A 120,075-nucleotide genomic window follows, 5' to 3' on the forward strand; every position below is an offset into this window, starting at 1 on the left:
CACAAAACTTTCACACGTATCAGATTCCTGGTCGCTGACACTGTAAAGCCCAGCTACAGCAACATTTACATTACTCCTATAGTCTCAAGTTAAAAAGTCCATTAAGATTTCCCCTCCTGGCAGTCTGTAGGTCCTGTGTTAGATATGTTAACACCAACCAACTTACTGCTACTGCTAGCCGCATGGCAAACTGAGCTAGCTAGCTAAAATCAGCTGCACTTAGCACAACAGTGTCTTTAGCAGTGCTGTCTTCCCGTCAGAAACCATTTCTCCATGATATACGATCATGTTTCATCAAAATTAAAGTCATTTTTGCATTCATTTGGTGTGAGGGATTTTAACTTTGTATTGTTTCTGTATTTGAAGCATGTTAATGGTTTTCTTTAGGCTTTTAGAAGCACGTTTCTGTTGTGCTGGTTTTGGATTATGGTTTGTGTTTTTGAATTTTCATGGTGACTGAATTTGCACCACTCTACTTGAATGTAAATCTTTTGGGACATTGTAACGTGTTTGCCTTTGGTGACCGCTGTATTGATAGTCTAGGCTACATCGATAAGCATTTAGAGCCCAATATTTAAACTCTTATTTACACATACACTTAACAGCAGGTAGGCCTACATGGAAAGTTTCCTATAGCCTATATATATATATCTATATATATATAGATACATATATATATGTATATGGAAATGGGTGAAGCAAGACTATGGCTCTTATTATGCTCTCTTTCTAATAGGCTACACAAATATGAAAACACACACACACACAAAGTGCATCTATCTTTAGCAGTATAAATAGGCGTGTAATTAATGTTTGGATGTTTGAGTGATTACGTGGAAAACATCAACATTTAAACTGCTATTATGTTCTCATCAGGAGCTAGGAGACATAGAGGGTGAAAAGGGGGACACATGGAGGGAGTGAGACAGAGGAAAAGGAAAAGAAAGGGGGAATGATTAATGTGGCACCAGAGATGGATGATATTAGATTGTGTTTGTTATGTACAGAAGAAAAATAGTGAAGAAAACTCCTTTTTACTGTTGATAAGGTTAACAACAAAACAAAAACGGTAATATATGCTTAATCATGGAAGAGATTGACTTGGTAATCATTTAAATAATACTTCCTTTATTACTGAACACCATGTTTACTTGCGACCCTCTACACCTGTAGGGCCATAATTGGTGTATAAACACCAAACTCATTGTTTTTGATTGTTTCAATCACAATATTTATCTCAGTGAGACGTCATCTTTTCAGAAGTCTCAAGGGCCAAGTGTGATTCCTTCAGAGTGTCAAACAGCTGGTTCTCACCATAGTTGTATAAATGAGTGCAGCAAGCTTTCATGTATTGTGCCCATGTTAATTTACGTCCCATGACTAGTCTATTTATACATATCTGATCACCTCATTTAACCCAATGAAACACTTGCTCACCTTTCAACGACTCAGCATTATAACAATTACTACAAGACTCTGATTAAATATTTGTAACTTTTTATATCAATCATGTTGATGCACTTATTGATTTGTTTATGCCTTAAGCCACAAACTTCATGAGGGTAAAATAAAGTCACTTGGTTAACAGAAACTATGCTAGTTTAGGTTTAAGGAACATTTCCATAGCATGAGTCCCATCTTACAGTTATTTTTCTAGAAAGCTATGACAAAAAACATCAATAAAACATTGGGAAGGACAGGGGTTCCCAATGTCAGGGTTGGGATATCCTGCAAGGTCACAAGGTTAATCTTTTTGGTTATAACAAAGAGGACATGAAACAAATAATTTTCCTTTTGTAATGATTTTTTGGGAGGATTTTTCTTTTTTTTTGGGGGGGGGGGGGGGGGGGTTCTCTGCAAAAGAGGAGTGAAAAGTTTTGCCTATCCTGGCCTGAAATTATTTAGGCTAATTGACAAACTATATTAGTGTCTCCTATATTGTCTTGTCTCGACGTTTCTTTTATAGTTTATCTTTGATCCTTTTCTCATGCATTTATGTCTCTTTTTATTCACTTATATCAGCTGACATAAATTACTGTACAAAAGTAAGCCGAATGTCTTAATCCTTCATACTGATACAAATAACACCTCATGAATATGATGTCCCTTTAACTACCATGCTGTATCATTATTACACTGAGGTTGCATGTGGAGATAAAATGATTGAGGATAGGTAAATAAGGTCAAATAGTGCCCCTTATCTGTAGTTCATAGACATGCTTTTAATTCAGTGAAGAGTAAGAACGAGACCTCTATGACCTCTCATAGTTCTTCGCACTCCGGTACCCACCCCCTGTGTCTCCCACCTCCACCCCTCCAGTCATTTCTCCACCCCTCTCCTCCTCCTTTATATCGGTGTTGTCCCATCGCTCCACCGGGGCGCTCAAAAGCGAGGGCGCAGACAGGGCAGGGTGATACAAGAGAGCTGGACGTGCAGAAGGAAGGGGACCAGGGAAAGCTCTTTGCACTGGCACGCAGCGGACGCAGTAAAACAATCGAGAAAAGCTCTGCATCAGAGCCCGGTAAAAGTAGAGGAGAGGAGCAGCAGAAACACGGAGCGCCTGTTCATCTCCACGCTTCAGCTCCGCAGGGAGGAGACACGCAGAGGAGGAAAGATTCCCCTAAACATAGTGAGAGCGTCGGATGAGGAGAAGAGGAGAGCGGAGGGCATCGGATAGGCTCAAAAAGGAGTAAGTTCTCACACACAGAGGAAACTTACATTTCTTTGGCTTGTGAAGGAACTAGCTTTAACGTTGTAGGCTCATGCATGTAATGTAAGGTAGTCTTTTCTAATACAATATGAAAAGCAAATCCTTAATAGCCTACTAATACCTTATATATCTTATGAAAGTTCCATTTGTTTTACTTAATTTAAACAGGAGGGAGAGATCATTGTGAGTGTTTATCTTTGACTCATGCGCAGCTCTGCAACCTGCACAGCTGCAATGTCTGCATGTTTGTTTTCATCATTAAATATTTATCTAGCTGAAGTATATCAACTTAAAGATAACCCACACAAATCTTTCCAAAAGGCCGCCAAACAGCTGGAGTTCCATCTGCTACATGCACTTACTCCTTTTCTTCTTACTTTAAAGATAAAATCATATTAAACTCAGTGATTTGCAGTATACAGACTGAATCACCAGGACCCTGATAAAAGATGATTTCATCTTTGTTTACAGTGCATAATGCATCTCTTTTGGTCCAAACTGATTGTGCAAATATACAATCATCTTGAGTAATTTAAAACTAGCATTTTTTGTTTAAAAATGCGCTATTAAAATGTTTTGCATTTAGACAGAATCCTTTAAAAAGAAATAAGGCACAAATCACTGCATATTATAATTCAACTCAGCTTGCGAAAACTGTATAATGTCCCCTGTAGAATATCCTAAGTTAAAAAGTAAGCATACTTCAAATTAGCTACCAGAAACACAATTATTTGGTTGAAGTCATCATATTTTTTCTCATTTTCAAAGTACTGAATTTGTATCAGTAACATTTGGAGTAATATGAATTCATTATTTCTGCTGATGGATGCTTTGTTATTTGTGGTTAAGAATTACTGTTAGTTCATAATTTGAAATCAATGATATCATTGCTGTGTATAAATACAATGTATAGGTATTTTCAAGCTAAAATATATTTGACTTTCCTTTTATCTCTCCACTTGTAATGTGTGGCTTATTTATAATAAACAAGCATTATATGAAAGGTACAAATAAACAATTTTCCCAAAACAATTAGGTAGATACACAGGGTACAGTAAGTAAACTGGAAAGCTCTGGTATTTTCCTCAGTTTGGTGAGCCTACAAAAGTATACCTGACCTTGTAAGAACCTCATTCACAAACTACAAAGACTGCAGCAGCTCAAATTGTTCTACCCCCTAAATTAAAGATACACAAGACTCACGTGCCCCTCTTTCTCTCTCCTCCTGTTTTTAGCTTAGCTTTTATTTTCAACGATTTTCTGTATCCTGTAAAAGCACACACACATAAAAAAAACCCTGGTGTTGCAGTATGACTAGAAAAGAAGCCTGAGGACTAAATGCTCGTGCCTGATTCATGCTTTCACCAGTGTTTGGATATAAAGGCCATTTAAAGTCCTGGTTGGTGATTTATTTATAAGAAGTTCTAAAATTAACAGCTAAGTGTGTTTGACTGGAGTAAGAGAGAACAGACGGGGAGGAGGGAGGAAAGGGAGGAGGGGAAAAGTGTGTAAGAAAAAAAATTCACTGCCATTTTCTCATGTCTCCTGACAGTGGCAGCTCCAGACTTATTGGACCCTAAATCCGCCACTCACAACACCAAGCCCCGCCTCTCCTTCTCCACAAAGCCAATCACAATGACTCCCCGTGAGGAGAGCGAGGTAAAAAAAAGTCCAGCTTTTGAAAGTACTTTGTATGTATTTGTTATTTTCACAAGGTGCTCATTCCACCCTGGTAAAAAAAAAATTACCCTTACACTCCTCTTTGCAAAAGGTTTTTCCAGGAGGCCTACCATATGAAAATGTGTTTATTGATCAGTTTATGTGTTGTAGGTGGTTACCACGGTGATGAAATGGAAGACAGTTACAGCCATCTTTTTTTTGGTGGTTCTGTACCTGGTGATGGGAGCAGCTGTCTTCAGGTCCCTGGAGCAGCCTCATGAGAGGTATGTAAGTAATATATACTGCCCACCTGTCCATCCGCCCACCAACAAAAAATCCATCCAACCTTTCACCCATTTTCTATTCATGTGTCCATCCTTTTACCCATCATACTCCTGTCATTGACATTCTGTCTTCTCTCTATGATGTTTAGTTTCTATCTGTTGTGGAAAACTGCTGATTTTGAACTTTATCAAAATAACTTTTCCCCAGAAATATTGAAAATGTGGTCTTCATATAGATCAACAAGTCCCAACTAGGGGTACCTGTACTACTGGTACAAAAGCTCTCCTGGTCATACACAAAAAACCGGCTGAACACAAAAACTGCATATTTGCCAAACTTACAACCAACTGGTAGTAATGAATCTAAATAGAAAAATATGGAAATGGAGTTCCTCTGGGTCCAATACGAGGGCCTCTTAAATTAAGTCTTTAATGGTCCTAAGATAAAAACCCTGCAGGGCATACTACTTTATCCAGTTTCTGCTTACTTGAGAGTTCAAAGAAAACATGGATGACTACGGATGAAGACAATTAGAAAACAGGTAAGTGCAGTATAGATAGAGCTAGATAGAACTGAAATCCTCAGTAAGTAAACAGAGTTCAAAGAGCTGTTGATAATTTCACTTATATGTGTAGGAGCCAAAATATGGAGAACCCAAATGCTCGCCTTTTACACAGTAACTGTATAAACACAATCACCACAAAGATTGAAGAACATTCAGTGCAGTCATCAAATAGAGACGGTACCCGTTATCCCACAGACCAAACTGAAGTAAGAATTTAATTTAAAGAGTGGACCTTGTATGTGAATTCTTAGGCCATGTTAAAAAAAAAACATCCGTCATATTCAATTACTGTCTTGTGTTGTCTCTCCTAGTGCCCAGCGTTTGGCCATCCTGACCCAGAAGTTGGAGTTCCTGTCCAATCATCCCTGTGTCAACCACAGTCAGCTGGAGGAGCTGGTGAAGGTGAGACTGACCTAACCAAATGGTTATTATATAAGTAATGGATGTATTATATACAGATGTAATGTAGCAGAACTGCAGTGGTTTCAGCACCATAGACAGCTCCTAAACTGGAGTAGGATGAGAAAATGTTTATATCTGGTTTTGTCATTTGTTTCTACCAGAATTTTAAAGTCATATAGGTATCTTTTAACATTTGATTTGAAACAACAAATTGAACAGGGAACTTTTTCTTCACTTACAGCAAGTTGTGTCTGCGATCCGTTCAGGAGTTAATCCTGCAGGAACACTAACCAATCACAGCAGCCTGTGGGACCTGGGCTCTGCCTTCTTTTTTGCTGGGACTGTGATCACAACCATTGGTAGGACACACACACACACACACACTCACACACTCACACACTCACACACTCACACACACACACACACACACACACACACACACACACACACACACACACACACACACACACACACACTCACACACTCACACACTCACACTCACACACACACACACACACACACACACACACACACACACACACACACACTCACACACTCACACACATGGCTTCTTTGGTCAGTTATATATTTTCACACATCACCCTTTTTTGTGAAGTGAAGGGTTCACTGATTATATATCTGTGTCCTTGATATTATCTGTCATTATCTGTCTGTAACTCAGTGCTGTTTTCATGGCCATACGTGTGTAAGTGTGTGTGCGTGCAATTGTTTCTAATGTCTCTCTTCACTACATTTTCCACTGTTCTGTTTGGTACATGTGGTATTTTCACTTTTTAATATACAGCTGCACTCCATATTGGATATAAGTAAATGTTGACATATACTCTCATTCTGTTTTTTTGTCTGTCCTCTTTGCAGGTTTTGGGAATATTTCTCCCCACACAGAAGGTGGACGGATCTTTTGCATCATCTATGCGTTGTTAGGGATTCCTCTTTTTGGCTTCCTATTGGCTGGTGTAGGAGACCAGCTTGGCACCATATTCGGCAAAGGCATCACTAGAGTGGAGAAGATGTTTGTGGTGAGTCTGGAGGAACATCTACAAACACATGATGTGTGCATTATGCACAACTCAAAAATGTCCTTTTAAAAGGCAATTTATATAAAAATGTAAGTGTTGATTATTATAAATAAAATGTGAATCTGTCAGCACAGCAGCAGCAGCAGCCATAACTTGTAAGGCTCTGCTAAAAATATAACCATATACAAACACATAAACTGACCTTTGCCCTGTATGGCTGCATCATCACAGAAGGAGAAGTAAGACGTTTATGTGTCAGATTTACACTTTTTACAAATTTAGAATTTTTCTATATTTGATGAAAGTACCAGATTGTGGCTGTCATGGGGACTAATTTGGATATCAGGATGCATTTTGAATATGTCTGCTCTGTGCTGTATTTCAAAGAAGGGTGCACACAGTTTTTGGGTCTGCAAGGGGAAAGTCTGAAGAGGTTAGTCTGAATAATTTACAGCAAAGCACTCTCTACAATATCTCTACCAACAGCAGCCCTTTTAGATCATATTAACAAAAGCAGACTTCTGATTTAACTGGATGAACAGATTGATGTGTTGAATATAGTATTAATTCATTCATCTTTGACAAATAGTTACTTTGGTATGAGTTTCCTAAGTGGGAAATAAACCTTGATGGTATAATATTCAGGAACAAGGTGAGCTTGTTTTTCCCCACTGTGTCATCGAGCTATTGAATTCATGGCCCTCAATCAGTAATCAATCAAATCATCTGCAGACTGAAATGATTCAGAAACCATGACAAAAATAAATGGAAATCAGGAAGTTACATTGTAAATGCCGCTTTAGGCTTACAGTTTGTATGTGTGCAAACTTCAGGAGCTGTGTGAACAAAGACTTTAAATGAAAGTTTTTTGGATAAATATTTCTTCAGCTGCATTTCATAACTGAGAGAATAACTGTGCCTAAGAGCTTGACACAACCCCTACACTGAGCTGGGTTAGAAATAAGATTAAAGGGCTCACACAGTTTATGTTCAGGTTTGTGTTGGTGTTTTGAATAATTATTTTTCTGTTCTTGAATGAAATTCTAAATCCAGAATGAATGACTTAGAATGGTTGGCTCCTTCTGCCTCTCAGGGCACCTGAGGGACTCTGTATTTAATGTTAGGCTGAGGGCAGAGGGCAAATGTTCATTGTATACGAATGTGTTTGTGTATGTATTTTTGTTATGTGGCCAGGTTGTTTTTTTATTCTCCTTGATGTGTATTGTGAATGGGTTTTCCTACTTCAGCACCCAGGGGGCCAATTTGGAGGAGAATAATTAAATTACTGTTTTCAGCTTCTGGCTGTTTTACCATTTAACTAAAATGTGTGTGGCCCTGACAGAAATATGGTTTTTAACTTAATGTTTGTACACCTTCATTTGAACTCTATGTCTAAATTTTTAGCAAATACTTAGGTGTATGACCTTTCAAATGAAGGCATCCCAATAAGATCAAACTATGCTTCGTTAATATTGCTAATTAGCTAATTCTAGCAAGCTTACACACCAAACTAGGATAGTTATGTTTTACATTACACTCTATGTACAACATTCCTCTATTCACTTTGGTTTGTTAGCATTTTCAATTAACAATTGATCTTAGCTGTGCCTGTTCTTGATCAAGGTCCAGCTAGGGTTAAATGTGTTGTACTTTTAAGAGAGAGTGGCGATAACATGCACTAAAGGGCTTAGAGCTTGAGTCAAATCCATGGTGAGGAATTTGTACATGTTGTGCACACTTTAACATGGTAATGTTTCTGAAAGAAAGCATTGCTAAGCTTCAGAAAACTCTTGAAAAAAATGACGGAATAATTTCTACTTAATCTTATTAAGGATCAAAATGAGTAATGTTGGACCATTTTCCCCACATCTTAAAAAAGCCTTTTCTTAAATACCAGCTTCAACAAAACATCTTGAAACGTTCTATGATGTGAACATCAATTTAGGAGTTTTTCACAATTGGAAAATGTATTTAAGATTAAAATATCGGAAATTAATCTGAATTCTAAATTCTCCTTTTCATGCACAGTGCAATAAAAGGTTTGAATGGAGAAGCAAGAAAAGTTGAGGTTTCATGGTACAGTTTCCTCACCTCATATACCCCTCACACAAGATAAGAAATGTTGAGGGCCAGAGCTTTCAGTTTGTTTCATCACAAACAACAATGGTGAAATTCACCATTTTGCCCATTTCATTTTGACTTCCTTCCCCTCTGCAGCACTGGGACATCAGTCAGACAAAGATCCGTGTGATCTCCACCCTGCTGTTTGTGTTGTTTGGCTGCCTGCTGTTCGTAACGCTCCCGGCAGCCATCTTTAAACACATCGAGGGCTGGTCTGCGCTGGAGTCCCTTTACTTTGTGGTCATCACCCTGACAACTATAGGATTTGGTGACTTTGTGGCAGGTAAAGACATACCTAGTGATTGAATAAGCATGCAGACAAACCTCTGTGTCTGTATCACATTTCATTCAATCAACAACTGCTGCCATTGTCTCTCTGCTGCTCTGTTTCTACGTCTAGGTGGTTCAGAGATAGAGTACTTGGATTACTACAAACCAGTTGTATGGTTCTGGATTCTGGTGGGACTAGCTTACTTTGCTGCCATCCTCAGCATGATTGGAGACTGGTTCAGAGTCATCTCCAAGAGGACGAAAGAAGAGGTACAAGACTCCTTTATTTATTTATTGTACCTTTTTTTACTTTTGTGATTATTTTATATATCATATCTGACTTGTGTGTTTCCATCCTCTTCATTTCTCTTCTCCTCTGCCTCTCTTTAAACACTGTGACAAATACATTATTGGCACTGCTTGATTACATTGCCATGTGCCCTCCTCAACTTTTGCCCTCTGCTTAACATGATTTCAATGATAAGATAGTTTTGTAATCCAATCTTGTGTCTGCGATGCAAACACATTCACAGTCGTAGTCTATTACTGTGAGCATCTGCAGAGAGGGATGAAGGACAATGTGTAATGATGTCCTTATCAGGAAACGTATCTGGAAACATCTGTGCTCTAAATATAACACAGGTTATTCTAATAAATGCTTCCAAAGTTCCAGTATTTGGATTCCGCTGAGTTTCAGTGACAGGTGACTGACACACTTAAATCCCAATAGAAAAGTTTAAAACAGAAAACTTTACCTTTGACCATAACATGATATCATGTGTGGTGGACCTGTTAGTTTGACATAATTAGTTGAATAATTCTGGTTTTCAACTGCAGCCTAAAAAGTGTTGATGCATGAGACATTGTAGGTGTTTGTGGGTTGTGTTCACTAATGCTCCCCATGGGTTCTCATGCTGAAGTCCTGCTGTGACACACCATCAGCCTCTGTTACAAGTGTGTGTTATTACCACGAGACATGTTAATATAGATGAAAAAATAAGTCATGATGAAAAAGTCTATTTAAACAGCACATTTCCTAAAGTGGAATAGTTCAGTGTAAAAACAATAAAATATCTAAAAGATGAAACAAAGGACTGACATTAAGCTACATCAATGATGTGTCAACACACATTTACAAATTGTAGTTTAGAAGTTGTCACATGTAGCATCTTGTTCAGTTAGTAGATCTCCAGCTCCTGCAGCCATCTGTCAATGTGTCCTTGGGCAAGACATTTAACCCCACGTTGCCACCGCTGTATGAATGTGTATGAATGGGATTAGTTACTTCTGATCGCCACTTTATATAATTTAAATCGCACCTTTAATGTTTGCACTGACTGTTATTTAATGTCTGTTTTTCATAATTTTATTCTTTTTAAACATTGCTCAAAAATGTTGATTCATCTAGGGGTATTCTTAAATATTTCTTTCGGGTTAATATATATGTATGGGAGGGGGCTGTCGTTTTTTTGTGGTTAATTTGTTTCATGTCATGTACGTCTTTGTAACCTGCTACTGGATGCTTTGAATTTCCCTCGGGATCAATTAAGTATCTATCTATCTATCTATCTATCTTATATAGCAGCCTACCATCAGTGTGTGAATAGGTAGGTGTGACATGCGGTGTAAAAGGGATTTGAGTAGTCAGAAGACTGAAAAAGCACAATACAAGCTCAAGTCCATTGACCATTTATCAGTTTAGTGTTGGGCGGGCAGACATAAAGTTTTTGTGAAAAGTAGAAAAAAAGGCTGTGCTGCATATTTTCTTATTTGTGTGAGAGGTAGATCTAAGATGGCGAAGGATTGATAATATTAAACCATAAGAGCCTTAAAGCTGAGTAAGCTTTAAATCAATCCTAAAAGAACTTTGAAATCTGCACTGGCGAGCTAAAGCTGGGATGATCCACTCTCTGTTTCTTGTTCCAGTTTATAGTCTTGCAGCAGAGCTCAAGATTACATTTGTATCAATGTTTTGGGAGACCAGTGAAAATAGCATTGCAGCAGTCAAGCGTATTTGAAATAAATCCTGAACGAGTGTTCTGGCATCTTGTTGGGAGAGAAACAGCCAAACTTTTGCAATATTTCTTGTGTATATAGAAAGCCGAGTTGTTCTCGTTCTTTGTGTGAGAAGTCTAAGTCTAGAACAATACCAAGACCTGTGACTCGACCTGTGAAGTTGATGCACACTTCAAAGACAACTGCTTCTCTTGGTTGTTTGTGGACTATCTAATTAATGCTGCCTTCACAAAGATATATAGAGTTGTTTTTGTGAGAAGTGATATAAAATGGGTCGATGGATTGGTGAGAGTTTACGACGCAAGGGAAGCGTTTAAGCACCCTTGCTTCCTTTATTTCTTTTGTGTGTCAGTCTACCTCATCCATTTTGCCAATGCATGTCTGTCAGTGTTTTATCAATACTTAGACTAGAGAATTAGATCAAACAGAAGCAGGACTGGAAGAGTGACAGTCAGGATGCTGTGTTAATGCAGATCATGAAGTTTTTTTTTAACTGTCAAGACTTTACTCTGTTGTTACTTGTGTTGTTAAATGTTTCTGTCAGAGACACTAACACGCTCATCAAGCAAGACCTTGAAGTTTTTGATTTGGCATCTAATACACAGAGCTGTCTCCAGACTAACAAAAGGTTGAACAGTGTGTCGCCATTTGTTGGCCTCCTATCACGGTGTGTGTATTAAGATGTATGATGTTGTTTTCTGAAATGTTTAGTTAATGTCAATGAGTTGCACAGAGTTGAATGAAAGGCTCTGCTTTCTTAAGTGGATTTGTTTCCATTAATTGAATCAGAATTAGTCACAGTGTGACTCTGATAACTCCGGTGGAATAATGGTATATACACACACCATGCTGTTCCACCACAATTGTACATATTATACTGCTATTTTGTCTTTTAATGGTGAACTCCCCAGTGTGTGTGTGTGTGTCAAATTTTCCATGGCTGAATGATCTGACACTGTGCAGTTCTGCGTAGTTGCAGATACATTGTGTTAATCTAATTGAGTTGACATCCTGGTCTGTGACACCGTCACTCTTTGAAAGACTTCAGCTCAGTGCTTCTGACACACACCGTCTCTACATGAAATTGTTCAAGGCCTAGATCTTTCCAGGAACAAGCCGTGTATGTGTGTGTGTGTACATGTCATACATTACAACCACAGAGTTCATCAGATTGTGAGAAAAGCATACACATTATCACACAAGACAAAACAATTAAAAGGAGGCGAACTTGGGTATGACTAATTGGATAATGTTGTGTGGTGATCAAATGGAAGGCTTGTCTGCTGAGTGTCTTAGCATTCACAAACAGGTGACGTTTAAGTGAAAGCTGTCAACACATGGAGCTTATGAACAGTGACATTGTGAAACAGAGTAATTTAAACTAAGCTTCAGTATGTTCTAGTTGGTTTTCAAACTGTGCTGAACTTATGTTACCCATCCAAAGCTTTAAAACTGTTTCCAGAATGAAACCACCAGCCATCTTTATGACTCTCTGCGCTATCCACTCATTCCTCTCTCTCCTTCTCTCTGCAGGTCGGAGAGATCCGAGCACATGCTGCCGAGTGGACGGCTAACGTCTCAGCAGAGTTCAAAGAAACCCGGCGTCGTGTAAGCGTTGAGATTTATGACAAATTCCAGCGTGCTGCTTCAATTAAACGCAAACTGTCCTCAGAGCTTGGATTCAGCCCCACTCCTGAGTTCACTCTGCCAAAGAGAACTGCGTCGGTCAATTTCAACGATGAACGGGACAAAAACGAGAAGGAGGCCGGGCAGCAGGGCTTTACAACACCTCTAGCTAGAAATGGAGGTGCTTTCATGAATGGTTTGGACCCAGAGAGGGGAGAATTCATTGAACATGTGAAGTAGAAAGTGGACAATCAACAAGCTTTCAAGGTCTCTCCAAGTCTCCTATCTAGTTGATGACATCACAGCTGAGAGAACTAACCAAACCAAATGAAGTATTTTTGAATCCCAAACTAAATTTTAAAAAATCCAGGAGCTACGTCTTCACAACTCCACATGAATGGAAAAACTTTACAGTGGATTTAAAAATATATATATTTTTCCATCCCACTTTCATCACATCATCAAAACAAAGAAAAGGAAGAAGAACACACCAGAGAGATTAATCTTGTTAAAAACTTGAGAATGCGGGGGTGTCCATCAACCAAATCTCTTATGAATGGAAAAAAAGCAAAGCTGGTAATTTTGTCTCAACAGGTTACTCATGTAGAAAATATTTAATTTCTTACGTACTGTAAGCATAAATGCACACTTTGGTGACCCTGTATCTTAAGGTCAGATATATGTCATGGCCTCTATGTCTGCAGCATTTCATTACTTTAAACTATAAAGAATTTAGTTTATAATTTTACTGCACAGCTTTACAACTTCTGGATTATTAAACATTTTCTTTCTTTATTGGACAGTTGATAGTATGGAGCTAGACAGGAGGTCCCAGGAGGTCCATGTGACATGAACAGTGCAGTTACTGTAGGCTAGATGGCAGAATAGATACAGTATACAGTATACAACTACATATGTGGTTAAGTCAAGTGTCTTTATCTGCCATATTTTTTAAAAAGGTTGCTATTGACAATCTTAGTCAGGTGTTTACTCAATAACAAAGAATGCTAGTAAAACATGTCGGACAGTGATGAGATCAGAACTGTAAAGACACAGAAAATGACGTCTGAACTACAAAGATGGCTGACTGTGATGGGGAGAAGTTGATTTTGTGCCAAAAACCTGAGGAATGTAAAGATGTTAAGATTGTGAGAGAGTATGAAAACTGAACTACAGATGAGAAGGAGCAGTTTGTTGTATTGAACTACAAAATGTCAGGACTATGATGTTGATCAAGCTGCAATAGCTGTTCATCTCCTTTGATGATTTAAAGGTGCTCATTTCGTAGAAGAGTTAAGTGTAAAATTGGTTGCAGGGTAGGAACCTGTTTTTATTATCCGTTGTTGTTAAACAGTCCGTTTTTTAAGAATTCTAATCATTGCCTTGAGTAATACTGAAAAGCAGCACTGTTACACAGATATGCTTGTGTTTATTTTGGGCCTTTTTTTTACACTTTTTGTTACGTTAAACTATAGTAGACGGGGTCAAAAGTGGTCTTAGAGTGTCTCTGATTTAGTTTTGAATGACACCATCAGAGCACTGACTCTCTGTATGAGGACATTCGTCAGACCATTGCTGTGCCTTAAACTCTTTACTTTGCCAAACCCAGGGCAGGCGTAATACTCTGTGGGGTGGACAACTGATTCAAAAACTGACATGTGTGCTTTACTCTGTGACCATTTTGTTCGCTTCACCTGATGAAATAAGGTGTTTTTATTTTTCTCTAAATGCAGTCCTAAACAGTTGTTCACACACATGATGTCCTGCTGGCCTGGATCCAAAGTTTGTGTTTACTCTGTAATGATATAATGATGTAAATGATGTGGGTAAAGTGAGTAGACTGTTAAAGGCTTGACTGTTTTATTAAATGTTCTGGGTAACTGTAGCAGAACGACACAGGAATGAACCACAGAAATATTCATTTAAATGAAGATTGAACTCATATTTTCTTATACTCCGTGCCACACTATCATGTTGGCCTATGGTCCAATTTGTCATTCCAAGTTTACTCTGACTGACCCAAAGCTGCTTTCACTCTACATAGCTGAGTCATGCTACCGAACATGTAAAAATATTTCTTGTTATCAACTCTTAAATGACTGTTTAAGAAGAAAACTCAAAAATCTCTTAACTTGTGTTGTTTACAATATTGATTTGAGTTTGTATTCCGACAGGAGTATTGACATACAGTATTTGCACATTGACAGGACAAGAACGTTTCATTGTGACAGAACTCAATACATTCAGTTTAAATGCCCAGCTTTCATGCACACACACTCAATGGGTGTTGTTTTTAAGTGTGTGCGCCTGCCATTGAAAATGCACTTTGATTTAACAGCCTTTGAACATAACAACATGCAATAGCTTCCACAGCTAACCAGTCCATCCAATCAGAAGGCTTCTAATTTTGCTGTTATGTGGCATTAATAACAACTACACAATTAAACACACAAACTTTTCTCTGTAAGAATCCATGCATGGGAATTTAAGACTCAGATTATTACCCACATGCCCAAAGAGAATAAAAAAGATTTGATATGATCTGACAGCTGATGAAGGTTGACAAGAGGTTTACTCTGAGGGTTTGGTACGAACCTGATGAATGTAAAGACAAAGAACTACGTCTGTTCTGTTTGAAGATAAATATGGTACCAACAAACAAGCAGTACACTGAAAAGCCGATCAAAAGTCTGAAAACGGACATTAGGAATAAGGATGACAGTTATCGAATCACTTTCATTCTTCATCATATTGAAATGTAAAAAAAAATGTTTTTGATTTATTTCATTGCTCCAACAAGTCCTCAAGGATCCTAGGTGACATGCTGAGTAGACTGATAGAACGATGTGGTACAGATGATTTGATGTTTACTTTAACAGACTGTATGTTTCAGTACTAGCACTGAATGGAAACAGTAGTGGTGTTACACTGTCTAGTGGCTGGTTAGTCTGCCCTTGCCTTCTCTATTTGCCATTCAGTTTGTTTGCTATCATGTTATGACATTGTTACCGCATCAAAATGAACAAACTAACCTTTCACTGTCTTCTAATCTGTTCGGTACGTTACTACTTTTTATGAAGAGGATGATGAGAGTGTATTTTTCTAAACTGTATGTTTGTACTTGTAGACTGTTTCTACACTGATGTGAGAGTGGGAGAACACATTGTAATAACTATGTCTGTAGGGCGTATCTAAACCAAACTTAACAAAGATTTTTGTACACTATATGACTTGAAAATAAACCAGATTTTAATTCTTACTTGGTTTGCTGTGTAAGTGAGAGTGCCCAAGCTTTGCCATTGGATCTGTATATCCAGAAGAATAATGTGTCTTATAAGTAACCTCTACCGCCCTCAGAGATAACCAAACAACAGAAGAAGATAGAGCGATATTTCATCTAAATTGAAAAGAACATACACATCTGCTGTATATATCAAACTTTCGTTTCCACTAAAATACTTCTGCATGAACAATGTAAATCAGCGGAGTGATTACCTTTTGATGAAGTGTTTGCTATTTTGATTGAAATCATTGCAAATACTTGTTAAACACCAGGCTGAAAAGCAGTGATTGTTACCTTTTCTGGTAAAGGTTTAAAACCCGTGGGAACTCTGACCCAAATGGAGCGGTACTGATACAGCAAGTGTGGTCAGAAGTTTGGTGTTTGCTGTTACTCCTGCATGTACACTCATCAGTGGTGGTCAAAGTACACCGACACATTCTGGAGTTTACCTCCACTTATTGAAGCTAATTAAGAAGTTTAACCGATGGAGGTTACGAGAAAAAAAGAAAGATTTGTGTCTTGGTTATCTAAACATTATGGCCAGAATTTCTTAATCGCCCTGTTGCCTCTCTCTCAAGGCATAAATCCTTGTCAGATTATAGCTGATGGGTTCCAATATTGCTCTCAGTTAAATCTGATAAGAACACAGCATTCCTAAAGGGCATATAATCTTATGAGTGTTAGATTGCAAAAATCAAGTGTAAATTAAGAATTTAATTTTAATCTTAACTCTACATGCTCCCTTATAGTCATTGATAAAGGTTGTTAGAATTAAGCTACTTTTAATGGTGTATGTGTATGTATGTGTGTGTGTGTGTGTGTGTGTGTGTGTGTGTGTGTGTGTGTGTGTGTGTGTGTGTGTGTGTGTGTGTGTGTGTGTGTGTTCAAATGACCAACTCCATTGAATCCCTAAGAAAAAAAAACTCTTCTTTGTTAAATAATTGTAGGCACATTAACCAGAATGTTCTCCTCCCACACAGTTCACAGCTGGTGAATCATTTTAAGAGTTTTCACTTCCTGACTGACAGAATAGTCTGATGAGCGTGACTGGCCGGCAGCAGCAGGTCTTATGATGCGTGAGGTGAAGTTATCAAAGCAGGAAGTACAGACTAGAATCAACAGCGCTGTCAGACAGTTACAGTACACTGGCTCATGAGCTCATATCACCAGCCAAGGCTGAGAGGACCAGGAGTGATGCATGAAGCACAGATCTGGATATGGATTAAACAAAATCAGTTTTACCAAAGAAGAATGGTGGCTTGTAAAGCACTATCATCATTGAAAGCCATATCCAGTCAAAAACATGTTGTTGCTATTGAAACTTCACTTGTTTGCGCTTCACTGTTCAGAATAATGTCAGGTCAGAGTTCAACATAGGGTGGTTCAACATTCATCAGATTAAAGCTCTCCTTTCATTTTATGTTCAAGACATTAATATAAGAGCACGGTTTTAGCATTTTATTGGGCATTGGTTGTAAAGTTCTATTTCTCATATAGTGTGGTGAGTTTATGAAGGTTATGTGACAAAGGACATAACCTGATTGTTCCCAGCATCACACAGCCTCAGGTGAAAATGCCAATCCTTAACCCAAAAGGGCCTTTATCACTCTTTTTTACTCTAAAGTTTTATGTGAGCAAGTTTGAGAGGTGCTTATAACAAGTTTTTCTTTTACTTGAACAGGGCCAAGTTAGCGGTTTCCCTCTGTTTGCACTCTGCATGTCAAGCTAAGCTAAGCTAAGCTAACTAGCTGCTGGTTGTAGCTTCACGGTGAGTAAACACATGATAGAGGTGTTGATCTCATCTAACTCTCATCACAGAAATACAATAATGATTTATCCTATTCTGAAAGATATGTTGCAAAATGTCATCTGAGTTTGAGTCCCAGCTGCCACGATTTTAAAATGCAGCAATAAAACCAATATCATGAAACCATTAGTGGGTACTTGGGTGAATTGTCCCCTGAGGCCCCTGATGACAACAAACAACAGCTAGAGGAAGCAGTCTCACTCAGTTAGAAGTGTATATTTAAATTGTTCTATATATTTTTAAATAGTTGTAGTATAAGTTACTTTAACCTCTAGCATATGCATTATATTAATGATGCTGTGAGTTGATGGAGTCTTTTTGAGGTTAGGTTATTGAACAGGCTGATATTTCCTCTTTTTCACTAAATGCTACTTACTTCAGATTTCACAGAGGACATGAGCAGCCTCATGAGCAGAGGGCTCTGGTTTTGTGTTTTCACTGTGCTTCCGTCCTTGTTCCACATGCGTCTTTGAAAGTAGTTCCCCTGAGGGAGGTTAATGTTTCAAAACATTGTAACTACAGAAGTGAAGCGTCCAGCGGCTTTTATGTTCAGTTTTTTCCTAATGGTTCGTATTTTTAGCTCCATGCATGTGAAGGCAATTCAGAAAGGTACTGTAGAAAAAAAGCCCAGGGACACGGACGGGTTACTATTAATAGTTCATTCTCTTTGTAATTGATCATAATATCTCCATCCAAGAGGACAGTGGTGAGGGCAGAGACAATCCTGTGACAGAATGACACATATCTAGGTTTGCTAAATTGTTTCAGCAACAAATGTTCGGCATCACAGAGGATTCAAACACTTTGACATGTTGGTAAGACACCCCTGACAGCAGTCAGACACAAAATGAACAGTGCAATCTTCATTCCCAACAGGATATGAGCTTCATTAAATCTGCTGCAGGTACCAGATCTTGGTGTGGCTTGTAAGCATTCCAACCAATCACAAGCACACACACACGCACGCTCATGCACACACAGATTCTGTTTGGCTTGAATGAGATAAATACTTTGATGACATGTAATCATTATTTAGTTAATTATACAAAAAAAGTACTTCTTAGCCCAATGTGTGTATTTCATAACCCCCGGGGGTTCCTAAGGTGTCCACAGGCCAGGTAGATCATATCTTCTCTCCAGTGGGCTCTGGGTCTCCTCCAAGTAGGAAGTTCCTGGAAACCTCCAAATATGGTGTCCACCAAAAGGTTGCAGCAACAATAAACACCGATGGCCCTCTGGCCACAACTCCTATCAACTGCTTCGAAATAAGAGGCTTTGAACACGGATTCAATGCACGAGTAATCCTTCCGGAGTGGGAGTGAAGACCTAACAGATAATGGCCTCCACTAGATGTTCCAGGTCACTCTGACTACACGAGTGTCCAAGACGTACAGCTGAATCTAATGATAAGACAACAAAGTCAATCATTGATCTTCAGCACAGGATGTTCTGCCTGTCCCTGGGGCTGTCTGCAGACTGCAGTTGTGTGGCTCTTTCAAGTTATGCGCAGACAGGCTCTGGGCAAAGCCTGGTCCCCATACACTCAAAGGCAAGCTCCCCCAGCACTTGCTTCAGCGTGTAGCCCTTAAGTTCCTGTTCTGTGCAAGGTGACTCTGCCCTGTTGCGGTTGATCCATAGAGCCGGATTGAATCCCTCTTGGCTTGCACCCTCCTCCGGGACCAATTTACAAAGGGGGTACTGCCTCTGACAACCCAGGAATATGCAGACCCCTCCACCACATTAAGGTGGCAATAATTGTTGGAGGGATCAAGTGACTTCATACCAGTTATCTACTTCAGGCTTTAGGCTGTGAAAGTTTTGGAGCTTTAGTCAAAATGAGAACTGATAGGCCTATCTGTCTCTCCAGCTTTATTGTAATGCTATAAAAAAAAGAGCTTCAGATACCCCAGAGCAAACGGTGGCAGGAATATAAACATTTTTTTTTGCTTTTAATCTGTAGTTAACACTTTAATAAATGTTAAACTATCAGTAGAGTCCTTAAAAGACTGACTGAGGTTTTTGGCAACCTGGCAATCCAGGTTTCATATGAATGGATAGGTCATCCATTAAAGTATTTATTAACCACTAATTAAGCCTTTAGTTACAATATATGAGCTCTATATGACCGATGTCAAGTTGCTACTCATATTGTGCACTTCATTGGCCCCTCTATTGTTGTAGATTAAATAATTAAGTGAAGAAGATAAATGGATGACCCTCTGTATCTGTCCTGTTCACATAAACTGGCCGATACTTCCTGTCAGTGACTCTCCTCTGGCCCACAGACCCGCTGCTTACACAGTTTGGCCGGTGAAGAATGGGACAAATCATGCATACAGCAGGGGGATCCACGGTCAGTCAGTCTGTCAGTTTTTAAAGACAGACACACACACATTCACACACAGATGCATACACAAACACACACCCACAGTCTGAGAGCCAGTAATAACATCACTCAGTGGACCCGTCTCCCTGTTTCCCGTGTCCTCTTCCACAGTTGGTTCTGGCACTGCAGCTTCCGCTCACAGCTCGAGCCAGAGACATCAGAGCAGGATCACTCTGAGGTGTGTGACTGTGCTGCCTCCTCTCTGTTCCCATATCCCAGCATGCCTCGGGCCCGTCACCCACTGCCAGGCAGGGAGAAAAAGAACATGTGAGAGAGAAAGCACATACCCTGTCCTCACAAGACCTCAGAAGAACAAGAGGTCAAAGGGTCGGCACACATCAATACCTCTAATCCCAACGTTTATACTGCAGAGGAGACGATCAATGATATGGATCTAAATAAGTGTTCCTTAGACACATCGTAAAGCTTCACCTAGAGAATTACAACTAATCTTTTCTGACATTTTACAGCAGCCACCAATCCCATGTGTTTCTATTGTTACAATAAGTCAGCATGAAGGACACACTAACTGTTGGATACATGGACGGTTCTAGGCAGGGGCCAACAGGGGCAAGTGCCCCTGTAACTCTGAGCTTGGTCCCCCCTGTGGCCACCCCTTCAAAAGGAAGAGCCCCCCTAATAACACAAACACAGTATTTGACTCAACAAGCGGACTCACAATCTAGTACTCAATACTGTTACTGAAACAAATATAAATCATGGTATTCAATGTTGTGGTATTTAATATATTATTTGGCATAGTACATATATATATATTCACCTGGGTTTAATGTTCCCCTCTGACAAATCAACTGGCCCCAGTTTGGCCCCCTCAGTAAAAGTGGTCTAGAATTGTCACTGGTTGGATACTGATGTGTAGAAGCGACACAAGGTCGGGTCAATTTACTGTGTTGTTCTTGTGAAGAAGATATCCTTTATTAATCCCCCGAGGGGAAATTCAATTTTACACTCTTGAAACTGGCTACAAACACAGGCTGAAATACACACACACACACACACACACTAATGGAGAGATGCCAGAGTGAGGGGCTGCACATGAAAGAATGCTGGAGCATTGGGGGTCCAGTGCCTTGCTCAAGGCATCTCAGCAGTTCTCGGGAAGTGAATTAGCACCTCTCTAGCTACCAGACCAACAGACTGAGCTACTGCAGCCCCAGCATGTGATATAGGAACATAATCTTTATAATTTAATAAGTTAAAAAGTCACATGAAGAGGTGTAAAATACATTCATCAAATGGGTGTCCAATAAACAGATGGCTCTGTTTAGGAAAAAAAGAACAGAAATGATGCCATTATGTTAATATCTATGTGCTGCTACTTCTCTGTTCGGTTCAGTGTTCTGTTTATCAAATGTCGAAGTTGAAGTGACTGATCTTAACCTAAGTACAGCCATCGTCATGGTCAATAATGGGCCTTCACAGATTTACAGATGAAGAGACATGGTTTCAGCGATGGGCCTTTTGTTAAGAGTCAACATATCTGCATTCAGAAAATGTACCTCCTTTAAGTTGGTATCATTTGCAACATCAAAAATCTAATAACTGCTGCCTCCTCACTCTCAGTGTCTTGTAAAACAATGTAATATTTGCTTGTGCTGTGAGAGACCACATTCTATTGAGATGTACTTTCAATTTTGTTTTTATGCATTTTTAAAAAGGTGCAGTCACTAGTGTAACCTCACAATCACCACATTTTGCCTTTGCCAGATTTGACTTGTCTTTAATACAGATGGTTCCTAATATCAGCCTGCTCTGATTTGTTGTTTACTCATGTTTTTTTTGTTTTTTTTATATCTGCCTGATGTCACTCTTTGTGGCCATGTTTCTTAATTCTGTAGCTCTTTGAGATTTAAAAAGAAAAGTCTGTTAATGAAATCTATCACTATTTACCAGATTTAGGGTGGATCAAAAAGGTTTATTGCAGTCTATTCTTCAGGGAATTAAATGACAGAACATCTTCAGTTCGCACTTCAGTAAGGGATACATCATGACAGTGGATCAACAAACATGGACATGAAATTGCATGGCTCCCAAAGAAGAATATTTTTTTCAAACTCTTGTGATTAACTATTAGCTTAATTAGAGTGTAGTAAACATCAACTTTTTGATGGACCAAACCTGTTTCCCAGATAAAAGGCATATTAAACGTCAGATGGCTTTCTGAAAGATGTTCTGATCAAAACAAATGATTGTTTGTGTATAACATACATGGTGATTAAGTGTCCACATTTCTTACAGTGTTTTCTACCCTTTTTTAAAATGTCTAGAAAAACTCTCATTCAAAGTTTTATTTCTTCCATTGACAGATAATGCAGACCACTGTAGGTCACACTCTCAAACCATGGCTCAAGTGTTCCACCCTGTGGAGGCAGAGGGTAATGTGCACTTTATCCTTGTCTAACACGCGAGAACAAACTCTTCTCCACATGCTACGGGATAACTTTTCAGGAGTTATATTCAAAAGAATTGTATTGTGAATGTAAGTTTCAAATCCATGAGTGTGTGAAAAAGACACAAAGACAGCATCCAGGTTATAAAGTAGTTAAAAATGTTTAGTTAAAAAAAGAAAAAAAAGATGACATTTAGCCTCAGAAAATATTTACAATGATAAATGACACGGAGCTATTGCTACATAAAACAAACATCAAAATGCCGACTGCTAGTGGCATTTGTTGCCAAGCTAAATGAGAGAGAAGCTCAAGAAAAAAAAAAGTAAAAGCTAAAATACTTTTTCACTGTGCTGGTTTTCTCGACATTGACAAAAACTCTAGAAAACATAGAACAAAGACGGAGACGAAATTCTACAAAAGATTTAGCTGCCATTAGCAATCAGGTGATATGTCATCATGTGGCTAACAAGAGAAGAAGAGCTGTATAAATCATCTACTATGTACAAAGTTCAGGACTTTTCTGACAGCAGTAACAGGAGGACAGTGCTACAGAGTAGAAGCAGAGGAACTAATACACCTGGCTGCTTTACATTCAGAGGCATTGCAAAACAATGGTGAAGCAGAGGGTTAGATAAATGAAGAGGGGAAAAGGAGCTACTGTATGAAGGAAGTGTACACTTTGACATGGTTAGCCAGTGACCCTGCCTTGTCAGTTAGTGATTCATTTTGGTTGTCATGACTATAAACTACAGAACATAAGCACTGAAGAAGTCTATCTCTTGCAATTGTGCAGGAAAGAGACTTGAGAGGAAATACAATCAATTTACAACAAACACAAGCACACAGTAAGAAATAAAGTTGTGATTTAAACATGACGGTGTTAGCCTGACTCTTACTTTTAAAATAAATGTCTTTACATAAAGTGAAATGTTTGTTTCTTTAATAGTGGAGTGATAATCTTTTTGCATCCATGAGTGTGTATACGTGTATATTTCTACAAATAAATCACAAGTGCAAAAGTGTAAGTGTGTGCCTATGTGTGTGTGTTCATTGATCTACTGAATGTGACAGTTGTCTCCTTGTTGGTTCTCGTTCTGCTCGGTTGTCAAAGAACAACGTGGAAGTTTCTCCTCTCCACTCGGGGAAATACACTTCCTGTTTGAGCTGTCTACGGAGGGACTCTGGAAGTCGATGGGCCCCAAAACCTACAGAGGAAGAGCATGACAAAGAAGAAGTTAAAGAGAGTAGAAGGCAATCTAAGCTGTGAGCCTTTTGAGAATTAAAGAAAGTCGGTTCATCTCGCAGCATCAGTTGAATGTAAATGAACTGAGACATTTCTGGGAGACATTCTTTCCTCTTGACCTCTCTGACCTGAAACTCTTACATCCTCCAAATCACCACAGGTTCACTTCAGCTGACCTGATGCCATTAGAAGCTGACCTGGACTAAGTGAAAAGTGACAGGGCTCCAGATATCCTGGAAGACGTATTAGAGGCCCAGCGACCTAACGGAGCGAATGCAGCTTGACCCAGTTAACTTCTTTGAATGTAGTTATCCATTTCCAACAGTTCTCTAAGATAACATGTGGCCTTTTTGGAACCAGCAGGTCTGGCTGCAGGCAATATGTCTCTTTTTGTGAACCTGAAATACCAATCATTTCTCAGAAAAGGTGATGTAACAGAGTGCTAAAGATGACCCTGTCCCAAACATATCTGCATCAGATTCAAATTGGGCAGATCATTTTCCAAATGAACTAAATGTCCACGTTTTAACATTTGTGCTATTTTCAAATAAATATGGGCTTTCATTGTTTTTCAAATAATCACAGCTTTGATTTACACTTTACAAAATATAACAATATTTAAGGCAATGGGTTTTAAGTTTTTTGACTGGTGAAGCTGACAATAAATATTGGAAGGCTCAGAAACACACCCCCCACAGCAAACATTACCATCTTACAATCTCTGCTCTCCTTTCCTGCCCAGTGCTTGAAATCAGACCTCTTTGTTCACAACATTTTCCTGCTTAATGAATATTTCTCTGATTTGTAGCTACAGAGTTCACTGCTTTGAAGATGACATGCAAGGGTACCTAATACAGTGTGTGTGTGTGTGTGTGAGAAAGGGAGATGGTTGCAGCTGCTCACCTTGCTGTCAGATGCAGACATAGGAACACTCTGTTTGGCAGCTAGTCGAGGACTGCAGCGCTTCACTGTGGTTCTCCTCATGATGAAGGGACTCGCCTCCCCCAGAGGGATATCAGCAAACCCTGGGAGCACAAATGAAGACTTCATTCTTTCTTTACTTTAATTTAAAGTAAAAATGTAGTGTTTTGTTGTGGAAACGATTTATTCCAGCATGTGTTTTATAATTGTCTGGGTGATTTTAAATGTGTCAACATGGTTACATTTTGAAGTCCATGGAGGTCTGTTGATGACTAAGAACAAACGGCTGAAAGATTTACTGTCGAACTTTCAAGCTCAACAAAATGAGTCTAGACTTAGACTAGAAAAGAGCCTGTTGAGAGACTTTCTTAGTTCTGCCTGAACTTACTTGTTTAATTCTGACTCTTATTACTCCGCCTTCTTACTTTTATGCTCATGTGTCATTATTCTTCTGCCTGCTCTTACTTGGCTTTATACTCGTGTCCTTTCTTGCTTTTTGTATTCATGATGCTGTTTTCTTGACTCTGTAGCACTTTGAGATTTGTTTTAAAAAGTGTGACTGAGTAACAAATCAAATGTGTTATTATTTGAACAGGCTGCACATACCTCTCTGCACCAGCTCAGGAAGTCCCTCTGGTCTGAACTCCTCATCTTCATGCTCCGTTTTGGGTTTGGGTGTCGTCACAGCGTTGGCTTTGATCTTCTTGGTCAGGTTGTGCAGCGCCTCCTGCGCGCCGTCTTTACCGCTGACATCATGGTGACCTCGTTTCCCTGCGCCCCGAGGAGACCTCTGAGGAGTTGAAGGAGCCGTGTTCTCAGTGTTCTCATCTAGATTTGCTTCCTGATGTTTGGAAGAAGACTTCCTCCCTGAGCGTCTGGGGTGAGTACTTTTAGTGCTGCCAGAGCTGGTGTTAGCATGTTTGTTAGCTGTGAGCTGCTCCAGCCGTGTGGTCAGCGCATCATTGGTCTCTTCCAGTTTGTGGACTTCAACCATCAGTCGGCAGTATTTATCCATACTCTCATCTGCCTCCTTGCTCTTCTCCTCCACGAGGGTGTTAAGTTCATCCAGGTCGCTCTTCATCTCCTCCAGCTCTCTGTTTTTTTCCTCTAATTCCTTTTTCCTTCCCTCAAGAGCAGCCTTCAGTTCTTCAAGCTCCTTAGTGTTTTCAGCTGTCTCCTGCCTGTTCTGCTGCAAGGCCGTCTTCATGTCTTCTACCTCTTTCTCTCTCTCTTTAGCCTCCATCTTCAGCTGGTTCACCTCAGACTGCACCTCCCCGCTGCTCCTACTGTCACCTGAAACAAGAATGTTCAGAAACTATTCAGCTGCCCTTTCCAGAGAATAAATGTTTTCGAAAGCACAAAAAAGTTCCCGTCATCTCTACTTGATAACAATAATAATGGAAGTAATATAGGTAGCGCCTTTCAAGGGACCCAAGGAGACTTTACATGATGGAGTAATGAAAGGCAATCAAGGTTCTTGTATAGGAAATGTCCCTCTTAAAGTCATCTGATACCTGACCAAGTTTAGCTTGAGTTAACATGTGTTCCTGTTTTCAAAATCTTAAATATACATTTGACCTCTCACTAAATGTGAATCCTAATAAATTCAGCAAATACAAAGTTATTTTGAGAAATGGGCTGCAGCACACTAGCACTGACAATAAAGTTATCAAAGCCTCCTATATCAAATTGAAGGAACATCTTATGATAAATCCAGCATTTTCTTCTCATCATTTTGCCTTTTTTTTTTTAAGAGTGAATTCAAATCGATCTAAAACCCAACCCGAGCTGTGTTCAGACTTAAAATGTAACATCTCAAGTCAACATCGCTTTTTTTTTTAAACTGCAACTGTTTCTCAAATGTGTTTCATACCTGAGCTGTTCAACATCACTTCCTTCTCCTGCTCCAGCTGTTTGCAGGTCTTCATCCAAAGACTTATCTTGCTCAGAGCAGAGTCTCTCTCTTTAGTCAGACGAGCAACGCAAGACGTTAACTCGGACGTCTGTGAAAGGTTGACAGAAAACGGTTAGATTAAGACATGTGGGGAGGTGGCGCATCACTTACATCTATGTACCATAGGGACTAAATCTGGAAAACGATTTAAGCATTTCTATCATTTTTAAACCTACATAATCTGTGTGTGTGTGTGTACCTGTTCATTGAGCTGTGCAACAGACAACTTGTGTGTCTCAAGCTCCTTTTCCAAAGAGGCTAATGATGCCTGAAGACTCTCTTGTTCTTCTGTGAGCTTCTTACTCTCTTCCTCTGCTCTTTGCTTCTCTTGTTCCAGTGAACATAGAGATAGAGACAGCTGCCGTCTCTCGGCTTCAGTCAAAGCTAAAGAGGACTGCAAATCTTGTTCTTCAGCTTCCAGTTTCTCCTTCTCCTTTTCTACGGTTTCCTTCTCTTGCTTTAATAAAGTCAGAGATTGTTGCATGTCATGTTTTTCTTTCTCTGCTGAGGTGAGACTAGTTTGAAGCCGCTCTTTCTCCACAGCGAACATCTCCTTCTCTTGCGCCATTCGTCCATTCTCTTCTTCTACCAAGCCCAGAGCAGACTGCAGGTTTTCTCTCTCTTGTTCCACTGATGACAGGGTAGAAAGCAGTTTCTCTTTCTCTTCTGCCAGCTGACTGTTGACTTCTTCTAACTTCTCTTTCTCCTCCATAAGAGTTGAGATGTCGTCTCTCTGATCTGCCTCCTCCTTTTCCGACACTACTCGCTCCTCTTCTTTTGCCTTTATGATTGTTTTAAGCTCCTTTATTTCTTCTCCCAGAACGTCAATGTTGCTCCTCAGGTTGTTTCTCTCTTTCTCCCACTCCCCTCCCTGAGAGCGCAGCCTCTCTCCTTCTCTCTGCCACTCCTCCAGAGAAGACTCCAGAGAGGTTTTCTCTTTCTCCATCTCTAGCAGCAGAGACTGCATCCTCTCTCTTTCTCCTTCGGTTTCAGCCCTGTTTTGTTCAAGAGAGATCTCTCTCTGCCTCGAGGCCTCCAGCTGAGCCTGAAGGTCAACCATTTGTCTGGTTTGCTTCTCTGCTTCCTCTCTCATTCCTTTCTCCAGCTCTTCCACCCTGTTTTCCTGCCTTTCCTTCTCCTCTTTCCGTTCTACCTCTGCCTTCTCTATACTTCTCTCCAGCTCCTCCTTAGCGGCCTTCAGTTCTTCTATCTCACTGTTTTTGGTTTCCAGCTCCCTCTCCATGCGGTCTTTCACAGATCTCAGATTGTCCAAGGTGGCAGAGAGCTCCAAGAGTTTCTCACTGAGGTCTCTCTTCTCCTCCTCCACCTGAGGGTCAGGAGGTGGTGAGTGTTGAGGATAGATAGAAACAGAAAAGAAAGCAAAGGGCAGGGGGGGAATGAAACAGAATGGACAGAAGGGAAGGAAAGGAGAGAAAAATTGAGTTGATACATCTTAAGGATTAACAGCTATTACATAGCAATATATGAACATCAAGCAAAATCTCAGATAAGGAGCAAAGGGCATCAGATAGCAGGAAAGAAAATATGAATATGAATGTACCTTTGTCCTTTCCTCCTCCAGCTCAGCTTTAGCGGTTTCAGCCTGTGTACGAGAATATCATCATCCTTTTAACACACTGTGCTGACCTTTTATCAAACATCTTTGCTTATGTGAAAGTTATCCAGGCAAAAATATATCCATGCCTATGTCAGAATACCTGAAGTACAGCATCCTCCAGACTTTGCTCCATATCCTCCTTCTCTCGCTGCAGGGCATCGATGCGATCCTGCAGTGAGTCAGACTTTCTCTGCGCAGCTAGAAAGGTAAAAGAGTCACATTTAAAACCGACGCAGACTCACCACACACATCCAGAGTTTATGCAATGTCAATGGATGATCACCTTTGAGGAGCTCCCCCATCTTCTTTTTCTTCCTTTCGTCTGACTCGATGCGGACCTGAAGCTTTTCGATCCCGGTCCTCATCTGCCGGACCTCATCCTGTGTGGAGTTCAGACGAGAGGCGATCTCCCCCTTTTCCAGCAGAGAGGACTCCAGCGACTGCGAGAGACGACACACTTCTCCTTCTAAAGCCTGGAGGAGAAAAGGAGAGGTTTAGAATAAATAATGTTCTGCCATTCAAGAATGAAAGGATTATAACTATTTACTTTTCTCATCAGAAAAACACAGAATCAGGTTGTGACGCTTGTTGCTGATACAAAACAGATGATACTAAAGTGCATCTGAACTATGCAAGGCCAATATCCTCTATAATCAAAGTATGCTAACTGCTAACATTGTTCTTTTTTTGCTAACTTAAAAGACCAAACTCTTTCTGTTTTGTTTCACTAACAATATAAACAGTAAGCATAATTAAAGGAACAAGATCTCAGAGAAAACCTTTTCTTACCTGTATCTTGCCAACCATGGATTCTGTGTTTTGATTGGCCGAAGTGTGGTCTTCTTTGATCCTGCCAAGCTGTCCAATGAGCTCCTCTCTTTCTCCGCTCTGTTGGGAAATCGCCTGCTCCAGCGCCTTGATCTGCTCCATCAGCTGTAATTAAAGAAAAGGGATGAGGGTTATACTTGTAATGTCATTAAAACGTGTAAGAAAAAGGATATCAATATATCAAACCACACAAACAAGAATGCTTTGCCAACTCTGTAAAGATCCTTGTGTCCCCTTTTGGATACAGGCTAACAAAGGTGCAGCAGGTGAAGACACTCATGACAGAGGTGCTTTTCACTCACTCTCACCTCTCTTGAATATCTTATGCACGTACCTGTTGCCTCTCTGAGTTCAGTTTCTCCATGCTGCTTTGCAGAGCCTCATACTCCTTCCTCCCTGCTCTGATGTCATCCTCCAGAATGGAAATGAGGTTTCTGGTGTCACAGTTAGTCTTCTCCAGATTGTGAGCTTTCTCTCTCCACTGGCCCAAAGACTGGTTCAGGTCATCTCGCTCCTCAGTGCAGGACACCAGTTCAGATCTCAGCTGGGTTGTCTAAACAAACAGTTGGATTAATTATAATGATGCCACATTGTTAATTGTGGAAGCTCTTTTTCTATAATAAATCTAATTAAAGCACAGTGACTTTCCCTTTAATATTCAATATTTTGATTGTGTATCTCACAATGGGAGTGCTCACCTCTGACGTAAGTGTCTCCACCTGCTGCTCTATGCCTGAACAAATCCTTCTCTGGGTCTCCATCTCCTCCTTCAGTTTGGTCCTCTCCTCGTGCAGGATCTCCAGATCAGACTCCATGCCCAGGATGTGCTGTTCCAAGTTGGCTTTCTCTGAGCGGACTCTCTTCAGCTCACTCTCCTGTTGAAGGAATTTCTCATCCCAACCACCTACAAGGGAAATATGGAATCAGTATAATCTGACAACACATACACAAAAACCTCAAAGCATGTGTGTGTGTGTGTGCGACTTTACAAATCTGTTGTGCCATCATCATCATCATCACAGACTGATCACTAGATCTTACATGAAGAATAGAATCCCTTGTATCCAGTAAAATAATTTACCTTTTGTCATCTCCAGTCCTTCCAACATCTCCATCACATCAGCCAGCTGACATTTAGCAGTTTGCAGCTGCAGAGTTAATGTCTCTCTCTCCTCTGACAGCTGGGACAACTAAAAATCAACACAGTATTTTAGCTGTGGTTAAACTTAAATGGCAGGAAAACAGTCGCACTATTAAAGACAAATGTTGCATTCTGCAATGTCTTCCCCTCACCTGGTCAGCAGCACCTTTCTTCTCCTCCAATATGATTTTCAGCTTTTGTCCTGAACTGTGGGCCTGCTCCTCTGCTGCATGAACTCTCTTTTCCAAGCTTTGAACTTGGACCTCCAGGTCAGAGTTTAACTCCATCCTCAGCGTGAGGTCAGATTTCAGTAGGTCAAACTCTGAGCGCAGGGACTCAAGTTCATGTTCTCGTTTTGTGAGAACATTCTTAAAGTGGTTCGAGTCACCTTGCTCCAGGGACGACTCTGTTGAATAAATACAAGTTAGTGAAACATCACTGATCAGATGTATAGACACAATCCAGCATGTCAATCAGAACGTCATGATAAACTCCTTTATTGGCTATAACAGGCTGTTGGTGGTTTTATTGGTCAAAGCAAAGGTCGGCTGCTTCAATTCTTATGTTTAAAAATTTTGGTTTAACAATTCATTAGTCTTTTGGATTTAAATAAAGTAAATCATGAAGTACTTTGGCAGAAAATATTGATATTATGAGTATAAAGTCAAAGACCAGCATAAAAAAGTTAGAAAGAAAAATGAAACAAACAAAGAGACATAGAATATATTGTATTACTCACCAGTGGATGTTAACCCTCTGCTCACACAGAGAGAAGGGGATGGCAGAGAAAGCTCACAGGTTGAATTTTCAAGGGCCTCTTTAGGACTACTGATGTCTGCAGGAACCTGCAGAAATAAAGAAAAAATGCTAAACAAAGGCAAAGAAAAAGCTCAATAATAAATTTTACCTGCCACAATACAACCTTTAATGAAACAAAACAGTGAATAATAAGGAATATCCTGAAATGTCAGTTAAAACTCATAAATTTAAAATGATAAATTAAGTATTTCCAACTATTTTCTACCTGGTCAAAGGATTCCTGCTGCTGCTCCTCGTTCCCCCTCACGGCCTCGTCATCAACCATACAAGCTGCCAGCTCCTCATCAGACTGTTCGTGTGTCACCTCTGTTTCAGGGGTGTTCTCTTTGAAGACCAGCTCTGTCTCACTAAATGGAAAAAGGGAGATACGATGTGTCTCTTTGAAGTGTTGTGTAATAAAACACACAAAGACACTGATAAGGGGGAGGTGAACGTGTATGTGTGTACCTGGAGGCTTCTCCGGCGTGGATGGAAAGTTCACCCACTTCAGAAATATTAATATCTGAACTGACGCTTGCAACATTTGGTTCTGCGTCAATGTTTGCTGCTGATTCTCCTGAGAAAAGGTGTATAGAAGAGTCAATATTCAATTTCAAGAAGCTGCAGTGTCCTACGGGAAATTTAATCTTGTTATTGGTTAACACTCACCAGCAGTTTCTTTCTCATCAGACTCCATGACACTGATTTGGTCTTCTTGGTTCTGGGGTCCCTGTGAGTCTGAGAGCAGCAGTATGAGGCTTTTTTGTTGGTCCACTTGCTCCAGCAGTGAACTGTGCTTCTGCTCCGACACAACCAGGTCCTTCTGTAAGGCGCCCAACTGTTGATGCAGATCTGCTAAGTCTTCCTCAGACTGTCGGCTCCTGTTATGCAAGTTATACAACATGAAAGTCCAGCTATTGTAATAACAGCTAATCTAAGTAATAAGTACCAAAACATAGATATAGAAAAGACCAAGGAAACAAGAACTTAGTAACTCATGAGACTACAGAGAGTGAGGCCGATAAAAAAAAGGACAGTACCTCTCCCTGATCTCCTCCTCAGACCTCGTGTGTCTCATCTCCAGCTGCTCCTGCAGCCTCTGGTGCTCCTGCTGTGAATTCAGCAGGGACAGCTGGATGCCCTCCTTCTCCATTTTGAGTGAAGTCATCTCATTTTCATACAGCTCGATGCTTTCTTGTAACTGCAGCTTCTCTTCAGTTACTTGATTCAGGCGACTTAGTAGATTGGTGTTCTCCTCCGTCAGCTGGTTGAAGTTAACTTCCAGCTCAAGCTTTTCTTCAAGTATTCTCTTCAGGTTACTGCTCTCAGACGTTAGTTCACACAGCTTTAGCTCAAGCTGGATCTTTTCCTCATTTATTAAACTTAAGGAAACATCTAACTTTGCTCTCTCCTCGATAACCTGTCTAAGAGTAGACTCAGCTTCTTGTTTCTCTTCAGTGAAGTCCATGATGCTGGTCTGCAGTTGTTTGTTCTGCTCACTCAGCTCGTCTACACTGATCTGCAGCTCTTTCTTCTCTGCATTTACTTGAATCATTTCAGCGTCTGCTCGCAGTTTGTCATCTGTTAACTGTTTCAAAGTAGTCTCAAGATTGTTTTTCTCTTGCAGTAACTGGTTCAGATCGTTGTCTTTGTCCTCGATGATTTGCCTGTGAGTTGACTCTAGTTGTATATTATCCTCTTTGGCCTGACAAAGGTTAGCCTCTAGAGTGGCAACGCTCTCCTCCAGCTGGCTTCTTTTGACAGCGTCCTCCTCCATGCGACTTATTTCACAGCTTCTCTCCATTAACTCTTCCCTCGCTGTGACGTACTGACTCTCCAGCATCGAGTTCTGAGACTGAACCTCTTCTAACCGGGTTTCCAAAACAGACACCTGCAAAGATGAGAGTTTATAATGTATACAGTGGTGGATTTTCAAAAGGCCAAAAAGTCTCTGGTAATAAAAGATGAGGAAACTTAGCTGCCTACATTTTTAAACCACTAAATAAATCAGGGATGTATTATACAGTCTATGATAAACCTCCAGTGTCAAATCTTAAATTTGAAATTAAAATATATTAGTCAGTGTGAAGATTCCTTGTCATCATTCTTTTGACTATTATTTGAGGCAGAATATACCTGTGCTTTGCTGTCCTCCAGTCTTGCTTCCATGTCAGACATCTGAATTTGGTTTTGAGCCAGCTGAGCCTCCTGGGTCTCGATGGTTCCCTTCAGCTCCTCAACCTGACCATCAAAAGAGTTCATGACCGTCTCGTTGTCCTCCAGGTCCATTTGCAGCATCTCCATTTGTACCTGAAAGTGAAAAGTGAAATGACTCATTGCACTTTAAACGTTTCACCTCTATATAAGAAGTTGTTAGGATACTGTGAGCCCTTCAAGATTAAAACAACATAGCACCATCATAACTCAGTGAGAGAAGGTTGTGGACATGTAAATAATATCCATGGACATATTTATAACTAACCTTGATTTTGTTCATGGCAACCACCTTCTCCTTGAGTTGCTCTGAGGTTTTGGCCTGCTCCGCCTCGGCTTTATTCAGCTTCTCTTTCAGACTTTTGACCGAGTTGTCTCTCTCCTCTAAACCGCTTGAAGCAGCAGACAGAGTCGCCTTCATGGTCCTGATCTCGTCCCGCCGAGAGCTCGATTCCGCTTTATAAGCAGTTGCTGATTTCTTAGCGGCTTCAAGCTTCTCTTTGAGGAATTTCTCTTTGGTGAGGGCATTTTCAATCTCCAAAGCGTGATTCTCCGACTCTTTGCTCATCTTCTCAGTGAGATCTTTGACCTCTGTCTCCAAACTGGAGATCAGATTGTTCTTCTCTGTCAGGGTGTTCTCCAAGTTGGACTTGATTTCAACAGTGGAGGAGTGACTTGTCTCAAGAGCTTCTAGCTGTTTTTGAAGGTCAGCATAGGATTTGTTGATCACGTCCAGTTCATTCTTTAAAACAAGGAGCTCCTCTGCTGCAGCTTTGCTCACAGATATCTCCTCTTCTAAGGACGAGATCTGCTCCTGGAGGTTGTTGGTCTTCTCAGTCTGACACTGTTGGATGTTCTTCAAAAGTAATAAGTTAAAGTTAATATTTGATTGTAGTACAGTCCATTGAAAATGTGAGAAAATAAGTAAAACTCAACATAACAAATACAATGTTTTACCTCAGCCTCTTTCTTCATCTCCTGAAGTGAATTTTCCAGCTCATCCTTTAGTTTCTCCAGAGAAGAAATCTGAGCTTCAGCATCTCTCAGCTGCTTCTCCCTCTCTTCCGTTTGGCTCTGCAGATCCCTCAGCTCCTCCTCTAACTGCTTGATCTCTTCTGATTTTTTCTCGTTCATGTTCTTGTGTTCCTCTACATTTTGGGACAGTGTCTTAATCTGTTTCTGCAGCTCAGCTCCAAGCTGCTCCTGGACCTTCATGAACTGATCCATAGAACTGACCTGAAATGTAAACAGAGTTTTAAATGATGGCTTTTATTGGCTCAGACAAAGGCTTATTATGTTTTAATGTCACCAGAGTAGATTAAAACAACTACAAACAAAATGATGAAATATGAAAACATAATGTTACTTCTACTATTAAATTAAAGAAGTATTTTTCAATCTGTTTGAAGGGATTCTAAGCAGTCCAGTTGAAAAGACCTGATTTTTGGTGAGTTGTAGATCTTGCTGAGTCTCCTCCAACTTCAGTCTGAGCTGCTCGGCCTCCTCCATCCTTGCTGAAACATTTTCCTCACACTGCTTCATCAGGGCTGCCTTCTCCTTGGTCAACCTGGAGAGATTCAACAGCAATGGCAGAGGAAATTTACTTTCCTCTTCAACCCTGCAGTCTCATGTTGCACAATAACGAAGGGTGGAATCAACATCTCTCATACACAGCGTGAAATAAACTTAACGTTATAAAGTATAGGTAGGACTTATTGCAGGGCTGTTCAACTGGGGAGAAAAACAAGTTCCTTAAAATGAATAAAACTTCACCTGGTGTTTTGCTCCTCCTGCTGTGCGGTGGTTTGAGTCAGGCTCTCTCTCAGCTGGCTGATCTCTGCTTGGCCCAGTTCGAGCAGCTGGTCTTTGGAGCGAGCCAGGTCACAGGCTGCCTGGTGCTCGTCCTGCAGCTCCTTGTTTGTCTGCTCAGCCTGCTCTACTCGAGTCGTTTCTTTTTGCAAACGTGACTCCAGATCTTTGACCTGCTCAGATAACAGAGACGACATTAAGCCAAACAAGAATTAAATATAAACATCAGCTAACAATCATATTTCTTTAGGTTCAGTCAGATACTAAAATGTTATCCTGCACTGTTAGTGAGACTAAGATCAGAATGTAAATGTCCAAAACAATTCAAAGAGACAGGTTTCCTCTTTTTACATTCAACAATTTAACATTTTGAATCCTCTAAGACCTTGATATACATCAACTCTCCCGTTGTTAGTTTTTGCCACGAGGGCATTATGGACTATTAAACTGAAATATTTTAGTTCATAAAATCTAATTTAATCCCCAACACAAGTGACACAGGAAACACATCAAATAGGTCACCTGAGCTTCAAGCTGAGTCACTTGCACACCAACATTCTCCAGATCTTTGCTGTGTTTATTTCCAGCCTCTGATAATTTCGACTGGAGCTCCTGGTACTGATGCTCCCTCTCCTCCAGCTCTGTGCTCTTGTTGAGGAGTTCTCCCTTCAAAGAGTCGATGTGATCGGACAGACGGGCCTTGTCTCCCTCCACACTCGTGACCTGCTTCTACAATAGTAAGAGGTGTATTTTAGGTGAGGGTTCAAGTAATGTAAAGATGAAAGAAACACGAGAAGAAAGTCAAACACATTAAACATGAAAAAAAATGTTTGGCATCCAACCAAAAGAAGGGAAACAATGAGATTAAAACACATCATGGAACATCTGGACAAAAAGATCCAATAGAAAATCAATTATTTGTTGTCTATGTAATCATTATTAAAGTTGACCTCAAATCTTAAAGGGTTAAGGTTAGGAGCTTTTAAGCATGCGTGCCCCTGTGTTAATGTAACAGACATCATTTCATATTGATTTAAATAAGAAGAGTTTCATGTCTTTCCTAATGCATAACTTCCGCCTTACCTTAAGTCCATCATTAGCCTCATTCAGCAAGGTGACACTGTTCTCCAAGTTTCCAATTTTGTCGGTGAAGTCTTTCTGCACAGCTTCAGTTTCATTAATCAACGTCTCCTTTTCCTTCTTCCACTCAAGCAGACTTTGATGTTCTAGCTTCAGGTCCTTACACTCACTCTGACTCGCAGTGAGGTTCGATTTTAGATCTTGAGTTTCCTTCTCGAGGACAGTCAATTTGTTGGTAAGCCTCTCTGTCTCCGTCTTCTGTTTCTGCAGTTCGTTCTGAGACCTACGATAAAAATACAAGGAATGTTTACAATAATTAAAGAGCAAGTTAATTACCACATATATAAGATTCCTTACTCTCTTCACACAAGGTGTGACTGAACATTTTTTCAGTCTACTGTAGAAACTCTTTTTACCTGTCATGTTTGGTCTCTGCATCAGAGAGCGTCTTCTTCAGGTTTTCCAGGTCCCTGACTGAGGCCTGGGTCTGCTGCTCCAGTTTGGTCTGAAGTTTCTTCAGCTCCTCTGCCTGTCCTTCTGATTTTGCTGAAGATAAAAAGACAAACTAATTATATATTTTTTTTTAAAGTAAACTGGGATCACATCAGATCGTTGTGATCCATCTTGTGCTATTATTGTAATAATTGTAATAATTTACCTTTGAGGTCATCCAGCAACCCCTGGGTGCGTTTGAAGCTCTGGTCTACGCTCTTCTTCTCGTCCTCCAGCTGACTCAGACGCCTGCTGCTCTGGTCCAACTGGACAGTCAAACTGTTCTTCTCTTTCTGCAGCTCCTAGATAGAGAAAAGACACACACGAGTGAGACCATGTAGAGAAAAGAGTGCTATGGAATGTATATAAAATTAACAAAAGGTTGAATGGGGAAGATATGCTCCCAATGTTGAGATTATAAACATAGTTTGTTTTTATTTTATACTTAATTAAATATATTTTCACTAAAATCAACTGACCTCCATTTTCTTGCGGAGGTCCTGCTCTTTGGTCTGGCTGGCCTGGAGGCTTTGCTCTGACCTCAGAAGTTTCTGTTTCTGCTCCTCCACTGCCCTCTCCATCTGACTCCTCTGGAAGTTCATCTGGGGAGGAGCAAGAGGAGAAAAGAGTTATGAAGAGAAGAAAGATGCACAAACGAAGACAGACATTTTTGGAACAAATTTTACAAACAAAAGCGGCCATTGACCCAGTTAGAGAAAGGTGATGCAGACAGCTGGATTTTACTCCTGAACTGCAACACTCAATCATCAATCAAACAACATCTACCAGATAAATATCAGTGTTTTAAACATTGCGAGCAGTTTACCATTTCATGCAAACTGAAAAGTGGTCATAGTGCACAAGAAAACACGGTAAAGGCATCAAGCTGGCAACCATGTCTTGCGGTATATTCCATCCACCTGACATTGAAAAGCCAGCCTCTGATCAATATGTCCATTTACAGTAACAGTAGCATCAAGGTACAGATAACAGAAACGCATTAAAAAACTAAAAACAATGAAAATTGAACACAAGGCGAGCTAGTTGATATAAAAGAGAAGTAAGTACATGAGGCTGAGCAATAAAGAGTTTGACTGAGATGTTTTAAAGTTACCTTCTCCATGTCTGCCTGCACCACGTTGTGTTCTTTTTTGGACTGTTGGAGCTCTTGTGTCAGCTTGGTTCTGGTCTGGTTCAGCTGCTGGTCCAAAGCCTGGTGAGAACTCTGCAGCTGGGCAAGCTCCTACACAAGGCACAACATCTTTTTGATTAAAATGGCATTTTATTTACAATGTTTGATAAAAGTAAGAATAAAGGTCCAGCAAGTGAGACCTTTTGACTGTCTCTCTCTTGGTCCTTGAGTTTCTGCTCCAGGGCTCGTCTGCAGCTCTCAGCGTTGTGTCTCTGACAGTTCATCTCCTCCGTCACTTGTTTCAGCTTCTGCTCAACGGACGAACACTGAGGACAAAATGAAGACTCTTTGTCAGACATTGTCGTGATTTCTACTTTTCTTTGTGCTAGTTTTTTGGTAGTATAAAATCAGTTAACAGGCAGAATAGACACACGGCAGCCTACCTTGGAAACAGCCTGCTGGTGTCTGTCTGTAGCCTGACTCAGCTCATGGCTGGACTTGGCCAGGTCTCGGTCCCGCTCGGTCAGCTCCTTGCGGGCCTGGTTCAGTTGTGTCTGTAGTTCCTGCAGCTTGGAGGCTTGGTTACGAATTTCCTTTTCCTGAGTGGACAGATTCCTCTCCAGCTCCGTCACACGGCCCCGCAGCTCTGATGAAGGCACAGTACAAACTAAAGCCCTGCTGCTGGACATGTTCAGGATGTCTCATTCAACTGGAGCCTAACAATAGTATAAGACACTATGAACATATACAAAGCAGTTCACCTTGGTTTATGGTCCTCAGCTGCTCTGTCTGATGGGAGGAGCCACTGGGACTTTGTGCCACCATTGAAGAGCTCATCTGCTGGCTACTTTTAATGGGTGTCTCCTCGTGAGTGTCCCACATGGAGGCCCCCCGCCTTTTTAGAGGTGTTTCAATAAAATCCAGAGCCAGGCGACCATGGCCCTGATCCTTTTGTTGCCATGGGAATATGGAAGACCCAGCTTGGCGAGCAGCGATGTCCTTGTGGCCAACACTGACTGAGGACTGATTCAACAGCTAGAAGAGAAGTAGAGACAAGTTAAGATCGTCAACCAGGAAGAAACAATCACAGGTAAGACATTTATATAAAAAAGGATGTACTCACTTTGACCTGTAGAACTTTCAGCTCGGTCTCTAGTCTTTGCCTTTCTTCCACCTCCTGGCTGTATTTCTGCTGAAGCTCCTCTAGTCTGTTGTCTAAGGAAGAAAAACACCTTTTTAGGGTGAAGGGTCACAACCACCCGGTCCCTTTGATACATAATATTGTTGGCTCCCCCAGGAATTGCTCCTGGGCAACAGAAGCCCTAACATTGACAATATGCAAGACTGACAGCTAAGTATGTAGCTGCAAATCCAAAACACAGAGGTGACGAAACATGATAAGAGGTCAACTCCACTCACATAAATTGATCAAATAAATGCAGTACAAGACAATGATGGTTAAAAAAAGAGCTGAAATACCCTGCTGTCTATAGGCCGGGACAGGAGCGGGGGTAGTAAAACTTTTCTGTGGAGTGGTGTAAGACTGAATGTCAGAGGAGGATGATGACAAGGAGGAAGAGCCAGCAGAACGATCCAGTTCACTTTTGTATCTGAGCAGCAAAAACAGCAAAGACAACGTCAACAATCCATCCTCTCTACTCGCTTAAATATGTATAAACAGACAGTGAACTCACTTCTTCAGCTCCTGCTCCAGTCGTTCAATAGTCTTCCTGCAGGAGTTTAGCTGACCGTCTAGGTAGCTCACCTAGGTTTAGGAAATAGTTTAGTCAAGGTCAAAGAAAAAGTAAAAAAAACGTCCCCAAATAGGAAAATCTTTCTTTTTTCTTGTTGGATTGGTTGATTATGTAGCGGAAACTTGTTTGTTGGTCCATAAAAACAGCTCAAAGTATGTGACACAGAGATGCTCTGCAATTATTGTGAAACATAACACCTATTATAACCCATAGATACAAAAATGGCTGAGAGATACTTTACAGTATATTTTGTCTGACACATAAATATCTGCTGTAGATTATCTGTGATTGATTATTTTTACCCTGGTTGGATGTTCATTTCACATTTAATAGCAGCAGATATTTCATTTGATCTCCAATAAACTAACCTGCTGTTCTTTGACTCCCAGGTCATGGCATGCCTTCTGACGAGCTTTCTCCACAGAGTCACAGGACTCTAGGAGTGACTGGTTCTCTCTTTTCAAAGCAGAGGTTTCGCTGCGTTCATTGTCCGACTGGGGAAAAAAACAAACAAATGATTAACAGGTGGATTTCTACAACTTGTTTTGCCAACATGTGGCTTCTCCCCAAGAGAGTAAATACAGGTTTGTTTATCTGAATCATTAAATATTCTAGACAAATAGACACCAACCTTTTGTTTCTGCTTTTGCAGGGCGGCCTCTAAAGAGTCCATCTGAAACTGTTTCTGTGACCTTTCCTTCTTTAGTTTGTCCAGCTGGACCTCCATCTCCTGGATCTTCTGCAGGGCTTTCCCTGGAAGTCCATCTTTCCACTCCTCCACCGCCCAGCTCATGGTTACAACCTGCCTGAACAAAAACATCCACTGAATCAGGGGCAAAGTAGTCTGAACCCAAAAGCTCAATATTACACTAAGTAATCGGGGCACCAATTCAATGAAACATAATGATATCTACGTAGTAAAAACAAATGTTTACTTTTCAAATAAACCAAAACAGTGAAGAGAAAAAGAGAAATTGAAGCTTCAATGAACTTCTCTCCTAACCTAAGTATATGGAGAACATTTCACAGACAAGGAAGCAACTGTATGCAACAATAAAACCACAATTAAACCAGTTTTCTCACTTGTTATGACGTCAAAGCATCACATAGTTTATAGAGTCGTAAACAAGGAGAGGTTTTCTTCTTTACTAACAAACGAGCATGTTGAAGTTAACAAACACAGGAAGCTACGTAGCTAACATAACGTAAACCAATGTTAATGTTTCCAGTTTCTTTAGCGAATTAACTCTTAATAAACAAACAATTTAGATATAAATGCTGGTTACATGTTGATTAAAACAAGTAAAACTTAAATGTCATGTTAGCGTTGAAAGTTTACATGGAAATAACGTGACAACATTGTTACAGAGCAAAACGTTAATATCGATTTAACGTTGAAATCAATGAAGCTCATCGGCTGGAAAGGACTAAATGTAAATTAAGACGACCATTTTTACCACTGTTTACTTACAGCTTGGATGAAAGTACAATAAGTAAGGACTTAATTAAATATCTTACTTTGGGCGCGATGCTCCTTTATCTCTGTTTGGGTTGAGCTCCTTCAAAATTCAAACTCAAACGGAGGAAACCGCAATCCGCTCAACCGCACGCCCATTGGCTGGTTCTGGTTGACGTCAGTCATGCAGCGTTCCTGATTGGTCTATTTCTACCCCTGTCTCAGTATTGCCACCATGTGGTGGGATTGTTGAAGTTCTCACCCGAAACTGTCAAGACTGTATTCTATAGATAGATAGATAGATAGATACATAGATAGATAGATAGATACTTTATTGATCCAGAGGGAAATTCAAAGCATCCAGTAGCAGGTTACAAAGACATACATGACATGAAACATTTGTTACAAATTAAACCACAAAAACCGACGCCCCCCCCCCCCCCCCCATACATATATATTAACCTGAAAAAAGATTTAAAGAATACCCCTAAATGAAACAAACTAAAACTGTGCAATTAAAAATATACTTATACAAGAAATGTACATAACCCGTGCAGGGATAAAAATATATGTGCAATTTAAACAAGAACCTATAAACAGTTGAGGAAAAAATCTCTAATTAGACCTGAATATAAAAAGTAAGAATAAAACCTTGACCTTCTGAAGTAGTGTTGACCACAAGCTGTCAGATTCCTCCAAACTCTTTACTCTTATCTTTAAAATGCCGGTTTTACTTCTTCATCTAACAGGTGTGCAACTCTACATTGGAACTGAACATTTTAATACTTAAGTCATGTTTAAGATTTTCAAAGCTATTCTTTTCTTCTTAAGAATATTTTCTTTCTGGTGTGATGACACAACACTTGTAAGGCAGTGATACTCAACCTGAGGCTCTTGAGCCACATGTGGCTCATTTGGGACTAGTTGGAGAAAAAAAGTAAGTAATTACCGGTATTTAAATGAGGTAAACATTGTCAGCAGAACTTATTCTTCGCAAGTCATGTCACTGTGTTTCCCACACACATTTCAGGAAAGAAAGAGGTTTTTTGATTGTGGCTCTTGAATAAATATTTTTTGGTTAATGTGGCTCTAACAAGTCTGAGTACCACTGGTCTGAAGTCAGTATAACAGTTAAAATGTCCTATTGATGCACGGATTGGCTGAAGAGGGGTAAACGTTGATAATAATATCCAATGACTGTGTTTACAGTAGTACTTTCAAATTTGACTAAAGAATATACTGGAGGAAAAAACAAACACATTTAAGGACAGAGACACTTGGCATTTTAGCAGACAGTTGCTGAGGTCACAATGTTTCTGGTCCCTGTCGGAAAAAAACAGAGAAGTTTTAATGGGTCCATTTTAATGCTCTCTTTATGTTGTCAGGAGATTTCTTGGTTAAATAAAAAAAAAAGGGAAGATTAAACAAAACAAGAGTCATGTTGAAATTTATTGAGTTCAGGGGCTCAGATTTCCATTCCACATTCCAAAAGAATAACGTTCATGCCTGATAAAGTAACAGTAAATTACAAAAAGGGCAAAAAACATCAAATGGTTTGCCTTTAGTCTTGTATTAAACGTGCAAAATGAGAAAGATCTTTTCAGTTTATCCCTTGTGCCACATATTATATTTTCAATGACATCAAAAAAGAAAACATACCATATACATGCTCTACAGTCAAGCCATACAGTTAAGTGAAGAGCTTGAGCTGGTTCACAGAGGTTTGGATGTCCTTTTGTGTTGCTTGTTTTTTCCCTCTTTGCTTATTCAATCCTCTGTTTTCAATCTGTTTCAAATAAACATGTCCAAGAATAAACATTTCGACCAGAGTTGTTGCTCACACATACTGCAGCCGCCCTCTTGATGCATATGTGCAGGGGAAATAAAGAGTTATAAAGCAGGAGTCGCTACAAAGATGACCACTGGTCATTATTAACAATGGGCTTTTTCTAACCCTCAGTAACTCAGAATAACTTGGTTCATATTGTTGCATCCATAATAAAAGAGAAAAAGCTACAGGCATCAAAGTAAAGGAATTAGACCCGTGCCTTTTGTTCTTCCGACGGTGCATTGCATGATATCTGAAGGCAGGCCAACTGTCCAGTGACAGATAGATCTAAATGAAATCAAATGTGCTTACAGGTCAGACATTTTGACATCATCTTTATCATAAAAACTGTACAAAATTTGAGTGCAGTATAAACTCCCTAGTGATGAACTTGGCATTCCCTTCACTTTACTGTGTTACTCATCTTTCACACACTGTGACTCAGTCTACAGATGTGAAAGTGTAACAACAGATATTAGTGTACCATTTCTTCTATGATTAAATCTGCAGGAGGGAGACACAACCGATTGCTGGAGCTGTAACTGAGTATCCTGCTCATGATTTAAGGATCGAGTTAATCAAAAAAACATGCTCGTATTTTTACCCAACCCACCTTATTAATCAAACAACCTACTGTATCACTGATACTGCCTGTCCCTTTTTGGGCACCGTTTACAGTTTATTTTGTGGATTTTATGCCTTTATGTAGAGATAGGACAGAGAACAGAGTCAGAAATCGGGGAGAGAGAGGGGGAATGACATGCGGGAAAGGAGCCGCAGGTCGGTACTTTCATTCTTGCTTAAGTCAATGCATGCATAAAATGCCATGTTGGTAAAACTTAATATCATCTCACAATTTAATTTGGAAGAGTCCAACAAGATCTTTGCACTTAAAAATGAAAGAGATGCAGTTCTTTCTTCTTAAGAAATATTTCATTCACTCTTCTTGAGAAATTTGAAATGTATGATGAGGATAATTAACAAGTAAATAATCTTCCCACTGCTGCCAAAGTGGAGTCTTTGCTGAGCAAAAACAACCTGGACTCAGGAGTCTGCAGAGAACGCACTGCAAAGGTTTATGAAGCAGCTCTTGACCAAAAGCAATGAAAGCTACAGAATTGCCCTTTTTTTTTCCTGAGAGCAAAAAATTCCATCAGGTCGTAGCACCAACGTCTTTACCGTGACTTGAAATACAAACTGGTCTCAGAAGGGCTCCCCTGGTGAAGGATACACTCTCAAGAGAGTTTAGTAGCTGGTTCCTTGTTAAGCCTGTGGCCCTTTTGGTCAACAAGCCTCATGGAAAAACAAAGACAACATAAACAAAAACACATTGTAACAATTCTTCTTATTCTTTGACAACAAGCAAAACATAGTGTAAGACAAGCTAAGCAGTGCTTATTCATTGAGGAATAGTTGTTTGCATGTTCTTGCTACAGAGTACCTGATGCATGGTCAGTCAATTCTTTTTCACAGTTTAACCAATAATCAATGAAGCTAGAAGCTCTGTTGCTAATTTTTTGGTAGAGTTCAAATGCATTAGCAGTGGATAAGTAGTAATGCCCTCTCTAACAACCACTCACCAGTTTTTATAGAAGTAAAAACAACAAACTGCTGCTGCTGTGGAGCACAGGTGCAGTTAACACAGCTGCCAAAGACAAACAGTGGTACAACACGATGTCTCGATGGGTATACAGAACACGGACAGAGGGGAAGGAACGCTTGGCAAAGTGTGAACACAGAGGTCGTGTAAGCTGCTGTCACATGAAAACTTTGTTTCATCTGAAGGGCAGTTTTAAAGGCAGAATTAAACTTTTCTGTTTCACACTGATGTGACCCTTTTTTTGGATTTACAGCATGAGTGTTGATTGACCTTCATTCCAAACATTATCTTCAGGTTTGACAGGATGTCATCGGCTGCAGATAGAAACAAGGTTTTCCTCAGCCAGAATATGTTGATGTTGGACATAAAACAAAAGACACTGCCTAAAAAAAACAACAACAGAATGGGTGACAAGAAACAGAGAGGTATAGGATGCATGGCATGCAGTTGTGACGTGTTTTTGTTGTTGCTTTTTTTTTTGCTCCTCCTGCTGCTCTTCCGTTACTTCTGCTCCTCGATCTCTCGTTTGACTTCAGCTACATAATGGTGATCTTTACCATGAGCCACCTCCATGATAGCAAGTGCCTGAGTACATAAAAACAGAGTTTTGACAGACAATTAATAGACACATTCAAGTTCAGCGTAGGACACATCAACTTCTAAAATAAATATCTCTACATTTCACATTATTCTGAAATAGCCTTTTATAGATCAATTATCTTCCACTACATTGTTATTCCTCATTGTTCCCACATCTTCAGATCCCCCAATGTTTCAACTTTTAGTGTATCATCTGGAAAGATACAGATTGAGCAGCATACCTTCTTCAGAGCTTTCACTCCGTGCGTCTTCTTCTCCAGACCCAAATACAGACGTCCCAGTTTCAGATACATAGACGCCACATTCAGAGAGTAAGCTGGGTAGTGAACACTGGAGAAAAAAATCATTTATAAATAACACAACAAAGTAAGCCATTAATGCAACTAAAACAAAAGCAAATGCAGAATTAACATCATATCAACAAATCATGTTACATGTGCACAAGGTTCACAGTTTAGCATCATCAGGGTTGAAATTTCAATACAAGAGCTAAATATGAATGTTTTTTTCTTTGTTTATACTCTACTGTAGGTAGAAAATATATCCACTTATTTGGATACAATTCAATCTGTCTTTTGTCAAATTTGAAAAGCAATAAACATTTTACAAACAGGATGTAATCACTTAAAATGAATCAAATTCCAGATTATTAGAAGAACTTTGCCTTGAAAAACGGTCTCGACCATATCTAATAACAAAACAGGTGTGACATCAAAACCATGCGTCCGTGCCTAGTCCACTAGTTTACTCTTCAAGATCGCGCTAGTTCACTGAGCGATAAGTGAACGGCTCTCTACAGATCAGTTTACCTGTATGGGTGAACGATCTTCTCTCCGTAGCTCATAGCCCCGTCCCAGTCCTGCATGTAGAGGCAGACACCCATGGACTGATACATCATGTGCAGCATGTAGACATTGGTGTCTGCAAATATAGATCCCATCTTCTCCTGGCTGAGCTCACACATCTCCAGCAGCTCACTGGGGGGTGCCACAGAGTCAAGGAATAAATACACAAACAACACAGAGAAAGAGAAGGACGGACCGAGCAGGAGAAGACCTCCAATCAGACACAACAAGTAGTACAGAGAGAAAGGATATTTTTGTAGTGTTTGGCTCTCCTGAACTCCTCAATGACATTTTTGGCATAACGGACCATGGATCGGATTTCCTCCGGCTCCGGTAGAGAACTCAGCTTCCTGATTTCCATTTTTTCATTGTCCTTTAAAAGAGATGGGGAGAAATGACAAAGGAATCAGTTGAACTATTACATAAACTGCAAAAGAAATGAAGGAGTTATAAAAAGTCACATCCCATCTTCACACATTTATTCTAACCAGCATGCGGCATACTCTCACTGGAATATTTACAACATCAAACATACTCAAAGACACCGGAAAACATGTCAAAATAAATCGACTCAATTTTGATAAAAACTTTTTTACCCTCTACGCAGTGCACAATGAGAATAAAGCCAGAAACAAACATCTACTGACACATATTATAGTAAGTTAAAATATAAAACAAATGATGCTCTCATACACAAATAAAAATCATCAACTGAGCTATATCAAACATCATCAATGTAAACACAGAGTATTCTACATTAATCTGTCAAATAAAACACATCGGGATGTCTGTAGGACTATGGTTCATTGAAATAGGAATACAGTTGATTTAAAATACAATAAAAGTCCTCAAAAATTCAGTCATGCACAAATAGAAAATGTGCAAAAAAATTTGGTGTACAAAATACTATCTGATGTTTTCAACACAAAGCACAAACAATAAAAAAGTTAAACCACACAATAATCTCACAATTAAAATACGTAATCTAAGAAAAGGTCCTGAAGATGGCTAAACTTTTAAGAGACATGGTGTGGTACCTTAGACTTGGTGGTGCACTCGGTACACTGGCATGAGAAGAAGTAGGAATCTAACAACCTTTCTCTCCTGTCCTCTGTCGGATAGAGCAGATCTATGTAACTGTTAAACACCTGCAGAGAGGGACAGAGAGAGGGAGCTCAATTCATGTCAAAAAAACTATGAAAGTCATCAAATTCTTGATGACAATGAAAAGCATCTTTGTTGATAAATGAGTCTGGTGTGTACTTACCTCGTCTCCGGGGTTTATCTCTTGAACAGCTCTGACCTCAGCCACTGTGCCTTTATAAGTCACTATAACGTTAGGACTACAGCTGTGGTTCATCAGTGCTACACTGGACGGAGGAAAGGAGGGAAACAACAATGCTTCAGAAAAATATTCATGTTGGGACTTCATGAAGGCTTATGTATAATAGGGATGGGATATATTTACAAATCTTTCAGTCGCCCTCAACCAAACTATTGCCTTTACATATATGCACAGTCGGTGGCTAACTGTTGGACTGATATGCAGGTGTGCGTGTTGTGCACATTGAGGGCAGGATAATCCATACTAGCAGCCCAAAGGAATAAATTTGCCAGAAAAAAAATGATGTGCGTCCCTGCCTGCAACCTCAAACAAATGGTTTGAATTTATATCATTGTACTTTTAATTGGTGGAGAAGATCAACTGCATTCAGAACTTTTTGTCTAGCTCTTATATGAAGACTTGTGAACTGATGTTGCTTTAACGCACAGATTGATCAGGCAGTAAACCACCACAGACGACCCAATTGTCATTTTGCAATTGCCTTATCGCAAACAATTTCTAATGGTTAGGAATCAGTGCAAGAAGAAAATGCATATTATGGCTTTACTCCAGCTGCCTGTTCCTCTTCCTACACACTAACCATAATGGTGCCTAACAGGTTAATCATTAGCGAGTTAAAACATCTAGGGTGGCAAACACTCAAATAAAGGTTGTTATAATAGTGATGCCAGTATGCCTCTGATATAACCATCAATATGGAATCAACTCCTTTTCACTGCTCAAAAACAGAAGCATAACCAGCAGGTTGAACTGGGCTGAAACCAGACGCAGCTTAGAGTTTTGCTTCCATCATGAATTACTTATGGCTGCCACTTCCCACTACTGCTTAAGAGCAGCCAAGAGGAACAGATTTTAGGTTATTCATCTTGTGACAACAGTAAACAACAACATTTTAGTGCTAGAGGAAAATCTAACTTTTGCCAGAGTTATCAAATTGTTAGTTATACTAAGAAAAACCCCACCAATTAAAAAACAAGAGAAGAAAATGTGCTTTAGGTGTTTCCATACAACACCTAAAGCACATTGAGCTTCCCTGTAATGAAATGTGCTTTATAAATAAACTTCTATTCTATACAGGGTTTGTAATATTGACCCCAGCTGTTAAAGTACAATTTGTATTTTAGTTGTTTAATCACACTGGAAAAAGGTGATTTGTGAGATACATAGGGGAAGGGATCTGAATCAGTGAGAAAATAATTATCATGGGGATGTTATTTTCCAAATTTACAAGAAACATTTGTGATAATAAAGGAAAGATAACGCCTTAAATTATTATCTGAATTGAATGCAGTTATGTAAAAAAAAAAAAAGCGTAACAAATGAGTGTCTTTTCCAATATTGACGCAGAGTTTAAAACTCTGATAAATAAACGGACTGTTGCTTGATGATGAGTTGACATGGACTACTTACTCAGGAAAAACAGCTGATCCGAGATGTGAGAGCTCCTCATCCTCTATGGTAAAACCATTACAGTTAACCTGGAGGGGGAAAGGGAGGGGCAGAGCAACCCAAAAAAGGAAGGGAAGACACACAATCAGAGAGAGGGAGGCACAGAGAACAGCAGGGGGAGTCATATGCTCATTTAGATTGCATTACACCCTCACTCACCTGTGTAGTAACACTCTGCAGCACTGACAGACTGATCAGATTAAAGAGCTAAACACTGGAGTAACACAAACAGGACAGGTGGGTGTGTGTGATACAGATCCTGTAGTATGCAGAGCAGCTGGAGACAGGAGTTGAAAAGTACTACATTTGCACATGATGCATCTAAATATTTTCTGTTTTTTATGAATGTTGCAACCTCTAGCTAGCATGTCGTTACACACATCCTAAAAGGTCAACACCTGTCTGTGTGTAAGCCAAACATCTGATGCTTTCCTATCTAATCATATGACAGTTAATGAACACACCCTACCAAAGATCCTGGTAGAGACAGAGTCAGAAACTATAACATCGTTTATCATGTGACTGAGAAGGGCATGTCATGTATGGTCCCCTGTTTGTACTCTCGACTACATATTCATATGAAAAAAAGTCTTCAGCAATTTTCAGTGCTCAAGAAAAAGCGGTCCACACCATTTAGGCGCATGCAGAGCCACAAAGTTAAGGTTTGTAAGTAGCCTTGTTCTCCTAGTGGAGAAGTTTTAATGCCTGTAGTCAAAACAGAGATGATCCATGTGGTTTTGATGAGCGGGGATCCCACACAGTACAGACTACTCTGATGACTCTACAAATTAAACCTGGAGATCCTATGATCAGATTCAACTCTGGTAAATTAGTATTAGTGTGTATACCTGTGCAAAGAGCTCAGTGAGAGCCTGGTCGTCAGGGATCTTGCTAATGTGTCTGGAGTAGAAGTGATGCAGCGCTGCTATGTCGGCCTGGTTCATCTCGTCCTTCTCACTGTCCATCTTATCTAAATCTGGAAGCCGGAGGAGAATAGTGGGGACAAAAAAAAGAAAGATAATCAAAAATAAATGGAGAGAAGGTCAATAATATCAACTAGACACTCATTAAAAGACCATCAGGATTCAGTTTGGGTTTGAAGCATCATTATAGTGGTAGTTACGGGGCAGTCCTAATGACCTGAGGATACACTTTAAGTGTGACTTCCTCTTCTGTGACCAATTAACAAATCTCAAAATCAAAAGGTCAGACATGTCAGAAGGATTACTGAATAAAGTCACACTCCAAAGGAGATAACATTTAGAGTGTTTCACTTCTCGAACACAGGACTAACTTGACTCTAACTGTGAGACAAAAATGCATTTGTCTTCAGTTTTCATTTTTGTTTAGGCCGGCACTTTCCACTCAGTTATTAGCCCTGGAGGGAAAGGTTAGAAAGCACTACATCATCATGTATCAACAGGGCTTCAAGAAACAGATAAATAGAATGTGATAGGGGATTAATTTACTGTAAATGGTTCAAATATGGAGTTAAACTTGTGCTTATGTAGCACTTTTCAAGTTTTCTGACCACTCAAAGCACTTTTACACTACATGTCACATTCACACACGGACGGCAGAGGATTCTGAGGAACCATTAACCAGTCCCTTCCACACACAGTCACACGACCATGTTGATGCCACCAAGAATTATTTGCTCAAGGATACTTGGACATGTGGTCTACAGAAGGTGAGATTTAAACGCCAACCATCCAACTAAAGAATGACCACTGAGCCACAGCAGCCAAAAAATATCTGTTTAGGTTTTATTTATGTCCTACAAGATTTCTTTTTAATAATTTGTCACAGGGCTTCCCAGTAGAAGACTTTAGAGTCCCCATGGGGAAATTCCTTTTCACAGCACTGTTTCTGTCGAGTAGTCAGTATTAGGAAAGTGTATGCATTAAGCCATGTGTTGTGGTCAATCACACTAACACACACACGAGGCACCATGCAGCAGCTGGCTACTGAGTTGCTTTGTGTGCATGAGAGACAGGTGTGAAGGTTAATTCTGTGTCAATCCTCTGATGACACATCTGAGCCTGCAACAACAGCTCAGACTAAATGATATTACCACGTGGAGCACAAAAAAACAGTTTGAAGTCCCAGTTTGTTGTTTTGGACCAATACATCACAGTCATTATGAAAGTGTGTGGTCAGGATTTCTGTGAGTAGCTTCATCCTATACAAATGACTTCATGAAATAACAACATGAACACCAAAGTTGAGTTTGATATCATCTAAAACCAACACAGAAGCAAAACAGAGGACACTACAAGGTTGTAATTAAACATGAGGAGAACATCTGCTGAAACCTTATAGCTTCCCAGTACAATCACAAAAAAGAGAGCGAAGGTTTTGTTTTTTCAAGAGCACAATGGAAGTGTTTTTTTAAACGAAGGAGGAGATGATGAAATTACAGCACACAGAAGCTTGGGATTTAGGTCCCAGCACACTGCACATTTGGAGTGAATGAAAAGAGACAGAACCAGGACTGGAGGCTACAGCTGAGGATATTAATAGACACACTGCTACGACACCACACACACACACTCTCTTCTTGGATGTAACTAACATTGCTCACAGATGTAACTACCTACACACAATCGTGTATTCTTACATGCGCACACACACACTCACAGACTTCTGCTTACGTGATTCAAACTCTTTGAGCAGGAGCAGCCTCTCTGAAGGGTCGCGTTCTGTTGTGACTCTCTGCAGGATGAAACACAGTACAGACCTATGAGATTATTTTTGTGCAAAAAGTAAATCATGCAAAAACAAACTAAATATAAAAATCTTTTTTTCCTTTTCCAATACATTAGTTATCCAAGCAGATGGTTAAGTTTCAGACTTTCTGGCTAATAACAAAGTCAGTTTCACACAATAACGAGTCAAAAGCAGCAGAGGATGACGATATAATGGCAGTTCTTGCTTTAGCTACTTTAATTTGAAGAGTGAGGAAAAATGAGAACACAACATGCTTATTTAACAGCTCAGAAGTACAGTATGCTATGATTTGAATGTTTGTGTTCAATGAGAAATGACATTATTCTCAATAACTAACCGTTCAGAAGTACAATAGATAAAAGAAAAAAGCAGGACAACCTTCTTCTTAAGTTCTCACACAGAGGTCTAGAATTAAAACTGATATCACTTGAGTTGTCTTACTGCAGCTGCGACAGCTCACAGTCGGTCTATGACATAAGTATCATGTAGCTCACAAAATACATCTTTATCTTGTTTTAACTGTATTTAAACTTTCTTAAATTGGCATCCTCACATGGCTCCTTTCATCCATGAGCTCTCAAGTATAGTCTTGTCTTTTGAGTTTCCCTTCAACTCGTAATGGCAGGCCTAGCTAGAATCATTACTGATTCCTGAAGTCTCTGTAGAAGTGTCAGTGAGGCAGAGATACCTGGAATCAGCACATCTTAGTAAAGTGAAACACTTAATGTTAATACTTACACCTGATCAGAAAGAATATTGAATTTATATTTACAGACTGTGATTTCTTTTTTTAATGTCAGTTAGTGTCACACAAGTTTAAATATAAAGTCATATTTATTTTCCTAGTTGTGTCAGAAGCCTTCTCTTAGTGCTTTTTCAGGTTTCTTATGATATGAAGACAATCTGTGATGTGATCTCAATTATAACTCCATGTTTATGTTCAAATCCACAATGCTCCAAATTAGGAGGACACTTCTGAACATTGAAACATATCAACTGGGACTACTTAGAACATTTTACCTGTTTCATAATAATCCTGGCCACCAGTCTGACAGTCTCTGATGGGCACCAGTTATCTCCATAGGCAACCATAGCTACACACTCCAGCTTATGCATGGGCCAATCACTTCTCTGTTCATTCCCAGAGAGAGAAAGGAAGACAGAAATAACATCAATTAGTTAGTTACCCTCCATCACATTTAACAGCATGAAAAAAAAAGAATGAAAGGCCCCAATAACATAGAAAGTGAAAGAGCTCGACTTTGTGACAAAAACATATTAATAACTATTTTATTTTCAAACAGCAAATGATCCATAAATGATTCCCTGAGGCATTTAAATCCCAGTTTCTCTCCTCACACACAAATCAACTCCTCAGTTTTACTGCTGAGCACTGAGTTTATGTTTTTGCTCCACAAAAGTGTAACTCGACATAGGACAAGGGAGGAAGGGCTAGATTGTCATAGCAACAGCAGTGCGAGCGAGTCCTCTTTCTGTTTCTTGTGCACTGCCGTGGTGGTCCAAGGACAAAGGGTGGATTATGGGTGCAGTGTACCCCTGAAACATGCCTCTCTCGTTGCATGTGTTCACACAAAAGGCTAAAACAAATGTGGAGGAGAGATATTTTTGGACCACACATTCAGTCAGTTCCTTACCCACAGAAACGATGCGCCCTCCAAGAAAAAACTAAAAAGGGAAGCAGGAAGCAGTCTCACCTGACAGTCCACGTTGCAGTAGTGCGCCAATTTACATTTCCCGCATTTAGAAAGGTCTTCTCGCCTGTAATGCATAAAACAAATCACTTCATTCCACTACTGCTGTGTTAAGTGACATTTTGTTTGCAGGATTCAACGTAACATGTGCATGAAATAAAACATTGTGCGGCTTCTTCTAAAATGATCTCCTTACCTGATGCATTGTAGAATTAAATTAAATCTTTTTACTAACCACATGTTGGTACTTCATCATGATTAAATGCATACTGACTGAGGTTTTAAAGCAGGTTTGATATAGACATGTGACAAAAAAGGTGCTATGCAAACACATCAGCTACAAAACCAACAGAAGTTTGTTTCACTCATATTGTTTCATTAGATGCATTAAATGTTTTTTCAATTAAATTCAAAATAAATTGCACATACAACTTAAGTCAAATTTTATTCAAGGGTGATTTTGTAAAACACAGGCAATTAAAGAAAACTATTAGAGCAAGGGAAACTAACATAAAGTAGTTTCTCTTACTAATTTTTTTACAACTTTATGAAGACACACACACGCACACACACGCTCCTCCTCTCTTGGGACAAATGGGCAACTATATTTAGCACCTTAACCTTTAACTGCTCTACAAACCTGAGGGGCAGCTTTGCCAGGACATGGAAATGATTGGGTAACAGAGACAGACTAAGAGTTAAATTGACTTTAATAGGTTTCTCAAAGAGTGTGCCATTTGTGGCATCAGACATTTCAACATGACATGACAAGTAAGTTACAGGGCTAAGTCACATTTTTAACACCCATTTTAAACTTCCTGCAAGTTTTCGACACAGCATGCCCACACACACCCACACATGTCAATACTCTATGAATGTACCAGGCAGATCTTTCAAACCACTCCACATCCTACACACCCTTACTGGGAAAGAAATAGATCTTATTCATGTCTTAATACTGAGGAAAAGAATGGGCATAACGCGTATATGTAGGGTGTTCAGATAGATCGAGGCTTCCTTTAAGGAACAGAGAGTCACATGCAGAAATGTCTCACTATAACATAAAGAAAGGGTCAAGTTGTCATTTAAAGCTGCATGTAAACATGCTTATACAATAAACTTACATAAGGATCTTTAACCTTAATGTAGGCAATGATGTTAAGACTCCCCTAAATCTGCATTGCTACTAATAAATGCTGCAGTGTCAGTCAGGTGAGCTGCCTCTCCGCACTGACCCATAAAGCCAGCAGCAGCTAGGAGCGTGTCCAGAGGTTTACAGGCTAACATAGCTAGGTAGAGAAGTTAGCACACATTGAACTGAACGGACCCACACTTTGGTTTTAGCTGCATATGCAAATAATAAGATGACAGTTGTCGCAGGTTATCTGTTTCGCACAGGTAGGTGAGCTGTTACCTGGTGAAGCAATGCTCACAGTGGGCTCCTCTCTCATTCACTGTCAACACGTAGGAGTAAGCAGGGCAGGCGAACACCAGCTCCCCCACCGCGAAGTGCCTCACCGCCCGCAGGCCTCTGCCTTTGTCCGGGCTCAGGAACCTCTCCGACCCCTCGATACCTTCGTTCTTCATGGTTTCTTCTGGTTCTTCAGTCGGTCACCACCACCTGGGTCTGCTCGGTGCTGTAATCAGCTTCTGCCTGCCAGAGCTCCGTCTTCCTCTGCAGTCCTCTGTTTGAGGTGTGTGGCTTTTATCGCCCCCTGCTGGACGGGCGACAACAAAACACATGCAATACAGTGCATTGCTACGGTGGCTGGGAAGTGTAAAGCAAGATTACAAAGTGTTAAACACTTTTATAAAATGTGAGACAAATTTACATTTTGAAAAAAACATTTTTACATTTTATGAAACAAAATTACAAAACCAAAAACACTTACCAAGGACAAAACAAATTTACAAGATGTGAAACACTTTTACAATCGCTGAGACAAATTTACAAGAGGCAGAACACTTTTACCAGTCCCCAAACAAATTTACAAACGACAGAATCTTGACAGAAAGGGAATGTACAAAACAAAACAAACAAAATGACCCCTCACTCGATCACTTCCGGGTCACTTCCGACATTTGGTACATTCCCATTTTGTCAAGATTCTGTCGTTTGTAAATTTGTTTGGAGATTGTAAAAGTGTTTCACATAAATGTGTTTTTTCCTTGGTATAAGTGTTTTGGTTTTGTAATTTTGTTTTCTAAAAATGTAAAAAGGTTTTTCAAAATGTAAATTTGTCTCACATTTGTAATTTTGCTTTGCACTTATCAGCCACCGTACATTACAAATGGTATTAAAGGTAAATATGACTGAAGGAAAGATGCTGCACCACACTGTTAAGTGTTGCATTAAAAACTTGACTAAAGCAAAATATTTATATCAGTAAAGCTACTAGTTATACAGAATGACACTTTTCCGAACCATTCATTTATATGGTTTAATATGTATTCATGCATGGTAAAGGTGCAGCTATTTCTTATTTACCATATATATACGATATGGAGCCGTTTATTTACCTGTGAGTGGTCAAAAAAGCTTTAACTTATCTTAAAAGTATGCTGTTATTGTAAAATAAAATTGTTTGTTCTATTTAGGGATGAAAAGTAAACAAATACAATTACTTAAGTACTACACTTAAGTATGATTTTGAATTGATTTTGAAGAAAAGGCCCATTATGTAGCGTCTACTATCTAGGTACAGGGTCTACTGTATTTCCAATTTCTGCTTCTCCATATTTCAGCTGATAAAGGGGTGAACAGCTTTATTGTAAGTTAAATAAATGTAGAAAATAATTAACACTAATATGCACAAATAAATGCATCATGTATTACATTTAATTATGCAACACCTAATGGGTCATTCTGCATTATGGACACTTGAATTTACTTTAATAGTGGCATATACTCTACTACAGATAACGGCAACAAAAAACCCCACTAAATTGTAGACAATGTTTTTGTTAATTATTTCTATACAGTTTTCTGACTAACCTGCTTACACATCAGTGTCAATAGTTATTCTTGATTACATTTGATTAGCTTAACATAGCATTTACTGCATATGATTTGAAGGCGCATTATGTATTTTTAGTAGGCAAACTGACATAGATGTAAATAAATAGATATGCAGGCTCCAGCAGCAATATCAGCATAATGCCCTTCTGTACAATACATTTAGTTATACATAGTCTAAAGGCTGTTTTAGTGGTTTAGGTTAAACTCTTAGGTCCAACTAAAAGAAAGTCTTACCCTTTATGGCATATAAGGACAATTCAGAAAATGATAAACTTCCACACAATGCTCATGTGTGGAAAAGTCAGAGGAAAGTCCTCCAAATGTGAAGCCAAGCCTATTAAGAAATGAATTTAGACTTCTCCAAAACCTTTGGGACGAGAGTGGCTGTAGCTCAGTGGTAGAATTGGTCATCTCTCAATCTGTAGGTTAGTTCATGGAAATGTCAAAGAGTCCATGAGCAAGACACTGACCTCAAATTGACCCGTGACACAGCCAGCGCTACATGGATGAGTTAATACTGAAGGGCATCCTCTTCCATCAGTGTATGAATGTGTATATGAATGGGTGAGTGTGACATGGAGTTTAAAAGCACTCTGAGTGGTCAGAGGACTAGAAAACTGCTCTATAAGTAAAGTCTGTTTACATATGCTTGACAAGTGATTGTGGACCCGGGCCCTTTCACCCAACATCAGGACGAGACTTCAAAGTAATTCCTACATAGAGGAGTAAATCTCTGCAGCCAGCTTCTAAAGAAAACTTCCTCAAAAATTTTTAGCATTCATGATTTGAGAATTTGGTCTAACACAGGGATGGGCAACTTTGTTCACAGCAAGAGCCACATTCATTTAATTCTGACTGCCAGAGGGCCAAATTGTAGCATACAAAAAACGGTTACAGTCAATTATGTCTCAAATTTAACTCAACATATACCAGTGATCAAATATTACTATGGACATATTTCTGGTTTTCATGATTTCATGGCAGATTTTGCCATGTTTTCTTCATGTTTCCAATTAATTGATATGTAAAAATTGACCTGAGGGCCACATTGAGGGTTGATGGGGGCCGCCAGTTGCCCACCCCTGGCCTAACACATACAGAAGTGTGAATAGTTTTGTTTTTCATGTTGTGGATTTAGAGAAGAAATTACTTCAACAGTATTGACCAAATGTTGTGCTTAGTCCAAAATGTAATTTTGGAAAAAAAGGAATTGCCTCAGTTTGCTGCCCATGTAATACACAGCCAGCTCTCTGAAAGTGTCACTTCATTAACCATATTGTGTTTGCCCCAGTACCCTGTCTCAGCTGGGGGAGATTTGATCCATCTGCATTGTTCTGATACTGGAGGCTTAGTTCATATCGAGGCAGCTCTCAGGCCTGCAAAAACTGGAAATAGTCTTTCCAGACAACCTTATTGTTTTTATGTATTATGTTGTTATGACAACCAGATGTCACCATGTATAAACCAATATCTAGAGGGAAGTTTGTTTAGTATTGCCTAAAATGCTTTCTCATAACACAGCATATGTGTGGTTTGAGGTGTGGCTGCAGTTCTACAAATATAGGATTAAATACAGGTACAACATTTGACTGACAGATAGAAACCCCCCTTTTTACATATTAAAGTTTCACAAGATGTAAAATTCACGTTTGGCTTCAATATTGTCTTGTACAAAGGAGGCTGTTGCAGATCCTTCACTGTCCATCTGTGGAAACTGCAGAAACATCAAGATATTCTCGAAAGGGGCATGCTCTGTTAGATTGTACAGACAAACATGGAGGCAGACAAACTTACTCAACAAGGTTAAATTTATATATATAAATGCATTTATTTAAGTTAATCATTTCTCCTCATTCAAAGTTGAATTTTCTGCAGTATCTATAAAACAGGGAACAGTTAGAAGCGCTGTACAGTCAGACAACAAAACTAGGAACTGCAGCTGAGTACACTGTGTATATATGTACATACTGTACACACACTGATGTAGGTATATACAAAAATATACACTTTTACATGTGTGACTGCCTCGTGCCATTTCACCCACCACCGACATTCAATGATCCACATTCCTGTTAGAAAACACATTATTACCTCATTAATTCATGCTCAACCCTTTTGATTACCGTTTGTGTTTTACCAGTCGTTACTGGTTGATGAGACTCGTACAGTATAGTGTCTTAAGTGCATGTTAAGCCCCTCGTGAGACACTGCTGCTGCCACTCTGAGCAAAAGATGGAGAAGCTTAAGCAGTCCTGAGCTGTATGTCTCGACGGGGCTTCTCACGTTATGAGAAAGGGCTGTTCTTGTCCTCCTTCATCCTCAGGCGGGATGTGAGGTGGGCTGCAGGGAAAAGACATCCCCCTGGTTAGCATGAATCATGACATAAGTGAAAAAGCAGAAAAACTTCACCTTCACTTATCCTCTCAGATTAAACACCATCCTTTAATTGTTGCCCTCCAACTCAGAGGGAGTATGAATGAAGTCCTGCAGGCTCAGAGGGGAGGACAGTCTTGTTGGCTGACTGGTGTTCAGTCATATGCCCTCTTTTGATGCTTATACAGGTGATACATTTCCTCTCTTTGAATGATTGTTTTGATCCGTTTCAAAAGTTCAAAATACCCACAAACTGAAATCCTCAATGAAGGGAAACCTTTGTTCCCCACATCGATGATAAAACTGACAGTAGATCAGCAGCTCAAAGGGCTCCTTCCCTCTGGCATGTCCTACAGGTGGAAGTGAGACTAGAAAGAATGGCCTACAAAACATACCAGAGGCAATATTTGTCAGACAGTGAATGAGTTCACTGTGACTCATTTCCAAAGAATTTTTCTTCCATCTCATTCTTCCTCATAAAGAGAAAATAGGGAGGAACTTTGGCACAATGTGCTAAGGATGTAAACATTTAATCAATCAAAGTGAGACACATGACTACTAAATGAATAGTCATTTTCCTTTGTGTATGTACTAAAATAATAATAAACAATAACATAAAAATCATTTTATCTTCACTAGAGTAAGACTCCATTTAAAAAAGAAAAGGCTTGAAACAACACATCTGCAATCGCTGTAGCAGACACTGTTGCCATGGTCACTCAGGTGTGTGCAGTTTGCCGGTTCAGTTTCTACTGCCTGACTATTTTCATAGGCTTAACAACAACAGGAAATTCAAAGAACGTCTGAATCTCTCCGGTACTGCATTGTGCGTCTGAAGTTTACTACCTTGAGTCTCTAGAGTCCCTTTTTCTTTCCTTCCTGGTTGTCATCTCTACACTCATCAGCGGTGTGACATCAGAGGGAGCTATGACCACCCAAAATGTCACTAAAGGTCATAATTTGATTAAACATTTTGATGACACTAAATATTTTGCAGAAATATCCAAATCAGGAGGTTAAAACATTTGCATATCAACTCCATTATAAGATCGGCCCTGACTTGCTTTGATCATACATGTCAGGCTTAAAAAATGATCGTACCTGCAGAAAACTCAAACTTCAGACCCACCCTGCATTATACCCACAAGCAAAAACACTACTTGTGGAAAGACGCATCTTAAATGCATTAAGAAGGTCTTAATGCCCTGTAGGCTACTGTATGGACAGCAAATACTGTTTTTGATTATGAAGATTTATCAAATTAATATTCCAATCAGCCCTTCAGCAAATCAACAATTTGATTTGCAACTTTCTTTTAACAGATCCCTAAAATAAAACCTTTTAAATCAGTAAATCCCACTCCTGACAAGCATGTAATCTAGCTGGATCCCGAGATCAGATTTAGGCTCTAGAGTCTGGTAACCATGGAAACACAACACTGAACACTTATCTAAGTGTGCCCCTTGGGTTCCACCTCACACCCCCCCGCAGGTCGTCCTGCAGCCTGGCATCACAATGCAGCAACCTGTCAAGTCACAGGATAGGCTTCTTTTGACGCAGCTGCAGTTTCAGCTGACCTTCTCAGTCATCCGCTCTGCGAACAGTTGGGATGAATGTTTAAGACAAGGCAAACATCGAGGACAAGATGAAAGGAAGTAAAGAAAATAAACAGATAATTCCACCACACATGGAACAAAGGAAGAATCAGACAACACAGAAAACACAAGCAGCTGTCTTTGTCAAACTTGAATACTCAGGAATAGAAAAAAAAGAACCTATAAAGCATTCCAGAATGTGTGTGTGAGGGAAACATGTGTATGAATGGAGATATATGGAGATCAGGACATGTGATTCTATAGGTCATTGCTGCTGTACAGTGTTTCTGTTCAAAGATGCCTCATGCTGATGTATGAAGGTTCAGAGGAGTTTAAGATGAACCCTGATTATAAACCAGAAGAGCAGATACACAACAGGCATCAGGTCTGACTCATATACTGCAAATGGCATTAGTAAGACTATCAGGTAACCAAAGTGGCATCATTCTGTTTGGTGACAATGAAATATTGTTTTGCAGAAAGAAGCAGATCGCTAAATTAAACACGATGAGTTCTCATTTGCATTTCTCATCAGCAGACCTGCGTGTGCAATCAAAAAAAATCTGCTCACCTCCTGCAAAAATGAAAACAAACAGTGAAACCTTGTTTATCACAGCTTCAAACTCCTGAGCAGATGGCTCATCCAAACTGCACAACGAAGAAAACAAAATGTGTTGATGGAAAACACTAGTGACTGAGTGGAACTGTTGGAGTTGGTGGGTGTCACATGCAGCTTCCCAAGACACGTGTGTATGCACAATTTATACTGTAGCACTGCAGCCATGACTTTGTAAACCCTTTTCTTTTTGAATCTGTTCTGAGGGCTGCAATAAACAAGGTTTTGTGTTGTCAGCAGAAAAAAGGAGTTCTCTGAAGTCTAGTGCATAATGTTGTAAGACGCTCGCAAGCACTTGTGTTTTCTTCTAAGGTCGTGCAAGAGCAGGGAGGGCTATGAGAGTAAAGCAACAAATATCTAAATCATGTCCCTGCTGGAGGATCGTTTAAGTTTGATCCTGTTGCAGTGAACACCTGTTTGCACCAGAGAGAAAAAGCTGCATCATAAGATCCAGTTTGAGCGATATTTTTAAGACAGTAACATTCCTACATTTCTAAGAAAGTCGCATGAAAAGGAAACGATTTGTGCAGAAAAGAAGGAACTGATCGGCTCCACAGAGAGCTGTAGAGAGCAGCGAGAATAAGTGAAGAGAAACTGTTTAATCGCTCCCCTGAATTCCTTGAACACAAAACATCCATTTTAAATTTGGTTCCATTTTTTTTTTTTTTTTTTTTTACAAAAGCAAATAAAATAAGACGGATAGAAGGTTGTTATTTTGTTCCTTCAGAGACATAATGGAGTAAGTGAAGATGCTGCAGCAGCCAGTGCAACAGCCTGAAGACAAACCTGAGACGGAGGGTTCAAGACTTCCTGATTTCAGGAAATGCACTTCTGTGCCCTAAACGGTGTCAGGCCCCCATCCACAGCGGGGAAAACTCCCCCCCTGAACCCCTGTCCCCTCCACAACACACACAACCCAAAGTATCAGACACAGCATTCATTTCTCCTTCTCACCTCTTTTTTTTTCTCTGTTGATCCTGTAAACCAAAAAGAGTAAACTGAAGGAAAAGCTCGGAGAATCGAGTCCATTTCCTCCCTTCAAACTGCTCTACAGCCAAGAACCAAACCAGAAGCCTCCGTCAATCCATTACAGGCTCGAGCTCCATGTGGTTAAAACAAGGAGAGCAACAACACCAACATCATCTTCTCTTTGAGAACAAGAAAAGAAAACAACACCTCCTGTTTACCTCCATGGAGATAAACAGCAAGAAGTAAAAAATACTTAAAAATAAAATAAAATAATTAGAAAGTAAAAACATCAATGAGTTCCTTTTCACCAGCATTTAAGAAACAAAAACAAAACAAAAGATTCACTCGTCATTTGTCTCTGGAGCCATCAATGGAAAGAAAACACTGAGGTATGTTGTTTGGATGGAAAGCCCCTTCATCACTTTTCTCCTCAGCATGATCATCACTGTCATCATCCATCCACCAAACACAGGAAGTTTTCAGTTTACTCCTCTACTGTCTACAAGCCCCTCCCCCAGGGGGTGTGGCTCTGTGTTTTTTGAGGGCTGAGTTGGGGGAGAGGTGTATAGACATGACTGGCTGCACCTCTGAGGAGGAGGAGGAGCGAGAGGGATCCATTAATCCATCGAGTTTGTCTTTCTCCTCGAGTTCATTTCCATCTCTTCATCCGTGTCCCAGAGTCTGTTAGTGTCTCTACATGATGTCCGGTCTTCCGAGGGTCTCTAGCGCCCCCTATGATTGTAAATTAAGGGTGAACTTCCACTGTTGGTTGAGGCTCGGGTTGCAGACCTCCACGGTGAGTCCGCCCATCCTGGCACTGCGGCTGTCCAGACAGAGGTTACTGCCCACGTGACGGAGCTTCGAGTTGGACTCTATTTGCTCCCATTTCTGCCAAGACACAACATCATCATGACATAAACACAACATTTAGTGTGCAGAAATGTTTACAAATGTGTACTGATGTTTTGTTGTCATGAAGCTGTCCCTGTGTGCATTACCTGTCTGCTGTCATTCTCTCGACAACCTTGTAGTTTGATGAGAGAGCCGGCCGTTCTGTCCACCACCGTCAGACACAAGTCCATGTGTTTGACTGACTTATCCTTCGTCAGGGCCCACTCCTTTACAGAAATAGATACAACATGTTGAATAATGCACAGATATTTAAAAAAAAGTCCTTTCACTAATCTATCATAACTCCAAAAATATGCTATTCAGCAAAGATTAATGACCAATAAAAGATAATCACCAATACATAAAAGTAAGGGCTAAAATGTTTCCCTGGAATGAGCTGATGTGGAAACTTTTTTTTACAGCACATATAACGCTGAAAACAAAGTTTGGGGCTGATTTATAAATAGTCATCACATAGTTGTCCTGAAGAGTGAGAGCTACTCCAGTGTTTACAACACTCACAGCACTGTCCTGAGCCCATGAGGCAGAGCATCAGAGCACCAGAGCTGAGCAGACAGGCGTCAGCAGCAGAATCTGTTGTCAGTTTACAACAATGTTTAATAATACAAGTAACATTTGTTTTAATTTTGGCAATCCCAATGGACAAAGCAGCAGCTTTTATCTCGTTGCTGAGCTTGTTCTGTAAATGTGTGTGAAGTGTTTTCTGATGAAAAATCTCATCTTGCATGTTCTTCTGGCAGCGTGCTGTGAATAGTTTTGAGCACACCGGCACAGCCACCTGGCAGCAGTGTTAACAGGTTAACAAATTCATGTTTAATGTTGATTACGAGTATTGAGAGACAATATCTGAATAACTTACACCCTCAGGAATAATGATTAGTGTTAAACACGCCCCCTCTAAACAAACCTACAGAGCTTTATTGTGATTTACATATCCTATTAAAGTATGTCCATTTCTTAATCATGACATAAACCAAGTTAGACGAGTGAATATGGCTTTCAAATGAAAACAGGTTGCGTAGCAGAGTTTGTAATGTTGTAAAATGATTTGGGGGGTAAACAGGTGCACAAAGCAGATGGTGTCTGAAACTCTTAGTGTCACCAGTGTTCCCAGTAAGATCTGCACACACCTGTCATTCTATTCAAGGAATACACTTGTTGAAACCCTTCCCTTCAACGTAAATGTCACAGAGGCATGATGGTGTCGCGGAGTCATTCAGCAGCTGAACAGTCAGCTCACAAAGTAACAGGGGCATAATGACATCAGTGTAAAACATCGGAGCTGCCAGGGCTGAACAGCAGTGTGTGTGTGTGTGTGTGTGTGTGTGTGTGTGTATATGTAAGGCCCTGCTGTTTAATTACATTGTGTTTCCACAACACCATAACAGTATGTTGAATCACACACTAGGACACCAAAATGACACAGTGTCAGATTCAATGTGTAGTACACAGGTACAAAGTACAAAGTGTCTTTCATACACACTGCACATTCAAAGTGCTCTATTGTCATGTACAGAGTCTTTATGCAAGCAGTCTTTATTGACTTGCATGTATAGATTATCTTTTTTTAAATTATAATTTCTGGGCTTTTATCTGAGAGACAGGACAGTGGGTAGAGTTAGAGATTGGGGCAAAAGACACTTGGAAATGACATGCGACATGGAAAGGAGCCTCAGGTTAAATTTGAACCCAGGCGGCACGCTTCCAGGACAGCCTTTGTGCATGGGTCACGCAAACTACACATCGGCCACCAGCACCTCGTACATGTTCTTTTACAAGCTCTATCGCCTCATAGACTTCATTCTATTATTCATTCACTTCACATCAATAACATTTGTACTTTTCATCACTTTAGATTTCTCAAGAGATTTCAAACCAGTTGAATCCTTTCACATACTCCCTGCTCTCACCACACGTGCCACCACTTTCTACCCAGGTGTCTTTAGACCATGGTTTGACAAGCTGACCTGTGTGTGTCGTCGTTGTAACGCTACCTGGTTTCCCCCAGCATTGTGACATTCATAGACGCCCACCACCCCGTCAGCGAAATGTCCCAGGGTGTCAAGACAGTTTCCTCCCTGCTGCAGGGCTCCAAAAGCTATGTCCTGGTGATCGGGGACTCTGAACAAACAAACAAACAAACACAGATTTGTTAAATTGTAGATTCCTGCTTTTATCAAGTCTATAAAATGTGATTTGGAAACATTAGAGTCTAGCACACAGTATTCATACTGCTTCTCCTCACAGATCTGTGGTCTTGTAATGCTGCAACTATAGTCCATGTGGGAGTTGTGTGTAATTAAAGTTAATTACATAACATCATTGTGTTATACCATGTTCCCTATAATATAATATAATATAATATTTAAATTACACATATTTTCTCACCGCAGTTCAGGGTAGACGTTCTCCAGGTACCATTTGAACGGATGACAGCCTAACCTCTTCTTCATCTCCAAACGACTCTGGATGCTGAGAGAGAGAGAGAGAGAGAGAGAGAGAGAGAGATGTTGGAGTACCAGAGGGATCAAAGGTCGAATTTAAAAAAGGTTGAATCAAAAAAACAGATCCAGACATTGATTGAATTATAGCCCTCCTACTCTTCACAGTCTGTGAGGGCAGATAGTAGAGACCTAGGGCACGTCTGAGGCCGCATCCTTTGGGGGAAAATAACTGCTTAGGCTGTCACTGGGGGGAGATGCCAGCAGTGTTCCCACAAGGTCACATAATAAGCACTTTGTTGAGCTACACAGAAGGAATCTGTAAGAGCCTATTGCTGTGTGGACAGTTCTGAGGATAGTGGGAATGTGTGAAAACAAGCAAAGAGCTGCACTCACATTGTGTGACTTAGTTTAAAAAAAGAAAAAGAGAAAAGAAGAATTAAAGGTCACCAGGGATATGGAACTTTTCATCAAATAATCTCCATTTATAAACACGACTGAGCAGCCAAGCTAACAGCTCTGAGTGAATGCATTATGTACACTAAGGCTTTGAGCTGCTAATATAAGGGTTACAGTTTTTGTTTAGCCGGCAAGCATGCAAACATCTGTCAATTAGCACTCAAAACAAACTAAAGCTGAGGCTTACTGTAGGCCTAATTTGATTTATTCTTGAAATAACTTGGTAATTTAACAACAACATTAAATGAAGAGCGTATTGACCTGTATCTTAAATGGTAAATATTTTTAACAACTAGCCTGTTTTATTAACATTTCCTCCTGTATTATCAGCAGTTGCCATCTGATCCTTCCTCTCCTCTTTTCAAATGACATTTCTGTCCATCATGTTCTTCTACTTTGGCTCATGCTTTCATAATCTAACCCTAATCCCTTCAGCATGTCAAATATTATGGCAGCCTTTAGATCAATGCAAATCAGGCCCCCGGCTTTTTGCCCTTTTCTTAAGCCACATTAACCGCCTCATGACACATCCATAAAACGGGTAACTGACTTCTTCACAGCTTACATACTGCTAATTGGAGATCCAATTAATACACCCATTTACACGGCTGCCTTTGTAATTTGAATGTTATGGTTGTGTAATGTTGTAAAACTCAGCACAGCTTCACTGTACTCACTTTCCATAGGGGACATTTCTTGCTGAGGGTACAGCAGCATAGTAGAAGTTTTTAAACTCGTCCATCCACACCTCCGCTGCTCTCCTTGTGTTCCTGAGAGAGGGGTGAGAGGAAGACAAGTTAGGGAAGGTTGGAGGAAAGAGAGAGATTTTAAAGGGGTGGGGTTCGATGGAACACAGAAAGAGGAGATGTAAATCCGGTTAAAAGACAAAACATGAAACAAGAGCAGTTAAGCAAAGGATGAAGCAGGAAATACAAGCAGAGAGCGAGTGACAAACGAAGAAAGTGACACACAGAGAGACACAGAGATGGAGGGAAAGGAGACAGTGATACATTTGTAAACTGTAACAATGTGTGTGTGTGTGTGTGTGTGTGTGTGTGTGTGTGTGTGTGTCTGTGTCTGTGTGTGCGCGCTTTCAGGTGTGTTAGCAAAGACATGTCACAAAAGACACACTGTCCTCCTCCAACTTCAGTTTTTCTGTTCTGCCATAGGGGGGCAGAGTTCTTCAGGTTAAACAGGTTAGCGTGACTGTTTAATTTTTCCAGCTACTACTACATTTGTGTGTGTGTGTGTGTGTGTGTGTGTGTGTGTGTGTGTGTGTGTGTGTGTGTGAGTGAGTGAGTGAGTGTTTGCAGATGTAATGTCCAGTGACATTTTGTAAAATTTCCATTTTGTCTGATGATGTGTCAGCAGGATTCAGACCAAACATTGGCCCGCTCATCTCTACTTTCTACCTTTATAGCCTCAATAAGTTGTGTGTCACAACATCCTCTCCTGCAGGTGTTGACACACATGCGCACACACACACACACACACACACACACACACACACACACACACACACACACACACACGAACACACGCATGCAGGCTCACACACTATTAAGAGGGCTGAATCAACAGCAGACTACAGCATGCAGCTCTTCTTGAAAATCATCCACAAAACTTAAATCTGTGTAAGTGCCAAAAACTACAGTTCCCCAAAAAGTGAGTCAATCACTGTTGGGCCTAAAACGTCACAGAAGATTTGAACATGTTCACAGTTGTGTCTCTCTCCAGCTTATTTGATTAGTTCTGACAATAAATAACTCCAGCTTTGTTTAAGAGTACATTTCAATATAATTTCTAATTTTCTAACAGTATACAGTATATATACTCTAACAGGTATTGGTGCTTGGGCTTACCATACCTGGCTTGTTAGTTTCTTCAGTATTTCTCATTTATGGATTTATTTGTGGTGGTCTTTGATTGGAATCAGGATGGTTGTTGGTTCTTCCCTGCAGAGAACAATGCTTGCAGTATGAAGAGAAGACTCTTTTTGATGTTAGCTGGAATATATTGATGATGAGTCCCTGCTTGCTCTACCAGCAGAGATGTATACCAGCAGGCAAGTAGTCTGCAATATACCACAACCTCTGTTAGCTTTTTTAGCCTAATGAATTACGAACAGTCATCTACTGCCACAAAAGAATCTCATTCTGTGTGAAATGCTGTATCTAACAAGCTAATTAGCCAGCTAATGAATTAGCAATTAGCACATACTGGAACATTGAGTAATTATAATGATGGGGCTGGAGATTAACCCCATTGTTTATCTCCAGCTTCACCCTCATGTCAAAATATGGCAGTTTTTTTAGCTCCAACAATAACACAAGGACGACTGTAAAACCAATCTTGAGGCTTTAAAATGGACGTTTGCAATCAATGGGTGATGTCACAGTGGGATATGTCCACCTTCTATAGTTGGAGGGGGGACAAAATGCACTCACAATGCATAGTCTTTTATTGCTTTTGTCTGGACAGATCACTGACCTCAGTATTAGATTTAGTCTCTTAAAATAAACATTCTTACAAACATGCCACATCAAGTACAGGGAGGGTCTCAGTTTTACACCATGAAAAGCAGTTTATCCCAAAATCAAGTATCCACAGATGTGTACAAACGCAACATCTACTGCCTGAACTGAACACCCCAAAAACCATCAACACCGAAGACCAGTAAACTTAAAAATCAAGATTTTGGAGGCCACCCAAGAAGCAGTTGCAGTATTTGAATCATTTTAACTGTGACTATATTTTCAACGTGCAGGGAGCAGAAAACTCTGATTCATCCAAAGTGACCTGCAGCCCAGCAACAGGGACAATGCCCTCTAGGCAGCTACAAATGTGGTTCAAAGGGGCTTCTTAACATTGATTGTCCTGTTTCGACACAGCCAATATACACAACTTGGATATTTGGGAAATGCTACTCCCAGAACAATTAAGAAGCCATCCACGTAGACAAAAACAGGCGCTGTCTCGTTTCTCCCAAAGGTCACAGGCAGCAGGCTTAGAGAGGGTATCTGGGACTTTATTCACGCTGATGGGTAAGAAGATGTCCCGAGCTGAACCGCAAAGCACAGATGAAGCTGTTCTGCATTGTCAGTCTCCATATTCGAAGCTGACACGTAAGAACACTTGTACAGCCATCAAATTAATAAATGATATCTTAAATTGTAGGAGAGGATTATGCAACTACTTTTGAGACTGTGTGTAATTCTTTATGTAACTGACCGACACAACCTGCACACCATATTCCCGTTGTGCTTCTGGGTTGAAATGAGTCCCCTCTAAAGCCAGCATATTATCATGACATCTAAAATGTCATACATTTCAGTAAGCCTTTTTTTTTAGATCCCAGGAGGTTTGATCCTCTTTTGTTGCTGATGTCCCGTTTGGTCTGAGACTACAGGGAACATTTAGTCTTTGTTTATCTGCAGCTGGCAGTCTAGATTTAGCTTCTAAAGAGGCTTCACAAATATCACTCAACAACTCTGACTGACTGTCTCAGACAATAACCTATAAAAATACAATATGTTGTTCATTCCAAAGATACTCTAAAGGATGCCCCATCATGCCCTTAAGTGTCCTTTTTTTTTCAGCGCTTTGTCCAGAGAAACCACAGCCTCTTCAAATTCCCTGTGATGTGTTTGTTGAAGTTGTTAATCAGGGCTGCGAGGGTTTGCTGGGCTCTTTTCCAGGGTGAGATACTTGTGGTTGGAGATGGATTCAAAGCAGAGATCCATATCTCTTCATGCATCATGTTTCCTACTGTTGATGCTCATTCAGTAATTATGTGGTTATACGTATCAGTAAACAGATGTCCTCTATATGAGAAGTGTTCTTTCCAAATGTGAAGCCAATTTCCCCCCCTATGATTAATACTTTATTGTCTTTTAATTGTCAGCACTTGGTTTTTAATTATGCAATGGTGGTGTAATCTCTGAGCTGTAGTTAAACTCAATTATGTATATTCCTTCCACTAAACTTAATACAGAGTCAGAAATGATGTAAATATAACAATAAGTCTGAGGAGTGTTATAAGGAGAGGCAGTAATCAACTGAAATGAAAAATATTACCAAAGAACATCATAACAAAAAGTCCCGAAGAATCAGGAGTCATTGTAAAGCTGAATAATATATGAACACATTGATATTAGATGAGATGTCTGCTGGGGTTATGGTAATTGGTTTATGATATATTTAGGTGATTTACATGGACATAAAGACCTGGGGATCAAACCACCAATTCTGTGGTTAGCAGAATAACATCCTTACTATCTCTTGATCAAGCCATCCAGCTTTCCACACTAATGCAAAAGATACTTGATAGCGTTATCAACCCATTACTGCCAGAGAACCTTTCAAACAGGAAGTTAATGTAGTGAAACGCTCACGGTTTGGTTATGTTTAATTTAATTACTTGATTACACGTCGGTTTAGAAAACGCTTTCAGTTTGGGTCATAATAACTGAGGCAGTTAAAAGTGTCAGTATTTGTAGACCTTGGTGTGAAGTCTGTGATTACCTACAGTACACAGAGGGGTCATCATGACTTAAAGGACCCTCAGGATATGCAGGATAGTCAACACAGTAGATGGAAGTTAACAAGTGACAACGAGAAATTAGTTAATCAGAAATGAAAGACATGAATCTGATGGTGTGGTGCCTAGATACTTTAAGAGTGTTCAAGTGTGTGTGTGTGTGTGAGTGTGTTACCTTGCAAACACTGTCCCACTGCCCCCAGGGAAGGTATAGGGGTGTTGTTTTCTGAAGACGTGGCCAACTCTACTGCAGGGGATGATCTCCAGACTGCCACCACACTGCCACACACGAAATGAGATCTCTGAAACACACACACACACACACACACACACACACACACACACACACACACACACACACACACACACACACACACACACACACACACACACACACACACACACACACACACACCACACACCACACACCACACACACACACACACACACACACACACACACACACACACACACACACACACACACACACACACACACAGAGAGGTCAGGTCTAACAAAAAGAAAATGGTATAAATATTACAGTTGTTTATAATAAGCAGACTGTAAGACGGGTAACTAAACACACCATCCAGCATCGTCTGTACTTCAATAAGCGTTTTCAAAATGAGAGCTCATATAAATGTGAGCTGTTGATCCAGCTGTGAATCACTACACTGTCTCCACAGAGACATGAATCATACTGTTTATTCTCAAAAGATTTCCCAAATGAATTCAGACAAAGCAACAGGAGGACAAAGCAGTTATTATATCACGGTACAGTTGACAAATGATCTCTATTGTGTACACTTAGGTTTTCTTCACTCAATCATTATCACATTATCACTGTCATTTTCTAAGATCAACTTTCATCTGCAAGACTCTTTCATTCTGATATGACCACCAGAGCATTTTTGGTTCTTGGCACTTCAGCCCTGAATGAGCTCATAAGCTGCTGACAGCGTGAGACACATCATCGGTGCTCTCCTTGTACAAAATCTCCAGAGAGACTAACACTTTCTAAGAGAGTAGAAATGTGTTGTAAATACAGCACAGTCAAGATAAAAACAGGACATTATAAAAGTTAACAGGTTAAAGACCATACAGCTTGTATAAGAAGTGCATATGTCCAGTTGTTTTAAAAGTCAATGCAGAGGTGCCTAAAAACCTTCATTATTTCTAATGGCCAGCAGGGGGCGACTCTAATGGTTACAAAAAGACATCCAATTGCATCAAACCAGATGAGAAGATGGCCCCACTTCTCAGCTTTTTTTATCAACTCAGTTAACATTTTCCTAATAAGTTTATGGTATGAATAATAGTTTTAAGTCTACTTCAATACAGCCTGATGCTGTTTTTTTAAATGATGATCCCATGAGATTAAAATAAACAATGATGCAGGGTAGGATTTGGCTAGTCAGATAAAAAGAGAGAACTTAAGTTTATGAAGGTAGAATTTAATTTATTTTTTACTTTCTTTCATCCACCAAAAGGGCTTTCACAGTTGCAGATTACGCTTAAAAAAAAACTCCTGCTATTTACTTTGTGCAAGTAATTACACTGCTGCATTCAGTTCTGTTAGCCAGTACATTCTTCTCCACAAGTTGGTTGATGTTGTTATGTCAAACTACATGTAGTATTGATATAAAGGCAAATCTTCTCATTATAGCGCTGTATAGCAGACTCAGTTGCTTCGTACACCACTTCCACATCATTCTTTTTACGTCATGTCTTGCCTCAGGAGACCCCCCCCACCCCCCGCCCTTCCTCCCGTCTGACAGAGATAGTCTCCTGCTGTATGTTTCATATGTGAACAGCCAGGTGAGGAGAATAAACAGGAGCAGTCCTCCTGAAACTGTCTAGATATTTTCAGGAGTGCATATGAGAAAACAGCTCAAGGTTATTAATTCCTCAGACATCCATCACTGGATAAAACTCTTATCCTCCTAAACATCATTTTGACCCTTGGCTCCACTGTGACTCCACTGTACTCACCGAGGTTCTCTCCACCCCAGACATCCATCATCATGTCGTACTTCCCTAGCAGCTCAAAGTACTCCTTATCCATGACGAACAGACCTCCTGCTATCATCGGAGTCCTGCAGAGGGCACGGAAACAAAGAGTTAGATTAGTAGTTGGAGGCAAACCAAAGTGTCGGACATGTTTGATCACTTCAGTAGATGCTTGGGTTAATCCGTCTCACTTTATGGGGGCGATAGGATTGCCTTGTCTGGCTCGTCTCTGGTCCAAGGTCATGTAGTCCCATTTAAAAACCAGATTCCAGTCAAAACCTGCCGAAATAAACACACAGAGGACGAAATGACAACACCATCAGGACCATCATTTGGGATTAAGTAGCAGACTGGTTATGTAATTAGATTTGGCAGGTTCACATTAGGTGTCTGGAAACATCAGCAGCTGTCTGATTTCACTTGTCTGTGTTCAGAAAGAGGTCAACCTCCAAACCTGGCATTGCATATGTAGTGCCAATTTACACAACATGCTAACCATATGAACTGCATAGAATGTGAGGGTATACGATATTCATCTCAGAGGAAATAGTTTTTGACAAAAACACTCAGAATACACATAAAATGAGTGCATCAATGATATGAATATTATCTGAATTGGTTTGAAAACTATCTCAATCAATCTAGATATTAGAATATGCACACATATATACATGTATGTAAAATAAAGGGAGGGACAAAGTATCAATTTGCTGCAATGCATAAATGAAAGTGCAGAGGACTGAAGAGCTGAATTAAGGTTGAAAATGACCGGCAGATGCAGAAGTTCTGTCAAGAGAGCTGCATTTCACACTCTGTTGCCGTGAAGCGTTTATACAGCACTCTCAGATGTGAAAAGAAAGGACACTAAATGTGTGAAAAGATGCCAATCAAACCACACAACAAACATTCAATTACAGTATACTTTGTATCTTGACATGTTTGTACTCAATATATCAGTATGGATGCACTTCATCCACTTAGAATTATAATGTGTGAACAAGGCAACGTTAAGAGTCTACCTTAGTTCATAGACTGTATAAAAAGACAACACAACGGCTCTATGAAAGTGAAGACAAGCGCCTTAGATGCATCTCTACTTGTGCACCGTACCTCCTTTCAGGTCGGCCGAGGCTCCGACGTACTGAAAGTTGTCCATGTTGATGACATCAATGATGGGGGAAACGACTCGGGTTTTGTCCTGAGAAAGGAGAGAGAAAATAATGAAAACAACGTTTTTTAAGCTCTCGACAAGCCAAGAATGAGACAAACAGGACATCTTTAAGAACATCACACTTGGGGTCGTGGTCTGGCTCCCCGATTCTTTTTTTTTCTTCTCTTTTTGAATTGTTTTTCTTCAGTAAATTTAACAGTACAATATAAAAAAACATTTCTTATACTTTACCATCCCAAATCACGTGTGTTCAGAGGCAAAATAAATCAAGCAAGTAAACAAATGTGTCATGATTCTTTCCTTAAACTATACTGCTAAGAAGATTTGAATGCTGCCCCTCTGCTGTGTTACTTTATAAAGCTAAAAAAATATATATCATTTAGACACCTTCCAATACAATAACTTGGGATATCGGGCCTTGATGTAACAAAGTTGCTTTCAGAGAAAATCCCTGTTTTATTCTGCGTGATTCTTGTCTGACAAAGTTGAGTGTTTTAAGCACGATCTTAAGCAATTTTAAAAATATCTGAAGATGATTTTGTTCCAAATGATAAATGACTAAGAGTTAGTAAGTGTGTGTAATCTGACACCCAGAGACACAGAGTCTGACCCCGACTGTGCTTATCACCAAACATTGAAAACTCCGGGGGAAAACTTTTAGAAAGGAGTGTTTTCTGTTTGTAACACAGAACTCAGCGTACGCAGCTCAGTAATGCAGTAGATTGACTCTATGTGACGCTGTCTGTTTGTTTAGCTTACTGTTTGACATCAGAGTGTGTCTGGAAAGGACGTCATAAGGGGTGGGCTCATTCTGGAAATGTATTTCTCAATCGGCTGAAGAGGACAATATAACACGTAAAAGATGTTCATACTCATGTAAAAGTAGTTTGTGCCTTTCTTTGGGAGCTAGAGGCGGTCGTATTGAAACACTGCCAGTGATTCTTGTTTTGTTTACTTTCATAGTGTTTATAGAGCAGAACTGAAAGTAAAGCGCCACACGGTCGTTTAGAGAGAGAGGATTACTCCAGTGGCCAGTATGACAATAACTGAAACAAACCCCCCCCCCGGCTAGGTACCAGCTGAGTTTATTTGTTTTGCGACAGGACAACTTGATATGAAACATGAGCTTTTACCCACACAGATTGCATTTCGCTTTCTCTTTTAGGAATTGTATATTTATTAGAAATGTTATTTATTTGTAGAAATGTTCAAAGTAAAAAAGGCTGAGTCATTAACTGTGACAGCAAAATGTTTCAGATTTGGCTCCAGGCATTTATTAAATCGAGAGCGACAAAACGCCACGTTTGGGAGGATCAAATGCAGAATCAAACTCGGATAAATATTTAAAGAACGACCTCCATTTTTCAGACTTCAGACTGACACAGAGTTTGATCAAGAAGTTCCCTCTACAGTCAACACGGAGAAAGACGACACTGCAAATATCAACACACTGTTAATCTGAGATGGACTTTAGTTTGTGTTTGAGGATCTTTCTTTTACAGCTTGTTGTGGCTAGAAAAGAGGGAAACAAAACTCGGAGAGGTAATCCTCTTCATAGCAAATAAACTCTGTGATGGAAGTGGGAATAAAAACCCGACAGTCATTGCCCAGAGTAAATACTTTAAGATGACTAATAATAATAATCAACAATCATTTGATTCTGACCATCTTTAAAACAGTGTTACTGTTGTGTTGATGACATTTCCAGTTTAAACGTTTAAACCTATTGAAAGCACACTTACAACTGAGTTCAGCTTCTTTGATTTTTCACCTATAACATGTAGAAAGACCTTGGAGTTATTGTTGAATAGTTCAACTGCACATGTTGCATGTCTTCGTGTCTCGAGTACCTGGTGACAGATCTGATTTACCTGCAGGTTCATTTTGAGATGTTTTATTTTAGTTTTGTTTTATTAAAATAAAAAGAATAAACTGATGCTTTGCGTCAAAACAAAAACATTGGAGATCAATTGAAGTATTTTGTTCACTGTCACTTTTCAGCCAGTCAACTTGATCACACACTTTTTGAGGTCAAAGCAGAGTGACTTCACTGAGCTGCTCGACAGAGTGTGTGTAAACCGTGTTTCCAAACGTCACAACAGAAAAAAGCTATTGGTCCTTTCATAGCTTCTCTGGTTGGACTTTCTCACATTTTACCTGCTTTCTATGTACACTATACTGTGTGCATATATAGATGATGTGAATCTGTATTAATAAACATGTGTGTGTGTGTGGGTCTACCTCGGCCACTCTCTCCAGTAGCGGCTCCAGCCAATGGTCGTTACATTCACAGTGAGAGTCCAAAAAGGTAAGGACGGGTGCTGTGGCCGCATCTGCCCCTCGAACCCTGGAACGCATCAGTCCTTAAAGAAGAAGCAAAAATAAAAAATAAAACTCAAGCTAAAATACAGACGGATTGAAAACAGCACAATCTTTTTGGATATACATGTGTGTAAAAGTACCTTCTCTGCGGTCGTTTCTCAACACACGCACTTTTTCAATCTTTCCCAGCAGCGCTCCATCCTCCGCTGAAACACACACACACACACGCACACGCACACGCACACGCACACGCACACACACACACACGTGTCAAACAGATAAAACACACACAGTTCATATGTAATCATATCGTATGTTTTTATTCAATGCTTACGGTTATCACTGTAGTCGTCCACCAGAATGATCTCTTTGACCAAGTGAGAAGGACTTTTCTTCAGGACACTAAACAGTTGAAAAGAGGGCAATTATCATGAGTAAAGAATATAGAGCTTTATAAACAACAAATCAAATTGGAAAGATTTTTAAGCAGACAGCACACACCATTCACCTACCTGACCACAGTCCTCAGCAGAGCAGAGCGAGCCTCGTTGTGGAAGGTGATGACAACGCTGGAGGCGGGCAGCTCAGTCTTCCACTGTTTATGTCTACAACTACACAAACAAAGGAAAAAAAGAAAAATTAGGAATAAAAAAAAGCAGCAAGTAGACAAAAACAACAAAATTAAAATGCCTCCATGTGTACAAATGCAGACACGCACAGAAACAACTACACACATAAGTGCACAGCTGAATGTGTGCACAAAGCTGAGAGCTGGAACCGCTCTCTGAACAGAATATGAATACATAAACACAATAAATTACAATTTCACACACACACACACACACACACACACACACACACACACACACACACACACACACACACACACACACACACACACACACACACACACACACACACACACACACACACACACACACACACACACACACACACACACACACACACACACACACACACACACACACACACACACACGGGATTGACGGTGGGTTTTTAAGACCACCAGGCCAACACACCCAGGAGGTTGTGTTCATGTGTGTGTGCTCAAGACAGTCAAAACGTGATCCCCCTTCCAAAGTGAGGAACACACATGAGGGGAAACTACATGCTGAGGATGTGTAAGAGAAAATGAGACGTTAACCACTGAGAGACGGCCACTTTCCACTTTGGTACCATTACATTTAGACTCTTCTTGTTTCTGATTCACTATAAAAGCACCTCGCATGAACAGATGTGGGTTTATAAATACACTGCCTGTACATATGAGGGCGCGTGTGTTCAAGTTATTTTAGGAAACGTTCCCCTATAATTAAAAGCCGCCAAAAGAAGCTTGAGTAAAGAACAAATGTTCAGCATGTTAAATATGTCCATCATGTATCGAATGTACAGAACATATTGTCACTGAACCGTCTTTGTGGTGGTGTGTTCGGTCCCTTTGTGCCCGCTCCGTGTGTGTCAGAGCAGCATCACTTGGAAACAGTCAATATGCAGCTGGATCAATCTAGAACTGACATCTCTTTGAACATTTCTATTTCTAAAGTTTTCATGTGTTTTTAAAGCTGTACAAGTTCTTTTGAGGAAAAAGCACAGATGAGAGAGTCCTGCCTGAACCCCCCCCCCCCAAAAAAAAAAAACAGACTCTTCTTTTCTGGACCACCTTTTCAATCAGTCCTGTTGCCTGCTGTGCAAATGACACATCACTAGCAGATCAATAGGAGGACACATCCCTGGCTCTTTTAGTAGGCTAATGGCTCTAGCTGTTAAGTAAGGTCAATATATCAGGGAAGCCAGACCGCTGCCTTTATAAAAATAGTCTTTGGATCCCACAGCTACTGTAGGAATAAACAGCTCACTGACGCTCTATGACGTACTTTTGCAAGATGACGGTGTTTCACGAGTCACACACACTAAAAGGTACAAATCATGGGACCTCAGGCCAGAACTTTTAGCAGTAACTCATCGGAATTCTACAATTCATTTAGCAGATGTTGTAGTCCTTAGTGTCACATATCAGAGATCATATACATCTTGTTGTTTGCTCGGAGGAATGCTATATAGAATATATCGCTCATTTTAGAATAAGGAGTTTTCTTTTCCTTAAGTTCCTTAGGAGGAGCGTGTTTATGAGATTTATCATTAACTTCAACAGATTTGTCTTCTAGCTTTCTTTCTCACTCAAGTTTAAATGAGGTTGATTCACAATAATCTCAAAGGGGAAGCAACAGAATCCGCTATGCGTCACTATAATTAGAATATTTGCCTTTACATCAGCGCTATGTGTAGTTCAACAGAGTCACAATATCAACAGAAGAGCGGAGAACAACATCCCAACATACAAAAACAAAATGTAGCAGTTAAATTACATGCACAGAGATCGTACCGGTTGTGTGCTTACAGTCTATGGTTGTGCATACTACAAGAGATAAATGTCCTCTAACCCTCTTAAGGTGAATTCTCCTGATTCAATCCTGCTGCTTTTTCACATCAGCTCACTCAGACTTCAGGTGGAAAAAAATACTACAGTGCTGGCAGAGACTGTAACTAATAAGTATCAAGCTCACGTCATCATAATATCTTAGAAGGTGTCTGATTTATTTTCGTCTCCTCATCAATTATACAGGCAGAACAATCGTCAGTGTTATGAAAGGCGCAGACAGTGAACAGTGCCTGTTCACTCTGCTGCCCCTTTCCTGCTTTCATCTGATAGACCACAATAGAGGGAGTTTCCAAGAGATCTTATCCAGCTAGTACCAATTAGTCACATAGACACACAGCAAAAAACAGAATGTACACATTCACTCGCAGTTACACATGCAAAGATTTTGGTTTTGAGGGACAAAATGTGGTCATGTGTGTGTTTTTTTTGCGTGTGTTTGCACATACTGGTCGTGTCTTGTATCAGGCACAGCTCGGTCCATACGTAGTTTGTCACTCTCCACCTGGTTGAACTTGTTTCTGGCATACGGATCCTGTCCAGGTCTTACAACTGTGGCTCCGACGTACAGATCCTGGTCGAAATCCTGCCAGCGCACTTTCCCTGGGAAAAAAACACAGACACTAATATTAAGCACATAACCACTAAACCCCAAGAGAGGTTGAAGGGATTCACACCGTTTGTTATGACTTGTTTGAATTAGTCACAGTATTTGGAATGTGTGTGCAAATACGGAGGGAAAGGCTTTGAAAATGTAAACAAAAAACAGATATTTCAAAATGTTAAATAAATTCTGGCTGTCATGAGAACATCATGATAATGTAGGAAAGGAAAGCCGGTTGTCGGGCAAACAAAAACCCACAGCTGGGACAGAGACATGTTGAATGTTATCTCTCTTTTATCCTGTATAGTTAAACATGGGCAGGCTAGAAGGGTTATTTTCTTGTAAGGATTCTTACTTTGACACACAAAAAAAATTAACCACACAACAGAAATAGTTTATCCAGATTGCAAAGAGCAACACATAACTCTCTAGTGAAATGAGGTTGAAATAAACATAGGGTTTGTCCAAATAAAAGCTGCCACAGAAGATAAAGTTTAAACCTTGAGAATGGGTGAAATGTGTCTCAGGAATGAATGGGATTAATCCTCAGTGAGAATGTGAAATGTATGCAGCAGCCGGGCTGATTCAAGAATCCTTCACGAGTGACAGGAAGGAAACCTCGCTGCTTGACAAGGCAGCAACACGGCACAGAGGAAAGTTGACATGAGATTTATGCTGCAGCATGTATGAGAAAATATGCAGAGCAGAATAAAGCGGACAAGGCCAGAATATTTTAGTAAAGCCAGAAAGCACACAGGAGCATTTATTATTCACTGCACGGTGTAAGAAAAGAACAATCAAAGTCAATTTAGTAATTTTCTGCAGCCCGAAACACGAGTTTGAATATTAAATAAATACACACACACACAAACTTTGTCTGTCCGTCCAGATTACTGAGATCATTGTGCACTAAACAGAGAAAGTTGTCATGTTTAATTTCACAGTTTATCACTGACTACTGAGACACAGACACGCGCAAATAATAATGCAACTAATTAGCAGGGTGCAGCTGCTATGCTAATGACTTGTGTTAGGCATATGGCAGCATGAGATTATACTATCGCTCAGTATGGATGAGAGTGTGCATGAAAAGCAGAGACAGACAAACACGCTTGCAGAGAGAGAGAGACAGAGAGAGAGACAGAGAGAGAGGACAGAGAGAGAGGGAGAGAGAGAACAGAGAGAGAGAACAGAGAGAGAAAGAGAGAACAGAGAGAGAGAGAATGAGAGAAAGAACAGAGAGAGAGAGAGAGAACAGAGAGAGAAAGAGAGAGAGAGAGAGAAAGAACAGAGAGAGAGAGAGGGAGAGAGAGAGAGAGCAGAGAGAGAACAGACACACAGAGAGAGAGAGAGAGAACACAGAGAGAGAGAGAGAACACAGAGAGAGAGAGAGAACACAGAGAGAGAGAGAGAGAACACAGAGAGAGAGAACACAGAGAGAGAGAACACAGAGAGAGAACACAGACAGAAAGAGAGAACAGAGCGAGAGAGAGAGAGAGAAAGAGAGAGAGAACAGAGAGAGAGAGAAAGAACAGAGAGAGAGAGAGAGAGAACAGAGAGAGAGAGAGAGAGAGAGAGAGAGGGAGAGAGAGAGAACAGAGAGAGAACAGACGCACACAGAGAGAGAGAGAGAACACAGAGAGAGAGAGAGAACAGAGAGAGAAAGAGAGAGAGAACAGAGAGAGAGAGAGAGAAAGAGAGAGAGAACAGAGAGAGAGAGAGAGAAAGAGAAAGAGAGAACAGAGAGAAAGAGAGAGAAAGAGAGAGAGAACAGAGAGAGAGAGAGAGAGAAAGAGAGAGAGAGAAAGAGAGAACAGAGAGAGAGAGAGAGAACAGAGAGAGAGAGAGAACAGAGAGAGAGAGAGAAAGAGAGAACAGAGAGAGAGAGAGAGAACAGAGAGAGAGAGAGAACAGAGAGAGAGAGAGAGAGAGAGAGAGAGAGAGAGCATGTGTGACAGCATGTGAAAGTGTCTTGCATGCTAATTAGCTGAAGCTCTCAATGATCTGCCTGCGACTGTAAAACAGCACCTCTGAGACTTTGCTGTGTGTGTCAGAGTGTGTGATGTCCTTGCTGATATCTCTGTTTAGTGTCACAGAGTAATTAATGTAGTGACGTTTCACAAATGATTCCACTTCAAGCTTTGAAAGTCTTGAGCTGATGCTTTGAAAAACATTTGTCTTTCATTCCTGTTTCTTTTCTCAAAGCACATTAACAGTCTTCTGTCTCACCATATCTGTTCATCCAGTTGACATTTTCCAGGCACACTCTTGGACTCATTAACAGGTACACCAATCTACACCCAGATGGTGATCTGTTTGGTTTTCACTCAGCCTTGATCTCTCGTCACTCAGCTGCCTCCGCCCACAGCTGCTGACTGGTTGTTTATGTTTGTTGCAACAGATTCTGGAAATCCCTTGACGCTGTCAGCTTTCCAACTGATAGTTAATGGCAGGCAGGCAGGACTCTCACTCAGAGCCGTTCACCTTATCTAAACTGAACCATGCGCCCTCTGCCTGCTAGGTCAGAGAACTCTGGCGCTCAGCGTGCCACACACTTGTCATATTTGACAGATTTCTAAAAATAAATACACAAATCCAGATAAACACCTTAAAGAGCTACTAAACACCAGGCTGAAAAGCATCGCTGAAGTGTGCTTTGCTTCACCTGTGACCACGCCCAGCAGTGATGTCACAGAGTCCTGGAGAAACACGTCTATATATCGGGGCAGCAAACTTTGAGGAACTTTGGTTTTGTGTTAATTTTTAACAAACCATGTGGACAAAGTAGAGCGACTTATCTCCTCACTGAATTTGTCCTGAACATGTGTAGTTAGTATTGTAAGTAAGTCTTTTTTAATGCCTTTATGTGGAGATAGGACAGTAGATAGAGTCAGAAATTGACAGACTATTGACTTTTCAGATTTGATCAAGTGAAGCTGTTAAAGAAAGCCTGTGGACAAAGTGCTCCATCATATCGCTTTTCTGACTCTGACCTATAATTTCAGGCGTAGCATCCTCTCATCCTGCTTCCTTTGAACTTCCAACTAAAATCTTAGGCACCGATGATGTAGACAGTTTGCTCATTAATATATGCATCCTGGAAATTGCTTCTTTTGAATCAGACTCATTGACAGCATTGAGTCTTCTTAGATTTAGCCTGCTTTGCTTTTGGAAGTCGTAAAGGAAGCTTCAGTATTATGTTGAGAAATATTTCTAAGGACGAGAGGTTTTAGGATTGGTCGGGGCGTTTATGTATACCTGAGGTCCTAACATCATTCATGATCAGGTGAAAATGTGTGTTTGATGTTAACATAAAGTGAAAAATGATAATAAACTTAAATCACAAAGTCACAAACTCTCCTGAATGAATTAATATATTAAGAGTAACTCAGTGAGCTGCCATGTTCTGGAGACTGAGAGAAAGTATTTCTATACATCGTGAGATCACAAAGCTTCTTCTATATCTTCAGCTTCTTGTCACTCCTCTTCTCTTCCCTCCTCTACCTTCTATCTCTTCGTCCTCTTGTGTTCATGTTTGTGGCTGATGTTGTGATGCCATGCCTGTCATTGTGTAAAGTCACCCTGAAGTTGAAATCCAAATTCAAATTGGATTGCATTTCCACTTGAAGATCAGATAGGAGTGTGTGAGTTCAGCTCTGGCGGGTCACAGGCTGTGAGGGGGGGGGGGGGGGGGGGGGGGGTTGGGCTGAGGATGAGATCTGAATGAGAAATCTCTGCTCTGATGCTTCAGCTGCTGCGACTTCTCTGCTCTGCTCCAACACTGCTGAAAACATTGTCTCTCACAGTCTGGGCGGGGACGCTTGGCTGCGTTTGTGGCGAGATTAAAACAGGTCGTTGAATTATATTTGGATAATATTGTAGCTCCAGCATTTCAAATCTGCATCAGACTGCTGGCTGTGTTGAATCGACTTCTCTTCAACTGTGGTTACTTTCAGATGGGAAGGTTGCAGGCCGAGGATGTTCATGTTCTGCTGGTAATAAAAACACTCGACAACTATGCCACTGTGTCACCACATTACAAAGGGGAAATGGCTTTGGTTGTGGGAACATAATGTGGAGAACTTTCTGGGAAAATGACTGCGGTGTAGAGTGCCTGTTACGCACATGCTGCACAGCTGGAGTGTATTGGTCTTGCCTTTTATTTCGGACCATAAGAGGAACTCTCTCCACATCCGGAGGGAGATCCTGTCAAATATCCTCAACATTAATAAGAAGAGACATTTGCTTCACAGGTTTCCCCTCTAAATTCTAAAAAAAAAAACATTGTTATTATATCCGTTTCTGGCACGATCCTGTGCTCACGTGATAGAGGATGAGTGTGTTTGCAGTGCTTGATGGTTGGTGAAGTTTCCTACCTGGCGGCAGAGTCTCCAGGCTGTGGGACTTGTCATCAGGGTTGTGTGCTTTTCCGCGGCTGGACGAGTCACTGGAGCCCCAATCATCCTAGAAACAAACACAGCAAACAGTCAGAGTCATAGCATGACACAGCAAGTCAATCTGAAAACAAGTAAACAGGAGCATCAGCTGAGACAAATCTTACGCAAGACTGAGGAAGATAAGAATCAGAAGGGTTTGGGTATCAAATAAAACAAACTGTGAAGATTGTCACATTGTAAAACATACAGGAGTGAAATAGAATCAGTTTTTATTATTCAAAAAGATGATACTTCTTATTTTTTCAGAATGATAAGTTCTGTTTTTTTTACTTTTTGTTTAAGATGAACAGCCTTAAGGCTAAGTATCAAAGACAGCCCCTCACACTTCTGTCATATGATTAGAACAAGGTCACATGAAACATCCCGGCCTGCTGTCTCTGGACGGACTGCGGTACAAAGTGACTTCAATAACAGCCACAAACGTCAACTCAGCACAATATTGTTTGAATTGTTGAGACATGCATTTAATATGCTCACTGCATTACTGTGACAAATGTATTGCTGTCATGTAAGTTTTGTTTGTTTGCTTTTTATATAATCCTTTTTAGATCAAGCCTTCAAGAAACCTTTTACCAATTTATTTTCAGAGAACACATCGGTTAGTTTCTTATCTTCACTTAATGAAAGGTCTTTAAACTCATCACTGAACTTTATAAGTTTATAGGACTCATTTTAAGACATTTAGGGAACTTGTGTTTTTTTTTTGTGTTAAGCAACGTAAACTGTCTAGAAAGCTGACAGAAGAGATCGTTCATGAGCACAGTGTCATGATTGATTGGATGAGACATGATGGATCGAGCTCAACCTGAATTTGAATCCGAACACAAAAGAGAAAAACAAACATTTCAGATCTTCTTCATCCAGTAAAAATAAACAATTTAATAAGTAAAAGCATTTGGAAAGTTAATTTTGAACCGGTCCGTCTCAGCAGCTAACCGAGCAGTCCACTCAGGTTTAATCTATTTAGACAACAGGATGTGTACAAATGGGATTCTGTCGGACAGAAAAAAACAAAGTGGCCTCATCGCAAAGCACTTAATGAACAAATCTGCTCATGCAAACATCTCATTTAGCATTCATCCGTGCACTCATTGATGCATCCTCAGCCCGTAAATATCAGAGTAAACAACTATTGTCATCCACAAACATCATCAACCATTCAGTGAGGTCATACGTTAAAACAGTCATGTTAACGCCCTCCAGATTGACTCAGTTGGACAGAGGGCTGAGCCGTCCCTCCTTATGTCCAACTGTGTTACCGTTCAAAGCCAATGGATCAATACACTGGCAGGCTCAGCAATTAGCAACCTTTCATTCGCTGTCCGAGCCCTCGCCCTTGAATTTAGAAAACTGTCGCCCGGCTGTCTTATTGCTCTGTGGGTCTCTTTCACGTCCAGCCTCTCCAAAATGCTTTATTGATTTGTTTTCTTTATTGCCTCAGGACAGCCAATAGCAGTGAGACGTATCAAACAACCACAAACAGTGTTTAATGGTTTATTTCTAAACCTGGAAGGAGAGGTAGAGGATACAAGACTGATTTTCAAGCTGTTTTTAAAATGTTTTATGCTTCTTGGGACTTTGCAAATCTAGCTAAATAACTGCTGTTGTTTTCTGTGACTCTCGCCTTCCGTGCCCCACGGTGCCAGCTTTTCCTTTCCTCTGCTGTGTGTCAATCTGTGCTAAAACTATCTCCATTTTACTGGGGCTGAAAGAAGACGGGACCATCAAACACCCACAACTACAATAAAAGAAAATCCTATAGAAAATCAATTTCTGTGTGTTCACAGCAGCCCAGTGTGTTCACTGCCAGGGTGTAATGCTCAGTGTAGGATGAAAGCAGAGCTGGCAGGTTGCTCTCGACAGAAATACAGTTTGACAGCTTCCAAGGAAGCAACAGGACACGTTTTCAGGTGAAATAAAGCTCTGCATTGATTTCTTTCTCCTGCTTTGTTCACCTGTTTTCTCTCAGACATTATACACTCTCGTAAACCCTGATGTTCTTTTTCTTTTCTTCAATGTTTACAAAACCTCTCCTTTAAGGCTGATTAAGAAGAAATAATAAGCCTTAGGAGACTCTAAAGCAGCAAAAGGAATGGATTAATAAAGTGGGCTGAGTTGTGTTTTTCTGTTGATCACATCTGTCATGACCTCGGTCTCTCAGAGTCTCATGAAGCTAATGTTCAGCTGCTCTCTCCATGCCTGACTGCCTCCAGGTCCACAGTGCAGGGACCGCTACATCTAGAAAAACATGTTGTGGAAACCCAACGTCTCAGGAGAAAAGACCTCTCACAGTTATCTGTGCTCATTTGCAACAACAAACATGCAAAGTAGATCAGAGTAGGTGCATGTCACCGATGACAGGTGGTGGATTTGTACAAACAGTAAGTTACGCCAAAATATTCACTTTTACAAGAATAACAAAAGACTTGTCTCTTTACATATTTGATTGGGGGGGATCATGGGATTTGTTGTCTTTGTTGTCAAACAACCTTTAAGATTTATTTTTAAAATGTTCGCGTCACGTACCTTTATTTTACCAGATAGTCTCATTGAGATTTTGGAATCTCTTTTTCAAGAGAGACCTGGGTACATCAGTGGCAAATAAAATAATAAAAACATCGAAGTAACAGACATCAAAGTAGATGCATGGCCAATACACACAACAACATCATACAAACACATGAATATCATGGTTTATGATGTGGTGTTTCTCTTACTTCCCCAAAAGACATACAAACATGACCTTAAAGCACCTGTGAGGAGTTTTTGTCTGGTTATGAAACACATTAAAATAAATACTGAAGCCTCTTTAAGAACTACTAAAGCTAACAGGACCATCAGCATGAAGACTGTTTCTTTCTATTTTAAGACTTCTTTTGGATGTTTGAAGTGGCTGCTGGTAGGTGTCAGACAAAGTGATTAACAGCAAGCTGCAGAAACAGCAGGTTTTTTTTTGTTTTTTTATACATTTCCAGAGGTTAGATTCTCGATAGGCGATACATCTGACTTGAAGAAGAAAGCAGGATGAGTTTAAAAAAAAAACAACAACAACACTATTTACACATGGTTACACTAAGAGGTAAGTGGCACCACTTTGACCACTAGAGGCGCCAAAATCACCACAAACTGAAAATCCTCACAGGAAATTGAAGTAGTATCAAACATTGTCGTAGACTGACAGCCAATCCTGCAGTTGATGCTCTTCTGCATGTTCTGCAGACAGTGATGGGAGTTTTGTAAACACTGGAGTAGCTCACACTCTGCAGGACAACTATGAGGACATCGTTTATAAATAACCCTGATACATTTCTTTTTGTTCTGCATCACTGTACATGTATGAAAAAGTGATGCATTTTTCTGTTTGGATGCGAGTACACAACTGAACAAACATATTTGCAAAGGTCTAGTTGTTTATAGACCTTTAAAGGAAGAATATGTGACTTTATGATCCAGTAGATTTCGCCCTTGAGCACCAGCATGAAACCAAAACAACTCGAGCTGCATTGTTGTGTTAGCATGCTAATGCTAGCAATCTTTAGTTTGCTCGCATCTTCACGCTGCATGTAAACTTACATGAAATGACCGTGATCTAAAAACGCTTATTTGACATTCAAACAAGCAGTGAGTACAGTATGTTATTCTTCTTTTCTCTAGTCCCTCAATTAAACAACTTTTATACGTGAGGGGATGAGCCGGCTGGACGTCCCGTCAATGTAAACAAACTGTACGGCTCGGAAAGGATCACAGACAGTGGTCTGTCAGTGTCACACTCATTGTAGACAGTCATGACTCACAGTTATTTTCAGAGGAGATACTTGATTTCTGCTACATTTAAGTGTGAAAAATTGCATATTCTTCCTCTACAGAAGAAAAAGTGAGGGTTTTCTTTCCTCTCTGGCCGCTGCACACACTGACACCTTCCAGCAGCACTTTACAGATGAGGCCTGCAGTCAGTCCCTTAAAAAATTCATCGTTTCATCAACTGACTTCCTAATGAAGCCTAAGCTCTGCAAAATTTACAGTCCAGCTGTTAACTCTGCAGAACAAACGTGATCCTGCAGACCTTCCTGTCATTTCAAATGTTGTAAAGCTTCAAAGTGTCCCAGTAAGTCATGAGAATGTGACAGTGAGCAAAAAAAAATCAAAACCACTGAAATTAAAGTGGCCAAATGGAAATAAGCTGTTGTAATATTGTCACTTAAAGGGGGCGGCTTTGGCTCAATGGTGGAGTCAGTCGTCTCTCAACCAGGTCGGGGGTTCGATACCCAGCTCCTGCAATCACAAGTTAGAGAGCCCTTGGCCAAGACTCTGAACCCTGAATATTCTGACTGCTACGCCAGCATATGAATGGGCGTGAATGGAAAGATACTGATGGGCGATCGGGCACAGCAGCCTCCTGTAGCCCTGTGTGAATGTGATATATGCTGTGTAATGTAAAGCAGCCTTTATTAGTGTTATTAGCGGCAATGCAAATGTTTCATTATTCATGAAAGTATATATATTACCACAGTCTGTCAAAGCTCAAGGCTTTTAATGGAAGATTAACCAAACAGCCCAAATCCATGTCAATAGTACCAAATAACTCCAACCGGCTGACGGTCGACTAAAAAGCTTTTGATGGATTTGATAGTTTAACAGCTGTTCTCAATCTGCAATCAGTTTATAGGAGGACTGTTTGAATGACAGACAGCTGGCTCGACAAGCAACCGAAAATAAAAAACACAAGGACAGCCTGTTGAACAGCTACTGTTGAGGGTGTTAAGCCACTTTAAATAAAGCAATGTCTTTTTTCTGCAGGAAATGCATCATGTTTCCTTTCTACTTTCTGACTTCAACAGGTTTTGATGTTTCATATTCTTTTTCTCTGCTCTAAATCCAATGCCTCCAATTCTTTAATATATCAAGTGATATAAAATACCCTCAACCTGCTGGTGCTGCAAAGAGATCCTGCTGTGCTTATAAATGTCGAACATGAATTTTACGATGGCAGTTCAAGATTCTATTATATTTACTATATGTATGCTTTCCTTTTTCTTGAAATGCACAAAACATTAGAAGGAGCACAAGACGGCAGAAGGGAGGGAAGGGGGACAGACAAAAAAGGAGAAAAGGGAAAATTCGGGGGAAAGAAGAGTGAAGAGGAGAAAAGTAAAAGAGGAGAAAATACAACGCTCCAGCTACATCTGTGCTCACTGGAAACAAAAATCCCTGTGATTTATGGGAATTGCTGTCCATAACAGATGCACCAAGACAGAATGTATTAGGAGACAATGAGAACAATGCATCGCTGAAGGACCATTTCACATGAGTTATTAACAAATGATTGCTATAAATACGACTTTTCACTGATTGCATCATGATTTAAAGGGTAAGCAGAGAGCAGATGTTCCAGAGCTATTTTTATAAGTCTCATGAATGGCTTTCAAAACCTCTTAGTGAAAAACAGCCTGCACCTGCTGCTCATCCAACCAAAAACATGATTGATTAAAACTGTGCAGACGCAGTAAGACTGACTGCACAAACATATCAATGTCAATCAAAAATAAATAAATTGAATCAATGCAGCAGCTAAATTATACTAGATGATGATTTGTGCAAGTTCTTATACAAATTCTTACACAACTCAGGATCTCCACCAGTAGTTACACCAATGTGAAGTTAGTGATATGTCATACGACGGTCGTGTGGTGGTTAGTGTGTGCACTCAATGTATGATGCTGAAGACCTTAAAACGGGAAGCCCAGGTTCAGATCTGACCTGTGGCTCTTTTCCTGCATGTCATTCCCCACTCTCTCTCTCTCTCTCTGATTTCAAACTGTATCCACTGTCCTGTCTCTAAATACAGGCAAAAAAAAAAAAAAGTTAAAACCTTGAAGGTTAGATTTGGAAATAGATATCTCTCTCATGCCTGTACAATCAATGTAAAGCTTTCACCAGCAGCAAGTTAGCTTAGCATTAACTGCAATATGGGTGAGACATTTGGCATGTCTCTCTTTAAAAGTTAACCAAATCTACATGTTTTAGCTCTTAACCTATAGTAATGCTGGTTTATGTCCAAGTTGTTTCATGCAAAAACTGTGAAAATGACATGTTTGTTCTTTAGGTTACAGGCAGGAAACACTCTGACAACCTGTTAGTGTTCGAGAGAGAGAGAGAGAGACGCTCACAATCTCAAATCTGTAGTTTAATGTTTGCAGTGCAGAAACAAGGTTGGCATCATACATTTCATCTCTCTGCTTAACAGTAAACAAGAACGTAAAAGGTTAGAGAGGGAACAGATCCATCTTATTCTACCTTTATGAACTAAAAATACCTCCAGAGACTTTCCAATCACTGTTTCTCCTCGCTAACATCCACTGCTGAACAGAGTGGTCTATTAATTGATCTGCTTCCCTGTCAGCATTCCTCCCCTCTATCAGATCTCTCCTTCCATCTCTTTCTCTATCTCGATCTTTTCTGCTGTCCCACTTTGACTGCAGAGTGTGCAGTCAAAGTGGGCAGATGGTCATGACACACAGAAATTTAAAAATACACATGCAAACAAACACAGCTCATCCAGAGGACAACATTTGATTTGTGTGTCACTGACAGTCTTTGTCAGACTGAAGAGAACTCTGAATTCAACTGTAAAACACCTTACACTGGTTATATAGCTCTTTGTCATTTTATATTTTTTTAAAAGTGTGGATTTGAATATCTACGAGGTAAAGCTCCTTTCTGTGTTTTTCCATGATCTTTTGGATGTGTTCAATCTGCATAGTCAGGATATTTCTCTTGTGGCTGCTGATTTATTTTCCTGGTAAGAGCCACACAACAACTCGACGTGGATGTTGGTGTCCCTCCAGTGTGTGTTTATCTCTCTGCTTTGTTGTTGTTTTATGTAGGGCAGAATCAAGCAGCTAAACTGCAAACTGTGCAAAAAAGACTTTTTTTTTTTTAAGAGGGGGAATTTAAGGTATTTGTGTTGTGCATGCAGCTACACAGCAACACGGAACTAAATGGCCGGTGGTAAACCAGCAAACCAAAGTCAACTATCATGCAGTCAATTTCATTCTGATGTAAAAATGAAAATAAGAGTCTAAATCTGCTCGATACACTCGAAAACACACTCCAGCTTTTATTCTAGTTCAAACTATAAATGTGTCATTGCCTCTTATATAAAACATAAAGAACAGCTTCTCTTTATTTCAGAAACAGAAAAGCCGTATGCTTTCACATTGACTTTACATACAGAACTCAATTTTGAAGCTGCGTTGGTTTGAGTCAATTCATTAGTCTGATGGTGTTTTAAAGAGCAGTAAGTCGACTTAATAATCCTTTCTTCTCAACTGAAGGATGTACAGCACAGTTCTTACACCTGCTTCCTTGATAATGGGATAGACTTAAAGCCCCCGACAGACCAAGCCTCTGTGAGAGTGTCTTAACAGCTCATGTTTGTTTATGTGGGGGTTTGTGAGCTCGAATGCATTAGTGTCTCAATCTGGTGATCTGTCTTTGAGTCAATGTGTGTGTGGGATTGATCTCGTCTTGCTCATGCCTCTCACAGTCTGAGTATAATCCAGAGTAATCTGATAACATCCACTGATAGATTAATTCAGAGAGGAGCCAAGAGTTTGCAATCATGCACACACACACACACACACACAGATTGAACTCCTAGAGGTGTTTGCTTACATGCATGAAGCCAAACACAAAGGGAAATAGAAATTTATTTAAAAATGTTGCAAATGCATGTATAGTATTCTAAGACTTCAGAATCTAATTTGCATGGTGACCAAAACAACACAAAAAAATACAAGCTAACATGGGACTTGTTTCTCTGCAATAATTCCAGATTTCCACTAAATTGGCTTTGATAGTGGAAATCTAGATGAAGGCATGTTTCTGTAAAAAAAAGCAAAAAGTGCAGATGATTTTGGATTGCTCTTTAGGCCTCATTCATCTAAAGTGAATCCCTCTCAGAGGCAGCTGAAGGTTGTAATCACTCAAAAACAAGTTTAAATTAAAGTCATCACTCCTTTTTCGCATTAAACGGTTAGATCTTCGCTGTCTGCAAAGGGACACCTGAAACAATCTTGGAAAGAGGCCTAATGCATCTGTTATTCATCTGCTGGTCCCTGCTCAACAAAACCTCATTAGTTACCAAATTGAAGTAATTGATATGAAAACGAGGCTTCCAGCTCTGTGAGGCTCTTACTTTGGAGCAGTGATGCCTGAGCTAACCGCTAACCTCAGCAATAGCATGAGCACACTGCTACACTCAGATGACGCTTACAAGTTTGCCAGATCCACGCCCTAGTCCCGCACCGTCTGCAATGTGTAACACACAGAGGCAGAATGTACGTACAAAGAGGTAATGACGACGGTAATAGTTAAGGCGCTGTTGCAGGATCACAATGTGTAAAGGGCTAGTGATGATCAGAAGGAATACTACTTTTGAGATGAGATGAGATGAGATTCAACTTTATTGTCATTACACATATACAAGTATAGAGTAACGAAATGAGGTTTGGCATCTCACCAGAAGTGCAAATAAGCAGAAAGTGCAAGAGTCTGTGCTGTGTACAAGTAATTACAAAATTTACAGATGTAGACTAAAAAAAGTGAATTATTAGGTATATCTGGATGGCTGGATTAATGGGATGCTATAAATATAAATAAATGCTATAAATAAGTAATGCTACAAAACACAAAGGGAACACAAAGGATTTTTTAAGTCTGTTGTAATCAGTCATAATCCCCTGACATATGAAAAAGTGACCTCTGTAGATACCAATAAAGAAATGAAATGCTGAGCAAGCTTGTCCAATCAGAAATGTTCCACATTTCACAGCCAGTCTACAAAGTTCTCCCTAAGACAGCTTGGGTGTAAAAAAACCACTTCAGGTACTTATTTAGACCCGAGTGCACCGAGTTCCTCTAAAGATTCCTGTGAAAAGTTCACACAGTGGAAATGCTTTAGCCTGCAGGTACCCAGGTTACCCAAAGCAGGTACCAACTGACTTTTCCCAACAAGGGAGTTGATATATCCCAAGAGGAAAACAGTAGTGTGTGCAGAAATGCTACACATAAAGCTAGATGCCTGGATCTTTCTGTATAGCATATGCCACTTGGTCCAGGCTTTCACCCGGAGGGCCTCATACAGCAGCGTGTGCTGTTTGTGATTAGAGGAAATGTCCTTCAAGTGGACGGCTAAGGTTCAAATCCCTGTGACAGCCAGCATCTGTCCTCTGAAGTGTCCTTAAGCATGGCGCTGGACACGGCTCAGCACAAGCCTTGGTGAGCCTGACTTTTGACCTGCTGGAGGACAGAAGAGAGAAATGTTGCCACGGGGACTCACAGCCATATCACACACACACATATATATATACATACATACATATATATACATACATATACATACATACATACATACATACATACATACACATATATATATATACATACACATATATACATATATATATATATATATACACACACACACACACACACACACACACACACACACACACACACACACACATACATATATAACAGCACTGGCTGTCAGGGTTCATCAATGCAGACTCTTCCTGGATAGACAGGAGAGGCTATTCAAACAAAAGATGTATTTTAGCATAACTCTACATGAGAAGAAGTGGAAGTCACCACAGCCTGCCTGATCTGATAAACATCCAAACATGTCAAAACAATGACTTCCCTCAGAGCCAGGTGCCAGGCTGCTTTGAATATCTCCAGACTTGACCCGGAAATGAACGGGCACAGTTTACACAACCTCAAGAAAGAAGAACAAAAAAACGGAGTAAATAAACAAAAAATCACAGAGGAAGAAACGGGAATAAGACAAATGACGAACACTTAATGTTTAACACGATGTTTTGTGGACAAGTTTCACTCCTATTGTTCAAAATTATTTCCTTGCAGGAAATGTTCATCATACAAACTCTGGATCAGACTGCAAAGCTCTGTGTCTACAAATATGCAAGCAGCTCTTAGTGCTAAAGTAGTTCAACACTATCATAACCCTAATTTATTTACCCTATTTATAACCCTAAAATACTAATTTCAGCACAATGGCAATTCGAGCATGCTGAAGCCATGAACTTATAATGTTAAACTTGTTCAACTTGTTTGTTAGGCATGTAGGCACTTAGGATTTTCTGATTAGCACTAAGCCAGACTGACAGGAATGTCAGGAATTAAAAGGTTTGTCGAAGTAACTGAAAGCACTTTGATTTTACATTTATGTGAAGTTGAAAAGCATCGAGCATTAATATTGATACAACATGTTTAACCACATTTCAGGTCGTTAAAACAGACATAGCGAGATCTTTCTGTTTCCTGCTAGCATGGCTACAAACTTAAGAACAGAACAAAGAGCACTACTGAAAAGACAGTTAATGAAATCAAACAGAATCATAAAAAATGTAAAAGCCACAGAAACACCTCTTTTCCAATTAGCTCCGTCTTCACAGTTCATGCAGAGCAGTAAAAAAAAAAAGAAGAAGAAGCTAACTAGCTCAAGGGAGATTTCCATTTCTATGACTTTGAAGTTCTTCTAGCAGCCTGTATGGATGTGAATGAGTGTCTGTCACAAGACCAATCAGCAGAGACAATGAGCACCGTGTCTGCTCAAGAAAACAACTTGGAACAAATTAGGATTTAATCCTATCATCTTTGTCTCCCCATCCCCCAAATAGACTAGCAGGGAAACATAATTGGGGTTATGGTATGTATGTGAAACAACAGTTCAAACTGTGTCAGTGTTCATACGTCTGATGGGGGCTCCCTGTGGTGATGCTTTCCTCTCCAGCTCACACTGAAGCTTGTTTATCCAGAGGAACAAAAAAATCTAGGATAAGTCATACTTTTTTTCTCCTCGTCTTTAATCACTGCACTGTGTCCTCAGGCCACACACACACACACACACACACACACACACACACACACACACACACACACACTGTCTGCAGGCAGGAGCTGAGCATGAAAGGAGTGAAAGGAGAGAAAGAAGCTTGTTGCTAGGAGCATCTCTTTAAAAACAGTCATGACTGGGATGTCATTACACAGAGGAGGAGAGGGAGGTTAGATAAGGAGAGAGGATGCAAACACAAGGTTTTGACATTTGTGGTCATTTTGTTTTTGCCTCGCAGCAGAGCTTTCCAGTATTACCGTTTTTAGTGTTCAATCTGCTGAAACTAATTTTTGTTTTTGGCCTCTACAGTAGCAAACTTTTGGAATAAAACTGTCAAATTACATAGAACTGAACTTTTCACCCTGGACACCCCTCTTTACGTCTCCCCTGTCCTCCTCTGATCATTAATCCATCTCTACTCTTCACTCTCCTCTTTCCTCCTTCTTCTTCCCAGCACCAAAGTTTTGACTCTATGATAGTAAAAATTCAGTTTACAAACTAGGTGAATAAAGCCTGGGATAGCATTTGTTGTAGCATAATATGCTAACAAGCTAGCACACACTGACAATTTAAAAATGATGACGCTTTGGGGTAAAGCTTCAACATGCCAGCTTTTTAGGAAATTTGTTTTCAGGCTTGATTTGTGATTTTTTTTCTTTTTTTTGCTCATTTAACTGCTCTTGGGAAATACTGATGCAGGAAGATATCGTATTAAAATGTTTTTACACATGACTGATTACACACATGCTAACATCCCTGTACAAGAACACAAGAGCTAGGCAAAAATTAAAGAAAACTACAATGATGGCAGAGAAATGATGCAAATGATCCTTCAACTGACATTAACAGATTTCTTGTCTCCAGCATCGGGATGAAACGACGTTAATGAGTAAAGTGACAGGATGGTGGCTGTCATGTTGCTTCATATCAGCATCAGTGCTTCTTGTTCTACAATTACACACACTGGAAGCTGACCACACACTCACTCACACACTCACACGTTTGAAAGATCAGTCAATTTTCCCTCACATGCATTTTCAAAATAATTCCCTTTATGCGTGTAGATCTCTGAGTCAGTAGCCCTATCAGACTGCCATCGCAAGGAGCGATATTTACATCCCTGTGATGTTTTGTCTTTTATCTGAATGTTGCAGGGGGACAAAGTGAGCACCCTCTGTACCGTCTTCAAAATACAAGCCATCAGTTTTCAGTATAAATTAACTTTAGTTGCATGGAATCTATCGATCGAAAAGGGACTTGTGTCTAAATATCAGTAGTGATTTAGTAGTTTAGCAGGAAGAAATAAGCTGGCAGATACATGAAGCCAGAGCACCTCAAGTATCTTAGCTGACGACACGTTTCTTATGTTTAAGATGGGGTGTGTTGTTGAAAAAAGTTTGAGAATCACAGCTCACACACACTGAGTGAATCATAAAGTTGTGCAGTTACCCACGTATCTGTGTGTCTCTGTTTGACAATCAATAAGACAAAAGCTCATTAGGTGGTGTGTAAGTTTGGAAAGTTATTCCTCAGTATAAAAACTCAAAACAGGAGACAGACACAGAGAGAGAGAGAGAGAGAGAGAGAGGACAACAATAAGTGGGGTTGGGGGCTGTTTGTAAAATCCACGAGACTTGGTTAAGAATTCAGACTTCACTGAGCAAACTGTGACAAGTCTCACCAGGGTGTGTGTTTGTGCGTGTATGCGTTTGTGTTTATCTGTATGCCAGTGAGCGAGAGAGACAGAGAGAGAGAGAGAGAGAGAGAGACTGCGAGGGAGAGAGACAGAGAAAGACTGCGAGAGAGAGACAGAGAGAGAGAGACTGCGAGGGAGAGAGAGAGAGACAGAGAGAGAGACAGAGAGATAGGTAGAGAGACAGAGAGAGAGACTGCGAGGGAGAGAGAGAGAGAGACAGAGACAGAGAGAGAGAGAGAGCGAGAGAGAGAGACAGAGAGAGGGAGGGAGCGAGAGAGAGAGAGGGAGGGAGAGAGAGAGAGAGAGGGAGGGAGGGAGAGAGAGAGAGAGAGGGAGGGAGAGAGAGAGAGACCGCGAGGGAGAGACTAGGGGGATGTGAGACGGCTCAATGGAGCAATTGTGTCTGCTGGCTTCCTTCCCAAAACCCCATCTGCATCCTTCACACTTTCTCTCACACACTCACACACACACACACACACACACACAAACACGCACACATTCCCGTACACAGACTAACTCCAATCTGAAGACAGTCCGACACACAAACCAAAGATCAAACTAATTATCTTCAGTGTGTGGGTTTTGTTTAATGAGAGCCGAGCTGGTGTAACATCTGAATGTGCTCAAATGAAGATAAGCCAGTTTACTCTCATCTCTTCTTCTCTTCTCAATGCTCCTACACAGGAGTGGTTTGCAGGTAGGTCAGACAATTCTGCATCAAACACGACTGTCTTAAAATGAAGAATGCACTTTTGCAGCAGAACACATCCACCAAGTGGAAAATATTTCACAGGGGTAAAATCAAGACGATTGCAGTGATCCTCACAGCTGCAGCTATGGGGGGGGGGGGGGGGGAACTCTCCTTTACAAGACGATTTGGTACGATTCAATTATATAGAGCTACGATCCAGTTACGTTCAGGAACGCTTCATTAAAATATAAAATGGTACGGTTCGTATTGATAAAAATTGATAACCTTATTGAACCCAAACTCTTTCCTCTATGAAACTAAGAAAGAACATAGAGCCAGTGTGCCATTTCAAAATAGCACATCCTGGTGTTTATTACTTTTCTAATAAGAGAACAGGCCAAATAAATACTCTGACATCATGTTTATGATGGGAAGTCTCCATCACACAAACACATTTTTATTTTTTTTTATTTCACAGGGACATTGCATATTAATAAACATTTCTGTAAATACACCAGAGTTAGCCAAAAGGCGCATTTTCATCCGTTGTCCCTGGCAAGATTTTATAAAAGGCTCAGTAAAAGAAACAAATTTAAACATGGCTAAAAGCTCCATGCCCAGGTAAATGTTGTTACTAAGACAGAAATCTCTGCTCACCAGTACATCTCACTTTGTGAGCTTTATAGCTCTGCTAACACTTAAAACTAAGTATTTAATCCCCCAAGAGGCGAAAAATAAAGCCAATTAACTATAATAGATGAAGAAATAAATACTATGAAAGAGGTCTGTGTGTCTGCTCAGATAGGAAAGCAATGCTGAAAATAAAGAACATATTTCAGGACATGATTCATTATCCTCAGAAATGATTAAATAGAACCCTCTCTCCAGTCATGTTGATGAAAAACTATGAAGAAGCATACGTCATTCATCCCCAACAAAACATCAGTGTCCACAGAGATATTCTAGTTTGTCAACACAACACTTCAATTTATTCGTCTCCCTTACTGCAATACAGTCTGGGCCAATACTTAGAAAACAAACCTTAACATATTTTAACAGACAGAAACGCTTTGTAAGAATAGACACATTTGTCAGCTCAGTCCCTTTTTAAAAATCTCTACCAAATCTGATTCTTTGTGTTTCAACAAAGAATGAATCTTCTACCTTCTATCAGTTTCATCTGATCTTCACACAGCTTTCTTAAGGAATCTGATACCTGACTATACCAATATTTTTAACATCATTTAAAAAATGTCTTAATGATCTTGATTGAGTTAAATTGTATAGAATTTCTATGTTTGTGTCTACCTTTTCTTCTATGACAGAAATAGATATTCATTTGATCTTTTTCAGGTCCTCAAACAAGTCCGCTCATGTTTCATACCTCTCCTGCACATATCTAACCTTTACATCTTTTCTCTATTGTTATCTCTTTTTTTTGCTCGCTCTACAGCAGACAGTTCTTGTTTAACTTTGTTCTTGATAAAGATTTCTGGTACACTCTTGGTAAAATGCTGTTTTCATTTTCTACACTCAAACGTAAAGATGGAGCCATAAGAACCACCAAAGACGATGCAGCATTAACATTAAAGAACAACATTTTTAAAAACACACACAGAGAAGAATAGAAGCACAACTTAAATGCAAAATAATGCTAAACAGTTGTCATCAATGAAACAGTCTAAATAACTCATCAAGTGTTGGTGTTATGACTGCTGGTTGGCGGGGTTGTTTCACTCTGCAGATCTTGGTGTTATCATTATTGTGGGTCATGTATTGTAATGCTGCATAATGTAGCGTAACGTAACATAACGTATGGTATTGTGAGTTACTCTGTGACTCCCACCTCTCGTGTGGACGGGGTTGAGACAGGCCCGTTGTGGACGGACATGACTGGAGGGTCTTTGAGTGATGAATGGAGCCCCATATACCTCAAATGCTCCACTGACTTTAATATGTTGCACGCTAAATAAATAATTATTCTGCGTGGACCAGATTATTTTCATTTCCCACTAATCTCTTGAGTATTCTTACATCAATGGACTGAATAACTTTCCAGAATCCAAAGGAGCTTTGTCTATTACAAAGTGATGTGATTCACAATAAAGAACCAAACAGAATAAGAAGCTGTAGTGTTCAGTAATGATGGATTAACATAATCTAAATCCCTGAAACAGTACACCCCCTAATGTACAGCCTCATTGAACAATCTCCTGCACACTTTGAGTATTCCTTTATACCCGTCTGTTCATCTTTCTCTGGTCAGCCAGCGATTGTTCAACAGAAACAATACACAGAGCTCATGTTCACAGTGTCATGGTGTCCCTTACATCTTTTGTCGTAGTACTGTAATGACGGCTATTGGACACACACAGAAGTCTTTTCATGTTTAGTGAGAAGGGTCAGAGACAGGAGCCTCTGTGTTTCTGTCAACGACTACAGAAGGACATGAAAGAGCATCAAAAAGCTGGCGATAAAAAAAAAAAACGAGAAAGAATGCAAAAAATGAAAGCTGGAGAGTTGATTCACTGCTGTTGACAGAAGCAGAGAAAAGATCTATGAGAGTGAAAAACAAGCAGGCAGAAAGATGAACAAGAGATGCAGAGCAATGAGGCAAGACACCCAACCCAGGTCGTCTCTGTGGTCAAGCAACTTTGTGTTTCTAGCCGTCTATCTGCTTTCAAATACGATATTTGAAGTGCTGACTGAGTAGCACACAGAGCTTAAAACTTCATTGTTAATTTTTTTAATCATTCAATTCTTTAAAAATGTCCTGATTTGACATGCTGGTTATGATGATTTTGCAGCGGGAGAGCTGCTAATTCCCCTGTGAGAGTCGGTGGGAGCTTGACAATTCATTTGAGCAAATGGCTGCAGTCGGTTTTTTTTTCAGGCGAGAGGGAAGGCGCTGCAGGAGACACCCCCGAAATGAGGGAAATACAAAACAAGACAAGAGGGAGCAGAGCGGAAAGGTTGGGAGCGTGAGGATAAAGATGAAGCTGTGGGGGGAGAGAGGGAGTTAAGTGCTGAATCATCTGAGTGTGTCAGCAGAGAGGCAAAAAAAAAAAGTAGGCCATGCAGGGCGGTGGGTTGCAGAGGGTGGGGATGGTTTAGTTGTAGAAACTCTTTCATCAGCCACTTGCTTCCTCTCTTTTCTTTCACTGCACCCCTCTCTTCCTCCCGGCCTTCTTAGAAGCCCCCCCCCTCCTCTTCACTGCTAACAGTAAATGATTGTCCCCGACTCAACCACAGCGGCGGTCTGTGATTACTAGAACCCGAAATGTTCCTTTCTTGCTTTAAGACATATCTTCATGCTTTCATTACATTCTTTATTACGAGAAAATGATTGTGATTTGTGAAAATTACAGCTCCTGGTGTTCTTTAAAGAGAATATAATGGAGAATATAATGAGGGGGTTTGCTCTAAAAAAGATCAAAGTGAAAAGAAGCTTCAGAAGGATTTGTATAAAGTTACAGCAAGAACCTTTAAGAGACCACGCAGAGGTCGTCAATGTTACAGAGTTACTGATAAACTCTTAAATCTCAGCACAGCACATACCACGAGTGTGTGTGTGTGTGTGTGTGTGTGTGTGTGTGTGTGTGCGTGTGTGTGTGTGTTCAGAGAGGAGCTTTAAGCCTATAAACATTTTCTTTCCCGTACAAGGAGAAAAGTGTTCCGCTGTTCTGTAGGTCAGCAGGGGGAAGGTGTGTTTTTGTCAATGGGTATCATGTGTGGATGTGAGCAGCTATAATGGAGGTGGGTCATATGTGTGTATGCTACTCAGAGTGTGTGTTTAGACTGAACCAAAGCCAAGATTTCTACAGTCAGCTGCCTCTTCATGATGTCATGTGTGTGCGCGCTGCATATATTATATAAAGATTCAACACCACATGTGAAAAATAACTCAAACTTATTTAAAAACTAACTCTCCGTGTACAGTATAGTTTCTGGTTTTGCTTACAGTAATTACATGAAGAGATGGCTTTCACTAGAAACTGTCGGACACACTCCTGTTCCAACATAAACCAGAGTTGTTTTGTCCTTGGCCAAATACCAATAACTCCCTCAAAGCAGCCTTAACTTAGGACATACAACATGCTAGGAATTGAGCCCCCTGATGACATCAGCAGGACAAATGTAATGTCTTCTTTCCCCCAATATTAACTGTGACAAGATGTAAATGATGTAAATGAAACCTGCTGAAAGTCAAGTGTTAAGTGTTGTACTTTCATAAACTTGCTGGGGGGACAAAAAAGATGATGTAATACTTGAAATCAAAGAAGCAGAGTCAAAGGTACCCCAGATTCAAGTTCTGAACATGTGCTAAGCAACACTAGAAAAAAAAAACAGTTCCTCCAACTCCCATGATGCATCTCAAACCTTATGAAGTCTTTCTGTCTGGTACACACTCATATCTGTCACAGTACAAACCCCCAGTTTGTAACTTTCTTCTAGCTTTCTGCCACAAATCTATAGTTTCCAAGCCCACTCTAAGATAACCAAGATGACATCACTATGACATCATCAGACAAACACCTCCAAAGCCAGAGAGCCCGTAAAAAAAAAAGTTTCCAAAGTCTTCCCATCCTAAGTCAACTGATCTATCAGTTCATGAAATGACCCATTTAAGTCTGTTAACTGTCCTTAGGACACATATTTTCATTTATAAATGTCTTTTTTTGTATATTTTGAGTCATTAAAATACTTTCTATGCATTATTGATCAGTTCCTGATGGATCCCTGCTGTTGTGTGCGTCTGTGTTTGTGGCTGACTGTTTATGTTATACACTAACATAAACAGTTAATCCTCCAGGATCACGACAACATCTTAGATCATCTCAAAATTCACAGACATGTTCCACGGGCTGAAGTACAGAAGGCGAGCAGATGCGCAACTCTTAACAAAGGCTATAATTACAAACTCTCACTGTCGCTCTGTTCCTTTTCTGGCACACAAAGCAGAATTACTTCTGTAATGGGATACAGGCTCTTTGAAACAAATTGCTACTCTCATCACGCTGCTCTCCCTGGGGAAATGCATACGTCTCATTTTGAGTTATGACACATACTTTCAATAACCAGGCAGTGACATATTACAGACCTTAAGCAAGCCTTTTTCATGAACTGGTCTGATTGTGTATACAGTTTTAGGATATGTTGTCAGAAATATTTGGCCATGGCTGATAGGCTGCTGTACCACTCCTTATCCATTACTTTAAATGTGTGAAGTGTGAAGGCCTCAAAGTCCTAAAGACAAACTGTTTATTTATAACTATATAGATCCTTAAGCACTGTACTTTTCCTTTTGTTCCCTTTAAACAGCTATGACTTCTCATCTCACAATCTCTCAGCTGAAAGTCTCCCAGCAAACAATCAATAGCCTCTTTCACACATGCACTACACTTCTGAAAATACCCCATAATGTTTAGGTTGGGTGTTGGTGTTAACGCAAAATTCAAGAACATTCACTGCAAGCGATGTGGGTGGAGGAGTGAGTGGGTATATCATGTGACTTGTGTGAAACTGGTGGACCTTTATGCACATAATGAAGCTGCTTCATACTCTTTCTGCTTGTCAGTATGTTCTTTCCCACTATTTTGTTTATTCTGTGAAAACATCCGATTACACGGAGCATCGATATAAAGACAAAAACTTGCATAGTGTAAGCTCTGTTGATTCATTCACCCCCTTGGCCTGACATGTCTCTCCTCTGATTTTCTTTTTAAAACTTGTTGAACCTTTTTCCTTTTTGTTTAGTTTCACTGTCAGGCTTCTCTACAGCGCGTAACGTCTGCTTTCCCGAGGACACGTAGGATCATATGAAATCACATGAGCGTCTTGTGACACTTCAGATAATCCTAATAATATTCTGTAATAATAATTATGATAATAATAATAATAATAATAAAAGTAGCTCCTCTAAAAAAAACATGTTACAAAGTGCTTGACAATTAAAACTAGTAAAAAATAAATACACAAGTCCATGAATAATAAAACAAATAATTAGGCAAATAAACTGAAACTAAAACAAGACACATACCTGTAGTGAATGATGCTTCCCTTTTTTAAAAATGTTTTGTTTCCCAAGTTTGCAATTTTAGAAAAGAGAAATTCTCTCCATGAGCACAAAATGCAACACAACCACCACGTCTGTTTGGATTGGAAACACCTGAAGAACTAGGATGGAGAGCAGCGGCTTCAGAGTATGCTAATTCAGCGGATAACTAATTCAATATTCAAAACAGGTTTCCTCTCCACTCCAACACACAAAGGTAACCAGTGTGTTTGTTAATGTACCCTTTGGGCTGCATGTTTGTTGTTTATTCCCCTTGTTGGCGTTGTGTTTTTATAGCTGAGCTTGTTTGTAGGACAAAGGATATGATACTACGAACACACAGGATCCAAATGATACACCCAGAGCAAGTTCTTTTTTCCTCAGTCATTTGTCTGTTACATTTTTGTTTGTTTTAACCTTGTATTATTTTTCTGTCTGAAATGTAAAGCACTTTGTGTGTCTAATTTTGTTGTATGAAGAGTGCTACAAAATACAGTCTAAATGATTGATTGATTGAAAATTATTTTTCAACTGAGAGCAATAACGGAGGTTTTATTCTCCATTGCTAATAGCTGCTCATTTACAAACTGTGAGAAGATTGAGCAATACCTCGTGAGAGAGCACAGTAATGTGTTCACAGAAACAGCAAAGGAATCAGTCCAGACATAATTCAAATTGTCTGATGCCACAGTGTAGTTCTAACTCCTGCCATTATAGTTTTGACATTTTCATCTCATCTAGGTTTGTTCATACATTTCTGTTGAGCCAGCAGACATGCTGAACCGTGTCTGTCACTGTGTATGGCTGCAGGTTTTTGTGCTTCTGCAGTTAAACACATGCTCGTTCAATCATTCACAGGGTTGGTGGAAATCTCATCTCTGACCTGTGAGAAGATCACACGCTCTGAGGCTGCCATGTTGTTAATGAACGGCAGCAGGAGGACGAGTGACTGGAGAAGAGAAGGAGGCAGAGGGGTGAGACAGGCCGCCGCAGGAACAAACTCAGCTGACAGACAGTAAGGAAAGGAAAATTAATCAGACAGCCTAACTATCCAACAAAGAGAACCTTATTCAATATATAAGTACTCCAACTTCTTCCCAGAACTTGCTGTGAGCTGGCAGTACCTGCGTCTGTAAACTGTGCGTTAGCAGCAGCAGACTTGGCTCCCTCTCCAACATGACGTTAGGCACAGAGCATAATGACAAGCAGCAAGGAAGGTGTGAAGCAACCCGTTTCAAACAACCTAAGGTGTTAGGTGTTTCAGCAATTCTTAGCCCCCTTGATGGGGTCTGACACAATCACATCTGTTTCACTCCCACCCTGCCGAAAGCACAGATAAATGAAGCTATACCATTTAAGGCAGAAACGCACAGAGACGCACCAAAAGGCATGCGGGCCTGCTGGCCCAAAAGCTCAGGATATTTCTCCCACTCGGTAGGTGGTTTGTAAAACTGCGGGTAAGGGCCCAAAATAGGTCACAGGCCTGCTTCAGGTTGGTCTGAACATGGCGACAACTTTTTCATAATTTTCCCCACAGGATGACGACTGAGTTCTGGCAGACTGCAGAAGAACAAACAAACTAAATAATGAAAAAGAAAATAACTGCTACGAGAATGCAAGCATGCATAACAACAACAAAAAAGTATATTTGCGCAAGACCAAAAAAAAAAAAAAAAAAAGCAAGGACAGCAAATAACCAGGGGAAAAGAAACCACAGAAGGAAGAGAGTGCATTACCATATGGTCTGAAGAGAAACAGAAGAGTTTAACATCATCACACAGTGAAATATAAGCCGAGTCAGTGGACAAACATCCCTAAACAAACACACACGCAAACACACTGACAACTTTAACGAGAGCCATCACAAATAGTTTAAACTTTTCAGGACGATTACATTTCAAACAGTAGAAACAGAATCTTTATTTTTCATATTCTAGTGTTCAATTGACTGCAGGCAGAAGTTAATACTGTCACTAGCAGATTTCATCAGCCGTTGTTAGCCAGCTAATTAAGCTAATGTTGCGTGACATTGTTCTTTTGGATGTTTCCAGCTGACCTGCTTTAAAACAAAAATCTCTTGAAATACGTTCCAACCGTAGTAGTCATTATGTATGAACATGTACGGTTAAAAGAAGACAATGATTTAGCTGACTGGTTGCAGAAGGGCAGCTGATGTCCTGTATAGTTAACTAATAGCTGACTGTGTGTGTGTTTGTGTATGTTTGTGTGTGTCACCCTGACCCTGGGAACATGCAGACAGTACGGGAAACAGAAGCTGCGGCTAACCAAAAAAGAAAATCAGTCAACATCTGGTGATTGTAGGGTGTTTATTTTGGACCTTTTAAACCCAACAAAGTAAGATAACATGAAATCCTTGGAGCCTTGAAAGTAAGGGCTCAGTGGGAGGTACTTAACCAGGTTGGTCCCATCGAGATTAAGAACCTCTTTTCCAATGGAGACCTTGCCAAGACAGTCAGCAGCAAAAACCCAAAGTTGTTAGCCTTACATGCTAGTCTTTGTAGCGGACGTCAGCACAGACAAACGTACTTCATTCATACACTGCTAGTGTTGTGTTGGGGGAGGGTTTAATGAATGGTCATTTCATATTCTAGCAGAAACCTAAAATTCTCAACAAGTTTCCCTAAGTGAATACACTACAGTAAGAAGTGTGGTTTAAATCGGTTTCTGGCAGCATCCCTGACTGGAACTTATGGGTGCAGCAGCTTATTCTGGGTAACAAAGCTTTTCCTACCATAAACCTTTATACATGAACTCATACTGTACAATTACAACTGGCACAGACTGTAGAGTCCTGAGGCAGCAGAACCAGACAGGAATTGACAAGACTCATTACGTATAAACCGTCTGATGACAGGAACCCTAGACGAGGGTTTCTGTTCAAATTGAGGGTTCATGTTCAAAGAGAGGCATACTTTACATTCATGTTAAATATTTAAATGCAGCCTTCTGCTTCTACATAACCACCATCCTGTATGGCATACTTCCTCTGTGAAAGAAGGAGAAGTATGCCATACAGTAGCAGTCTGTTTCAAATACCACAGGAGCTTTGCAGTCTCAGGAGTCTTTTTTTGGGGGGGTATGATTGATTTTCAGGTTTTTCCCCTTCTGACTTGGGAAAAAAGGACTTCTATTTTTGCTGCAATTCAAGCTGCGTCTTCAGAGCGTTTTTGGAGCCATCCAATACAGACACCGCAATTGAACTTGAAGGAAGGACTGGGAAAAGGATTGTTTTGTGTAAAATTGAGTAATAGGTTGGTCAGCTCAGAATAGTCTGAGACATAAGTCCCGATTCTGCTGACGTGTCTCCGAGAGTTGAGACCAGCCCACAGGAAAAAGGCAGCAACCCGGGAGAACATGTGGGCAAATACACAGTGAATCACGTTTACACACTAAGGCTGCCTGATTATTCATCCGGTCTGTTGTGGGTATAAAATACGTCATTTCAGTTTCCAGTGATGAATCTGACTTAGGACTAATCTTATGGTCATTCAAACAGTCAAACAACCAGCCTGCCAGTAAGTCATTTACTCTAATTACTCCTCATTTTAAACTAGGAGAAGCCAGCACAGCAGAGTCAGCAGTTTTGCTTCCTGAAACTCATTTTGACAAACTGTAAAAAGACTCTTTGCAAGCTTCCTCTTCTTTAACAGTTTTTTTCAATAGTATTACAAACTTTATTGTGGACTTTGGACTTGTTGGGTGTTCATGTTAAGTGCGAAAGCAGTGTGTGGGGTCATGACAGGAGCCTGTCATAAAGTAGGCCAACATCACATATGTACATGTTACATTCAATCATTTCCAACGCAAACCCATCAACTGTCCTTCAACACATTACAGAAAGTATTTTCTGATTGTCTTTTGCTACACCAATTTTATCGAGCTGCTTTTCCTTTTTTCCCTCAAGTCCCTTTACCTTCATTACCCTGAGTGCAGATAACCTGCAGAGAGCCGACCTGAGACTTGGTCAGCAGAGGTAGTGCTTTTTGTTGAGGAAAACAGAGGCTTGCTCTTAAGTCTTAGGATAACTGCTTTGCATTCTGGTCTATTGTGACTCCTGTCAGTCATGTTCTTACACCCATGCTGACAATCAGCGCAAAATGGTTACAAACAAGTATTTTTATTTTACACGCTGACACCAGAACCAGAGTCATAAATACCATTAATACCCCCACTGAGCAAATGTAGACCCCAAAATCGTTTCTCAGCCAACAAGTCAAGCTACAGTTTAGGGTCACCAGCTGAATGGTAGGGTATCTGGGATTTATCTGTATGCTCCTCTCCTCCTCTTTGTGTACCTCTGCAGAGCATGTGATTGTCATTAGATTCTTCTGTAACTGTAGACTGAACAGGTACGTAAAGAGGAGATGGTTCGCACTTCTCTCACACTGATAGGCTATATCTTTTTTAAATAAGCCAGATCCCAAAAAATCTTCAGGGAAATAAATCCCTCCGGTTATTACTGAGATATCATTAATGCACATTAGTAAGTTAATTAGACATTTTGTGAGTAACTGTGTCGTAAAGAGTCTGAATTTATGGCCTTCAACCACATTTTTATAACTTCAATAATTTCCTCAAGGCTTAGCTGAATTATGGTCTTCACAAGAATGGAACTCGTGAAGTCACAGCGACCTTGACCTTTGACCACTGAAAGAGAGTCAAGTCATCCTTGAGTTGTAGTGGATGTTTTTCCCAAATCAAAAGAAATTCCTTCAAGGCGATTTTGAGATATCCAAACCACCCACAAATCTAAATGTCTCACAAACTAATAGAAGAATCAGTCTTTTATTTTGTTTTATAAGGTATGTATCAGCCCTTTCAGACTTTCATCAATATTAATGAGCAGTCAGTCAGAGGTAGAGTCAGTGCTGAACATTTCCAAACTAGGATAAAAGACGACAAAAGGACAAATTAAATGCCAAAATTAGAGCAAGGGATAAATAAAGAAAACGCCTAAAAGATAAAGAGCTACTTTAATATCTGGTTTAAGACAGTAACCAGTGTGTAGTAAACATGCATGTTTTTGATGGATCTAGGTTTTTTTGAGCAGCTGAAAACAAATGCTGGTTCATTATTGAAAAAACATGATGTAATGCAGGGTGAGAAATTAACACCTCCCACCAGACCAGTGTTCAAAAAAATCTATCCACCCACCACTTTGGCAGATAGCCACACAGTATTTGGACAACTCTTCCAAAAATCACTTACTTTAGCTGCAGAGTTTCAGCACATGTAGAGAAGCTTTTGTCATGCTGATAATGAAGCTGATTTGCATGCAACACATTAAATAGATAAACCCGGGAATATCCTTTCTGTTTGCGATGCTTCCTGATTGACTTTTAGCTAACTAATGTTCTAATGCGGTCATATTTAAAATGTCTTCAAAACATCTCAAATTAACTTGTAAAGGTATGTTCACTTAAAAGTTGATTTTCATTTTGTGATTGATTTGTCTGCTAAATACCATAAGGCCTTGAAGAATGGCTTCTAAAGATAATCGTTGTGCATTTGCTAAATAGTGCCAAAAACTGTGAAAACTGTCAGAAAAGAAACAGAGGAAAAATGTCTGCATCTCATTCAAGGTTGATATCAGCATCAGCATCAAGATTCTGTGACCTAAATGTGACAGAGCCACACACATCGACCGTGAAGGTTTCAGGATGGAGTGGGAGGCCAGGATGACAGTTTCATGTACCTCAATCCGCCCTGCGTTAAATTCGTCCTGAAAGTCAACAGCAACAAACAGCTTAGAGCTATGCAGATGGAAAATCCCGACACAGATTTGGAATCCTTTAAAAGACAGACAAAATGTTCTCCACAGACTTTAAACAAAGCATACAGGCCTGAATAGATAGATCACGGCACAATCAACTATGCATAGGTAGGGTTAAAGTCTTCTACTGCTCTCAAAAAAAGAGAGTGCCCAAATTCCCCTCAGAAAGCTTGTCGGGATCATTTGGAATAATGTAAGTCCAGCACTTCAACCTGCAGGTGGAATATGAGAAAAATCTATTTCAGTTGGTTTGCAGTTAAATCTTCAGAAAAACAGCAAAAATCAAACATTTGAAGGTCTGTCTCTTTTTTTTTTTTCTTTTTCTGATATTTCATTTTAAGAACTCCTTGTATAACCAAAACAACACAGCTGCATCATTTAAATCACAGCATTACCTTGTCAAGTAGCATTGACTGTAAAAACCTCAATTCAATGCCATGTTTTTTTTTAGTTTTTTTTTTTAGAAGGCATATTAAACTTGTGGCTGAAAGTCTTTCCCACAATCATTTCATAGGCAAAGCGTGGCCACCTGCACTTCCTATCAGGCCTATTTGAATAATTCTCACAGATAAGCGCTGAGTTGACTGTTTACAGCTTCACTGTGAGGTTTTGAAGACGTCAGTGTTGTAACACAGCTACGATAGTCCTCTCAGTGACAAACTGAATAAAAGAGGGCTGCTCTGTTTTCTCTTGGTGTCTGAATAAAAAACAGACCTCTGAAAAGCTCTCATATCAGCGCCGGTTGCATGAACAATACCCTTCCCTCTTTCAACTTTTTCCATGAATGCTCATTCGTCTGCCAAGGAAGGAATCAAGCCAGGAAGAAAATAATCCAGTCTGAAGCACACTCACAGATGCAACATGCGGTTGTGTTTAACCACACTGAACCTACCATCCAGAGGGTTGGATACGAAGATAGAAAGAAGAAATACAGTGAAATAAAAACTGGAGTTCCCATGTCAAAGATCAAGAAGGAAAACGATCTGCTGGAGGATGAATGACAGTATGATATGAACGTACATATTCTTTATACACCCACCTCTGTAGAGCTATTAACTAAACTCTATTCCTTTTTTCCTGGCAATGTCTCCGTCTCTCTCTGAACAGTTGCCTGTCTGTTAGTTCTGACAGATTAAAAAAACAGGTCCGTCTAACTAGTGGAAAAAAAAAAAGCTGCCAAATCTGACACAACCCATCCTTCCCCTGTTTGGATCAAGCCCCCAGGATGTGCACCGACAGTTGAAGTTAATTTTACATGGTGGCAAAACCTGTTATCTTACAGCGTCACATGATTCCATTGGGCCCAAAAAGACGTGTTCCATATTCAATAAAATAACCTGGGACCCCACAAAATAATGTAGAATGAAATGCTGCATTGGCCTTGAATATAGCTTTAGATTATCACTGCAGCTAGCTAGCAAAATATGCTAATAACTGGCTACTATTAGAGGGTAAAGAAGCTGTATTTAATTTATTTATTACAGTTTTATTCTTGTGTTTGTTTTATGTCAAGGCTAATTCTAAATGCAGAACACCATACAGGCTCAAGTTTCAACATATGGTGAAGGCCAAAGCTGGACAGGCCTGCGAGATATGGTCGCTCGGCTCTGATTGGACAGTCTGTATTTGGGGGAGGTATTTAGCAACTTGTTCATTCCTGACATCAAAGGGGGAAATCTGGAAGGGCAGGATAAAACAGAAACAACTTCTTTCCTCCAACGAGTGGTCCACACTGTCAAATGTCCCTTGAGCAAGTCTACCCCTCCCCCACACACTGACACACACACACACACACACACACACACACACACACACACACACACACACACACACACACACACACACACACACACACACACACACACACACACACACACACACACACACACACACACACACACACACACACACACACACACACACACACACACACACACACACACACACACACACACAGCTTCACACAAGTGAAGCTCCTTCAACAGAACGATTTCTCTCTCCTGGGACTGCTAAGAAGTTGTGTAACTCTAATGTGACCGTGACGCAGTTTCTCGGTTCAAAGACTGTTTTTATTTAGCTATCCCCTAACTAAATAATTCCTTTAAAAACATCACAAATGAAACAGCTGCAGCTGCTTTGTGTCTTTGTTTACACTCTGAATCATGCCAAATCTGTCAGAAGTGAGCATTACTTAAAAGAAACACACACACACACACACACACACACAATCAATATTTCAAAGAAAAACTGTACATTTGAGGACAGTTGGGCATCCACAGCTTAATTCAAGCCTTTATCGATTCAGTGTTTGCTCGATGGGAGTGCATTCAATAAGTCAGAAATAATGGATGCTTTCTGGTTTAAATTGCACTGTATTCTTGTCATAAACATATCAAACTGCTGAGGCCTCAAGTGGATTTGAAGCCACAGGTGTGTTTGCTAAATGACTGTGCTCTTGTTACACAACAGCAGGAACTCGAACACATGTGAACATTTTTATGAGTTCAAACAGTGTGTGTGTGTGTACAAAAGCCTGCATATATTGCAGAGATATGACCATAAAGATTACAGATACAGTGGTGGGTCTGTGTCTCACTCAAGCAGACAATGAGGACTGCTTTGTTGTAAAACATAAGCGGGCCTCCATCTCATTCCACATCCATCCAATTACAGGCATTATACATCAATAACACTAACTCATCACCTCACCCTCACCGACAGTGACATGCAACGCCTCTGCAATAGTTTTTGCAGAACAGGCCGAGTCAGGTAAGTCACACTGCCTATAATGATAGACTGATAAAAGGTGAGGTTTGGGGCATGCACGGACATGCAGAACCTGAACACCTAGAGGTGCAGATAACAGCGGCCGAAGTATTCCCACAAGACTTGAGGACCAGTCGACCTTAAAAGCTCCCACGGATCCCTGCTGCTGAGCCAATTTATATGTGCACTTGTGAATCCTCTACCACCAACTACAAGCTAATCCAATCCTCTGGCTAAAATCACAGCGCTCTGAGAAATAGCTGAAGTGATCCACCTTTGGGTGAGAGCTGAGCCCCATATCAACGGCTGACAAATTGTGCATGAGTCAACCTGGCTGGACTGTGTTTACAATACGTGTCTGTACAGTAATCTTTCACTTGCAGGACCTGAATTAAAAACATGTGAATGTAGAGTTCATTTACACTGCATTTGGGCTAATATACCATTTTCATGTAATAAAAGTGTAAAATAAAAAAGGCTTGTCACTATAATCACTCCAATTACAGCTGAAAACGTTCTTTGTACTGTGGTTTTCTGCAACCCTCCCCTAACTGCCATTTAGCTTCCATCTCACACCGCTGATTAGCAGGAAAGTAGACTCAACAGTGGGATGTTGGTTTCTGAAAAAAAAAAACCTTCAGAGCTCTGTCCCACACAGAAGACTTTAAAGCGGCTTCCTGGTGAGCCAGCCACATGCTTGTAACATTGCCTCTACTGTGTTCAACAATGAGCATATAGGTTTGTATAAAGTAGCTCTACTGGGGTTTTCCTGAAGTTTCCTGTCATTCACAACATTGTGTATCGTGTTAGGCAGGAGGAAGAAAGGGGAGACTTCACTTTCGACTCACAAACTGCAGGACACCAGCATCGCATATATCATGTTTCCCAGAAAGATGCCAAGAGGCAGATAGTAAGAGTGGTTTGATGAGAAATCATGGACCTTTGTCGAAAAGAAAAGAGTATGCAATATGTATTTCTATGACTTTACATAAATCAGAATTACTTTATTTATAACCAGGGGGGAATTGAGAATTACAAGATGAGAGTGAATGTCTCAAATGTATCCCACAGCATAGAACCACAAAACTGGTGTCACACATTCTCGATGTGATGGTAAACCAACCAGGTGTCAGCTCGTGTACTCTCATTTTACGATGCAGGTCGTTGTCATTCAGGGCAATAAACCTGAGAAATTCTCCAGACCACTCATTAATACCGTGTACACTCCTAAAAGACAGACTTCAGTGACAGCTCTTAAATTTATGATCAAAGACATCAGGAACACAACATCTTGCTCTGGACAGGTAAAGACACGTGTGAAAATGGTTGGATTAACTTGGCAGAAATAGGGATATTAAATGTTGCAGACGAAACCATTATGTCTGATTAGCACTGTGTTCCAAAAGTGCGACTAAGACAAGCTCAAACAAGAGGACACTTTCCCAAACAGCTTACTTTAGAACTGTCACTCCTCTGGTTGAGAAACTGTCTAGATTATTTAGAAGTGTGAGAGAGCCGTGAGAGAGTGAGTCCTGCTCAGTCTGGCAGACAGAGAGCTGCTGTATTCAACACAATTCTTTACAAGCAGTAATGACCCAACATGTCGATTTGTGAGATGTAATGTTGGAGGCAGGCACTATCTGTGAACAGATGTGTTGAAATGTGTGCTGGATATAAATAATATTTGTCATTTAAAATAAGGTATTTGGATATTTTTTTTTACATTGTCTTTGCACCACTAAACCATACATCTACAAGTCCCCACTCTTGAGTCTGACTCATGAATGATTTAATGCACAGATTTGATATTCACACCTTAAACAAAGAGAAGCTTTTGTCCATATTTGGAGACCTTTCAGCACTGTTTATCTAAAGTTAACCTTTCATTTTACCTGTCCGAGAAGAAGAAAAGAGATCAAAAGTAACAAGATGGAACTTTTTTATTTAACTTTGATAGGAGTTGCTGGCACGTACAGTACTAAAAGGAATAGTCAGAAAATCAATCCCTTAGTATTTATATTATAATCAATTTATCACAATTTGTAATCTATAAAGATATACAGTTATTACTCAGTCCCCGTAAATGTAAAGATTGTGCTTTTTTCAGACTGTGTTTTACTTATCTTTGGGGCTTAGACCACCAATAGAAAAAGAGACATTCTAAGGCATTGCATTGGATTCTGGGAACTCTTGCAACTCTAAGGGGGTTCTAAGTTTGCATTTTCTAAATGTTTGATGACATAGAATCTCATAAATTGGGTTGTAAGTTTGTTCTCTGGGTCCAGAAGCTTATTCAAAACCTTAAACTTTGGTAGAGGTCTTTAGGTATCATTTCCAAGCAAGCAAAAAAACTGAACCCAACTATCATCCTCTAAAAAAATCTAGTGCAACAAACTTTCTTTTAACACTGGGGTACTGCCTATGATCAGGTCGGGCTTTATAAAAGCATGCAATCTCTTTCTGACTCTGAGCATTTAATCTATTGGATGATTTTAAATGTCAAGAGAATTTCAACTAATACAAATGCTTCTTGAATGAATTTCCTCCCCTCACTTTAAAGCCTTTGAGTGAGACTTGAGTGCTTTTGAAAAAGTCACAAAAACAGCAGCTACAAAGTTTTTCTCATGGAAGTGTGAGAACTTATTTAAACCCCTCAACTCCTTCAAAGTGGAGGATGATTTGATGGAAAATAACAATTAACCTGTGCAGCACCAGCATTGTTTAAACAGATTAAATCTCTCTCTCACTCTGGGTAAACACAGCAGCCAGGTGTAGCCCATAATCCAGGCTCCACATTAATGCAGCCTGCAATCCAACTCCAGAGAAAGTTGCTTATCATGGAGTGCCACTTTGACCCTCTTGACAACCACAAATACAGAGAGAGAGAGAGAGAGAGAGAGAGAGAGAGAGAGAGAGAGAGAGAGAGAGAGAGAGAGAGAGAGAGAGAGAGAGAACTATCAGCCTAATGGAAAAGTAAAAGGGCTGCTCTGGTTGACTGGAGCAAAGCAAACACACAGAGACAGATAGGACAAGACAAGAGACAGGTGGAACACACACAGGGCTTTCTCACAAACACACACAACCGAGTCTAGAGGGGCAATAGAGGGAATGCACTGTGCACACAACCACCCACGCAGAGCACCTCACACAAACTGCAGGAGGTTACACTGGCCCACACTCACACACAAGCACACAAAGTTAACTGAAGCTGGATGATCCAAACACAATCAAGTCACTGTGCTCCGTTGCTCTCCTTCATTACACACACACACACACAGAAAAAAGACGTGTGTACGACGGTCAGTCTCCTACACCTGGTGGAGATTTAAGTTACATGTCATGCATGACGTGTCTTGAGAAAGTTCTCAGTCGTCCAGGTTCATGGCAATTCAAAATCCAACAGTAGTATGCAAACTGCTGCGAGTACAGGCCTGGTATCTTATGAATGGAATCCCTGCCTCCACATACACTAAATGAAGCTCACCAGCTCACAAAGAGGAGGAATCTGCCAATACGTACGCTGTGAATGTAAACATAAAGAAATGGTTGAAACACAATTGTCAGTTTCATAAATAGCCATCATTTTACTAGAAAAGTCCAATTCAACTGTCTGGTCATAAACCCTTATGAACAAGGTGTTCATAAGGGTTTATGGTTTAATGATCCTGGGTTTCTGTTGAATTGTATTGATCTATGACATGTTACTAACATAGCTGCAAATTCTATTCTTCTCCAGCATTCAAATGCCGGGTCATTACTAATTAATTAATGCTCTATTAAGAATCAGAGAGGTGAAAAAGGGTCAATAAGCAAAATGGTGTGTCTTTTCAACTTTCCATTCACTGTATCTTAACTGATGTAAAGTCATTTACTGTTTGGCTTTTTTGCTTGAGAAACCACTACATTTCTCAAATGATAGTCACATCAATGAAATAGCCTTTTGTTTCAGCTCTAGCCTTCAATACTAATCGTATGCCTAGTTGATAGGGCAAGTATAATGTCAGTCATATTAAGTTGAATAACAGCAACAACAAAAAAAACGGAGCAATATTAAGAGGATTAAAGTGTTTTAGTAGAGAAGGGAAACCACATCATCATCCAAGTTAAACTGCAGCTTTGTTCCCAGAGTAGGAAGAAAATCACGTACTGACAGCATGGTCCATGTGTCACTTTAACTCAATGTTAAACATCATACTTCCTGATCTGTGCTCATTTCTCTTAGCGGCAGCAGCAACTTGTGCTGACGTGCTCTATAGACTCACCCCCCCACCCCCCTTACCACCACCCCCGGCCCTGTGAGCCAGGCCAGCAGCCCGATATTAACAACAACCCCCTTTTGCATGCTTCCACCTCTATTCTGATCTTGCAATAACCGGCACCGCCACGCTACGAATGTTAACATGCAGCCCGGTGTGGACGTGCTCCGTGCCCGCTGCCACGAGAAGGCAATCACCGGCACAGCGGGAGGTCCGTGCACGCCGACCGGCCAGCCCCAACTACCCCTGCTGCCCTTGTCCACACACTCATCTCCACCAAATCAATGCCTGCCCACTGATACTAGTAGGCCCTTTATCCCCGTCCCTCACAGCATCAAAACCGAGCCCCCGAAAAAAAAGCAAACGAGCGTCAAATCACGGAGCTCCATCTTCGCTTTGTCCTGGAAGAAAACATCCACACGGACACCGCGACGGACCGTGTGGGGCAGGGGGGGGAAAAGCAGTCGAGGAACAGAAAATCCTACCTTTCGACTCAACGCTGTCCCCGAGTAGAAGTAGTAGGCTATCCCCAGCACCCACAGCACCGCAAAACACAACAATATCCTCGATTTCCTCCGCATGGCTGTCCCGTTCGTGTCGTCCTCCTTGCCTGCGCGTTTCGGTGTTGCCTCTTCTCCGGTGTGTGTCTGTAGCGGCGGCTCGTCCCGGTCGGCTGTGTCCGAGCAGGGCGCTTCTTCGGGCGGCTTCTGCAGGATTCGTCAGTCGGTCAGGGGGAGCGGTGGGAGCAGGAAGCAGCCAGCCAACATCAGCGAGGTTAGAGGGCAAAGGCTAGCATACTCTAATCCAATCAAACACCGGCTCAGGCAGCCCTGGAGGAGGGCCGGTCCAGGCAGCGAGTCGAGCCGTGCCGTGCGGTTCTGTGCTAAAGCCGAGCACAAGGGGGTGGGGTCAGTCAGTCCCTGTAGAAAAGGATAGTTGTTAAATATCTTGTTGTGTAGCTTTTGGAGCTGTGTTAGAGAGGATCTGTGATCATCATCATGCTACATGATTTCACTGTCTGCCGAGAGCTGCACTTGCTTTGATGAGACGCCAGGGGCGCCAGAGTCACTTTAACCCAAGTTTAACTGTGAAAACAGAGGTTGCTGTGTGTCTGGTTCAGAGCCAACTCAGCAAAGACAGACACAACCTCAGAGGCCTCATGACTGTCGCTTTACCCCCTTTTTTCCTTTCCTTCCTTCATTCATTTGTATTCCTCCTCTCCTTCATTGGTTACTACCTTCATTCCATCCTTCCTTGATATCTTAACCTCCTATTTTCCTAATGTTTTCTTTCCTTCTATTCTCAGCTTTTCTTTCCTTCTTTCCTTTCGTACCCCTTCCTTCCTTCCTGCTTCTCTCCCCTTTCCTTCTTCCGTCCTCCCTGCCCTCCCACCCTTCCTATCTTTCCTGCTTCTGTCCCCTTTCTTTTTGCCTCCCTCCCACCCTTCTATTTTTCCTGCTTCTCTCCCCTTTTCTTCGCCCCCCTTCCTTCCGTCCTTCCCTCCTTCCTATCTTTCCTGCTTCTCTCTCCTTCCTTCATTTGTCCCTTTAGTTCCTTTTTTTTTGCTTGCTGTTCTTACCCTTTCGTTTTCTTTCCTCCTTTAATGCGAGCCAGAACCTCCTAAATGCAGAATCATTGTGGTCATACTTCTGCCAAATGTTGACAATATTAACAATGTTTAGAGACTGTCAAATATTGAAAAGTCTGAGACCAGGGTGATCAAAGAAGATTGGAATCAAGGGAGAAAGAAGACAAATAGAAGGAGGGAGGTGGGAGTAAAAACCAGGGACAAAGTGAGGAAATAGGTGGCAATCGAGGAAATAATAAGATAAAGAAAGGATGGAAGAAACCATAGGAAGAAATAAAAGAAGTGAGGATAAGGAGAGATGAAGAGAGAGGAAGGAAGGAATCATTAAGGAGGGAAGAAAGCAGGTGATGAAATAAGAAGGAAATACAAAGAGCAGAGGATATAGATGCAAACAAGAGAGAAAAATATGAAGAAAAGACCCCATGGAATAAAAAAGGAGAAAGAGAGGAAGGAAACAAGTGAGGAAGAAGGGAGAAATATACAGTATCCCTGTACAGTTTTTAAATGTTTGAAAAAATATTATCAATCACCTATTAGTTGATGAATCACAGCTATGATTTGATTGACACTTGTGAGGCAACAAGAGAAGAAATGAAATTAGAAAATGTTGATAGCTCAAAATTAATCCTGCAAGATTTGAACAGAACCATTTTCTATCCCCTTCAAACGAAAAATACTGAAAATGTCTAATTGATTCAAACGGTTCTAACTGTGCCTCACTGTGTGTTTGTGCAAGACTCAGTGGCTGATTTTTAGAAGGTTACAGGGGCTCCAAGCATCAGAAAACAAGAATCTAACAGATCAATTCAGAAAATCTTTAAATGTTCATGAAGCATCTGAGCACATCACAGCTCAAATAGAATATCTAATGGCACTAAGATAAAAACCTCTCTTAGAGCTTAGCAGGAACGCTTTCGACTAATCTGAGAGGTCTAGTTCATGTTCTGCGTCTCTGACATCTCCCATTTTAACTGCAACAAAATGATGATTTTAACTAGAGAGCAAAATGCTTCACAGCGCAAGTAAAAAGCTCTCAATACACACTTTGTGCTGTGCCTCCAAACAGAGTCCCACAAGTATTACACACACACACACACATTTATTCATCGCTTCTCTCGCTACGGTGGTCTGAAGAGTGTTTATGTTACCTACAGTTGTGTTGGAGCACGGATGGATGGAAGTCAAACTGCAGTGAGAGAGAGAGAGAGAGGGGGGGGGGGGGGGGGGTAGGGGGTGGAGGAGTAAGAAGCAGAGAAACAGATGTGCACATTTAGCAGCACAGGGGTGAAAGAGGGTTTTATCTTTCGCCCTTTGCCTCGGATGTCCTGAATAGCTCTAACGAGGGTCTTAAATTACCCCTGAAGAGGGTCAGTTTGGCTTTCAAGACCTCTGCCAGAAATAGAGCGGGGAGGCAACAAGTCCTTCTTTTGACTGTGCTTGTAGATCATCTTAACGTATGTAAAAGAGTAACACTAAATATGCTAAAAATCAAACGTCCTTTTCCATTGTGTAAGAATATTACTATGGCAGTCTGATATTATAAGTGGATTGTAGGGTCTAGATTAAAACAGGAATCTTTGAAACAAGAACATCTGGTTTAAGTCCTTGACTTATTTATCTTGTAATTTTGGGATAACAATGCTGGTTTTGTCATGACAATGAGTTTAATTTCATTTGTTCAAGCTCCCAAGAAACTCATAACCACTGAACTTGAAAGTCAAATGGACTTGAGCTTGTGTAACACTTTTTTAGTCTTCTGACTACTCATCAACATGTGGCCACAGCTGGGGATCGAACCTCCAACCTTCCAGTTAAGAGATGACCAACTCTACAACTGACCCACAGCCGCCCATGTATGTCCACCTAGGGCTTCCATAAGTATTTCTATAAAGATTGGACAGCAGATTTCTAAATTATTCTGCCCATTGAAGTGTCTTTGATTTACTACCTCTAAACCTTTTTTGTTGTTGTTGAAATGAAACACATGTTGGTCTGTTATCACTCCAGGAAACATGCACACAATACATTTTATTCTTCAAAAGAGAGAAAAATACAAAATCCACTTAGTTCAGCAAAGGTTAAACGCTTGGGTGTGAGAGCTTTAAGTCACACGTTTTGTAACCCTATGATGACGTGCCAGTGAGACACGAGCCCAGCCGGTCAACGTGCAGGAGTTTCAACATGAGCTGAGCACAGAGGATTGCAAAACTTGCTTAACTGGGAGAATTGCTGCCAACAAATGAATGCATTTTTCAGGCTGTCATGACGCTGTTTGACTGCTCTGCTGACAGGACCAATGTGGTTCATACAGCGCAGACCTCCAACAGAGACACATACCAGCAGTTTCCTGACTCACCTAGGTAACAGGAAACAAACTAGGCACTGCTGTAACTTATCTACAAGTCTAGTTTCTCACTAACCAATTAGTTTGCTCCTTAAGCAGAAGGCATGAACAGTCTCTCACCGATGTGTGAAGCCTGGTTTTTTACCGGGCTTCACACAGCTTTCATTCCAGACATTTCTCTGAATTGTTCTACTCCATTAAGGGTCAATGACAAATCAGCTGCTGTTTTGTAAACCACAGTGGTGACTCAAACGAGCCTCTTTTTTCTGCAGTAACTGGAAAGGAACATTTGGAGGCACACTAAAGACGTGTTTAGTTGTACTGTTTTGAAAAGGACTGAACCGGGGGCAGAGGGGTCAAAACAAAACAACAATGGGCACACCTTTCTGGGATCTGTAGTGTACTGTCTGAGAGTAAACTCTGAACTAAATGGCTGATTCTTGAAGCTTTTACTGAGTTGAAACTGTTCTTGAAGGAACGTAGGGTTCAACACAGTTATCATTTTCTTGAACCATGTTACAATTTTTATACGTCTGCATGTTTAAAAAAAAAACTTTAAGTCTCTTCACTGAAATACTAAATTAAAGTGTTAAACTTGGACTTTCATCTTTAGTGCCTCCAGTACATCCTGATCTTTATTTATGTCATTGAGCAGTGATGGAATATAGATTCTTAAAAGGGATAACATGTTTTTTGTTTACGTATGATGCATTTTTTAAATGTTCACTTTAAAGTTAAACTCTGAACTGAGACTGCTGTTTAATTCACAGCTCTGTCCCCAATAGGAAACCTTTGTTCATTAGACAAATATTTCATTTTTAAACAATTATTCATGTACTATAGGTTTGTTCATTTTCATTTTACAAAGCATCCAGAGTTACTGCAGACAT

The 120,075-nt window shown here is 40.2% G+C and overlaps 4 protein-coding genes across 4 annotated transcripts; 1 reads left to right on the plus strand and 3 right to left on the minus strand.

Moving 5' to 3' along the window:
* The first annotated feature begins 2,400 nt into the window (after nucleotides 1-2,400).
* Nucleotides 2,401-15,936, plus strand: kcnk2a (potassium channel, subfamily K, member 2a). Its single transcript, XM_065953107.1, has 9 exons — nucleotides 2,401-2,690; nucleotides 4,264-4,370; nucleotides 4,542-4,654; nucleotides 5,532-5,622; nucleotides 5,864-5,981; nucleotides 6,502-6,662; nucleotides 8,880-9,066; nucleotides 9,184-9,323; nucleotides 12,603-15,936. Coding segments are annotated over exons 1-9 (1,251 nt in total). The 5' UTR covers nucleotides 2,401-2,689; the 3' UTR covers nucleotides 12,936-15,936.
* A 6,783-nt stretch (nucleotides 15,937-22,719) lies between these two features.
* On the minus strand, nucleotides 22,720-40,366 carry cenpf (centromere protein F). The gene is made up of 37 exons (XM_029278080.2): nucleotides 40,198-40,366; nucleotides 39,935-40,060; nucleotides 39,507-39,577; nucleotides 39,292-39,422; nucleotides 38,936-39,027; nucleotides 38,574-38,847; nucleotides 38,256-38,458; nucleotides 38,013-38,138; nucleotides 37,795-37,923; nucleotides 37,160-37,282; nucleotides 36,847-36,982; nucleotides 36,605-36,734; nucleotides 36,192-36,471; nucleotides 35,631-35,837; nucleotides 35,073-35,281; nucleotides 34,737-34,866; nucleotides 34,257-34,535; nucleotides 33,568-34,155; nucleotides 33,222-33,395; nucleotides 32,126-32,976; nucleotides 31,755-31,966; nucleotides 31,554-31,662; nucleotides 31,312-31,453; nucleotides 31,027-31,132; nucleotides 30,440-30,693; nucleotides 30,228-30,336; nucleotides 29,845-30,050; nucleotides 29,481-29,699; nucleotides 29,108-29,251; nucleotides 28,602-28,791; nucleotides 28,419-28,516; nucleotides 28,262-28,303; nucleotides 26,900-28,027; nucleotides 26,620-26,749; nucleotides 25,353-26,039; nucleotides 24,729-24,850; nucleotides 22,720-23,787 (listed from the first exon to the last, which is right to left on the minus strand). The coding sequence occupies exons 1-37, from the start codon at nucleotides 40,357-40,359 to the stop codon at nucleotides 23,638-23,640; spliced, it is 8,469 nt and encodes a 2,822-aa protein (XP_029133913.2). The 5' UTR covers nucleotides 40,360-40,366; the 3' UTR covers nucleotides 22,720-23,637.
* A 2,086-nt stretch (nucleotides 40,367-42,452) lies between these two features.
* smyd2a (SET and MYND domain containing 2a) lies at nucleotides 42,453-54,820 on the minus strand. The gene is made up of 12 exons (XM_020645869.3): nucleotides 54,546-54,820; nucleotides 53,135-53,198; nucleotides 52,440-52,550; nucleotides 51,344-51,404; nucleotides 49,538-49,665; nucleotides 48,651-48,718; nucleotides 47,163-47,265; nucleotides 46,933-47,043; nucleotides 46,148-46,268; nucleotides 45,860-46,034; nucleotides 45,272-45,380; nucleotides 42,453-45,035 (listed from the first exon to the last, which is right to left on the minus strand). The coding sequence occupies exons 1-12, from the start codon at nucleotides 54,716-54,718 to the stop codon at nucleotides 44,952-44,954; spliced, it is 1,308 nt and encodes a 435-aa protein (XP_020501525.1). The 5' UTR covers nucleotides 54,719-54,820; the 3' UTR covers nucleotides 42,453-44,951.
* A 3,133-nt stretch (nucleotides 54,821-57,953) lies between these two features.
* Nucleotides 57,954-116,258, minus strand: galnt2 (UDP-N-acetyl-alpha-D-galactosamine:polypeptide N-acetylgalactosaminyltransferase 2). The gene is made up of 16 exons (XM_020629324.3): nucleotides 115,739-116,258; nucleotides 82,997-83,084; nucleotides 78,466-78,619; nucleotides 76,071-76,169; nucleotides 75,893-75,960; nucleotides 75,699-75,764; nucleotides 75,478-75,599; nucleotides 73,176-73,263; nucleotides 72,257-72,344; nucleotides 72,048-72,151; nucleotides 70,231-70,357; nucleotides 66,193-66,285; nucleotides 65,004-65,087; nucleotides 64,610-64,736; nucleotides 62,702-62,821; nucleotides 57,954-62,591 (listed from the first exon to the last, which is right to left on the minus strand). The coding sequence occupies exons 1-16, from the start codon at nucleotides 115,832-115,834 to the stop codon at nucleotides 62,436-62,438; spliced, it is 1,680 nt and encodes a 559-aa protein (XP_020484980.1). The 5' UTR covers nucleotides 115,835-116,258; the 3' UTR covers nucleotides 57,954-62,435.
* Between the last annotated feature and the right edge of the window lie 3,817 nt (nucleotides 116,259-120,075).

This window comes from Labrus bergylta, chromosome 3 (genome assembly GCF_963930695.1).
Source record: "Labrus bergylta chromosome 3, fLabBer1.1, whole genome shotgun sequence".
Classification (NCBI taxonomy): domain Eukaryota; kingdom Metazoa; phylum Chordata; class Actinopteri; order Labriformes; family Labridae; genus Labrus; species Labrus bergylta.

Bases quoted from the DNA above. Each gene is read 5' to 3' on its own strand.
- cenpf (XM_029278080.2), bottom strand. From the start codon at position 40,359: ATGAGCTGGGCGGTGGAGGAGTGGAAAGATGGACTTCCAGGGAAAGCC. The intron at 36,472-36,604 runs GTAAAAAGAGTT...TTTTTATCGTAG, and splicing joins GCAGAGACCAAACATGACAG to GTCTCAGAACGAACTGCAGA. The intron at 29,252-29,480 runs GTACGTGCATAA...CTTTAATTACAG, and splicing joins TGAACTCAGAGAGGCAACAG to CTGATGGAGCAGATCAAGGC.
- kcnk2a (XM_065953107.1), top strand. The intron at 5,623-5,863 runs GTGAGACTGACC...CTTCACTTACAG, and splicing joins AGCTGGAGGAGCTGGTGAAG to CAAGTTGTGTCTGCGATCCG. The intron at 5,982-6,501 runs GTAGGACACACA...TCCTCTTTGCAG, and splicing joins GACTGTGATCACAACCATTG to GTTTTGGGAATATTTCTCCC.
- galnt2 (XM_020629324.3), bottom strand. From the start codon at position 115,834: ATGCGGAGGAAATCGAGGATATTGTTGTGTTTTGCGGTGCTGTGGGTG. The intron at 75,600-75,698 runs GTACTTTTACAC...TTCTTCTTTAAG, and splicing joins GAGAAACGACCGCAGAGAAG to GACTGATGCGTTCCAGGGTT. The intron at 62,822-64,609 runs GTAGCGTTACAA...ATTTCTGTAAAG, and splicing joins ACAATGCTGGGGGAAACCAG to GAGTGGGCCCTGACGAAGGA.
- smyd2a (XM_020645869.3), bottom strand. From the start codon at position 54,718: ATGAAGAACGAAGGTATCGAGGGGTCGGAGAGGTTCCTGAGCCCGGAC. The intron at 49,666-51,343 runs GTAAGCAGAAGT...TCCGGCTTCCAG, and splicing joins GCTCAAAGAGTTTGAATCAC to ATTTAGATAAGATGGACAGT. The intron at 45,381-45,859 runs GTAAACTGATCT...TTTTTTCTCCAG, and splicing joins AAGATCGTTCACCCATACAG to TGTTCACTACCCAGCTTACT.